The sequence below is a fragment of the Dermochelys coriacea genome, chromosome 9 (genome assembly GCF_009764565.3).
Source record: "Dermochelys coriacea isolate rDerCor1 chromosome 9, rDerCor1.pri.v4, whole genome shotgun sequence".
In the NCBI taxonomy this organism is placed as follows: Eukaryota; Metazoa; Chordata; order Testudines; family Dermochelyidae; genus Dermochelys; species Dermochelys coriacea.
Window position 1 is genome coordinate 81,770,276 of NC_050076.1, and position 121,896 is coordinate 81,892,171.

General features: G+C 43.1%; 1 long non-coding RNA gene across 1 annotated transcript; it reads right to left on the reverse strand.

The window, feature by feature from the left end:
• Positions 1-56,732: 56,732 nt before the first annotated feature.
• Positions 56,733-121,581, reverse strand: LOC119861752. The gene is made up of 4 exons (XR_005295019.2): positions 121,499-121,581; positions 80,305-80,378; positions 66,973-67,042; positions 56,733-57,204 (listed from the first exon to the last, which is right to left on the reverse strand). It is a non-coding gene; the product is annotated as an uncharacterized LOC119861752 (long non-coding RNA).
• Positions 121,582-121,896: the final 315 nt, after the last annotated feature.

Sequence of the window (121,896 nt, forward strand, 5' to 3'; positions counted from 1 at the left end):
AGAGGGAAATATGCTTAATTGAGAATAAAGGGAAATACTATGAGAGACAAAGATGTTCAAAACAGTGAAGTATGGTTTAGGTTAGTGCTCTCCTCTCTATTTACAAACACAGGTACAAAGTGCTGTGGCTACCACTAACATTCTCAATGTTGTGACAGGGTCAGGCAAGATGGCTATAGGAGAGTGATAGAAGGCAGATATATTAGCCCCAGGTTAAGTAGTTCCCTTTTCCCTGGGTAAGGTAACAGGGAAGGTTCCAGAACAATCAGGAACCCTCTGGAGACAATTAAGACAGACAGGCGGATTAGAACACCTGCAGCCAATCAAGAAGCTACTAGAATCAATTAAGGCAGGCTAATAAGGGTACCTGGGTTTAAAAAGGAGCTCACTTCAGTTTGTGGTGCACGTGTGAGGAGCTGGGAGCAAGAGGCACTAGGAGCTGAGAGTGAGAACGTGGACTGTTGGAAGACTGAGGAGTACAAGCATTATCAGACACCAGGAAGAAGGTCCTATAGTGAGGATAAAGAAGGTGTTGGGAGGAGGCCACGGGGAAGTAGCCCAGGGAGTTGTAGCTGTCACACAGCTGTTCCAGGAGGCACTCTAGACAGCTGCATTCCACAGGGCCCTGGGCTAGAACCCGGAGTAGAGGACGGGCCCGGGTTCTCCCCAAAACTCCAAACTCCTGGTCAGACACAGGAGGAGTTGACCTGGACTGTGGGTTCACAAAAACGGTCAAACTGAAGGCTGCCATGAAGCTCCAAGGCAAGTAAATCTGCCAATAAGTGCAAGACCCACCAAGATAGAGGAGGAACTTTGTCACAGTGCATACACAAGTGATATCATTCACCTTCCAGATTAGTCAGAGAATCTCTCTGTTTTTTCTAGTTAAAGAAAGGCTAGCTAGCTATCAGAGAGTTCTCTGTGATTAGGTACAGCCTAATGCTGGATTATTTCATCTTTTTGAAAGGGATAATTAGGAACTGGTTAGGCTCTGTCTGTCTTGAATATGACAGAAATTCATTTGAGTAAAATCTCTACCACTGTGAGTAACTATTGTCTGTAGTTAGTTCCATGCATAAAAATAACATTTACAGCTATCTATCAGCAGGTGTGTAAGCACCTTCCCCAAATGGGATAACTGTGAGAACTTTTATAAAGGCTGGTGCTGGCTATTGTTGGAGACAAGATACTGGACTGGGTGAGCACTGGGTCCGATCCTGTATGGCAATTTCTATGGTTCCTACTTTTATTTTGGCTAGGCGAAGGCAGCATAAATTATTCCCTGATTACATATTCAAACTCATTCATGCTATATGTACCAATTACATTGTTCCATCTCCAGACTCATTATCTTGTAGTTCTGCCAATTCACACAACCATTTAGGTGCTGAATGTTCCACTTCCAGCAGCTTTAAAATAGTGCCACCATCATTGGTAGTTGTCACAGCCTCTTAAAAAAAAAAAGAACAATAAGGAAATTAAGTTACAATGTTTAGTTTTAATAGTCAAATTTTTCTGCTATTTCTGTCAGATAATCCCATGTAGCATCTAGAATTTAGCATCTAGATAGTTAGTAATAAATTTCACTGACTGTGACTAAACCTGTGCAAATAACATCAAGTCAAACTCTTTTTTTGCCCCAGAAAGATGGAGCTTTTGCTAAAAAAAAAAAAAAATCAGCAAGTCATCCTGTCAACACAGTCAGACCTCTGCAAGAAGACAAGGTTTTGAAAACCTTTTACCCTTTTCTTATCCCTAATTAGCTTAACCCATGTGGTTTAAGGTACTCACTCTTATATCTGACTAAGTGTCTCCATATATGGAGTTAATCAGGAAGAGTTAATCAATAATAACTCCATGAACAGACAAGACTTACAGCTGTAATTCCTTCAGTGTTGATCATATTAATATAACTAGAAGGACACTGATGAAAATGCTCACACTTCAATAAGGTTTTGCTTTATACAAATAATTAATGGAAAACAAATGTTATTTTGAAACAAACAATTTTAAAATCACTCTCACTATACTTAAATAGACATATTATATCTATGTATTATATATAATGCATACATTATCATTGCTAATGACAAGAGATTGGGCTACAACAGTGTGATGCAATATTCGTTATTTACCACAAAGAGGCAATTTTCACAAATATAGCTGAGATCTCCTATTTGTGATCATCACTAATTATTAATTTTAATAATTAGTTAAGTACTAATGAGATGCTCTGGCATAAAACACCAATGAGATGCTTTGGCAAAAAAAACACCTCGGTCTCTGCCCTGAGGAATTAATTATCTAAAAGCAGTTTACTTAAATAAATATTTTATGAGCACAAACTTCAGAGATTAGCATCCACAGGCAGACAAATTTACACAAAAATAAAAACTCCTTCTTTGGCATCCCAAGCTTTTAAAAAAATATTTCCACAAATCACAAACGGATATTTTATGTTCACTTGGCAAGCATTTCATACAGAAAGTGCATCTACGCAAAGCAAACCCAGCCGTGTAATTTGTTTCACCTGAACAGCATCATTTCACCATTTTAGCATGTAGTTTTATGAGCAAATAAGATTAATATAATCAAGGCAACAAAGCAATAAAACAATTAGAAACCAAATAACCTAGTCGATTATAAATCTAAAAATTGAACTCTGTCACTGAAGATTAGATTAAAAGGTCACAATGGTATAAGCTAAGGGACAGATCCTTGAACACTTAACCATATAATTAACTTTACTCACACTATTTGTCTCTTTATGAGAACATAAGAATGGAGCAGACCTATGGTCCATCTAGCCCAGTATCCTGTCTTCCAACAGTGGCTTGTGCCAGATGCTTCAGAGGGAATGAGCAGAACAAGGCAATTTATTCAGTAATCCATCCCCTGTTGTCTAGTCCCAGCTCCTGGCAGTCAGAGGTTTAGAGACACCCAGACCATTGGGTTGCATCCCTGACCATGTTGGCTAATAGCCACTGATGGACATATCCTCCATTAATTTATCTAATTCTTTTTTGAACCCAGTTATACTTTTGGCCTTCACAACATCCCCTGACAATGAGTTCCACAAGTCTGTATCCACAAAAACAACAAGGAGTCTGGTGGCACCTTAAAGACTAATAGATTTATGTGGGCATAAGCTTTCCTGGGCAAAAAACCCACTTCTTCAGATGCATATTGGTTTCCTCCCTTCCATGGTTCCCTCCCTCCTATCCAACATGTTTTTGTGCACAGCATCTGAAGAAGTGGGTTTAAAAAAATAATTTTGCTGTTAGTTTGTGTCTTTAGCTAGTTGCTCTTCAAATTCTTTTTTGGCCTGCCTAATTATACTTTTACACTTGACTTCCCAGAGTCTATATATATATTCCTTTCTATTTTCCTGAGTAGGATTTGATTTCCACTTTTTAAAGGATGCCTTTTTGTCTCTAACTGCCTCTTTTACTCTGTTGTTTAGCCATGGTAGCATTTTTTGACCTCTTGCTTTTTTAAAATTATTATTATTATTATTATTTGGGGTATACATATAGTTTTTCAACCTCTATTATTGTGTTTTAAAAAGTTTCCATGAAGCCTGCAGGCATTTCACACTTGTAATTGTTCCTTTTAATTTCCATTGAATTAGCCTCCTCCTTTCTGTATAGTTCTTTTTGAAGTTAAATGCTACTGTGGTGGCTTTCTTTGGTATTCTTCCCCCCCCCCGTTAAATTTAATTACATTGTAGTCACTATTACTGAGCAGCTCAGTTATATTAACCTCTTGGACCAGATCCTGTGCGCCACTTAGGACTAAATCAAGAATTGCCTCTTCTCTTGTGGGTTCCAGCACTAGCTGCTCCAAGACGCAATCATGAATGGTGTCTAGAAATTTTTTCTCTGCATCCCATCCTGAGGTTATATGTTCCCAGTCAACATAGGGATAGTTGAAATCCCCCATTATTATTGAGTTTTCTGTTTTTGTAGCTTCACTAATCTCCCCGAGCATTTCACACTCACTGTCACCAACCTGGTCAGGTGATCAGACATATATTCCTACCGCTATACACAATTTGTGGTACAGTTTGATTTATGATTTTTACTGTACTTGACTCTATGCTTTCTTTCACAGACTGTGCCACTCCCCCATCAGTGCAAACAATCTCCTTGAATTAAGCAGGACTACTCACATGACAAGTTATACACATGCTTAAGTGTTTGCGGGATTAGGCCCTAGCTCCATGTAAACAGAATTTAGCCAGGCCTGTACCAATTGCAGTATTATAGCCAGTTATTTTATAGTGAGAGAGCAAAAGAATTTTAAACCAGCAAAATTTCATATGTAATCTTTAGCGCCTCCATAATAAAGTGAAGCTATTCTCATGTGTTTCTTGGTTCCCTCCCTCCTATCCAACAAGATTTTTTGTGCACAGCTCATCGTCAGACCTCTTTCTGCCCTTCTGATTCAGTTCCAGTTCTTCCTATTTGGAGTTTCCCATTTAGCCCCTGTGTTCACTTCTCTTTCCACCACCTGCAAAAGGCCCCACTGTGTAATGGTACCTTGGCTTCAGGACTAAGGAAAGGGCCGTCCTTAGCCATAGGCAGAATAGGCAGCCGTGTAGGGCACCACACTGCCTAGGGCACTACTCTGCCGGGATTCCAGACAGACAGGAAGCAGATGGAGCATGTAAGAGCAGGGCTGCTGGGTCGTAGAGAGAGCCAAATGCAGCACAGTCTGAGGGAGGGGATTGGCTTCTGGGGTCTCTGGGAAGGGGAGGGGGTAGGGTGGAGGAAGGAACTCACCTGTGAGTGTGACTCTCTCCCCCGGCGTGAGGTGAGGCAGGCTGAGCGGCTCTGGCAGTATCCTTTGTTGCCTCCCCATAACGTCCATTCTTCTCCCCACCCCACAGAGCACCCTCCTTCCCCCTCCACCCCCCCCACAGAGCACCCCTCTCTCGCCCCTTCCCACCAGCAGGGCTGGGTTGGGTGAGGTGCTAGGGGAAGGTGTGTGTGTGTGTGGGGGGGGTGACTGGCTGTGTGCTGAGGAGTGAAAGTAACTCACTTCCTCGGCAGCCAGCCAGGATTGGAATTATCACACACAGCTGGCTGGGCTGGGGAGAGGGTGACCAGATAGCATCTATGAAAAATCAGGACAGGGGGGTTGGGGTAGGGTGTCCAGATCTCCTACTGTTATAGGGACAGTCCCAATTTTTGGGTCTTTTTCTTATATAGGCTCCTATTACCCTCCACCCCCGTCCTGATTTTTCACACTTGCTGTCTGGTCACCCTAGGTGGTGGTAATTGGTGCCTATATAAGACAAAACCCATAGCTGAGTGGCTTGAGCATTGGCCTGCTAAACACAGGGTTGTGAGTTCAATCCTTGAGGGTGCCATTTAGGGATCCAGGACAAAAATTGGGGATTGGTCCTGCTTTGAGCAGGGGGTTGGACTAGATGACCTCCTGAGGTCCCTTCCAACCCTGATATTCTATTCTATGAAAAATCAGGACATCTGGTCACCCTAGCTGGGGAGCGTGTCTCTCCCCTGGGCTGACAGCGATCCATCTCATCCGTGGAGGGAGCTGCGCAGGGCAGGATGAGCTGCTGTGGCTCCCTGTGTGCCCCGTTCCTGAGATCAGATGCTGTGCTAACTTCACCATGGTCCGTTGGGCTGGCGGTGGTGCCCATTGGCATGTGATCGGACCTGAGGGTTTGCTGTTGCCACTCTGCACCCCAAGAGGTGGATTTTGGGGTCCTGCAGTTTTCCACCTATCTCCTCCTCTACTGCAGCTGTTGAACCAGCAGGCTGGAGGGTGAGCCAAGCATGAAAGCAGTACTGTGTTGCCATTTAGATTGTCATTTAACAACTTTGTTTGCCAAAAATGCTTGTAACAATCCTGAATCCAATTTCAATATATTTTTTTTTAAAAATCAATATCTTAGCCAAAAACAAAAAACTACATTGTTGACAATTATTTGTGACAAGTTTGGTTTGGGGCAGGGAGTGGGCCGGTTTTCATCAGAGAAACAAAAAATGTTGACTGGCTTTCCTATAGCCCTGTTACTGCTAAATAGAGCCCTCCAACAACTGTCATATGCTCATCCCCTTACTAGTGTATAGAGTGACCATATGTTGTACTCAGGGCAGGTTTGTATAATTTTTGGTGGTGCCCAGAACCTGCCCCTGCCCAAACTCCGCCCCTCCCCCCACCTGCCCAAGGCTCTGGGAGGGAGTTTGGGTGGGGGAGAAGGTCTGGGGTGCAGGCCCTAGGCTGGGGCAGAGGGTAGGAGTGCAGGGGGATGAGGGCTCTGGCTGGGACTGGGGATAAGGTGTTTGGGGTGTTGGAGGGGCTCAGGGCTAGGGTAGAGGGTTGAGGGTGCGGGGAGGGTGAAAGCTGTGACTAGGGCTGTGGGCTCTGGGGTGGGACAGGGCTAGGGATAAGTTTGGGGTGCAGGCAGGCTGCTCTGGGACAGGGGTCAGAAAGGAGGACTCTCCCCTGCCCTTTCCCTGCCAGCAGCAGTGAGCTCTGGGGGAAGAAGCCCCCCTTTCTCGTCCCCCCCAGCAGCACACTCACCCCCACCACTGTCACTGCACGTGCTCCTAGGCCCCCTCTCAGGTCCAGGAATCTCCCTCGCCTTCCCCGTGATGGGTGCCGGGGGGTGCTGCGTGCGCCTCCTCCCCTCCTGCTGCCCCTGACTGTAGCCTCACTGTGGGTGAGGGATGGGGCTGCCTCCTTGCCCAGTATGGGGCAGGAGCGGTGACTGCGGGTGGGAGGGGGAGAGGGGGCCCTGTGCAGGTGGAGGGTCCCGCAGGAAAAGGGAAGGGTCTGAGGTGGAAGGGCAGGCTCTGAGTCAGTCTGGTAGTCAATATGGGAGGCACTAGGACCCTGTGGCAGCAGTTGCTGCAGGGAGGCAGCAAGGAGCTGCTCAGAACAGGCAGCCAGGGATGCTCTGCTCCGGGGCCTGGGGAGGTGTTTGGGGGCAGCAAGAGGGCTGGGGGAGGTGCAGGGGGGGCGGCAGGTGGGCCGGGGGAGACACCCAGCCCCAAATAGTGGTGGAGCTGGGCCCCTGGGCTCTGAATATTGCTGGTGCCAAGGCACCACGTGGAGATATAACTTGCCACCCCCGGTTGTACTAAGATTCTCTTGCTTTTTTTTCCAGTGAGTCAGTATAGCTTTTGCCAGCCCAGAGTTTGGGCAGCCAATGTCTTACGTTTTCACAATGTTTTGTCCAACTTTCATAAAGTAAATACACGGTTAATATGAGTTAAAGGCCAGGGACATGTCCTTGTGAAGAATCTGTGCAGCGGATTATGCTAAAGCTGTGAAAATGTCAGTTTTTGATGGAACTTTAGAGGCAGTGATTTATCATGTACTTCTGGCAGTGCCCAAAATGTGCTGCTATTGCTAATATCTTTCCAAACAAAAATAAGGCACAATAGGACTTCTGTAACATTTCTTGCTACCTTAATCTAGATGAGATGATTCTGTGCTGATTTCATTTTGGTCACTTCGCTTTACCTAGGAGTAAAACTAGGATTATATTTTCCCACTGCTTGGAAACCCAGTTTATTACACTAGATAATGCCATTGATCTGTTTACAGTATAAGGTTGATATAGAGTAGTAACTAACATTAAGACTGATGTCCACTATACATTTAAAACTAAAAAGTGACTCTGTAAAAATGATATGGGTTTCCAACTCTGTGTCTCAGTCAGGGCGGAGCGCCTTGTGAGATGTCTTCACACTAGCTCAAGGTCACAGACTCACGGGTATCCTATATTGGTTATTTTAAATAATATTTCTGATAATCTGACAATAATTTAAACAGTTATTTCTTTAAAAAACACCCTTATAAGTTATGTTGTATTGAAAACAACTTTCTGGGTCACAAAAAAGAAAACGGAAAGATGAAATAGGATTAGCTGTACAAGCACAGAAGGGTTCTATATTTAAGTTTGTACTTCATGAAAACAACGAAGTTGATCAAGATCATCAAGTAACTGCCGAAGAAAATTTTTATGCAGACGAAGCTCAAGAAACGCAACAACACACAGAACAATCATTTGAAACAGATGCAGACACAAAACAAGAAATTACAACAGTTGAAACTGTACTAGCATGGGATATAGATGACATTGACGCATGGCCGCAATCTTTAAACAATGAATTCTGTGCCATTATACTTGAGAAAGGCCCTGGGAGAATAAAAGGTCTTGAATAGCGTAAAGACATCAGAGGTAGGAAATTCATAGAAAACAATTACTAAAAAAGACTTTCTAATGGTGAAATTGTCAATAGACGGTGGCTTGTGTACTCTAAATGCAAAGATGCTGTATTTTGTTTCCCATGCAAGCTTTTCAATAGTTGCAATTTTAGGATAGCCACCATGGTATTAATGACTGGAAAAATCTTAGTCACATATTACTGCAACATGAAAAGGCACAACACCACATTGAAAGTATGCACAAATGGTGTGAGCTGAGTGTAAGGTTAAAAAAATCAGACAACTCTTGATGCCCAAAATCAAAGATTGCTGGAATCAGAGAAGCAGCATTGGTGTCATGTTTTTGAACGTCTATTATCTATTGTTGAATATCTATCAACAAACAATCTTGGTTTTAGAGGAAGCGTTGAGAAATTATTCCAGCCCCAAAATGGCAATTTTTTGGGTCTTGTACAACTGCTGGGAAAATTTGACACAGTGATGAGTGAACATCTCTGAAGAATAACTGAAAATGAAATACATGACCACTATTTGGGACCAAGAATTCAAAATGAACTGATCATGCTAATGAATGAGAAAGTGAGAGACAAAATTGTTTCACTGGTTACTTTGGCAAAATATTTTGCCATAATTCTAGATTGCACTCCGGACATAAGTCATCAAGAACAGATGTCGTTAGTAGTGAGATTTGTCGACATTAGTGATTCAGCACAGATTACAGTTAAGGAATCATTTATCACATTTTTAGAAGTAGAGGATACTACAGGTTTTGGACTTTTTCAAGCTCTCCTTGATGAACTAAAACGAATGGGATTGTCTGTAATGAACATTAGAGGACAAGGCTATGATAATGGTGCCAATATGAGAGGATGCATTTCTGGCGTGCAAGCTAGATTACTGGCAGAAAATTCACGAGCCTTTTTTGTTACGTGTGCATGCCACAGCCTTAATTTGATTTTGTATGATATGGCCAAGTCTTCTGTAGAAGCTATTTCTTTTTTTGGTTTGCTGCAATGCATTTACATGCTCTTTTCAGCTTTCACTCAACGATGGCAAATATTCAAAGCACATGTCAATGGTATTACCGTTAAGCCTCTATCTGAGACACTCTGGGAAAGCAGAGTGGAAAGTGTAAAAACGCTGAGAGATCAATCTGAGGAAGTTTACGAAGCACTGGTTGCTATTTTGGAAGAAGCCAGAGATCCAAAAGCTAAAAGTGAAGCAGTCATTGGCCTCTGAAATATCCAGCTTCAAGTTTCTAACATCTGTCATAATCTGGTATGGCATTCTTGTTAAAATCTCAAGTGTAAGCAAAATAATGCAGAGTCCAGTGATGCAGCTTGATTCCACACTTACCTTACTAAACAACACAGGAGACTTTTTAGTGAAATACAGAGAAAATGGATTGAAAGAAGCACAGGTTACAGCAAGGGAACTTGCCCAGGCACTTGCTGTAGAACCAAAATTTCCATGTCCGAACATGACACGAATTTCAAGGAAAAAACGGCAAGCGGAATATGAAGGCGCAGTTGAGCCCATGGAAGATCCAGAAAAGAAATTTGAGGTTGAATTTTTTTTAATGTTGTGATGGATAAGACAATATCTGCTGTTTGATGAAAGGTTTAATACCTTATGAGCACACCATGAACAGTTTGGATTTTTGTCTGACATAACTAAATTTGATGAAATAGGAAAACGAGCAGCAAATGACAAAGTGCAAGAACCTAGAGAGCTTCCTGAAGCATGGTGATACTTTTGATTTAAATGGACTTGAACTGTACAAAGAATTGAGTACATTGTCATCAATGTTGCCACATGCAAAATCCGTGATGGACATTGTACAGTTTATTCATACCAGCAAACTTGTTGACATATATTCTAATGTATACATTGCCATTCATATTCTACTGACAATTCCTGTAACAATAGCATCAGGAGAATGGAGTTTCTCAAAACTAAAGCTCATTAAAAACTATCTCTGTTCTACAACGAGTCAGGAACGATTGACTGGTCTTGCTAGTCTTGCAATCAAACAAGACATCACTTTGTCTTTGTCATTGTCATTAGATGACATTATTACTGATTTTGCAGCCAAAAAAGCCAGAAAGATTGCTTTTAATTAAAAACAAATCCTTGTTTCAAATCCTTGTTTTAAAAACAAATCCTCTTCATAGAAATTTCCAATAAAAATGTTGACAAATTAAAAAAATTATATTATTTGCATCATTCTGTCAATAAATCAGAATTTTTTCTTTAGTGCTACTTCTTTAGTGCTAGTCTATCAGCATATTAGTAAAACTCCTATAAATATTGAAGATTCACAAGTTAAACACTTTGGTATTCAATCTCGGGCTTCTGTTCACAGGAGGCCAGGTGCCACAGTATTGTTCTGACTTTGAGAGCAGTCAGATGTGTACGCGCGTGCAGACACACACACACGGTGGCTTGTGTACTCTAAATGCAAAGATGCTGTATTTTGTTTCCCATGCAAGCTTTTCAATAGTTGCAATTTTAAGATAGCCACCATGGTATTAATGATTGGAAAAATCTTAGTCACATATTACCGCAACATGAAAAGGCACAACACCACAAGTAAAACAAAGTACACCGTTCTTCAAATGCATGAATGTATTTCCATTATTGGCATGAGTAGTCCCACTGATTTCAAAGCAGAGAGACCAGCTGTATTTCCAGGATTGGGCCTTCAACTCCTTACCTTTACATATTTCTCAGATAGGCATAGGAGACTATCTTTCTTTGCAAAAAGAAAAGGAGTACTTGTGGCACCTTAGCGACTAACAAATTTATTTGAGCATAAGCTTTCGTGAGCTACAGCTCACTTGGATGAAGTGAGCTGTAGCTCACGAAAGTTTATGCTCAAATAAATTTGTTAGTCGCTAAGGTGCCACAAGTACTCCTTTTCTTTTTGCGAATACAGACTAACACGGCTGCTACTCTGAAACCTATCTTTCTTTGGAGAGCTTTGAGGGAACTATTACACATAAGATTTTCATGGGGTTTGCTAATACTCTTAGCTTTGAACAGAATACATACAATGGTCAATTCCCAGTATATGATCCTGTGACAAACTGGGACTTCTATTTAAATCATATTTTTACAGAGTATGAAAAATAGCAGCTGTGTTTACACAGTAGCTTCTTGCCCTGTGTAAGTAGTCAGAAGACACTACATCTTTCTACCCCAATTCTCCAATTAAGAAAGGGGCCCAATTGACAGTCCTACAGATTCAGGTCCTCAATTAGGGAAGGACAGAAAAGCGACCTTGTGGGGAGGGGCGTGATCTGTTCCACATAGGGGCCAAATCGCCTCTCCACCAGTTATTCCTGTGCAGCTGGCTGGGGTCTGTGAGTGCCCCATTACAGGAGCTGCCAATGGAGCACTGTATCCCCTCAGGGGTGGTCCAGAACAGCAGGGATCTCAGGAGGCTGCGTGGCCAGACCAGGGCAATCCAGGAGGGGCCTGCACCTGCTATGACAAACAGGAGGATCTGTGTTGCCTATGGATGGGGGTATCACTGAGCCGGGAGCAAACCAACACGGACAGCCCTGCTACCACTCGCAGCAACCTGAAAAGCGAGGGGGCGAACATCTAGTTAGCACCTTCTTCACACACTGGGGGAAGGTTCAGCAACCAGGGCCCCCAGCTTTCAGGGCACAGTCACCATCCTGGATCCAGACCAGGACCCCTGGGGCCCGTTGTACCCACAAGGCCAGTGGACCCTCCACGACCAAGGCCATCATCTCTGCCACCCAGGAACCGAACTCACTGTGTAGTGGAGAGAGGAACAGCTGGGGTAGGGCACTGTAACAATCCACAACTGTGGCTGAGTGGGAACCACTGCCGTTCAATCACACTCAGTCCATGCGGGGCCACACCCACTCACTGGTCCCATGCTCTCTTCTGGCCCAGAGCAGGATGCAGGAAAGGCAGGCATAAGGGCAGAGTGACAACCCTCTCCGCTAGTGAGAGGACAAGAGAGAGGCTTCCAAAGTGGACATTGTTAATGCAGAGCAAAGGGAATATGCAGAATAGCTGTTCTCAAACTTTTGTACTGGTGACCCCTTTCACACAGAAAGCCTCTGAGTGTGACCCCCCCTTATAAATTAAAAACACTTTTTTATATTTAACACTATTATAAATCCTGGAGGCAAAGCGTGGTTTGGGGTGAAGGCTGACAGCTCACGACCCCCCCCATGTAATAGCCTCACGACTCCTTGAGGGGTCCTGACCCCCAGTTTGAGAACCCCTGATACAGAGGGACATCAGTAGCAGAGTGTCCCCTGTCCTCAGTCACCCCAAGAGCTACGCCAGACCGGTCTTCTATTTCCATCAATATTCCTCATCCTTTACTGTCAAGAAACCAGATAGTTGCTGCATCTTCCCCTGTGCTCCCCATGCCAGCGCAACCCTGTGCTGCACTCGCCTCTCCTCTATGGACATACAACAAACCCAGCCTCTCCCACCCCGCCCTCGCCAACCCTTCCCCACTCTGTAATCCACACCAGCTCACCCCCACACATGACCACACAAGCCTAACATTGTGTACACAGCACACAACCTTTTCTCTCCACCGCCTGCTCGCATATGCCTGTTCATCTGCTTCCCACACCAACATATATCTGCAGCACACAGCCACCTCCTGCATAACCCCATGACAGCCTCCAACATCCCCACACCAGGCTTCTCCTAACACAAATCTCCCTCCAGCCTTCCATCTCCCATACACATGATCCCACTCTAGCTGCCTCCCCCCCGACTCCATTCCAGACCACTATTCACCACAATACTTCCTCCAAGACAACCTTTCCTTATCCAACACAAAACCCCTACTTCAGCCTTCCTCTTCCCCATACAACTCTGCCAAGCCAGCGTCCCTCTGTCCAAGAAAACCCTATGCCTGCACACATAATGTTGGCCTCCAACACACCTTCCACCTTTTTCCTGCCATGCTGGCTTCCCCACCCCTAACTCACAACCCCACTCTGGCTTCTACCTGCCCACCACATATTGACTAAGAAGCGCATTCCCCACCTTGACCAGACTCTTTATTTCTCCCCACCCCAATGATGGCTTCTTCCCTCCCCTCCCTTTTCCAGTTCTATTTCCTTTCCCCTACATCTCCAGAAGATTCCAGCAAGAAAAAGTGAGCAGTTAGGTTTAGCAACTGAAGGGACATTTTGGGTTGGGAAGTGAGCTATGAAGCTGATTAAAGGAAGTATTTGAATTAAAACACATATTATACAACATACTTCGATCATTGGATTGACTTTAAAATGTGTCTCTCTTTACCTTTGTTCTCTTATGGTACCTAATTCTGACAAAATGGCACCGAGTGGGAAACTGAGGATAAGAATAAAGAAAACCTTAAAAGAATGAGTTAGAGCTATCCCTGGCCAGGAACACCTAAAGGGAACATAAAGAGGAGGGACTGATTCCTTTTAAAGTGCTGCATGCATTCCTTTCAATTAAAGATCCTGGCTAGTGGGAGATCAGATTAGAAGTTTCACTGTAGCAAATGAGTTGTTTGCATTGTACCATTGCTCAATTGTACCCTCTCTGAACTTTACATTTGAAGATAAAACATCTGTAGAGCTTCTACTTCTTTGTGCTCCTCCCCCCCCCAATTTTAATGTTATTTTAACTTATTGATGGTACTTCTGCCAATCTACATTCACCTGAGGAATCGCAGGCTTAGAGGAGAGTTCATTTCAGCTGGCTGGGACCTGCATATGTAATTTTAAAAGGGACACTGAGAAGTGAAAATCTGCCCTCATTTCAAATGCTAATTTTAAAAATTAATAATATTTTTTATTTTGATATAAGCAAATGTTAGTGCAAATTTTAGAGGGCAAATTTAAAGCTGGTGGGTACTGTTTGTTCTTTTGGGTTTATGTGAGGTGTTCTAATTTATGATTATGCAAAAACATCCTAACAACACATACAGCTCTTTGAGCTGGTAATTTGATGGAATCCCTAATGGCATAAGGTAACATGTGCCAGAGGCACATATAACAATACATAGAATCAAACCAGACAAAGGGTTTTCTTTGGAAATAAGGAGGCAAAATGCTTTGCTCATGAAATGACCATTCATTATTTAGGTTTGGAGTTCAGAATAGGTTGATCTCAGTCACATCGCTGCCAGAAAGAACTTCTGATACACCATATTTGTCAAAATCATATCAGAAAAAGCTCCTGCATCAGCCATTCACATAAGAAGGTAAATAATCCTGAAAGCATTTTCACAATGGGCCAAAGATTTTACCTGTCTGAAACTAAGAGCACAGCTACACTACAGAAGCGACGCTGCACCGATATTTTGTCTCTCCCTTGTTTATGAATAAACCAGCTTGTTTTACTGTATTTGTCAAAAGCTGGGTCTTTTCTTTCATTAAGGGATGTGTTGAACTAAGCAGGACAATGTCATCAGCAAAAATGAGGTAATCAAATTGCACTTTCTCATTTGTCCATAAAATTCCTTGGTTGCTCTGGTTACTTTTCTCATGACATAGACAATGATCAGTGAAAACAATAGTGGGGACATAATACACCCTTGCCTTACTCTAGTTGTTACTGCGAACCATTGCCTAATGGTGTCACCATTTCTGACTACATATTCAGCATTATCATACAGATCCTTGATGATTCTAATGATTTTTGCTGGTATTCTGTAGCATGCCATAATTTTCCAAAGACTGTCTCCATGTACACTTTCAAAAACCTTCTGGGAATCTACATAACTTATCACAAGAATCATAGAATATCAGGGTTGGAAGGAACCTCAGGAGGTCATCTAGTTTAACGCCCTGCTCAAAGCAGGACCAATCCCCAATTTTTGGCCCACATCCCTAAATGGCCCCCTCAAGGATTGAGCTCATAACCCTGGATTTAGCAGGCCAATGCTCAAACCACTGAGCTATCCCTCACCCCCAAGAGGTGCTTGCCACTCCACACTTTGTTCTATAATACATTTGAGACCAACGGGCAGGAGTCTTGATTCTCAGGCTCTTGATTTAATCACTAGAGCAGGAAAAAGATCAGAAGAAGGGGAGATGTGAAAAGAGAAGGGTGGGGAATATTGTGAGGTTCAGAGGGAGAGTCCATGAGGATAGAAATGATGACAGGAAAGGGAGTAGGTTTGGGGATAAGGATGAAGGGAGAGCCAGTGTCAGAGTTGCAGCAGATTCTGGGGCAGTGTTTATTATGGCAACGTGTACAGAGAAGTTCAACAACTGTCAAAATGTGGCGCTGTCACCAGAGAAAGTGGGGCCTGAAGCTCTGAAGGCAATAGGGATTTCAAGTGGAGAGGCAGGTGTGCTGGTTGCCTCTAAGAAGTAACATTGCCCTCATTTTACAGATGTGGAAACTGAGACTAAGAGTAGTTATTTGCGCAAGATTGCACAGTGAGGCAGTGTCAGAATCAGGATTGATGCCCAGGTCTCTTGACTCCACTAGACCACGGTGCTTGCTTGAATTAATAGTATTACTTTGCGGGGAAAATATAAGAACAGATGAGAAATTTCAGACCGAAAAGAAAGCTAAAATACTTGGCAACATTTAGTAGTGTACAAACAATAATGAAATGCAGTGAGCTGTAATTCACACTCTTAAACACAAGGTGGTAATCAAACACTATTTTGAAGAAATAATCCCACAACAGCAGTGGCTTTCTTCAAGAAAACACCCTGCTTTAATTTCTTTGTCTTGCTCCAAATTCAGTTCACTTGTGATAATTCTTTAACATGAATCCTGAACCTTTTTCTCTGGGGAGTAAAGCAACTACCTGCCCTGCACTAAAATTTGCTAATGAAAAATAATGCACAAATCTGGCAGTTCATTTTGCATCTGGCACATCTGTAAATTACTTGGGTATGATATTGTGCTGCATCCTCTCTTCTAAACAAACTCTCCCCAGTGGATAATAGCTTCAGTCTTTCTTGCTCAAATACAATCTAGCAACTTTTTATTACTAAAACATTTTTACTAAATGGAGAACACAAAGCAAGGACTAAAATCTAGGTGCTAAATCATTTATAATAAAATGATTCTTTATATGGAATGTATCCTAAAATAGCCTTGATGCTTTACAATAAAACAAAGCCAGATTTTGGGGTAGTTCTCCTGCATACACAGTCCTTCCTGCACATGTAAGGATTACAGGATAAGGCACTAAGGGCCTGATCTTGTTCTCACTGATGTTATTAGGAGTTTTGCTATTGAAGATTAGATTAGGTCCTAAAAACTAAAAGATTCGAAGTTGCCATAACAGTTGAAAAGTGGATAAAGTCATAAAATATTATTAGCAGTTTTTATCATAGAAACACTGCAAATATTAAGTAAGTCTCACATCTTCCCATTGTTATTATTTTTACAGTGCCCAAGGGTGTGCTCGGTGCTTTACAAGACAAATAGAAAGATATGGTCTCTGTCTCAAAATGCTTACTATCTATTTTGACATGATAGGAAGAATGAGAGTAATAATAGCAAGGATGGGTGTAAGGAGAGTGAAGGCAATCAGACCACACAGTTACCCAGTTTGTGGTAGATCTTGGTGGTTCAGTTAAGTAAACAGGCAAATATGTAACCGTTGCTACAGTGGGGGAAACTGAAGAAGAGATGTTGAGTTGCCCAGTGGCAAACAGTGTCAAAAGCATCAAAGCTAAGAAGTTCCAGGCTCCCTGTTCTTTGATCTGAACATTAGACCATGTTATTCTCTCTGAAAAATAAACCCAAAGCCATGAGAAACAAAAAAGCTTTAAAATCTGCTACATCTGAAGCTGGGCATTCTACAATCAGGGTTGTGCTAGAACAAAAGCAGATGCAATAAATCAATGAAGGAAATTTCTAACAACGTAAATTCAGGGGAGAAAAAACAAACCAAACAAAACCCCTGCTTACACAACAGGTCCCCAACTTCATGCATTTTTTATGTTGGAGATGGATGGCCTATATGTGTTACTAGTGACAGGAATTATAGCATGCAGTTTAGCTGTGTGCTGTGATTCAGGCACATAATAGCCAATAAATAAGGAAAATCTACAGTCAGGTTTGCACTCATTTGTAATGATCCTCATTCCCCTGCAAGCTTGGCTCTAAATAACTCTGCTTTGTATATGGGAGGCTCTCCAGGACTTATTTACTATCCCTTGCTTAACCTATGCATGTTTAGGGCCTGAGTCAGTGTCCACTGATATAAATGGGTATATTCCTGTTTACTCAAATGGGAGATGAAATTCAGACCCTTAATTAGTAAATTGCCTCTCTCACCCTGTGATGCAGTGTCGCTGCCACCACCAGAGGCACTCATGCTACAAGTCTCCTAGTTCTAATTTAAAAGCCAGTGGAACATTCTGACGGCGTGGTCCTTGAGTCTGGAACGCACTCACTCCCCTCCTTGGTCTGGCAGAGCTTGGATCCACTTTCTGACCATCAGTCAGAGCCAGCCTGCCACTGAGCTCAGCTCCATGTGACAGGGTGTAACAGTGCTCCCACCATGTAAAGAGGTACTGGGCTCCTGCCTATCACATGGCTGATCTGGGTGGGGTCTTCTTCGGCTATCCCTCGATGTAAGGATGGTGAGTTTTTAGGTGGCTGAGGAGCCCAATTTTGTGACCTGAAGATTTTCCCACAGAATTGATAGGTGTGATCTTTGAGGAGACATAGTTGTTGGCTGGAGTGTTGTGCCTCTTCTTTCCTCCTTTGTCGCTTCTCTGTCTCATGAGCATGTCTGTTCTCCTCAAAGTGAGCAGTGGCTTGGTGTATGGTGTGGCGTTACTGTGTTCTGTTCAGCACTGTGTTCTGTTCCTCCCAGTTTGTTGGGTTGATGCCTCCCTTTTTAAGATGTACTTTCAGTATGTCTCTGAAGCGCTTCCGTTGCCCTCGGAAAGTCCTTCTTCCCTGACTTAACTGGGAAGAAGAGTATTTGCTTTAGGAGGTGAGTGTTAGGCATATGTACACAGGGGCCAGCTCAGCAGAGTTGATGTTTCATGACCTGCGCTTCTATCTTGCTGATGTTGGCTGAAGAGAGAACACTGATGTTAATGCATCAGTCTTCCCAGCTGATCCTAATAATCCTCCCGAGGCTGCACTGCTGGAATTACTCCAGCCATTTGAGATGTCGTTTGTAGGTTGCCCAGGTCTTACATCCATAGAGAAGCATGGGGATGATAACTTCCTTGTAAACCAACATCTTGCTGCCTGTTTGCAGATCCCTATCATTGAAAACTCATATGAATAGTCTTCCAGAGGATGGGCTGGTACAGCAGATCCTGTATTAGATTTCTGTGTCAATGCTGGCTGTTTGGGAGAGGTGGCTGCCAGGGTATGGAAAATGATCCACATTTTCCAGGGGTTCTCCTCAGATGGTCATTTGTGGAGTACGAAGAGTAGTTTGTGCAGGTGAGGGCTCGTAGAGTACCTTAGTTTTCCCAATGTTAAGAGAGGGACCCAGGGTGTGATAGGCATCTGCAAAAAGATTTAAAAACAGATTGACAGAGCCAGAAGGGTACCCAGAAGTCACCTACTACAGGACAGGCCCAACAAAGAACGTAACAGAACGCCACTAGCCATCACCTACAGCCCCCAACTAAAACCTCTCCAGCGCATCATCAAGGATCTACAACCTAGCCTGAAGGACGATCCCTCACTCTCACAGACCTTGGGAGACAGACCAGTCCTCGCTTACAGACAGCCCCCCAACCTGAAGGAAATACTCACCAACACAACAAAAACACTAACCCAGGAACCAAACCCTGCAAGAAACCCCACTGCCAACTCTGTCCGCATATCTGTTCAAGAGACAACATCATAGCACCTAACCACATCAGCCACACCATCAGGGGCTTGTTCAGTGGCACATCTACCAATGTGATATATGCCATCATGTGCCGGCAATGCCCCTCTGCCATATACATTGGCCAAACCAGACAGTCTCTATGCAAAAGAATAAATGGACAAAAATCTGACATCAGGAATTATAACATTCAAAAACCAGTAGGAAAACACTTCAGTCTCCCTGGACACTCAATAACAGACTTAAAAGTGGTGATTCTTCAACAAAAAATTTTCAAAAACAGACTCCAACAAGGAACTGCAGAACTGGAATTAATTTGCAAACTGGACACCATCGAATTAATGGGAGTGGATGAGTCACTACAAAAACTAATTTCCCCCTGCTGATACTCACACCTTCTTGTCAACTGTTTGAAATGGGCCACCTTTTTTACATTGGCCTCATTAGCACTACAAAAGTGATTTCCGCTCCTTCTTGCCAACTGTTGAGAATAGCCCACTTCCACCTTAATTGAATTGGCTCATTAACACTGACCCCCTGCTTGGTAAGGCAACTCCCATCTTTTCATATGCTGTATATTTATACCTCCCTACTGTATATTCCACTCCATGCATCTGATGAAGTGAGTTTTAGCCCATGAAAGCTTATGCCCAAATAAATTTGTTAGTCTCTAAGGTGCCACAAGGACTCGTTGTTTTTGCTGATACAGACTAACATGGCTACCACTCTGAAACATGGCTAATTCATAAAATTGATCCCTTTTCATGATTATGGTTGTCCCCTAACCTGATTCTACTGTTAAAAATCTTATTACAGATGGGACCTAACTGTGTCCGTATAAAAAGGTTAAACCTTGGGCAGTCCAAGGCTATAGCTTAGTTATAGGGACAGTCAGATTCTATCTATATAGGCAGTACCAAATCATTTTATAACAGGATTGCCTTGGTAGACTGGCCTTAAAGCCACAGTGCAGAAAGCTGTCAGATATGTAAGAACAACTCCCAACTGAGCCCATTTTGGCTTTTGGACTCACTCAACAGAGCTGCTGTCCATAGATCAAGAACGTCCCTGATTTGAGTTTGGAACTACAGTAATATGCAGGACACACACGTATAAAGAGTCTGTCTGCCAGATGGGACATCCTCCGCTAATCACACAAGTCTGTCCCTGAGTCTGGCCACCATTCAGCAGACACAGCAGCAGTGAGTGATGAAGACAAGCTAGAGAAATCACTTTTTCCCAGAGAACACAGTAGACTAAAAATCTATTTGTAACGCTTTGTTGGTGTTTTGTATCTGTTTCTCGATACAGATGGAGCTAAGAGTGAGAAAGATATAGTGACATAAAATCCAACACACACCCACACACCAAAAAATATCAGATTAAAAAAAGAAAGCATCACTGATTTGATTCTGTCTCTTGCAGCAGGCAGATCTATAGAGTTTTTTCAAGCCTTCTGTCTTCTGATGCCAGGCCATGCCATGCATCACCTTTAGGAATTGAAGGGCGAGGTGCATGACTATAAACAAGTGACTATCAAATGGGTGATTGCCATAGGAGAGGTAATGGAAGGAAAGGCCATCATCACTTCATCTCAATCCAATGCTCCCATTGTTTGCATTTGATTTTACAGTTGTTCAGAATAGGGGAGACACAGGATTGCCAAGTACTAAAGTCATCTTGTCTTTGCTCTCTGGTGTAGTTCTCGTCAACAAACTGAGATGTGAAAGGTTCATATGTAATAATACTTCTGTATTATATTTGCTAACATTATTGCTGAAGCTGTCATGAGATTTCTTCATCATAAACCCAAGTGAGCCTTTTCCAGAGCAACCCATTTTTACGGTGTAACACCGCAGTAATGCAGGCACTTACATACCACAGTGATAGGTATTGTATAAATCCCAGGCAAAAACTACATTAAAACGGAATTAAGCTTGAGAGTATATCTCAGTAATTTAGGGTAATAAACTATAGCTTCCCTGAAACGTAATCCCAGAGCCAAGCATTACAAACCCAGGAAAGTCAGAGTTCAGGTTACACATTGAAAACAAAACAAACAAACAAATAAATTAAGGTAAGGAAATGCATAGTTTGGGCACCCAAAAACTTATCTCTGCCCTGTAGTGACACCGTACAATAACCATACGATTAAGGCATTTTAGCGTTTGTAGTATCAGATTAAATTAGACTAATTTTCAAAACACAGAATTTTTCTTCTCCCTGGTATGGAAGCACAATATTATTTTTCCTCTCCAAATATTTTTGTACAATGCCAAGTACATAATCAGCACACAAACTAAAACTAACTAACTAAGGGTATGTCTACATTACGAAATTAGGTCGAATTTATAGACATCGGTTTTGTAGAAAGTGTTTTTATACAGTCAAGTGTGTGTCCCCCCACACAAATGCTCTAAGTGCATGTAGTCGGTGGACTGTGTCCACAGTACTGAGGCAACAGTCGACTTCCGGAGCTTTGCACTGTGGGTAGCTATCCCACAGTTCCCGCAGTCTCCACCACCCATTTGAATTCTGGGTAGAAATCCCAGTGCCTGATGGGGCTAAAACATTGTCGCGGGTGGTTCTGGGTACATATCATCAGGCCCCCGTTCCCTCCCTCCCTCCGTAAAAGCAAGGGCAGACAATCATTTTGCACCTTTTTTCTTGAGTTACCTGTGCAGATGCCATACCACGGCAAGCATGGAGCCCGCTCAGCTAACCATCACTGTATGTTGCCTGGGTGCTGGTGGACATGGTACTGCATTGCTACACAGCAGCAGTTTATTGCCTTTTGGCAGCAGACAGTGCAGTATGCTGGTAGCCATCGTCGACGTAGTCCTGGATGCTCTTTTAACCGAGCACCTGGGCAAACATGGGAGTGACTCAGCCAGGTCATTTCCCTTGTTTTGTCTCATGGCGATTGAGTCCTATCGGCAGTGCACTGTCTTTTAATTTGCAGCCAGCAGAAGACGATGGCCAGTAGTCATACTGCACCGTCTTCTGCCGAGCACCCAGGAGGTGATGATGGCTAGCGGTCAAATTGCACAGTCTGCTGCCTGCATGATGTATAAAGATAGATGAAGTGGCTCAAAACAAGAAATAGACCAGATTTGTTTTCATTTTCTCCTCCCTCCCTCTGTGAAATCGATGGCCTGCTAAACCCAGTTTTGAGTTCTATCCTTGAGGAGGCCATTCAGTTTCTTGCAAAGCCACCCCCTTTGTTGATTTTAATTCCCTGTAAGCCAACCCTGTAAGCCATGTCGTTAGTCACCCCTCCCTCCGTCAGGGCAACAGCAGACAATCGTTCCACGCCTTTTTTCTGTGCAGACACCATACCACGGCAAGCATGGAGCCTGCTCAGATCACTTTGGCAATTAGGAGCACATTAAACACCACACACATTATCCAGCAGTATATGCATCAACAGAATATAGCAAAGTGAAATCGGGCGAGTAGGCGACATCAGCGCGGTGACGAGAGTGATGAGTACATGGACACAGACTTCTCTCAAAGCATGGACCCTGCCAATGTGGGCATCATGGTGCTAATGGGGTTCGTGCGGTGGAACGCCGATTCTGGGCTCGGGAAACAAGCACAGACTGGTGGGACTGCATAGTGTTGCAGGTCTGGGACGATTCCTAGTGGCTGCGAAACTTTCGCATGCATAAGGGCACTTTCATGGAACTTTGTGACTTGCTTTCCCCTGCCCTGAGGTGCAAGAATACCAAGATGAGAGCAGCCCTCACAGTTGAGAAGCGAGTGGCAATAGCCCTGTGGAAGCTTGCAACGCCAGACAGCTACCTGTCAATCCGGAATCAATTTGGAGTGGGCAAATCTTCTGTGGGGGCTGCTGTGATGCAAGTAGCCAACGCAATCAAAGATCAAGGGTAGTGACCCTGGGAAATGTGCAGGTCATAGTGGATGGCTTTGCTGCAATGGGATTCCCTAACTGTGGTGGGGCCATAGACGGAACCCATATCCCTATCTTGGCACCGGAGCACCAAGCCAGCGAGTACATAAACCGCAAGAGGTACTTTTCAATAGTGCTGCAAGCACTGGTGGATCACAAGGGATGTTTAACCACCATCAACGTGGGATGGCCAGGAAAGGTACATGACACTCACATCTTCAGGAACTCTGGTCTGTTTCAAAAGCTGCAGGAAGGGACTTTCTTCCCAGACCAGAAAATAACCATTGGGGATGTTGAAATGCCTATAGTTATCCTTGGGGACCCAGCCTACCCCTTAATGCCATGGCTCATGAAGCCATACATAGGCAGCCTGGAGAGTAGTCAGGAGCTGTTCAACTATAGGCTGAGCAAGTGCAAAATGGTGGTAGAATGTGCATTTGGATGTTTAAAAGCGCGCTGGTGCAGTTTACTGACTCTGTTAGACCTCAGCGAAACTAATATTCCCACTGTTATTACTGCTTGCTGTGCGCTCCACAATATCTGTGAGAGTAAGGGGGAGACATTTATGGCAGGGTGGGAGGTTGAGGCAAATTGCCTGGCTGCTGGTTACGCACAGCCAGACACCAGGGCGGTTAGAAGAGCACAGGAGGGTGCGGTGTGCATCAGAGAAGCTTGAAAACCAGTTTCATGACTGGCAAGGCTACGGTGTGAAAGTTCTGTTTGTTTCTCCTTGTTGAAATGGGCCCCTTGGTTCACTCTACTTCCCTGTAAGCTAACCACCCTCCACACCTCCCTTCGATCACCACTTGCAGAGGCAATAAAGTCATTGTTGCTTCACATTCATGCATTCTTTATTAATTCATCACACAAATAGGGGGATAATTACCAAGGTAGCCCAGGAGGGGTGGTGGAGGAGGGAAGGACAAGGTCACACAGCACTTTAAAAGTTTAAAACTTGTTGAATGCCAGCCTTCTGTTACTTGGCAATCCTCTGGGGTGGAGTGGCTGGGTGGCCGGAGGCCCCCCCGCCGCGTTCTTGGGCGTCTGGGTGAGGAGGCTATGGAACTTGGGGAGGAGGGCGGTTGGTTACACAGGGGCTATAGCGGCAGTCTGTGCTCCTGCTGCCTTTCCTGCAGCTCAACCATACGTTGGAGCATAGTAGTTTGATCCTCCAGCAGCCTCAGCATTGCATCCTTCCTCATCTCATCACGCTGCTGCCACCTTTCCGCTTCAGCCCTCTCTTCAGCCCGCCACTTACTCTCTTCAGCCCACCACCTCTCCTCCCGGTCATTTTCTGCTTTCCTGCACTCTGATATTGTCTGCCTCCATGCATTCGTCTGTGCTCTGTCAGTGTGGGAGGACAGCATGAGCTCAGAGAACATTTCATCATGAGTGCATTTTTTTCGCCTTCTAATCTTCGCTAGCCTCTGGGAAGGAGAAGATCCTGTGATCCTTGAAACACATGCAGCTGGTGGAGAAAAAAAAAGGGACAGTGGTATTTGAAAAGACACATTTTATAGAACAATGGGTACACTCTTTCACGGTAAACCTTGCTGTTAACATTACATACATAGCACATGTGCTTTCGTTACAAGGTCGCATTTTGCCTCCCCCCCCCCGTGTGGCTAACAGCGGGGAACATTTCTGTTCAGCCATAGGCAAACAGCCCAGCAGGAACGGGCACCTCTGAATGTCCCCTTAAGAAAAGCACCCTATTTCAACCAGGTGACCATGAATGATATCACTCTCCTGAGGATAACACAGAGAGATAAAGAACAGATGTTGTTTGAATGCCAGCAAACATACACTGCAATGCTTTGTTCTACAATGATTCCCGAGTACGTGCTACTGGCCTAGAGTGGTAAAGCATCCTACCATGGTGGACGGAATAAGGCTGCCCTCCCCAGAAACCTTTTGCAAAGGCTTTGGGAATATATCCAGGAGAGCCACGAATGCCAGGGCAAATTAATCATTAAACATGCTGGCTTTTAAACCTTGTATAGTATTTTAAAAGGTACACTCACCAGAGGTCCCTTCTCTGCCTGGTGGGTCCGAGAGGCAGCCTTGGGTGGGCTCGGGGGGTACTGGCTCCAGGTCCAGGGTGAGAAACAGTTCCTGGCTGTCGGGAAAACCGGTTTCTCCGCTTGCTTGCTGTGAGCTATCCACAGCCTCCTTATCATCGTCTTCCTCATCCCCAAAACCTGTTTCCATGTTGCCTCCATCTCCATTGAAGGAGTCAAACAACACGGCTGGGGTAATGGTGGCTGAACCCCCTAAAATGGCATGCAGCTCATCATAGAAGCGGTATGTTTGGGGCTCTGATCCGGAGCGGCCGTTCACCTCTCTGGTTTTCTGGTAGGCTTGCCTCAGCTCCTTAAGTTTCACGCAGCACTGCTTTGGGTCCCTGTTATGTCCTGTGTCCTTCATGCCCTGGGAGATTTTCACAAATGTTTTGGCATTTTGAAAACTGGAACGGAGTTCTGATAGCACGGATTCCTCTCCCCATACAGCGATCGGATCCCATACCTCCCGTTAGGTCCATGCTGGAGCTCTTTTGCGATTCTGGGACTCCATCATGGTCACCTCTGCTGATGAGCTCTGCATGGTCCCCTGCAGCTTGCCACACTGGCCAAACAAGGAAATTGAAATTCAAAAGTTTGCAGGCCTTTTCCTGTCTACCTGGTCAGTGCATCTGAGTTGAGAGTGCTGTCCAGAGCGGTCACAATGGAGCATTCTGGGATAGCTCCCAGAGGCCAATATCATCTAATTGCATCCACAGTACCACAAATTCGACCCAGCAAAACCGATTTCAGCGCTAATCCCCTTGTCGGGGGTGGAGTAAGGAAATCGATTTTAAGAGCCTTTAAGTAAAAAAAAAGGGCTTTGTCATGTGGACTGGTGCAGGGTTACATCGATTTAACGCTGCTAAATTTGACCTCAATGCTTAGTGTAGACCAGGGCTAACTAACTAAGCAACACAGGGAAGTGCTTTCTTTTTTTTTATTGTCTAATGAGATGGTAGTGTAACTGACATATTCAACCACTGGCCCCTCCTATAGTTCTTTGTAACAATCTGTAATTTTAGTGTGTTCATAAAAAAAACATTTGATCATCCACAAAAAGAGTAGACCACTTTACTCCCCCACGTAGCAGTTTATGAGAGGCTGATATAAACACAGCTCATAATAAAATAGACAGATTAATGATGACATACGGATAACATGGACAAGAATTGTCATATGCGGTTAATATGACAAGATCAGAAACTGAGTGGAAGAGTTTTCACATAATGCTAAGTACAGGCCTAAACTTGATGAACTGCAATAATACAAGACTTGTCCTGACTTTGAATCTGAGCTGTGCTGTATGCATTGCCATATGTAGCAGTATCCCTGTTTTGTGGAGGGCTTCAGTTGCTAGAGCTGTCAGTCCAGAACTCATATGCGGTTAATATGACAAGATCAGAAACTGAGTGGAAGAGTTTTCACATAATGCTAAGTACAGGCCTAAACTTGATGAACTGCAATAATACAAGACTTGTCCTGACTTTGAATCTGAGCTGTGCTGTATGCATTGCCACATGTAGCAGTATCCCTGTTTTGTGGAGGGCTTCAGTTGCTAGAGCTATCAGTCCAGAACTCAATTTGCTAGACTTCTGCCTAACGTTTCTGGTGTACCAGGGGACTGTGACAGGTTGCTGTTAGCAGCTATACATTAAGAACTTTGGACGCTAGCATCCTGGTCACAAGGATAATACTGCACTACACTGCAATAAAAGATTTGTGGCACAGGCACAGCCATAGCTCACCTGGGTTTGTTAACTGGGGCTCGGGCTGAAGGTCTAGAAATTGCTATGTAGATGTTCAGGATCATGCTGGACCCTGGTCACTGGGCCCCTACCCCCGTGCAGGGCCCCAGAGCTCGGGCTCCAGCCTGAGACTGAATATCTACCTACCAGTTTTTAGCCCCGCAGCCCAAGCCCCAAGAGCCCGGGCCAGCCGTGTGTGTTTAATTGCTGTGTACCCTTAGAATACCCAGGGCATACTCCTGGGTGTAGCTAAAGCAGAAGGGACTTAGGTAGTTTGGGTTTCAAAGGGTAGGAGGGATTACTTGCACTAATGAGGTAATCAGCTCACCAGATGGATAGCTCTGAGAAGGAAGCAAACAGTATAAAAGGCTGAGCCAGAGAGCAGGAAGGGAGCTCCACATAACTGCTGCTATGTTGTGAGCACAAACAATAGTAAAGACACTTGGTAGAGGTACCCTGGTGGACTGTGTGTGATGCTTAATTAACAAAGAATGCTTACCACTCAGAGTTTCCAGAAGCTGAATGCAGAACCTGTCACTTACTGCTTATGAATGATCCAAGGTATTGGGCATCCCTTTGAGATGGAACACAGGGAAGGCAGCAGCTAAAAGGTTAAAAATCCCACTAGTAAAAATGAGTGTATCCCTCCAGCCATGTACTTGGCAGGCACATTGACAAGGGAGACTGGAAAATCTCTGGTGGTATATTGCTGCTGTTATGGTGTATTGGGATTAATAACCTATAAACAACTAAAACAGATTTACACAAGAGACTGTAGCATGCCATCCACATGATTTTGCAGACTGCTCCTGCCTGCCCATCAAAGTGCATGTTTATCCCAGACACTATAATGTCTCTGCTCTGATCAATCACACACATACCAGAATAAAGAAAAGGAGTACTTGTGGCACCTTAGAGACGATGAAGTGAGCTGTAGCTCATGAAAGCTTATGCTCAAATAAATTTGTTAGTCTCTAAGGTGCCACAAGTACTCCTTTTCTTTTTGCGGATACAGACTAACACAGCTGCTACTCTGAAACCTGACATACCAGAATATGTGTTTTACAGGAAAACAAGAGGGTTGTCTACATTTTCTCATTAAAAAACAAAACAGACTCCTGAAATTATGCAATTAGGGTTTGAAGTTCCTCAGTGCACGGGCACAAAGGAGCAAATGCACACACAATTCTCCTATTGGATGACTTCTGTGTGGTTCAGTGATTCATCTGGTCAGTGGTCTGAAAGCCCAGGTGTGATGCAAATATAGCTTTCAATGTTTTTTTAAAACAAAATCTTCCTTGTCTGGGTATTTTTCAGTCTCTTCATGTACAATCACAGGTGACATGTTGGATTCTAATTTTCCCCCTTGGAGTCCACTCAAAATTATTTTGTTGGTTAGGATCTCCAAGGGCAGTTTTAGGTCCTCTAGCCTTGTACAATTACTTAAATGCCTTGCAAAGTATTTTCAGACTGGCAAAATCTTATTCCAAAATGTTGTTATGCTGTTGCGCAAAAACATCATATTGTGCTGTGGTGAGAGAGTGACTTGACTTGATGATGCAGCATCACAAGATTGCGACACGAGGAGTTTGTCTTAGGATGAGTTTGTTGCCCAAAAATGACAACTGTAAATGGAGGCTGTAAAGTTTCCCCAAGCATCATCTTTCCATCTCTACTCTGCACTAGGTAAGCAAAAATTAAAAAATTGTACAAAAAGCTTGGCTCTTCCATGTGATAGATACAGAACTAGGCACCAGTTCTCAGCTTGGTTGAATCTGTCACTGACCTCTAGATGCTCCATTTTCTCATGAAGCAGTTCTGTGTTTGTCCTGAAGATCTAGTAAAATCTTGTTAATGGGTAAATTGTTGCTGCTCACTGCCAAAGGAGAATTCTCCTGGGATATTTGAGATACACAATGAAATGGTTTCTTATGCCTGATTATTTCAGTTTCAAAAACTACAGCTTAAAACTGAAAATGATAGGAAATGTATCTGTTATTTGTGTCAGAAATAGAAGTGCAGGGCATTTATAAAACAAAACAAAACAGGATTTGGGGTAGTTTGTGCTGTCAATGGATTAATTTACAGCAGTGGAAAAATGTCAGAAGTTCTAGTAGGAGGGAGCCAGAACTCTTAGGGTGCGGAGAAGGAAGGTATAATCTACCCAAAAATATGTGCAAATCACACACAGAAGAGAGCTTTGCTTTGCTTTCTGAACTGGATTCTGAAATTAAATATAAACATTTAGGAAGACCCTACCTGATTTTCACAGTAATCCTCAACAAGGAAGCATCTCCCAAACTTGGTATGAAAATGACTATCATGTCTATTGAACAAGTCCATAACCATGCAGTCATCTACCCAGTACTAAACTCCCAAACTCCTGTTGGGATGAATCTGGGGTAAATCTTGTTTGGATTCTTCAAGTCCAATCTCTTCTTTGATTGTTTGAATCCTCGATCACATAGCTGGAGAGGATTTTTCATGGCATTGCACATGGATTTAGAAATATTCCTCCACCATGAATGCTCACAGGTGTTCCCCTAACCCACAACCTAGTAAGAACAATTTTAAAGCTTCAGGGGGCGGGTATGCTTTGCCATCATTCTCAGATGATCAATGGTAGAATAAGGGGACTTCAGCTTCAAAGGGATGCTCTGCACACAGTAGTTCCATCATGCCATGTTGCAAAGGTTACAGTGTCAATCAAGGTCTCCTTACTGGGCTAATAAGTCCTTGGCTGTTATTTTGAGAACTGGCCTCCACCCATCAGCCAAACTGTATTGTTCACTGTGGATGTGTCGCAGCTCGGTCATATTAGATGGGTGGGATCTGAGTTACCCAGGAAAGAATTTTCTGTAGTATCTGGCTGGTGAATCTTGCCCATATGCTCAGGGTTTAGCTGATCGCCATACTTGGGGTCGGGAAGGAATTTTCCTCCAGGGCAGATTGGAAGAGGCCCTGGAGATTTTTTGCCTTCCCTGTAGCATGGGGCACGGGTCACTTGATCGAGGATTCTCTGCTCCTTGAAGTCTTTAAACCACGATTTGAGGACTTCAATAGCTCAGACATAGGTGAGGTTTTTCGCAGGAGTGGGTGGGTGAGATTCTGTGTCCTGCATTGTGCAGGAGGTCAGACTAGATGATCATAATGATCCCTTCTGACCTTAGTATCTATGAATTTATGAATCTATAAACTGAGTACGGAGCTAGTTTAAAGATAGCAGGGTTCCCTGAAATTTGGAGGCAGAATGGGTGTGTATTTATGGTGCAGCAGGTAAGCAAGGGAGCACATCATCAAGAACTTCTCACTTATAGGGAGGAACAGAGTTCACATTTTCCTACTTCAGAAGCACAGCCCTCTTCAACTTCAGCAACATTACAGCTTATGGACACAGCCTCCTTATGGACGCGCACTTGAGCAGGTCTATCATTCTGTCCAGCAGAGGGCAGTTGTGACATAGGCACATTACACAGTCAGACATTTTACAGCCAAAAGGTAGAAAATGCATGTTTCAAAGTTCAGAGCAGGCCTGGCTCTAGGCACCAGCAAAGCAAGCACGTGCTTGGGGCGGCACATTTCCAGGGGTGGCATTCTGGCCATCCTTTTTTTTTGGGGCAGTTGCACTCTCGGAGCTGCACCACTTAGACAGGGTGAGGGCACTGCGCCCCCCGGCTGCAGCAGGAAGGGGAAGCCCAAACCCCGGGATGCTGAGCTGCCAGGGCCCAGCCACTAACTGGGGAGGAGAGGGCGAATCCTGCCGGGGAGCTGGGCTGCGCCATCTCATCTGCTGACTGGCTGCTGCGCTGCCTTGTGCCACCCCTTATATCGGGGCTTCTTTGCGCGGCTGGGCAGGGGAGTGGGGAAAGCCCCTGCAGGCGCTGGGAGAAGGTGACATCTCTCCCTCTGCTTTCCACGCCGCCTGTGAGCCCCAGCCCCACCTGAGCTTGGGGCGGCAAATTTTTTGCTTGGGGCGGCAAAAAACCTAGAGCTGGCCCTGGTCCAGAGAGCGGGTTTGTTAAACACATACAGGCAAAACATTACAGTTCAGCAAGAAAACAGAGAAGATGATTCACTGACAAATAACCCTTCTTTTTTTAGAATAAATGTTATTACAGTTTTATTTAAATTGGCCTAAATGGGAATAAAAAGTGTTTTGGGACTTGAAATACTGTGGATCTGCTGTGATGCAACTGAACATCACTACACATGGATAGGAGTTGAGAAACTTGATTGTGATGCTACTTAGATGCAAAACAAATAATAAAATAAAAATAAATATAAAGGCACCCCAATGAATTAGACTGGAGCTAAATCAGAATCATAGAATTATCTTTAAAGTGGGGACAGCATCACAGGGCAGTTGTTAGGCTAGTTATCTAATGTCCACAGTGCTTTGAACTTGCAATGTGTGGAGTTCTACGTTAGTGAGCTGAAGCTACACTCTCAGGTAACATCAGGCTTTGCCTTTCCAGGGCTGGCTTAAGTTTCCAGAAAGAAGCTTCAATACTTCTCAGTTTGTGCCCCTGATTGCTCTTTTCCTCTCCTTTCCTTTCCCCTGCCACACCACACACTGCTTTCCCAGTCATGATGCACATCTTCATCTGAACCAGTTCCTATGGCATGATTTAAGATATTAACTGAAAGCCTGACTGATTGTAGAAAATGAACTCTGTAAGTAAGTTTTCTGTCCTTTACATTCTCCTGTATTTAGATGATTCAGCACCTTGCCATGCTTCTTTGGTTTGCTGCATAATCAAGATGCATATATGACAACTCAGTTACTAAGGTCTGATGAAAAAGAGGGTGCTTGGGGGACAACATCAGAGTGAATAGTTTCATGGAAAAGAGTTGAAAGGAAAATACATTCCTAGCCGGTTTTAGACGATGTCATACTAGGTACACCACAGAACATCAAAAGCTGGGGCTAGACATCTCAGATAGCATGAGGGAAACATCTTTGCAAAACAAAGAGGCTTGAACACAGCTGCTTGTCTCTCTCTCTTTGGGGTTTCCAATACATTACTTTTGTGGAGTGAATGAAAACTGATCACTATGGACTGAAAACAAAGAGGAAATGCTGGTATGTCTCTAGATCAATAATTTTGTCTGTCTTTGTTTACTTTTCCATTCTACTGCACTTTAGGCAGGGAGCTTGTCAAATCTCATGAGCTAAGTAGTAGCAGCTGTGATCAGTACCTACTACTGTAAGAAGTGATATAGGTGATTCACTACATGGAGGAACCCTCCCCTATTTGTCACTACAAAAAAAAAAAAGCGCTCCAGCATGGTGTCAGGGGCTGATACTTGGGTCTTCTTTTGGATGAAATGTAAAGGCCAGAACCTGATTTATTTATTTATTTTTGCAAGAGTAAGGTATCCTGGAGAAATTCCAGTTAGGATCATTACATCCCAAATTACTATCTGTGGGTCCAATGGAGAAGCTCTTTACTTCTCCTCCTAGAGAAAGGGGTGTAGCCAACACAGAATTATTACAGCATTTCTTGCCCCCAAGAAGTGGCTGCATTTTAAAGTGGGAGGTAACTGATCCCTATACCTACAGTTTATAATTCCGTTTGGAATTTTTCAGCTTGAAAGGCACTCTATAAATGGTTTCAGAGTGGTAGCCGTGTTAGTCTGTATCAGCAAAAAGAATGAGGAGTACTTGTGGCACCTTAGATACCAACAAATTTATTTGACCATAAGCTTTCGTGGGCTAAAACCCACTTCATCGGATGCATGCAGTGGAAAATACAGAAGGAATATATACACAGAGAAGATGAAAAAATGGGTGTTGCCATATACACTATAATGAGAGTGATCATTAAGGTGAGCTATTATCAGCAGGAGAAAAAAAACCTTTTGTAGTGATGGGCCATCCCCTGCTGATAATAGCTCACCTTAATTGATCACTCTCGTTATAGTGTGTATGGCAACACTAATTTTTTCATGTTCTCTGTGTATATATATATTTTCCTACTGTATTTTCCATTGCATGCATCCGATGAAGTGGTTTTTAGCCCACAAAAGCTTATGCTCAAATAAATTTGTTAGTCTCTAAGGTGCCACAAGTACTCCTTGTTCTTTTTACTCTATAAATGCTAGGTGTTGTCCCAGAGCAGATAGGGCTTCTGAGGTGTCATTCAAAATTACCCCGAACCTACCTGAGAGATGAATGGAATTTAGTAACCCCCTTGTGTGCAATTCTTTCTTAACACAGAGCTAGCTCTTGCCAGCATGCTCTACAGCCCTGCTTACACAACCAACAGGCAGCTCTTTTCCTGCATTGGGCAGCTAGAAAGTAGCTACAGCTCCCTTCCTCTGCCACTTGGCATAGCTGCTGCCTCTGCCACCCATTGCTCAGGTTCTCTGCCCACTGCTCCAGTGCCTCCCCTCCCCTTCCATTACTCACTTGACCCACTCAGACCCCAGTTAAGAAAGCAATCTTATTCAGGAAGGCTCTAAGCATGTGCTTATCTTTCAATCAATGGGATTTAAGCACATGCTTAAAGTTAACCATATGTATAAGTGCTGTTCTAAATAGAGATGGACATATGCACATGTTTAAGTGCTTCCCTGAACCATCCAAGCTGCCACTAAATTCTGCCCCTTGCAAATCTTTACTTGAAAACTCAAATAAGAAATTCAGGAGTGAAATGGTTAATCTTGGCAGGATGTAATAAATAATAATTCTTAACTGGTATATAGATGAAAAGCACCACAGATTGTATGCAAGGTACAGAGCCAAGTCATTCTAGCCTGAAGTCTGCATCCTTGCAGGGAGTTAGATGTTTCTAAAAAGAAAAGGAGTACTTGTGGCACCCTAGAGACTAACAAATTTATTTGAGCATAAGCACTGCATCTGATGAAGTGAGCTGTAGCTCACGAAAGTCTCCAAAGTGCCACAAGTACTCCTTTTTGTGAATACAGTCAAACACGGCTGCTACTCTGAAAGATGTTTCTAACTAGATGTTATACCTATAATCAAATCTCTCTATGGATACTGTGCTGCCACTTACGGCTCCCTCCAAGGAATCTCTTACAAATGAGCTTAATGACCCATTAGGTGAAGATCCAGGTGAAATAAAGGAAATTGGATGGAAAGGTGCATCAAGCTGGGACACAGCCTTCTCAGTGCAATAAACATGGTCTGTTGCCATGGGAATGTGTTGCACCTAACTAAGAGGAAGGACAGAAGGAATCATAAATAGTTCCATTGCACATCTGTATGCTACCTGCCTATGGGGAACAAATGCAATGCTACTTCCTCATCAACAAAGACCCACAAGATACTTGGCAACCAGATGGGCTCTGGTCAATCTCCTCCTTAAGTGCTGATGATAATGAACCCTCTCCCAAATAACCCACCCCAGCTGCATCCCCCACCTTTAGACTGTTTTAAGTTTTAGTGCAGAAAGGTCATTTCCCAAATAATCTAGCAGCAAACTAGTAGCTCCCAGGAGCTAAGAGTGGGAAAAAAACAGGTTTATAGCATGTTGAGTACAGTCTTTCCCTGCTCTTAGCCCTGATGCTGACTCTTTCTGACCTCCACCACAGCAGATTCTGTATAGAACACTCAATAACAATCAGTAATCAGATATGGACCACAGGAAGATCTTGTGCTGTATGACTGCCACGTGTAATCAGCTGATGGAGATGGGGAAATTCAAACACAAATTAAGAGGGAGGATTTTGTTTCTATTACTTATTGTCAGAATTCTATTTTTATTCTTTTATAATTGACAGATATAATACAGTTTATTTTTAAGCATTTTTTAATTTTTATCTATGAGTTTTCATAATTGCTCAAAATTATGGGTTTGAACATTTTTTATTTTGATTTATTTAAATTTTCACAATTGCAAGAAATTACGGGGGGTGAGACAGTAATTATTTAATAACAGTAGACACTGAGATTCAAAAAGTTAAAGCCTTATAACCATTAAAACACAAACTGACAACATCACATCATCAAAATATACGAAGTAAATATCCTTAAATCAGTGGTGGGCAACCTGCAGCCCACGGGCCGCATGCGGCCCATCAGAGTAATCTGATTGCAGGCCGCGAGACATGTTGCTGATGTTGACAGTCCGCAGGCACGGGTCCCCGCAGCTCCCAGTAGCCATGGTTCACTATTCCTGGCCAATGAGAGCTATGAGAAATGAGAAACATATACTTCTATGTTTGTACAGTGTCCAACTGGCCCCTAGCTAGTACTGTCATAAAAATAATCAATACGAATATTCTTCTGAGGAAAAAGGTAATATCACTGAAATTGGGACTGCAGTGAATCCTACCAAAAAGTATTTGCAAAAACATTTGTTCAAACAGAAACTGCAGATGCACCCCGCTTCTGTTAGCTTTCACAATCATTCATGTAAGTGAAATTATGTTCCCAAGAATGTTCACATAATGGGACAGTATTACAAGTAGTTGCGCCAATATTGATTTGCATGTGTGCATGCATACAAATGTATTTGCGTGAGTTTTCATGGCCATCATGAAATCTCTTCAAGCTCCTGGAGGCCCCAGCCCCATTGTACCAGGCACTGTACAAATATATTACCAAAAACGATGGTTCCTACCCCAAAGAATATACAATCTAAGTAGTGGAATAAATCCATGAATAATGGATGATGAACAGCAAATATTCAAAACAGTTTGAGAGGAACCCCGAGGCTAGAATGTGTTGGCATAAACAATAGAATGAATAACTCTGAATAAGGGAAAAGTTCAAGTCCTGACTTAGTTTATCAGAAGTCATTACTGCTGCCAGCCTTGCTGGGTGTCAATCTTCCACTCATCAGGCCCTCAGCTCTTTGAATCAGGATCCCTCAGATATCAAAGCAACAGCTCTGCCATGAGCTTTAATTAGTCCTAGTAACAACAGTGTCTTCATTTCAGGCCTCTAGCACTGCTATTTATCTAATATACCTACTGTGTTTTCTATGATGCTTTTCACCAGCTTTGAGCATTAACGTATTCAGCCTCCCCCACTATTCTCCTTATGAAGTGTGTAAATATTATTATAGATAAGGAAGCTGAGACACAGAGAGAAGTGACTTGCCCACAATGAGCCAAGAAAATAATCCAGATCTCCAGACTTCCAGGCCAGCACTTCAAACACTAGACCAATGGCTCTCAACCTTTCCAAACTACTGTGCTCCTTTCATGAGTCCAATTTGTCTTGCATGCCCCCAAGTTACACCTCACTTAAAAACTACTTGCTTACAAAATCAGACATAAAAATACAAGTGCCACAGCACACTGTTACTGAAAAATTACTCACTTTCTTATTTTAACATATAATTATAAAATAAATCAATTTGAATATAAATATTGCACTTACATTTCAGTGTATAGTATATAGAGCAATAAAAACAAGTCATGGTCTGTATGAAATTTTAGTTTGCACTAACTTTGCTAGTGCTTTTTATGTAGGCTGTTGTAAAACTAGGCAAATATCTAAATGAGTTGATGTACCCCCTGGAAGACCTCTGCGTATCCTGAGAACCACTGCACTAGACCATCCTTCCCTTCAAGGGGGGAAGAGGGTGACCTTGAAATCATCATGAAGTGTGATGTGAAACCCTGGAAGGGGTTGGAGATGTTCCTATGATAAGAGGTAGAATGAGAGACAGGGAGAGGAATCTGCAGTCATGGGCATTAGAGTGAGGGGACAGAAAGATTGTTTATCTTTATCTTAAAGAAGGAAGGATTGTTACCTTTATCTTAAATGAACTGATTTCTTAACTGGGTATTAGGATGGGAAGTTTTCAGTCCTCAGTGCATAAAGAAGTTGGTGAAGCGTAGGTTGGTTTATCCTGATGCTACTCAAAAGCCTCTTTGGTTAATCTTTGAGGTGCTGAAAAGGTCACTTGAGATGAAATAGATGCTCTAATAGACTGCCGTTTGCTGTTCTTTAACACCCCTTCCCATCTCCTCAGTCATCTCACGGGGGCATCATGCACTGCAGCATCCAAACGGGCAGAGGTGTGCCTTGCAGCAAGCACATGTAACTGTAATTAGGCTGTTGCTGGGGTTTATGAGCTTGGAGAGCTGTTTATTGTTATTATTATTTTGCAAAAAGAGCACTTGTTCACCAGGAGGTGGTCTTTCCAACCCCTCCTAAAGCTCTAAATATTATGGAGTTCTTCTCCAGGGAAGAGAACACAGCAAACTAGCCCATATGATGAAGCTGCTGCTTAACCAGACACTATTACTGGCATCAGTTAAAAGCTTACATTTTCTGGCAACGAACCTTCCCCCCACAGCCCCAAATAAATTAATTTGATCACGTCATAATGAGCAAAAAGTGTCTTTTTTTCTTTAAAATGTTCAGAGTGGATTTAAGGCTAATAAAAGAGAGATTGATCACACAAGCTGGAGAATGAGAAGGCAAGGACTTCTCCCAATGCTGCTCTGCCATAACTCCTCAATCACAACGTGCAGAAACGTTGTCCGCTTTATTTCTGGGCTTCTCTCAAGTAGACAGTAGGAGTGCATCTGAATAAATGGCTGGCAATATCTAGATGCAAACAAAACAGGATTTGAGCCTTTTAGTCTCCATAAATGGAAAGCTAGCAAGTGAGGCCACTGTATCACTGAGCATGGGCACTGACCCACAATAGATGAAAGTCAACCTTCTGGTTTGGCTGTGTGGGACTCAGCAAGGATTCCCCTCCAAGTGGTGAGCTTCCCCTCTTGTTGAGTGGAAGGAACTGGCATGCTCCGAGCTAAAGGCAGCACCACAACAGATCTTGAATGGACAAGAGTGAATTGAGGGTATATAAGGTATGGACTGGATCTACCAGAATGGCATATGCTTGTAAAACAACTTCAGATAGATTCTTCATCCCAGCCTCCAGCTGGTGCCTTGTCTGCCTCCCATCACTCCTGAGGGCTGTGCTTCCTCCCCGATAAGGGAAGCCAGCTGGCTGCCCTTAGCTGTGAGCTGTGCTTCTACCTCCTGTTCCCCTAGACTCACTGTTTGATCCAATCCATGCCCATAGATGAAGGCAGGGCCCACAGCCACCACAGCTGATGACTAAAGGCAGGTATTACCCGGTCTCAACGGAATCCCATACAGTCCTCTTTGACCAGAATAGTACCTTTAATCACCTTGAGGTAAAGTGTGAAAAACTGATGATAGTGGATGAATCCTTCAGGCTGTCTGAGGAATTTGAGAGACATGCACGGGGGAAGAGAATGGATTTTGTTGGCAGAACAACAGCTGTTAGCTTTAGACAATCCATTCCTCCAATTTCTTAACTTTATTTTTAATTCCAGAAGTTGGCTAGCAAATGTATTAAAGTTAAAAGACTCTCAGGCTTCCTGCTGCTAACAAAGATTTTGCTTTTAAAGTGGGTTTTATTTGCTTCATTTTAGCAAAAGATCAAATCGATTATTGAACCATCAATGTGAAGCTCTTGCTTTACAAAAGCAAATAAGTAACTCATTAGATTGACATTACTGTGTAGGTAAAGTTATGCCAACCACACAGGACCCCATTATTTGGGTAATGCACAACCACTCATGGAAGTTACTGCAATTTTCACTGTAATGTCAATGACAGTAAATTTCACCTTGTAAATGAACAATAAGATCTGTTTTATTGTTTATTAAGGTCCTGGTGGTGTTTTGAAAAAAGTCTCAAACGGTTTTCCTTGACACCCTTTCTATGAATGAATGAATGAATGAATGAAAGATATCAATGCTTGTGCAATGAGGATAGCCAGAATTTCCCTTCTGTTACAAAGAGCTCTTCTGATTCCTCTTCTTTCCTGTCCTCCACCAGCAGCGCTTAATTTGTGCCATGGCATGCCAAGGCGGAGTCACAGCACCTCTCGGCGTGGCAGTTCATAGCCCTGGCACCTCTGGACTTGCTGGCTAAGTTTTGAAAGTAAGGGCAAAAAATAGCTTGAGTCCCGGAATGTCTTTCATTACAAATGAAGCACTGTCCACCAGACTTCTGAAATGTTTTTTTTTCCAGCTTCCCTGCTCCAATGACATATATGGTACAGTCCACTGAACTGTCCCTTCAGAATATTACATAAAGACATGAAAGAATGTCATTGCTTTTCTTCTTCTCTCATTTTGGTCACCATATTTCAATCCATTGGGCCTGCTATCTGACCCCATGCATTATTCCCAGCTAGGATAGCATACAGGGCTGGCCTTTGGGGCATGCCACCATCTTTGCTGTGACTGAGAAAAGACAACAGCAAGGAGATCAAACCATCAAAATCATTGCTTTATTAAGAGCTGCTGGGATTAGCTGCTTTCCTACCTGTATAGGCACATTGCCCACTCCTACATTTTCTGTACTGAGGGGTTGTTGTGATGTTTCACTCCATATTCTTTATGAAAATATGCTTATGATATGAATAGGACATTACCGAGATGTACTTTATGCAAGATGAGTCTTGTAAGATATCATTGGAAAGGTTATAATTTACTGAATGTGATTATCCAGTTTGTATGCCTGTATCATTTCTGTATCTGAAGTTAGGAATATTGACTATGTATCCGTATTTCAACTATGCTACTCTGCGTGAAGCCCACTGCTAACACTTCAGGTAAAACAACAGAGAAGCCAGACAGGGTTGATGGCCCATCAGAGAGGACAATGGACTGTGAAAAGGCTTGGCCTTCCTGCAGATGCTTCATGCTGCCACTGACTCATGGACACTGTGACACTATAGAGTCAGGTGGTCTTGTCATCTGATACTAAACATTACCTGGGACTTCTTTTAACTTTCCACTGGCTGAGAAGGGGGCGGGGGTGTCAAGTTTGAGAAAGAAAGGATTCCCGCCTTATGTAAATCCTATTTAAGGGTGGGGAGGAAGGCAAATGGGATTCCTCCTCTTCATGGCCTGTCAGCCCAAGAAGAAAGATTTCTAAAGCTATCTGAAAGGAAGGCGGGACGAGGGGGGAGACCAGACTGAGACAGGAGTCCAGTCTGAAAAGAAGTATAACTGGAATTCCGAACCACAAACTTTGCAACCTACCTCAAATAACATTTAGGGTAAGAAATTACATTTTGTAACCTGTTTCTTAAGAATATTGAGCTTAGCTTGTGTACTTTGGTTTATTTGTTCAGTAGTCTGCTTTGTTCTGTCTGTTATCTCTTATATTCACTTAAAATTCACCTTTTGTAGTTAATAAACTTATTTCTTGTATATAACATAACCCTGTGCATACAATTCATAATTGAAGGGGGGTGGGAGAGGCTGTGCATACCTTCCTTCACATTGAAGAAGGGGGTGGATTTCATAATATATCTTTGGGTCTGCACTCCAAGGGAGGTGGACATCTGAGTGCTGGGGCAAGTCCCAAAGCTGATCCTTCCCAGAACTGATCTCAGTGTCTGTTTCATTCTGCAGTTTGGTGTGGCCCTGCCTGTGTGTGTGCTGGAGGAAGCTTAATAGCTTGGCTCAGCAAGACAGGTAAAAAGGGTGCCCAGGTTGGCATAACAGGCAGGTTTAGTGGTATCTCTGTACATCAGGTGGTATCCTAAGCGGGACAACCTGTCACAGTTGTAATCCAAACTTCGGAATGGATTTTTAGCTCACGGGACTGGAGTTGTAGTGCTACGTAAAGAAATGGCTGTGGGAGGTATGAAGATGGAAAGGACATTCACAACCACACACTATCTCATATCTGAATCCTCATAGGATAGTGATGTTAGTTACCATGGTGGTTAGCTAGATGGACCAAGTACCACAAGTGTCTAAGACCAACCTTCATACCATCATAAACTCTTGGTGTAAAGCACACACTATGGCAGTGATGTGAGAGTTGGGTGCCACATGAGCAATATAGGCTCTAATCTAATGAACCAATAGCATCTTTTCTGCAGGAAGTGTATGCTGTTCTGTATAGCACCTCCACAGCTGGAGAAAAATAAACTGAGGTATGGATTGTCAATGAGCAGGAAACACAAGCAGAGCAGGAACGCTGGAAAAACCTAGGAGAAACAGGCAGCAGGAAAACCAGCTATGAGCTTGCAGTGCAACACAACCCACAGCAAAAACACACCAAAAAGCCTTGTGTGATTCTGGACTGCCTAAACAAAGGCATCATCATGGAGCAGGGAGGCGACAATTCATCTCCCTGTGGCCTAGGGGATCCAAACCAGCTGTAGTACACTCACTTCTCACTATCTCAGTACCAGCAAGATGTTAGTATAGTGGAAAGAATTCAGAGAAGAGAACTCATATGATTAATTCCTGATTTATGAGGAAATACTAAACAATACTTAAAAAGTGGAAATTATAACCTTATCCAAGAACATGAGAGGCCAAGGAATGACAAGACTTAGTTAGGACGCTCCAGGGGCATATCAATAGGAGTAAAAGAATGAATACAAGCAAAGGAAAACTCAGGTTTAATATTAGGATATATTTCTTAACTGTAAGATCTGTTGGACTGTAGCACAGTCTCTTAAGGAGGCTGGTCATTGAAAAATGAAGAGGACAAAGCACGCAGAATAAGAGAACAATTATGCATTAACTGGAGCATGTGAGAGGAAATGGGCTAGATGACTCAAAGGGTATTTGCCTTCTCTACCTTCTTCAATTTCCCATCACAAACCAGCTAGCTAGGATGCCCACCATCTTGGAATTTGGATGCTGAGTCGCTGACTAACAACAAAAGAGAAGGTTAACAATGAGTTCGCCTATGGAAAGACTGAACACACGGTCTCTGAGAGAAAACAGAGCAGAACAAGACAGGCTTGTCATCTGGAAATGATCAAGAGCAAATGGAAATCAGAAAGGACATTTTCTTGAGATGAAAGAAAAGGAAAGAAATTAAGACTGGGAGCTCAGGACTCCTGACAAAAAGAGGCCACTTTATGTTTTTTTCCCCTGCTGAGGCTGTGCTTATTGTTTCCCATCTTAGCTGTGTAATAATGTAAATGTGTCATTTCTTAAATTAGGGTCATGGTGAGTCTCATTACATGTTTCACTAAAGTTCATTCCAACTGGGCTTAATGTTTCACCAGCTGAAATTCCTCAAGCTAGAAACTACAGCTCTGCACAGTAATAATAGCAACAAGATGATGAATAACAATTCTGGAGAATGGCAAAGTCCTTCTGAAAAAGATTCAATTTCAGAGTGCTTTAGTAGAAGATACCTTGTTAAAAATTTCTAAGGGCAGAAGCGGGGAAATAAGTCACATGCCCTGGAAAGGTGCCTTTAAAATATGGATTGAGGAAAAAGTATGTATTTACAGAGAAAGGTAATATAGAAAGCCCTGGGCTGTGACCTGAGCACAGGACTGGGAGCTACGAATGCCTGAGTTCTAAGATTGCCTCTACTAGTCTTTCCCATACCCAACACCATGGTATCTGAGGGCCTGCCAACAGTGGCCTAAGCAATGTGATTAGCATATAGGCTTCCTATGTACCACTGGGAAAGTAATTTAACCTTATTGCCTATGTTTTCCCATCTGTAAAATGGGAATAATATCTCACAGCAATGTTGCAAAGGTTAGTTAGTTAAAGCTTACCACAGGTGTAGTTTGTCTTCTATATTTAGGGAGGCAACTCTAATCCAGCCTAGGCCAATGGGGCCGTGTGTTGGGGGGAGAGGGAATTCCATGCCTGCCTGAGGCTAGCAGTTTGAGGGGCACATATAGCTTTGCGAACTCTAAACCCCCTGGGTGATGGATGGGAAGGCTTTGACATATTTGGTAATTGCAGTCTTTCATTTGTATTGTACTTTAGTCTTGAAGGACCTCAGAATACTTTTGCAGATGGTATATACAGGGATTACTTCACCCACCAATGCAATGCCGCCACCATGCAGAAGCCATCCTACCCAGCAATTTAAGACAGGATTTTTCCTGGATGAAGAATAGCTTCTCCTGCTGAAACTACAGGGCATTTGGGTCAGCAGAAGGTATAGGATGGTTGTAAGGATATATTTTTAGAAAAGGCTAATTCTCTGCCTTATCCCCAAAGATGAAAAACAGAGGTAGTGTCATGGTACAGTGGAGTGAGCACAGGACTGGATGATAGGAACATCCATGCTGTTTGTATGACTGTGTGGCTATGGAGAAGTCACTTAATCTCTCTGTGGCACAAGCCAGTCCTAATGCTGCATCCATGAAGCCCAGGCCAGAATTTGTCCATGTCTCAGTTTCCCACAATAAGTTTGAGTTTCTTTCATCCAACAGGAACAGAAACAATTCCATGTGACCTACTGCACAAAGCAAGTCAGAGCAGTCTGAATTTTGAATACTCTAGTGAACTGATCACAAACTAGGTACAGATCCAAGAATAATTCATATTATTTGTAGAATAATTATAAATTCAAGAAAACCAGTCTGCTCACAGACTAACTTGTAACCTGAAAAGGAGATGTCATTCATCAAATAAGTTATTCATTACTAATTATTCACCCAGCACTAACTTCTCTGCAATGACTTTGAAAATGCAAAGTGCTGTGCGAGTACTAACAATAGTTTTTTTTAGATCTCTAAAGCTATTATAAGACTCTGTTAGACAGTTGGTGCTGCCTAACTAGTCCTCACATAGACATCAAAATCACAAGTTAGAAATGAAAGAGGCCATTAGATAAGCCAGCTCATTTCTCTACTAGTGCAAGATTGTTCCCTATGGTACATTTGCTAGTGCTTTGTTCAGTCTACTTTGAAACGTCCCGAGTGAAGGGATATCACTGCCCTTACAAGACTATCACAGCCTAATCTCCCTGCCAAGAGGTTTTTCCTGATAGCTGCCTAAATTAGGCACTCAGATATGACAGTGATGGTACGATATAAATACTAATGGCCAGATTCCCGGTAAGGCTCTGGACACTATGTACCACTTCAATGATGCAAAGCAGCCATAAACTTGATATAACTGGTCTATTAAGTCAGGTTTATGGCTTCTTTGTGTTGCTGGAGCAGCACAAAGAGCCAGAGCATACTAGTGAATCCACCCCTAGATAGATGGGATAGATATTTCCCTTTCTTAATATCAGATCAAGTCAAGGACAAAGAAGCAGCAAAACAAGGACAACATTTCTGCTTATATGTGCGTGAATTGAGTGTTTGGGAAAGAAGCCAGATTGACAGCCCGAGGGATCTAAGATCTCTGTTTATCCACAGAACAGATACAACATGGATAACTGCCAGGGAAGCTTCCTCATTCTGCTCTGCCAAGAGGCCTCAACTCTAACCTGGCAGAAATCGTTCTTGGGCTGGAAAGTGAATTCAGTCTCCATGGCCCATTTAGTTCATGACCTCTCTATTAGAACATGCCAATTGTGAGGGTGAATTTTGTACTGTCAATACTTATCTACTAAGAAGTGGACTGAGACTAACAGATGTTCCACCTAAACGATTCTTATATCTGTAGCATTTTTATATTTATTGGATTCATTTGCAAACCATTTGTACTGTATCAGCAAAATCACCAGTGAGCTATAGTGGGTACATTCATTTTAAAGGAGAATTTATGTTACATTAAGAATGGCATCTTTTTAAATAGGAAAATACATCTGAAATCCCAGGAGACATCCAAAGAAGGAAGCCTGTGTTTTAGAGAACTTCAGTTTATTTTTTGGTCGCAGCCAAGATGTGCTGTAGCTTTTGCACTGCCTGTCACCCACCAAGAACTGTATCTGGGTCAGCAAGAAACATGAGCAGTAATTAAAGTGCAGTGCTGCATGAGCACCACAGCCTCAGCTCACTTGATAATTCAGGCAAGGAGCAAATGGAACAGCTCAATACAGATGAGCTAATGTGTTTATACAAGTTTGTAGAGAGCACGGTTCTCAAAGGGAAGAGAAGAATCAAAGAAAAGCTAATTCTATGTAGCAACCTTTGTCTTGCCCAGGGAGGGCTTATACTGAGGTAAAACCAACAATCATTGAACTATGTAGTCATGAACCTATTGACAAGACAAACCAATAGCAAAAAAGATCTGGGACATTCATGCATTTAGTAAACACCAAAAGGAAATGCTGTCTTTAAATATATAATTTCAAACTAAATTCACATAACAATAATAAATATTTATATAGCATCTTTTATCCTGAAGTCTACTAAAGCAGTTCATAAATGCCATAGACAGAAATCACTACCCAACCCAAAATGCAGCCACCACTGAGGTTTATAGTTGTGCTCTATCATAGAGAGGTCATAACACTACACTACAATTTAAGGCAAGAAGTGAAAGAGAATGTCCTATCTCAGCTGTTCTGAAACTGTGGGTTGGGACCCCATTTTAATGGGGTCACCAAGGCTGGCTTAGATTTGCTGCGGCCTGGGGCTGAAACCAAAGCCTGAGCCCCACCACTTGGGGCTGAAGCCAAAGCCCTATCCCCACTGCCTGGGGCCAAAGCTGAAGGCCAAGGGCTTCAGCCCTGGGTGGTGGGGCTCAGATTACAAGCCTCCTGCCTGGAGCTGAAGACTTTGGGCTTCAGCTTTTGCCCCCAGCCCCAGGATGGGTTTTGGCTTCCCGGGACAGCGGGGCTCAGGTGGACTCAGGCTTAGGTCCCCACCCCCTGCAGGGTCGCGTAGTAATTTTTTTGTCAGAAGAGGGTCATGATGCAATGAAGTTTGAGAACCCCTGTATCTAATTGAAACTGCAGGATGAATAAAAGGAGGGCAAATTATTCAAGCTAGAATTTGGCCAAGGAACCCTGGCTAATAACCTAACTCATGTTGAAAGTTGAAGGGGATCTTTAACGATCACAGGTTATTATGACTTTTAATTTTATGCGTCATCTGAAAGACAGCAACTCCAGCTGATAGTAATACATTTTTAACTAAAATACTATGAATAAGGCTGCTTGAAAACATGAGTATTATTTTAATATATTTAAAAATAAAAACAGTTTAAAACACTAAAATATTATTTTAAAATGGTTTTAGGGACCAATCCTGTAAGCTTTACTCAGGTAACCAATTCTTAACTCATGCAAGTAATCTTATTTCAGTGAAAGGAAGTTGAAAGTTCTCAGGTCCTCCCAGCAGGTACTCAGCACCTTACACTATCAGACCTTATATTTGGAGGAATTTCAACAAGCCAATAGATCTACAGAAACTCCACAGTAGTTTGTATTGTGTGTATGTTTTGCTTTTTTGGAAGGGAAGGTATTGGATTTCATTTGAGTCACATTTGGGACACCTGGATGTCTGAACAGTGCTATTCAAATACAGTGGAATTAACAAGAGGTGCAACGTCAAGACTGTCTCTGCTGAGAGTTTTCTTGTTTTTTTCCCTAAGTTTCTAAGAATCTATTTTCAGCAGAAATGTATGTGCCAAAGAAGAGCACAGAACATTCTGACGCCTTAAATTAGCTCCTGGTTTGTGTTACAGTTTAAATAAAAATCACACAATGATCTAGGGAAATAGGCTCTGGAGTCTGGTGGATTTTTTTTCCAAACCAAATGCTCTGATGAATTTCATAGCTATGCTATTCCGACAGGTCCCCATGTGTGCATAATACTTGGATCATTACAGAAAAGAGGCAGAAGAAAAAAAAAACTTTCTTATCTTCATTTGCTTGGCCCCTTGCTGTCTCACAGAAAATGTAAATGGGAAGGTACCTCAATTGATATTTATTCTGTTCTCCAAAGCTGATTGTCAAAACTGACTTGCGTTCAATCAGGAAAATGCTTGACATTTGACAGGCTGTCATCAGAGAGACAAATGTGTCCAATCAGAGCCGGCTGAGCAGAGATGACCTTTACTACTATTTCTTGGTGTGCTGAAAACTAATAAATTAAGTGAGAGAGATTAGAGATATAGGCAGATGGGAGGCAGTTATTTGGACAATCTGAATACATTTCAACAGTGGGGGAAGAGTTATGTTGTCTCTTGATACGGCGTTGGCAAATTCAGCATTTCTCAGGCTACTTCTCCTGCTTGCTTTATTTCAGAACTTCTGGGCATAAGAGAATAGCAGTTTCTGTTACAGGAAAGATTTCAGGGTAGCAACCGTGTTAGTCTGTATTCGCAAAAAGAAAAGGAGTACTTGTGGCACCTTAGAGACTAACAAATTTATTTGAGCATAAGCTGTAGCTCACGAAAGCTTATGCTCAAATAAATTTGTTAGTCTCTAAGGTGCCACAAGTACTCCTTTTCTTGTTACAGGAAAAGTACTGTGTAACAGAGCAGTCAAATGCGCAAGGCATATTGGAATCCATTATTGCTATGCACAGATAATGTAAATACTGAACTGTCACAAGCCATTGCTACAACCACATAAAGGGAAAAGCAGGAATAGGACCTATCACATTCAGCTCCACCCACTCTGGCTCTCTCCAGCGAGCAGCTTGATTAGTTTAAGCCAGAAGAGGCAACTTGGTTAAGCTTTTGAGTAGGTTTGATGTATACATGTTGTCCAGCAGAGGGCAATAGAGCCAGTTCATTGCAATTGTTTTAGTTTTTTAAAAGGCCTGGCATCCCACATCACCAAGTGATGTAGCGGTGGATCAGAACCAGACACCTTTCCCTAGATTTCTTCATATTCCACAATGGTCTGTGGACTGCAGGGTGAAAACCTGCCTCTCAAACTATGTGAGATATAACAGGACTAATCTTGCCAGGCGGGCGAGAAGTAGGACCTGTGACAAGGAACTGACGTTAACAGGACTCCACTGTCACGTGCTGGCGTGGCAACCTCAACCACAGTGGGTGTCGTGATGAAAGACATGTAGCTGGTGGGCTAAGAAGGTCACTGAATATGGGCAAGCTTGGGTTGTCATGTACCTTCCCAAGCAGCTTGCCACCTGCAATTTCCCTCCTGATGGAAGGGGGAGCAATGTGGCTCAGAACTGGAAGCCAGGAAAATGAGTTGGTCAGAGAGTTCTTGTGATGATATGCATTGTTGAGTTGAGCTGCACCTTAACAAGTCTGGTGTGTGCCGACCGACTCAATACTGGTGCATAGTACTCTAGTATTGAGTACAAGATGGCAAGGGCTGAGATCCTTAGGGTTGGAGCATCTACTCCCCATGAAGAACCTGCCAGTTTGTTGAGAAGGTTGTTGCATATCTTGATCTTCACTGCTATTTTGCTCATGTGGCTTTTATATGTCCGTGTTCGGTCAAGGGTCATGCCTAAGTAAACTGGGTAAGCTTCATACTTCAGCGTCTGCACATTCATTATGATGTTTAGTTACCTCTTAGCATTAGCATGGTGGAGGTGGAATGTGCTAGAGACTGTCTTGCTGGTGCTGCGCTGAAGGCGACATGTCTTGCAGTAGTTGGCAAGCTTTGCAGCGTTGTCACTCAGGATCTTCTCCAACTCAGAGAAAGTCAGAATCTGTAGCCCGCAGCAGATGTCATCTGCATAGATGAACTTCCATGACTGGGTTGGTGGCAGGTCACTGATGTATAGATTGAACAAGGTTGGGGCTAGAACAGACTCCTGGGGTAACCTGTTCATCTCTTTTAGCTTTTAGTAAAAGAGGGAGAGAGCTGGACTCTCTCCAGCTCCCCTTTAAGCTCGGGGGAGGAGGAAGCTTTCCATGCTGCTTGAGAATGTGGCTCAAAGAAAGCTTAATAACAGTTGCACTGTGTGACACGGCCATGGATGTCCAGCAACAGCAGGAAGAATTGATCTATAGTGCTACATTAGATTCTTTCCTGAGTTTCGAGAAGGTGCAGGCACTAACAGACAGGAAAACCCTGGGAGAGTTCCAAGTCCATAAGTGAAGGTCATGATCACCTTGGATATAATTTGGGGTATTAAAATACTGAGCAGTGTCAAGTTTTGACTCATTCAAGAGTTGCGCCAAAAGAAGAGAAATTCAGCCCAGCACAAGAGCCTCCATGAAGTGCCATGCACTGCTTCAGACCCTGCCCTGGTTTCCATGGCTTTGGAGGATCATTGGGCAGACGCTCCTGTGTGGTTCTGCTACATGAAGAGTGGAGGATTTGGTCGCAGCCATGAAGTGGTAAACTTTCTCAAGGGGTTTCCCGAGCAGCAGTGTACAAGTGGGGATGGCTGGAGCTGGCTGTGGGAGGAGCCAACAGCTCTTCTCCTGCAACCATTTTCCAGTCCTTCATACTGGGAGTGCATAAGGAAAGCGGATGGCTGCTTAAGCCATTGGTCTGTAAGCATGCTTCATGGAGTGTCTCTGCAATTGGATTTCTCCCTCCTGTTCATCTGCCCAGCCCACCAACTTTGCTTAGGAACGGCAGTGAAGATTTGGCCATTAACTCTGAGTTTAAATAGGGCATAAGCCACGTATTGGCCCTCTGCTCTGAGATACAAATGGATCTTGGCCCATTAGACTGAGATGAAAGGTCCTATATAAATGTAATCTGTTACTATTTATGTGGTTAGATAGAATGAACTGAAAGTGGTTTTGGTCAGTAACAAGAATAGCAGCAGCTGCTGTCAGGCTATAAATCAAATGGTGCCTGTGCAATGTTCAACATTGGAAACTCATTAGGTTAAGACTCTTAATGCTGATGTTTAGGCATGTCATACTGGAAATCTTTTCTAGTCTCTTTCCTCTTCTCCTGACACATCTTGCTCTAAACCATGCCGTTCTTTGTCAAATTCCTCTAATTTCCACATTGAGTAAGAAGATTAGGAGATTGCATGTTGATTTTCAGGATGAATTTGGTCCATGGTTGGATTTTCTCTGAATATAAAGTATCTCTTATGTAATGTGTGAATGATCTCATCAGATACCTTCTGTTGCAGTAAGGGTACATCTGAGGATATCTGCTAGGTCTCTTTTTGTTCAAGCTCAGTGGGTATTTGTTAGGCTGGGTGGGTGGAAAGCAGACACAGGTTCAAGCATTTAAGAGCCCACACACTGAGGAGACTGTAATAAAGCAAGTTTGAGTGCAAAAATCAAAGCAATGACTCTGAGGTACAGAGAACATGTTACAGAGAAAGTGGGAACTTTTGCTTCAGTTCTCTCCCTTTGCATTTCAGAGGAACATCCTGTGGCTGGAAAGATTTGGTTCAAAGCATGCAGGAAGGACCTGACCAAAGCTAAATGAAATCAATGGGAGCTTTCCACTGACTTCTGTGAGCATCAGATCAGACCCAGAAAGAATTCAGTTCAACCAAAACTCCCTCTATGTTTGTTCTTAGAGCTCAGTTACCAGGCCTGCCATGAAGGAGCTGATTTAAAAAGGTATTCTGGGTAGAGCTGGCCAGAAACATTTCAGCAGAACCATATTCCATTGGATTTTGCAGTTCCGTTGAAAATCGAAAGTGCTAAATTTCACAGGAATTGTGTTTTGAAAGAAAACTGGGGGAAAAAAATTCCAGCAATGTGGAAACATCCTATTTTCTCTTTTTCATAATGAAATGTTTCATTATTTTATTTTGAAATGGATGTTTTTAAATTTTATATCAATATAATACTAAATAAAAAACAAAGCTGAATCGAAAAGAAATGCTTTGATTGTCAAAACTAAATCTTTTGATTGAACTAAAATGATTCCCCCCCCCCAGATTTTCCTTTAGAGAATTTTGAAATTTTTTGTTTTCATTCTGATTTGGAAAGAAGAAAAATTTTGAAATCTCAAACTCCTTTGCAAAACAGAACTTCCATCCTCTGCACATCTCTAATGCTGGGTAAGGATGATGGACATATCAACACAGAATTCTGCTTTGCTTCAGAACTGGGGTTTAGATATTAAGAAACTAGGTGCATTAGATAGTCTACATCTAGCACTGCTTGGGATATTTGAAACAGAATAGCATTTACCTAGATGAAATAGACACCCATTACTAATGCTGCATATGTGTCACTGTTATGACAAAACCAAGAACCTTTAAAATAAATAAATATATTTGAAAAACCCCAAACAAAAATTCCTGCTGTTTGTCACCCAGCCTGACCTTTACAGAGTAAGACTCCATGAGTTTTTACATATTTGGCTTTAGACATGCCCAATATAGTGGACTATGGGAGAGTTCCTTCAGTTTCTAAATGGTTTTAAACTATACTTAGAAATGTGAAACACACTTTGTCAAAACAAGACATATTAGGAAGTGTTTGATAACATTTATATATGTTATACAGATTTTGATGTTTGCTGTCTTTATATGCTTTTAACCTACCTGTAACATCTCTTTATATCACATTTTAATGAAAAAGAAACAATATCAAAATAACGTGCCAACACTTCATTCTTATAAAACTATTACTTTTGCATATGTTGCTATGTCAAAGAAGTAGCCTTAATCACTGTACGCATGCCCTGCTCCATGACGGTTCAACAGCCTTGGATAACAACCTGCAATACTAAAAGCTGATGAAGACCTAGACCTTCCTGAGACAGATTTCCTGCTTCTTACTTTACCAAACAGCATTTCAACAAGTGTCTGATCAAATGAATTAGCCAGGTAAAAGTAGATGACCATGGTATAACTCTAATGCTTCTTTGTTACGGCACATACAGGTAGAGTTTTCTGCAGTTCACTAAGATTTCACTGACAACACACAGCCATGTGCCACCTAGTGTATTTCCCAAGGACTTAACAGCATATCATTTAAGTGAAAGCCTATATAAGATACAAGTAAACGGTGATGAATGAAATTCCCTCAGGGTTATTTCCCAGATGGACTGCAATGAATGAAATTTTCTTTTGATGAATAAGGAACATAATTGCAAGCAGATCCCTAAAAAGTTACAGATGGGCCTGAGCAACTAGTTTTGTTTCTGTATCCAGATTTCAACCACCAACAAACTTGGGGAGTTTGCTTTGGCCCATTTTATAGATAGGCATCCACTGTGAATATCAGATCAAGCTGCTGGCATAAAGAGTTTTATTGCAGGCTATCTGTAACTGGAGTTCAGATTTCCTGCAGAAAATCACAAAGGCCTCCATCCAAAGATTTCAGCATAGTCTGCAATACTGCACTTATGGGCCCAACCCGGTTCCCAGTGAAGCTTGATAATTTTGCTGCTTATTTCAGTGGGAGCTAGATAGCATGACTGGATGGGGAAATAAACGGAAACAGAAATTGACTTGTTTTGCATACAGATTGGCTCTCAAGGATGCACTTTCTCTCCAAGACACAGAAAAGATGACTTTTTTTAAAAAAGTCTTTCAAAAGGGATTGGTCTGTTTAAAAAAAAAATGCACTGAGGTTTTGCATATAATGGATTTCTATTTTAATATAGGTCAGAGGGAGTTTTTGACAAGACCTACTATGGTTATGATTGATTAGTTTGCAGAGCTCAAGCTGGGGATGAACTATAAATCTCTGGATCAGCAGCACATTAGGAAGCAAAATAAAGTTATTAGATTCACATTTTAGTAGCAGGCCTTTCCCTGAATCTCTGCATGGATTTCTTTTGTTGCAAGCTATGTTTTTACTGTCATGTCTGAAGGTGAATTACCTCTCAAGATTAAAACAGTAATTATGGGTCCACTGATTAAAGTTCAGTTCTATATCACTGAAAAATCACTTTGCTACTGGAAGTTATAAGTCCTCACTTAGCTAAAATATGCTGTACAAGCTCTTTTAGGATCTCTGTGGAACTGATGACCAAAGCCCATCATGCTCTCCAGACAGACAATAGCGTTTCAGTGGAAAAAGTCAGATCAGTCTGTAGACATTGGGCCAGATCCTCAGTTGGAGTAAATCAGCATAGTTCCACAGAAATCCATACAGCTACATCAATTTACATGAACTGCAGATCTGATCTACACCTTGAGGTAGCACAACAGAAGGGGGCTGAACGAAAGCAGGAATTTCAGCCAAATGCTGGAAGCACCCAAGCCACAAGCTGCCTTTACTAAGCCAGAATAATTCAAAGATTCTGGAATGTTCCACACCAGGCACCTGCCACCATCTCCTGACTCTGCTGCTAAACACCTTTAACTTCTTGTCATTATCACAGACATATGGAATTGAATCAGAAACATAGTCTATGGCCTAATCAAAGGCACCGCCCATCGCCAGCAGCAAGCAGCCTTAACAACTAGACTAGATCACCTTAACCTGTGGAAAAAGGCAGCATGCCATGGCTCATGTACTACAAAACCATCCTTAACTCTGCCAAATCTAAGCCAGAGCCTGTGCCACTCTAAATCCATCGCCAGCAAAAAGTAACACCAACATGCTCAAGGCCCAGTGGGGCCCAAGCCACCTTCAACCTTTTTAACCAAGCTAGACCTGACAGAAATCACCTTTAACTCACTAAAACCAAAAAGAAAAGGAGTACTTGTGGCACCTTAGAGACTAACAAATTTATTTGAGCATAAGCTTTCGTGAGCTACAGCTCACTTCATCGGATGCATCCGATGAAGTGAGCTGTAGCTCACGAAAGCTTATGCTCAAATAAATTTGTTAGTCTCTAAGGTGCCACAAGTACTCCTTTTCTTTTCGCGAAGACAGACTAACGCGGCTGCTACTCTGAAACCTGCCACTAAAACCAAGTAACACCGAACTAAAAACATCCAAAAGTCACCAAGGATTTAAGATGAGGTACTGGGGATTAATTTTTTTGGTGCACACAGAATTATTTGACTGGTTTCATCATCTATTCTGTGATACTGAACTTTAAAAACAGATGGATGGATTCTCTCACTTGCTTCATAGCACACACCTCTGCACCAGGCTAGAGTGAGAACAACTTCTCATTAAAAGTTCTGAAGTTCCCATGACATTAGTTTGCAAACAAAAAGCTATTCATAACTAGACAGAACTATCTCAACCTACTGGAATTACCTTCAACTACTAGTGAAAGGTTAGGGTGATAGAACTGTGTCCACCCCCACTCCTTTTCTTTTTATTAGCTTTTAGACAGTCCACTGGAGTCCAGAACTCCACTGACTAGGCTGTGTGCTAGAATTAAAACAATTCAGTGCAAGTGCTGCTAAAGACCATGGGCCTTATTCACCATTGCATTACTTCAGTTTTATGCTGGGTAAATTAATGAAGTTTATAGAGTTACACTGCTGTACAGTTACTGTTTCATCTACCTCCTTGAAGGCACACAATAGCAGAATCCAAAATCTCAATGTAACCTGCATTGTGTCAGATTTTAAAAAGCAGAAACCCCATTGCTGGAAAGCATTGCTTTTGTTTTTGCGACACAGTAGAGAAGTCTGTAAATAGCAGGTGCAGAATATCACCTTTTTGAGACACCAAAGCATGTACACAGCCAAAGCACTGGGCCAAATTCTGAGCTGGTGACATCAGTGTAAAACCAGACTCAGTGTATTTAAGGACTGGAGTTACTCCTCATTTATAGCTGTGAAAATGAAAGCAGAATCTGGCCCACTGCAAATTGCTGTAATTTCTCCCAAAATCAGCAAATCCCATGTGATACAGAGAGGTTATTTTTAACAGAGTCTATAGTACAGGTTAGCCACACAATAAGCTTGTTTTCTAATAACATTCCCATCACGCTGCATAATGAACAATCTTTGTTGAATTCTCAGAAGCTTTTGAAATGATACATCAGTGCAAACAAAGTAACACATTGCTTGGACCACACAAACACAGGAGCAGACACACTGACTTCATCCTATTTGTTTATAGAGCTACGATAGCAGCCTCCCACCCCAAATGAAATATATTTATTCAATAAATCACTCTTGCACTGTCTCCATAGGCTGTGTTTCAGTTTGCCAAGTAATCTGGTTTCTGAGATTCATTTTACTAAGACTAGAGCAGTGGTGAGCAACCTGTGGTCCACGGGCTGCACACAGCCTGTCAGGGTAATCGGCTGGCAGGTCGCCAGACAGTTTGTTTACATTTGCATTGCTGCTCACAGATCCAAGTGGCTGCGGTTCTCCGTACTGGGCCAAAGGAAGCTGCAGGAAGTGGCGGCCAGCACGTCCCTGCGGCCTGCACTGCTTCCTGCAGCTTCCATTGGCCAGGAATGGTGAACTGCAGCCACTGGGAGCTGCGGGCGGCCGTGAAAATGTAAACAAATTGTCTGGCGGCCTGCCAGTGGATTATCCTGACGTGCCGCATGCGGTCCGCAGGTTGCCCACTACTGGACTAGAGCATACAGTTTTGCCTAGATGAAATCTCAGACTTTAAACAGCAGCTCTGAGAGTCCCTGGTGGGAATTCATCTCTTTAATTCTATTATCAGTCTTAGACAAAGGCAACAGAAACCCCTTCTTGAGCCTGATTTAATAGAAGATGAATTATGCATTTAGAACTCAGATTCTGCATAGATTATTTTAATATGCAACATTCAGCCTATATTTTCTCAGCTGCATGCACAAGCTAAGAAAAATTTCCCTAGTGTAAAAAAAAAATAAAAATGCAACTTAAAATGTGTAACACTCCTTGCTTTTTCTTTTCACCTCCTGTCCTTTCCACACCCCAAAGGACTGCATTAATTATTGTTATTATAAAACATTTATATAGCATCTTTCATTTATATAGCAATTTACAAGACCCACTCCCTGCCTATACATACAGTCTAAATAACTCAATATTAGTGTGACTATCACTCTCCTTTGGTTTACCATTTTCCTGCCCAAACCCACCCACATCCACTGTCAATCACTTAGAAGGCTTAGATAGGTTTCAGAGTAGCAGCAGTGTTAGTCTGTATTCGCAAAAAGAAAAGGAGTACTTGTGGCACCTCAGAGACTAACAAATTTATTAGAGCATAAGCTTTCGTGAGCTACAGCTCACTTCATCGGATGCATTTGGTGGAAAAAACAGAGGAGAGATTTATATACGCACACAGAGAACATGAAACAATGGGTTTATCATACACACTGTAAAGAGAGTGATCACTTAAGATAAGCCATCACCAGCAGCAGGGGGGGGAAGGAGGAAAACCTTAACCACACACCACACAACAGAACCACTAACCCAGGAACCTATCCTTGCAACAAAGCCTGTTGCCAACTCTGTCCACATATCTATTCAGGGGATACCATCATAGGGCCTAATCACATCAGCCACACTATCAGAGGCTCGTTCACCTGCGCATCTACCAATGTGATATGTGCCAGCAATGCCCCTCTGCCATGTACATTGGCCAAACTGGACAGTCTCTACGTAAAAGAATGAATGGACACAAATCAGACGTCAAGAAGTATAACATTCAAAAACCAGTTGGAGAACACTTCAATCTCTCTGGTCACTCGATTACAGACTTGAGAGTGGCTATCCTTCAACAAAAAAGCTTCAAAAACAGACTCCAACGAGAGACTGCTGAATTGGAATTAATTTGCAAACTGGATACAATTAACTTAGGCTTGAATAGAGACTGGGAATGGATGAGTCATTACACAAAGTAAAACTATTTCCCCATGGTATTTCTCCCCCCCACCCCACCCCCCACTGTTCCTCAGATATTCTTGTTAACTGCTGGAATTAGCCTACCTTGCTTGTCACCATGAAAGGTTTTCCTCCTTTCCTCCCCCTGCTGCTGGTGATGGCTTATCTTAAGTGATCACTCTCCTTACAGTGTGTATGATAAACCCATTGTTTCATGTTCTCTGTGTGTGTATATAAATCTCTCCTCTGTTTTTTCCACCAAATGCATCCGATGAAGTGAGCTGTAGTTCACGAAAGCTTATGCTCTAATAAATTTGTTAGTCTCTAAGGTGCCACAAATACTCCTTTTCTTTTTGCGAAGGCTTAGATAGTAAGTGCCTCACGGCAGGGACCCTGTGTTTTATTTTTGCCTGTAATGCACCAGAGCCAGCTATAGTGCAGTATAAGTAATGACAGCAGGTAGCCTATCCCACCTGGGCAGGGTTGCAAGACTCCAAAATCCTGCCTCCTAAGTCAACTTGAGCTATAGATGTTGCATTATTGCCATCAATGGATGACACTTGTTCTAGCTCAGCTGCACAAAGTGTCTTCATTTGTAATTTCTTCTTAGTAATATTTAGACAAAGATGCTCCAAGATCAGTAGTTGTACACCAGTGATGCTCACTAGGCTGAAACAGCAACTTGGTTATTAACATCTGTTCTACTGCTGATGACTTCACAAGAGGACTAAGTAAGACCTGTTGTTAGTACTTTATTCCTGTATAAATCAATGTTCTGTAGGACAAGTCAGACATAAATGCAGAGAAATACAATGTGTGGGGGTCTCTATAAAAAAGGAATCATTTTTTTCCACCTTTTTTTTTCTTGGATGGAAAAACAATGTAAAATAATAGGACTACAAAAATATTTTTATTAATAGCTAGTAACATGAACATGAATGATTCCTCCAATGAAAGGTATGTGAGGGATCAAGCCTGCAGAAGGATCTAGGGAATTTAGGAGCTGCTTTTAGAAGGCAAAATGCCCATTTTTACCAGGGTTTATCAGGAATGTACTCTGACTAACTGTGTTGAGCAGAAGGAGCACTTTACATGGCCTGCAGTTTGACCATGGGACAAATTTGCTATCATTTCAATTTTATAACATGAGGGATGAATTTCATCCCATGCTCTAGTCCTCTGCATGACTTGTTGAAGTGTATGGAAGTCCAGTTGAAGCACAGCATATCAGGAAATAGGCGATAACCAATAGAGCTGGCTGGAAAAAAAAAAAGGAAATTTTTAGAAAAAAATCAGTTTGATTTTGTCAATTTCCATAAAAAGTTTCATCAACATCTTACAAACAGTTCTAGTACGCTTATCACTGGAGGTGCATTTCATTAGACATACTCCACCCTGGGCCATGCCAGAGGATATAGCTTGGGTACCTAGTAGCACTGGAGAGTCACTCTCTCGCAGTAAGGATACTCATGTTTTCTTCCTGGCTCTGTCATAGATGCAGCTTTGATTTCCTCATTTGTAAAAGGAGGATAATAAACACACACACTGTGTGGGAGACTAGAAGTGACAATTAGTTAATGTTTGTACTGTGCTTTAAGAATCACAGTTTAAAGGTACTATATGCTTATTCATAGCACATACTTACCTAGTCTGGTTTTTATTCACTACCTACCACCATAATACCTGTATATGTTGATGTAAACATTTAGTGTGTCTAATATTAAACTACTTGGGTGACAGGTTCTTATTATATTCCAGAACTATGAAATTAAAAGAAAAGCTGCAGTAGATGCAGGTGGATGCAGGAGAGCTCATGATTCTTAGCAGCCAATAATTCCAGCAACCTGAGTTGCTAGATATTATTTACAGGTAAACTCACTGGGCCCAATTCGCTGCTACCCTGCAGCTCTTGTAAAATCAGGATTGGTACTGTTTTCACTGGCGTAAATGACTACACAAAGTGCAGGGTGATGAAAAGTTAGGCCCATCATCTGAATGTCTGAGGGAAGATCAAAAATGTTTGGACAACTGGAGTTTCAGATAAAATAAATTCAGTGTCTACCGAGTTTGGGATTTAGGGAAAATGAATGAATGTGGGATTACCACAGTGTTTTTGCTAATCTTTGACTTTGTTTTTGGAAGCACATTTAAATGCTGGTGAAAGGTGTCTGCCAGACATTGTTGGGGTCTAAGGTCTTTGACGTTGTCATAGAACATCGTTAGCATGGACAGCAACAGTGTAAACCCTCCCACACTGCCCTCTCTAACTGTTAGGGATGAGAGAGGAGTTCAGTCCACATCACGCTCAGTCATTGGCCTCTTTGCTAAGGTTGCCAGTTTTGGTAGTGGATTTTCTTATGTAGTTCTGTCACTAGTGACAGGATACCCAAACTCAGTTCACACTGGACAAACTGCCAGGAGATGGTAATGGCTTTCACTCAATAGTCATGGACAGGACTTGACCTAAAGTAAAAAAATCTGTTTCTCTTTCCTTGTCCCTGGAGTCATTTGGTATTTGTAGTTTTTATTTATTTATTTTAATCACATCCTGAATTTTAGGTCACATTGGTGTAAGAAAGCTGAATTTGGTCTCATGATTAAAACCAAGTCAGGCTGTCATGCGACATCATACGGGATTCCAGCCTCATGTCACTTCTAAACAGTTTAAGGACCAAAATGCAGATCTTCACTGGCTTGTTTTACGCTTCCATAGAAGTTCCTCTAGAACCACGTATTTTGGGATTTTCATTTCATTTTGCTTATTTATTGAGTCCAACATAATCTCTCATTTTACACAAAGGTTAGTTGGCAATTTGTTTTAGAGTCATACTTGGAAGCAGCTAATGGGATCCAGAAAGCTTTAAACTGCAACTGAGGTTGGCTATGCCAAAACTCCAAGGAGCCTTTGGTGTTATGCTGCCTACGGTAGTTCTCCAATGGGAGGAAAAGGTTAAAGAAATCTGTGTGTGTGATTCACTCCGCTGCATTATCCGATGAAGTGAGCTGTAGCTCACGAAAGCTTATGCTCTAATAAATTTGTTAGTCTCTAAGGTGCCACAAGTACTCCTTTTCTTTTTGCGAATACAGACTAACACGGCTGCTACTCTGAAACCTGTCATTATCCATATGGTATGTTTTGGTAAACATCCAGCACATCCAGTTCTTTCCCAGCTCCTCAAGAACACTGGCCATCTGATTTTGCAAATCAACATTTCTGGGATGATATTTCATTCATTCATCCAGCCACCCATCCTCATTCTTCAAAACACGCCACATGCAAAGCAGAGCACCTTGAGAGCCAGAGTTTCAGACCCTGCTCAGCTGTTGGGTGTGTTCCTTTGGAAACAATTAGTATAAACCATTCTACATGGATGAGCAGAGCTGTGTTAAAAACACACCTATTGCCATGGGTTGTACACATTCCAACTAATACTATAATGACATTGTCCTTGCCCATTAAAACTGCAATCTAAGAAACCCCCACACAAAGAAAACGAGAATGGATCTAATGCATGAGTAAATGCTTTCGGGAGTTGGCTTTAAGGCATCTGGAGTGAAATTTAGGCCCCACTGAATTCAATAGTAGTTTTGCCACTGACTTCTATTTCACTCCTAGTATCATGAAGAAGGGAAACTACTACATTGAAGGAGCGACTGTGTATGAACGGGTTATTATGGAGGCATACATTGCTGTAATCTAGCCCTATTATCCAGCAGCTGTAAATCTTTCCTTTATTTATCCTGTTGGCTGCCAGCACAGGAGCATATTCTAACTTGCTATGAAGAGCAAGCTGGCCTGGAATATTTTTTTTCTCCTATTGACACACATGCCAATGGACTCTGCTGAACAACTCTCATTACTTCTGGACTCTGACTCCTTACAGCAAATATATATTTAAAAAAATTCAGCCTGTCAGAGACAAGAAATATTTGACTCTGCCCAGTATCAGCTTCCTGGCAGGAATGTGCTGGATTAATGGCTGCTGGCGAGCTGTGAGGCTTAGTGGAGGCAAGTACTTCAGGAAGATGGAGAATTCCAGCAGGCTCAGAGACATAACTCACACTAGATGCCTTTACTTTGGCTTTTTTCTTTCTTCTCCAGAGTGATAATGATCCTGATCTATTAGTGAAGATGCACCATACACCAGCATCCTCCCCCAAACAGCACACCGACCTCACAAACTGCATTCCTATTAATACCTTTTATCCCTCATTCTCTGCTGTGCAGCAGTGTGAGGTACAAAGGAAGCTGCTGCGAAGAGATCAGACAATAAGGCTGTTACTTAGGTCATACTTCTTGCTTTGCATTATTAAGCTAAGTCCATATAATTCCTCTATAGGTTTTGTTTGGCTGTAAACAAGTTTCTAGTGTCACACGGCTGAAAGAGACAGGAAAGATACAGAGCTAGGATTTCTCCCCCTACAGAGGTGTCACACAAGATAAGTTCAGTTCTTCATTCTGAATGCGTGGGTTTTCAGATCCCAGGCTTGCTATAAAGGCAGGAATCATTTGCAAAATTCAGATCTGGGTTTTGAACATTGTTGTTAGAAAACCTAGGCATTCTCTTTCCTCTCCCTCATCCAGCAGAAATCTGCACAGTCAGGCCTGATGTTTGAAAATCAGGAGTGGGTCATTATGAGAACACAAGCTGAAGCTGGTTTCTCATCCACGGTGTGTTTGTGCAACACCTAGAACATCTGGGGCACTACTGCAATATGAACAACTGGACCTTTTGTCCTGTCTCCTATTCCAGCCCTGGGCCTCCCCGCTCAGCACTGCTGACACACCTCACCCCGGGACCCACAGCTCTGCCTGTTATTCCAGCCCTGGGCCCTCCCACTCAGCGCTGCCAACACACCTCACCCTAGGAACCGCAGCCCTGCCTGCTATTCCAGCCCTGGGCCCTCCCACTCAGCACTGCCAACACACCTCACCCTGGGACCCGCAGCTCTGCCTGCTATTCCAGCCCTGGTCCTCCCCACTCAGCATTGTTGACACATTTCACCCCAGACCCTCAGCCCTTCCTGCTGTTTCAATCCTGGGACTCAACAGCAAGTTGTTGAAAAGGGCCAGATTCTGCAGGGTTTTGCCAAGCTTCCACTAGGGAGAGACCAAATAGACTAATTTACTTCTTAGTGTGACCTCACACTACACAATCATCAGGGGCTTCTCCTTAAACGCTAAAGGCCCACCTTAGTCTGATTCCACCGCCCGTACCATTTTGGCAGCAGTTGGCTTACTAAGTGTAGACTCTGTGTGGGTGTATTTCTAAACAGGTCCTGGGGAACATAATAAATAATAACAATGCCTATTTTTATACAGTGCTTTGCATCAGTAGATCTCAAAGCACTTCACCATCTTTTTAATATATGTTTATCCCCACAACACCCAGGGACCATCCTTCTTCCCAACATCTACAGTTCTTCATTCACAAAATTGTTTCTTCTTTTGATAATAGTCAAAAGATTTGCGGCCCTCCATTTAAAGAATAAAAAGCTAATAAATTGTCTAGTTAAGACAAATTACCTGGATCTCCTCTCCAGAGCTGGCAGCCCGGCAGTGTTAAATCTTCTATCTGCCCATGCTTGGCTTGTTATTTAATTAAGACTGAGATAGGGATGACAATCTAATTACTTTGAAATGTGAATCCAGGCTAAGAGCAAAGAGCCCTGTGGTTGGCCACAAAGTGTTCATTGAAAGAAGGGTGGTGGAATTGGGGCAGGAAGAGACAGCTACTTTCATTTATTACTGTTTTTAAAGAAGAACCCTGTAAAAATCAGTTTGATAAAGGCCCTGACACAAGGATTTATTACCAGCCACTAACATCAGTTGTGGTCTCAGGCAGTTTAGCAACGTCATATGCCTGCTGCCTTGACTATCCATGAGCTGAAGAGAGAATTAAGAATTGAAGCTAACAGTCTCAGGTCTGGCCAACCATCTGTGCATGATCCCCTTTCTAGTACATGAGTGAAGGGAAACTTGTGAATGAAGAGAGATGCAACTCCCATTCCACCACCACCCAACCTCTCAGAAGCAAAGGACTCATGAAAGTCTGCAGGTGGCTCTCAGCAAAATGTGAATTAAAGACAAGTGCTCTGAAACACTGGCCTATCCTATTGCCAGAAATACTGCTGTGTCAGCATCTTGGGGGTGGGGGGCGCAGTATTTTACAATCAACTGTGAGGGTGTTGGGTTTTTTAAAAGCACCAACACCTAAAAAGAAAGACTTCCTCAATATCCGATGAAGTGAGCTGTAGCTCACGAAAGCTTATGCTCAAATAAATTTGTTAGTCTCTAAGGTGCCACAAGTACTCCTTTTCTTTTTTTCAATATACAACATTACAGGCCTGATACTGAAATCATACTTCAGGCCAGGAGAGCTTACCTGCTGTTGCTGTTAGGAGACAGAGAGAAGGGGTGCTGGAGCAAGGATCAGGGTGAGATGCAGCAGCCTAGCAATCTTTGCTTAACTTTGGGAGGATCATCCCTTTTTTGAGGTAGAAAATATGCAAGGGTGCTCAGTGCATACTGCCCACTGTCCAGTTTTATGAGCGCAAGGATGTCCCATTTTTTTCATTCCAATCCTCAGAGCTGACAACCTTAAATCTGAGCTGCCACTCAAAAATTCAAACTCAAATCTGCATTAAAGAGTGGAGGAGTTTGGATTGCTTGGGTTTCCCAATGGTTACTTAAGAGGCTCCCCGTGTGCCATTACATCAGAGTTTGCAACGGTCCCTGCAGCCCTTTGCTCACAGAAAAACAACAGAGAAGCAAATCCTCTTTCCTAACATTCCCCTTGGCAGCCCTCCCTCTTTCTGCTAATTGGCTAGAACTCAGACTGCCCAAGCTCATCCTCACCACTGCCAGCCAGTGTTTACATCTTCAACATGTTGTTTTCTTGGGTGACTCCCCAAGACAGATTTGCATCAAGGCTAGCCAGCCTGCTTGATGGCCCATTAAGGACAATCAGCTTGCCCAGTGAGTCCCTCCTGGAGCCATTTCAAAGAGCACTGAGGCAAGGGCGGCCACATGATTCATCAAGGCATGTTAAGAACATGTGATCTAAGACTCCATCTTTTGCCAGTAACTTTCCATGCACTTGGGCTGAAAGTATAAAAGGAGACTGTGATATCATTTCTCCTCAATCCTGCTCCTCATCTCAGGTCTCTGATTTTCTAACAAAAGGTAGATTTGGATAAAGGACTGATGTCTCCCAATCTATTTGAATGATCCAGAGAGACTTTTTGCAAGCTAGCAGACTTACCATTACTACTATCAGAAGGTTTGATAGCTTCTGATCATCTTTGTAGTCACAATTGGCTAAATATTTGTTTATTCCCACCGCCTTAGTAGAGGAGAGAGATACTGGGGCCTGTGAGGAAGGAATTTCCCCCCCTTCTCCCATAGGTTCAACCATGGGCAGGGGAAGAAATGGAGCATTTCCCCCATCTTTTAAGAGTCCTATTTACACCCCTTCAATGGGGCTGTAGGACTAAAGCATTCTCAGGCCTGTGCCTCCTCTTCCCACAACTGTTACCTGGGTGTACCACCTTCTCCTTTAACGGACTGTGTGCAGTGACTCTGAAGTGACCCCAGTAATGTTTGAGCCCTGCCCCCTAGACTGTGTAGTCATGGATCTGCCAGTCTTCCCCCCACTCCTAAAGCTCCTTTATGAACTGGGGTGAAGGAATCCCTTCTGAGGGAGTGGTGAGTTCACACTTACTGCAAGGACTCCTTGAATCCCGACTTTTGGAGCAATGTAACTACTTTGGCTCTGCTGCATCGTCCTCATCTACAAAGAGGTCACAGAGTTAAAATTTGACCCAATGAGAACTGAATTCTTGGATCCCTGTTTCAAATCGATAGGATTTATCAGCACTTTCATTCATGTCAGTGATTGTGCCATAACTCACTCCCTTCTAATTGCTACCTAATGGTTGGATTTCTAATATAGCAATTTTCAAACAGTCTTAAGATGGAAATTAACCTGCTTAAGATATGCAAAATGTAATAATTGATATAATCCGTGAATTTTGTTTCCTAGGAAAGAAAACTTCAAATTGGATCATAAGGAAAAGAAAATCACTACTGAATGAGACACAAATGACAATTCTGAAAGTTTTCAGAGTAGCAGCCATGTTAGTCTGTATTCGCAAAAAGAAAAGGAGTACTTGTGGCACCTTAGAGACTAATAAATTTATTTGAGCATAAGCTTTCGTGAGCTACAGCTCACTTCATCGGATGCATCCACCCAATGAAGTGAGATGTAGCTCACGAAAGCGTATGCTGAAATAAATTTGTTAGTCTCTAAGGTGCCACAAGTACTCCTTTTCTTTTTGCGAATTCTGAAAGTGTAATGGAGTTTTAAATTAAATTGTCCAGACAACTGTTTGAAATTTAAAGGCAAACAAATTCCCAGGTAAGCCTGCTGGGGAGGATGCTCTTCTGAAGCCAACACTTCTCCCCTAATTTTTCTTGTTGTTTAGTGTCCTGTAGCTTATGTCTATGGCTCAGATAGGCCTCCTGGAAGGCTATTTAAAGCCATCTTGTTAGAAGCAAGCATGGTTTTGCAGTACATGCTCCTTTTATTTCCCTTCTTTCTTATTTGCATTAAAAACAGGATCTTTGTCCACAATCGCCACATAAAACTTCATTATGTGTCTATGTGAGAGGCAAACTGTTTTATCTCCCTTTGAAAAATATAAAAGGTCTCAGTGCCTTTAACTCTAGTAAGTAACCCTACACTAACAAACCATCATCTGCCCACAAGCAACCAAGGGGAAAGTTGTAAACAATTTTCATTTCAAACTTATGAAATGCTTTTTTTGCCTCTGTCTTCACAAACAAGGTCAGCTCCCAGACTGCTGCACTGGGCAGCACAGCATGGGGAGGAGGTGACCAGCCCTCTGTGGAGAAAGAAGTGGTTCAGGACTATTTAGAAAAGCTGGATGAGCACAAGTCCATGGGGGCCGGATGTGCTGCATCTGAGGGTGCTAAAGGAGTTGGAGGATGGGATTGCAGAGCCATTATATTTGAAAACTCATGGCAATCGGGGGAGGTTCCGGATGACTGGAAAAAGGCTAATGTAGTGCCCATCTTTAAAAAAGGGAAGGGGGAGGATCCAGGGAACTACAGGTCAGTCAGCCTCACCTCAGTTCCTGGAAAAATCATGGAGCAGGTCTTCCAGGAATCAATTCTGAAGCACTTAGAGGAGAGGAAAGTGGTCAGGAACAGTCAGCATGGATTCACCAAGGGCAAGTCATGCCTGGCTAACCTAGTTGCCTTCTATGATGAGATAATTGGCTCTGTGGATGAGGGAAAAGCAGTGGACGTGTTATTCCTGGACTTTAGCAAAGCTTTTGATACGGTCTCCAGTAAGCAGTATTCTTGCCAGCAAGTTAAAGTAGTATGGGCTGGATGAATTGACTATAAGGTGGATAGAAAGCTGGTTAGATCATCAGGCTCAACGGGTAGTGATCAATGGCTCTATGTCTAGTTGGCAGCCAGTATCAAGCGGAGTGTCCCAAGGATTGGTCCTGGTGCCGGTTTTGCTCAATATCTTCATTAATGATCTGAAGGATGGCGTGGATTGTACCCTCAGCAAGTTTGCAGATGACACTAAACTGGGAGGAGTGGTAGATATGCTGGAAGGTAGGGATAGAATACAGAGCGACCTAGACAAATTAGAGGATTGGGCCAAAAGAAATCTGATGAGGTTCAACAAGGACAAGTTCAGAGTCCTGCCCTTAGGATGGAAGAATCCCAGGCACTACTAAAGAATAGGGACCGAGCGGCTAGGCAGCAGTTCTGCAGAAAAGGATATTGCGGTTATAGTGGACAAGAAGCTGGATATGAGTCAATAGTGTACCCTTGTTGCCAAGAAGGCTAATGGCATTTTGGGCTGTATAAGTAGGAGCATTGCCAGCAGATTGAGCGATGTGATCATTCCCCTCTATTCGGCATTGGTGAGGCCTCATCTGGAGTACTGTGTCCAGCTTTGGGCCCCACACTACAAGGATGTGGAAAAATTGGAAAGAGTCCAGAGGAGGGCAACAAAAATGATTAGGGGGTTGGAGCACATGAGGCGAGGCTAAGGGAACTGGGATTATTTAGTCTGCAGAAGAGAAGAATGAGGGGGGATTTGATAGCTGCTTTCAACTACCTAAAGGGGGTTCCAAAGAGGATGGATCTAGACTGTTCTCACTGGTACCAGTTGACAGAACAAGAAGTAATGGTCTCAAGTTGCAGGGGAGGAGGTTTAGGTTGGATATTAGGAAAAACTTTTTCACTAGGAGGGTGGTGAAGCACTGGAATGGGTTACCTAGGGTGGTGGTGGAATCTCCTTCCTTAGAGGTTTTTAAGGGCAGGCTTGACAAAGCCCTGGCTGGGATGATTTAGCTGGGGATTGGTCCTGCTTTGAGCAGGGGGTTGGACTAGATGACCGCCTGAGGTCCCTTCCAACCCTGATATTCTATGATTCTATGAAATTATAAACAAGAGGAAAAATATTAATTATCCTTTGACAAATCAGAGATCTTTGCAGGACAGAAGAGAACAGTAGGATATTATAAAATATTGTGCAAGGCTATAGTGCAGTGTTCTTTCCCTTCATTCCTTGTATGGGCACAAAGACTCCTTGAAAGAAATCATCACTGTATTCAGAACGGCTGCAACCCTGTGCAAATGTATCCTTTAAATTAATAACTATGCAGGGGTGGGGAAGGAAAAAAATCTAAGCTCATACTAGGACCCGACTACCTACTAGCAGTGTTCCAGAGGAAGAGTGCAAGGCTGAGTCAGATGTTAAACGGAATTGCACTATCAACAAAGAGGACAAATAAAGAGTAGGAAAATGACAAAAACACACACTGTTCCTTGCTGCTTATTCTGCTTGGCACACAATGCCTAGTCAAGGTCTCCAGGAGCAATAGCTAGTCTTCTGGGATCTTTGAAAAGGAAAGGTCGCTATGTATCCTTGATAGCTTTAATAAAGGGATGGGCCTGGACTATGCTGAGATATATTACCTGCTTCTTCTGTGCCTTTGTTCTTGTAAAGTAAAACAAATCTGGAATTACCCAACTAGTCACATAAAACCTGAAAGGGAAACAGACAGACATATTTAATAACTCCTTATTTCTTGTACCAGCAAAACCTTTGATTGAGGTGGAAAATGTGATAATTTGATTTTCCCCCCATCACTGATATTAATTCACATTTTTACATGGCACTCAGTTCAGAGCAGGATGGATAAAAATCTATAGTAAAAAAAAATCTGATTTTTAAATTTAAATCAGATTTTATTTAAATGGGTTTATTTTTAAAAAATTGGCCTATTTAAAATTAAATTTGAAATTGATAACCTATGTTAAGGCCCAAAATTATAATATGTTAAAATCATTGAAACTAAATTTAAAAAATCATATTAAGCAGTATATTTTTTTCTGCCAATTTTTAAAGAAAGTCAAACCACTGAACTAATTGAAGTTAATGGCTAAGCATCTGGAACCAGAATTTGTTGAAATGCTAAACCAGCTTTGAGAGCAGTCACCTCTTCTGAAGGGGCAATATATATATTTTCTTCAATTCAGTTTAGTCAACCAGTTCAGTTCAGTGACTAGTTCATTTAAAGTTAAGAAACTAACTGGAAACAGAAAAAGCAGGAAAGCTTGTTGTCTTCCAATCTGTGAATAAAAACTAGGTGAGAGGGTGAGAGCTACTAATTTTAAATCCTGAAGCACATGGTGACCAGAAACATCACTTCAATTCACTAACTACAAATATTTCCTTTGCTTATTAAACCGGTTTTAAATGCAAAATGTGTTTTGATAAGTTTATGTATCAGCACTTTTAAGGTAGTTTTATTTAATAAAAAATTAATTGCTGTTTTGTGCATTTTAATTGACTTTTAGTTTCCATCCAAATAGAACTTGACACATCACAAGTAAAAAATTAATAAATTGAGTAAATAAGAAACGCATCACTTACCATTTTCTAACACAATAAAGAATGTAAAAATTAAGATTCTGAATAAATGTAAGTTAAGCTATAAAATTGCTTAAGTAAATATGTATAGCCATTGTGTATCCTTCTGGCTGGCAGAAAGCAGCACCAAATTTAGTGTAAAGGCTATATTTAGTTGCAAATAACATGCTTAAATGGTGATTAACTAATGAGACTCAACCTTTCTTTAAGAAAATAACTGAAGTACAAATGCAAAACATGATTAAAGTTTATGATTTACACCAAGGTTTCCTGCTTGCTTAATTAAATCACAATTAAAATATTTAATTCAAATAGCTTTGGTTTAAATACATCCACCCTGGTTTAGCGAACAAAACTAGCATTGTCAGTTTTACTTCCTGTTTATAGTCAATTTCACTTCCTTTTTTGTGCATAAGCTCAAAACTGTTGCTTTGGGATTTTAAACATTTCAGGGGAATACTTATCTCTTCCCCTCCTTCTGTCCCCACAAATGCTGCTTTTACTGAAACAGGATTTAGGCTTGCTCCACTTTCAAAAAGGTTTTGTAACAGTGATTGTGATGTACATTGAAGAAAAGGCTTGTATATATTAGGTGCATTAAGCATTACCATCAGGACAACACCTAAATGCTGAGTGTGTCCTGATGCATCAGCTGCACCTTCATGCTTCCAACTTCAGGACTGCAGAGCTGGATTTACTCCAAAAAATATTTACCTCAAATTTAAGTGAAAAAACAGAAGGGGCTATTTCATTGTTTTGATTTACTGGGTCCTTTTTACTCTAGTATATTATAAGATATAGGATTTCCTCAGTGCAAAGCAGCTTTAGAAAATAGCAATAGGAAATCATGATAGACTGAGTCCCTTCCTAGCTATATACCTTGACAATGGCAGAATTATAGTGACGAATAGGCCCATTAAAGAACAATTCATTTTTAGTTCTGCTGAGCAACTGCACCAAGTGAGTTGTAGATACTTTAAACTCCCAGAAGATTTTACATCCCTTGAACAAATCTTTTTATCTCCATCAGTATCCCATATTCTTCCACTATGAAGACAAAGCCCTGAGCTCTTCTGGCGTACTTTGCTCTTATAGTAATATTGTTTTAGCCAAGAACAGTTAAAAGGGATGCTCTCAAAAAATTAGTTTTAGTATACACATGCAAATGGCTGAATCTGGTATGGATGGAAATGTTTGTCTTTTTTTTTTTAAGTGTAAACATTCTCCTGCAGAGTTCTAGAACTAAGGCTTTGTCTATACTACCTTGTGTCGCCACAGCTATGCCGCTAAAAGCTGCGCAGTGTAGCTGCTATATGTCAGGCAGGAGAAAGCTCTCCTGCCGACAAAAAACTTCCACCCCGCATGAGACCAGACCACTCCAGCCAACAAAGCGCTGTTCATACCAGAGCTTTTCGTCAGTAAAACTTTTGTTGTTCAGGGGGGTGTTTTTTTTTAACAATCCTGAACGACAAAAGCTTTGCTAATGAAGTGCCAGTGTAGACAAAGCCTAAAGGTTGTATTAGTGCAAGAAACCCAAAGTGCAAAACTGACTAAAAATATGAAGTATAAAAGCAATCTACTTTCACATTCAGTCTGACAGATTCACAAAACAAATAAAACAAAACAGGTCAAAACCCCCACCAACAGACCAAAACAAAACACACCAGTTGTTTTTGTTGTTGTTGGTTTTTTTTTTTGTCGGAACTTCAAAAATGTTTCAATTCCAGTAAAGTTTTCTTTTATGCTAATTCTTGTTTTAGCCATAACAGTTTCTTCTGACCCTAATTAAGACCAATCATGGGTGAAAGAGGCTCTTCTGTTGGTTTGAACTGATAGACCTGTGTTCTATTGTGCATATGCACAATAGGGCTGAATTAAAGTTTCATGGGAATGTTAATTCTGGTATTTCCTAACTTGTGAGTTCTTGACTTTGCAACCTTAACACTTTAAATACAGGGCTTTTTGGTAGGGAAGATACCCTACTATGCCATACTATAGCATTAATCAGCACTAAGATGAACTGCTATTTTCTTGTGTGACCTTAGAGACTAACAGATTTATTTGAGCATAAGCTTTCATGAGCTACGAAATAAATTTGTTAGTCTAAGGTGCCACAAGTACTCCTTTTCTCTTTTGCGAATACAGACTAACACAGCTGCTACTCTGAAACCTGCTATTTTCTTGCATATCATAGAATCATAGAATATCAGGGTTGGAAGGGACCTCAGGAGGTCATCTAGTCCAACCCCCTGCTCAAAGCAGGACCAATCCCCAATTTTTGCCCCGATCCCTAAATGGCCCCCTCAAGGATTGAACTCACAACCCTGGGTTTAGCAGGCCAATGCTCAAACCACTGAGCTATACCTTCCTCCCTCAAGGCATGGTAATATCTAAAATCATTCTGTGAGTTATTTACAGAAGTAAATAAAACCTGGTCTCTACCTGACTTTGCTTGTTTCCAGGAATACAACCAATCAAGGGCTTCTCTGTTTATGCTTTTAGTAGTTTGGCTATGATCCAGAGTGTTTCCTGGCCATATAATGGCAATCAAAATAATGCTAATGCTGGCAACACTTACTGGAATGATAAACATAGTATTTAAACAGATCCAAGCCTTTTGTTCTCCAACTCAATATAACCTTTACCCATGCTATTAATGTTGGTAATATTTTTTTCTTACCACCAACTATGGACTCACTAAACTACAGCTGGTCTTGGACCCCTATAAGTCAATCTAATTAAAACTAAGGAGTTAGCTTTTCTTCTTTAAAAAGGAGTACTTGTGGCACCTTAGAGACTAACACATTTATTTGAGCATTTATTTGAAGTGAGCTGTAGCTCACGAAAGCTTATGCTTAAATAAATTTGTTAGTCTCTAAGGTGCCACAAGTACTGCTTTTCTTTTTGCGGATACAGACTAACACGGATGCTATTCTGAAACCTTTTCTTCTTTATTAACCATTAGCTGTAATTTGCATAAGATGATACCTGACTATCATGTTCCCCCCGGCACCACCAGGATTCAGTTGCTTTTCGAGTTAAAATGAATATTTTCCGAATGTTTAGCTTAAACTTTTCCATCCTTAGCTTCAAGTCACTGAATGAAGTGAACTGTAACTCACGAAAGCTTATGCTCAAATAAATTTGTGAGTCTCTAAGGTGCCACAAGTACTCCTTTTCTTTTTGCGAATATAGACTAACACAGCTGCTACTCTGAAACATGTTGATAAATTGGAAAGGGTTCAAAGAAGAGCCATGAGGATGATTAAAGGATTAGAAAACACACCTTACAGTAATAGACTCAAAGACTTTAATCTATTTAGCTTAAAAAAGAGAAGCTTAAAGTGTGACTCGGTTACAGTCTATAAGTATCTACCTGGGGAACAACTATTTAATAATGGGCTCTTCAGTCTAACAGGGAATGGCATAACATGATCCAATGGCTGGAAGTTGAAGCTAGACAAAATCTGACTGGAAATAAAGTGTAAAATATTGACAGTGAGGTAATTAACCATTGGAACAATTTGCACGGGTTGTGGTGGTTTCTACATCACTGACAATTTTTAAATCCAACCTTGGATGTTTTTCTAAAAGATCTGCTCTAGGAATTATTTTGCGTAAGTTCTATGGCCTGTTATTATACAGGAGGTCAGACTAGAGGATCACAATGGTTCCTTCTGGCCTTGGGATCTATGAATCTTTAAGGACAGAATATTTTCCTTACTTTGTTCATATTGTTATCTTGAAGACATTTAGAGTCTCTGCTTATGTCCCCTTGGAGCAGTCTTTTTTTCTAAATTATATACATTTAGCTGCTTCAGTCCCTCCAATGCCAAAATCTTTATGCTCGTGCCCTGCAAGGCAGAATGCATCCAACAAATCATTGATTTGCTGATCAGTAGTAAACTACTGTAAGTCACCTTTAACAGTACAATACAGTCTTAAAGTTTCCTTCCGAGAGTTCTCTCTCTTCCAAAAGGAGTTGTCAGGTCCTTGGGCTTCATAGCAAATTTTCCTGATGAAGAGCAAATTCTCCTAAGGGTTGAAGTTAGGGCTGTTACTACATCTGGTCAAGACCTATCCGGAGCATGCTTAGAGCAAAGAATGAACGGATATGTTATTCTGCAAGTCAACAATTATTGACTAGGGCATCTGTCTTATTTGGGCATAGGTGTCAGCTTCCTCCAGGCCTGGGGTGTGCGCAACGTCCCTCTCTGCCCCAAGCCCAGCCCCCAACAACGTTCCCTCTAATTTTTTATATCCATGTGCAGAATGCATTTTATTATGTGCACCAATATGGAGGTGATGTGTGGTGGGGGTGGGGCCGAGGGTTTCAGAGTATGGGAAGGGGCTCACGGCTGGGTCAGAAGGTTGGGATGCGGCAGGATGAGGGCTCTGGCTGGGGGTGCGGGCTCTGGGGTGGTCCAGGATGAGGGGTTTGGGGTGTGGGAGGGGGCTCAGGGCTGGGGCAGAGCACTGGGGTATGCGGGGGGGGGGGGTGAGGGCTCCAGCTGAGGATAGAATCTCTGGGGTGGGGCAGGGATGAGGAGTTTGGGGTGCAGGCAGCCCTGGGGCAAGGGCCAGAGGACTCTCCTGAGCCCTCTCTCTGATGGCAGCATGGAGCTCTGGGGCTGGGGGAGAGGCCTGTGGCAGCCCTGCATACCACAACTTGCTCCCCTCTCCAGCCCCACCCACCCTCTACCTCTCTCCTCTCCAAGCTGCTGTGGCTGCATGACCCTTTATAATCTGCTGCACGGTCACACAGCTTAGAGGGAACTTAGGCCCCCACCTGACACCTTTTCCCAAACCCCCATTCGCGTCCCGCCTCTTCCCGCCCCCGCTCCACCCCAAGCCCTGCCCCCACCCATCCCTTCTCCTAGGTGCCTGTCCTGACCTGCCTCTTTCCACCCCATTGCCCAAGTGTACCCCATCCCCGCTCCTCTCTTCTTCCTCCCAGAGCCTCCTGCCTGCCCAAAACAGCTGATTGAGGCAGGCGGAAGGCCCTGGGAGGGAGGGGGAGGCTTTGATAAGCAGAGCTGCCAGCTGATGGGAGACGCTGTGAGGGAGAGGGGACCTGGCTGCGGGTGGGTGCTAAGCACCTGCTAATTTTTTTCTGTGGGTGCTCCATCCCCAGGATGTCCAAAAATTCAAGGGGATTTCCAAATGAAGCCACTGAGCTGCTAACAAATACATGCTGACTTTCCATTAAAATCAGCTGCTGATATTGGAGAATAGCAAGTGTTGCAACAATCATTAAAAAAGGCACAAAAGGGTGATCCTGAGAATTACAGCTCACTGAACCTCATTTAAGTACCAGATAAACTGGCTGAAACAATGATTAATAATGATTAGTTTTTTTCCACCAAATGCATCCGATGAAGTGAGCTGTAGCTCACGAAAGCTTATGCTCTAATAAATTTGTTAGTCTCTAAGGTGCCACAAGTACTCCTTTTCTTTTTGCAAATACAGACTAACACGGCTGCTACTCTGAAACCAATGATTAAAGAGAACATTATAGAACACCTAGTTGAACAGGGTGAGAGGGACCAACCAGCATGACTTCTGTAAAGAAAAGTCAGACCTATCTAATTTACTTGAATTCATTTGAACATGTAAACTAAACATTGTCTACAGAAGAACTGATTGATATAATTTATCTGGACTTTCAAAAAGTCTGATATAAGTTTCGCCTTTAAGAAGTTAAGGGGACTAAGTATTGGGAGATAAGAGCCTTGTACTGTCAGGGATTGGAAACTGGGTAAGAGTCAGAAAACAAAGTAAGATTCAAAATGGATTAGATATTTATACAGCCAATGGGGCATATCCTCAGCTGGTGTAAGCTGTCATAGCTCTATTGACTGCAATGGAGCTATGACAATTTACACTAGCTGAGAAGCTGCTCCAGTGCTAACATCTATAGTTACATTGGAGAGGGAAAAAAACGGTTTAAACTCCCTTGCTTCAGGACATAAGCCAACCATCTTTGCAATGCCAGCAACTAAGCATTCCCTTTGGGCAGGTTATTTTATAATTGTTTATTACATGGATCCTTACATCTTCCTGAGAAGCGGCTCATACTGTATACTGCTGAAGATGGGATACTGGATGAGGTGATTTTACTGGCCCAATTTAATATAGCATTTCCTGGAGAAAGTAGAATCCAGGTAGTCAGCTGTCTCTACATTCAGCTAGCAGGTCTGAGCATATACAAATGTTCATCACTGGAAGTGTAGCCCTTTTACTAGCAAGTAAATGGGTCAAATGACCAATTCCATCCCACTTTTAAGTCTGCTGAATTTAGCACAAAATTTATTATAAATTTGATTTTAAATTGTTTGAGTATACAGGCAACAGGAAAATATCAGGAAAATAACAAGGCAAGTTACCCTTTGATATCAATTGCAAATTCTGCTGCAGAAATATTGAATTTATGGCACAGTACCACCAATTTGTTGTTCATATGTAGATATTATTTAAAATGCTGATTATTACAGCTTAAAAGACAAAACAATTTGCAGAAAGTAAGACATCAAAAAACCCAAAGAATGCAAGTCTTCTATATAAACAAGCCCAGTACATGGAGCTGTTGCTTCAATTTATACCCCTCCTCCCCCATGAATCCATGACTTCAAAGGCATCGTTCATATTCTTCATATTTGTTCTGTGTGTTCAAAAAGTGACTATGTTGTTGTTCACAAATGAGAGACATTTAACATGTCCCTCATTTCCTATATTGGATTTGAGTGTAACACACAAAAAAGAAGAGAGAGACAGATAAATGTGTCCTACTTATAGTGAAAGATAACTATTTTATGTTCTTTGACACAGTGCCCAAAATCTGACAACCAGGAAGAGATGCTTTTCTTCTCAAAACAAAAAACAATACTCAGAATAATAAGAAACAAGCATGTGAGGTTGCTGCATTTTGTCATAAAGGCTGAAAAGCTATTGATTTTCTGGACTGTATCTCAGTTGATCCAAAAGGCCATATCTCAGCAGAGCAAGAAGACTGAAATTCCAAAGAGAGAAATTGGATTTCACAAAGGACAGCTGCCAACTTCCTCCCCTTTCAAATACCTAACCTCTCAGATGTATCTTGGCAGGCAAAGCAAGAAGAACTTTGAGGCATCTTAAGGATAGTATTGTCACATTCCAGGGTGCAATCCAGACCAGTGAGGGGTTGTGTCACCAGCTGCACCACAACCTTGGGTGTCTTACAATGCTTTGCTGTTGTAACTCTTAACCAGAGCCACTCACAAACAGCTTACCTGCATACAGGTCACACCCTGAGTGTCTGTGTATAGCTGCAGCCTTGATCCAGCAACTCTGACCTCAGCAACCTGTCAGCAACACACCAATCACATTCTAGCTTTCACCAGCCTGGGTTATTACTTGTAGGGTGACCCCAACACACTCCCAGTCCCAAATTTTCCCTAAGATTTGTGTTCTGCACTGTCCAGCCTTCGCCTGGACAATTCAGAGATTAAAGGTCCATTGCCCCTGTAAAGGATCAATATGCCACAATTTGCTTACCAAACAGTTCAGTTTAAACACAGCACTGGATGGGTTCAGATTAAAAATAAAACAAGTTTATTTAACTACAGAGAGATTGATTTTAAGTGAGTATAAGTATAAGTCAGAAATAGTTACAAGACAAATAAAGATAAGACACTTTCTAGTAGCTAAAACTTAACAAGCTAGACTTAATCCAAGGTAAAATCCTTACAACAGGTTACCAGCAACATGGCTGACCAAATTCTCAGGTCAGTATCAAACCCCAAAGTGAAAGGTCTGGTTCCTTGGTTTCTTAGGTGTAAGACTATATATATATATATATATATAAATAGAGAGAGAGAGAGAGAGAGAGAGAGAGAGAGTTATATAGTGGTATTTTTGCCCTTCACTTGTATAGTTCAGTCACCGTCTGAAATGCATTTTCTCCGAAGTTTACCCCTAGATAAAGTTCATTCCAGCTGTGAGAAAGGAGACATGGAGTCTAGGGTGAAAGAGGTTCCATGTGGTTGTTTGCTAAAATACAAATTGATCTGTTCCTGCCCCTCTTCATTGCCACTTTACAGGTGATTATCAATCAACTTTGATGATACCTGGCTAAGGTGTCAGTTTGTCCTTTGTCTTTGAGAAACTGGTTTACCCCTCCCCAGACTTGTCTGATAAGCACATCATAGTGATAATGTCAGCGTATGTTCATAACTCTCAATATGCATTTTGTACATACATTACTCAAGAATATTGATGATCAGTGTATTAGTTTTTAAATGATACTTCACAAGGCATATTTTACACAAAGATTATTACAATAATATCCAGTGTGTGAATACAGGGTTTTTTTTGATCACCAGTATCTCCTCCTGTAAAACAATACTGACATTCAAGAGCTGTGGACTCTGCTAACATTTGGGATTCTGATACATAGGAAGGCTTTATGCTTTGGGGGGAAGCCACTTTGAGTCAGAATTTCTTTGATAAGTAGGCTATATATAAAACCCATTTATAAAAAACTCTTCATTACTGACAGAGAAATAAGAAGTCTTTGTTGACCTCCAAGTGCCCACAATCTGACCTTAGGGCCATTTGTGGCAAGTTCAGTGGTCTCATGCCAATCCTTTACCTTCTAAAATGCATGTAGGCTCTATCCAAATATTTTATATACTCCCCATATCTATCAGAGAAGATGAGAAAAAAGAGTAGTCTACAGACAAGTCTGGATGCCAGGACCTTCCAAGTTCTAATTCTGTCTCAGACACTGAATCCCACTGTGTTGTTGGAGAAAACAGCCCATAAGACAATGTCCTGAGGAGTTTCACACCTTCAAAATTGGCCAGTTTCCAGGGGTTTATTGCTGCCTACAGGGTCTGCAGAGTCTCCCCTTTCAGAACACACACAGCTCCAGTTCACATCAGTGTTTGGCAAGCGTGTCCCAACCCCTGTTGAAGTCACTGATATTTTTCTCCCTGTCCTGATCCTGTATCAGACAAGGAATTCCACAAAAATCTCTTGGGACTCCCATCCTCTGCGCCTTAATCCTTAATGCTTTAATGTGCCTTGTCTAAAAACGTGCTCTAAAAAACACCACCTCCATGAGGGGCATAGTTCTTAGCACTGGGAGTGCGGCTCCCAGCGCTGGTGCACTGTCTACAGTGTTGCTTTACAGTGCTGAAACTTGCTGCACTCGGGGAGTGTTTTTTCACACCCCTGAGCCAGAAAGTTGCTGCACTGTAAATTGCCAGTGTAGACAAGCCCTGACAGCTCAGAGATAGAAACAAATCACGCTCACTATTTCTCACCTCCTAAAGAAAGCCCCTGCAACCGCCCTCTGCGTCACAGCCTTTGAACTGAGGGAATTATCAAAGTTTGCACTATGGACATCATGTGCCTCAGTATATGAAAGAGCATATTCATCTGCCAAGAGTGGACTGAAGATACACACACTAGAACAAACACAGATGAGACAAAATGAGGAGTAAGATAGCTGCCAGGACCTGGTTCTCTCACCCCATACCAGAATATAGCAGAATGTGAAGGGAACAAAGTAATGGTCCATTTAAAAAAAAGTTAATTGTCTCTGTTTTATTTTGTTTTTGCCTATGATGGGGTGGGGAGTTAATATATATCCATATGAAAATAAAACCTCTCTCTCAAGAATCTTATCCTGCCACCATTGCAGCCAGTAGTAAAATCAACATTAACAACTGCAGGAGCAGGGTTGGACTGCTTGTGAACATTTTACTATTGCACTAAATTAAAATAAGAAAAACTGTCTTTTTGTATTGTAGAAAAACTTTAAAAAAATACAGGATTTAACATTTTGGCATTATAGTGAGAACTAGAGGTTTATAAGCAAGACTATTCTTTGCCTAACTGTCTAACTAGCTCCTCCTGTGTCTTTTGCCCTAATGGGCCTGTGGATTAAATGCAAAGTTTTTTCTATTAAATGAGCCTTCAAACTAACCCTGGAAGAGACCAAGTATTTTAATTTTTTTAAACTATGTAAATCCTTTGTTTCCTGCTCCCTCCCTTGAGATTGAGGCAAAAGAAAAGATACAGAGCAACAAACTAAGTCACAGGAGGCTAGATTTGAATTCTCCCTTTTTGTTTGGGAAACTTTGAAATAGGCAAAGCCACAGTTGGTATTATTGGTGCATGAGAGACCACCCGCAGTTAAAGTTGCATCTCCCTCTCTGCTCTCCCTTACCTTTACTCAGCTCTTATCTCCTTCCTTCCCTTTTCACCTTCCTGCCTTACCATATTTAATCCTCCACTTTACTCCCACTCTCCTTTGCCTCCATCTGTCCCATTTTTTCCTTCTACTCCCACACCCTTCTCTCCCTTCCTTTATAACTCTACTTCTTTCTCATACTCCATCTGCCCCAATGCTCTGCCCCTTTGCATTTCTCTTTCCTTTTTAACACCGTCTGCTCCCTCCTACTCTCCCGTCACAAAATGCCATGTTTAGCTCAAACATGTTAAGCTATTTCTTTGCATAGGATAGCTGCTTGTGGGTTGCTCTCTAATCTCTCAGGACCTGGTGTATTTTCATACATCGGTCATGTGCTGTGTCTTCCTAGGCAATCCTGAAAAAACAATTCTGGTTCTATTTGAAGTCACTGGGAGCTTTGCCATGGACTTCAGTGGTCCAAGGTATAGCTCTGTGAGAGCTGACCTATAGCCATGGTAGTATATTGATAGGAGTGAGTGCAGATATTACAGCTTTTAGTCCCAACTCTGGCATAGGTCTTCCTGGGTGCCTGCAGTAAGTCACTTCTCTCAGTGTACCACCTACTCTTGCCCCTGTCTCCAAATCTGTAAAATGGGGATCAGTTCTCCCTCAGAGACCTTAATTTGTTAATGTTTATAAAGGACTGTGAGATCTTCTAATGGAAGGTACTATGGATATATTCAATTATCTCTTTGAGAAGACAATAGTTCCTCTGTTTTTTTTAAGTCTCTCTTTATGCCTTTAACTCATATAAAGTTTCTCTTATTCACAGTCCCTGCAAAACTTAACTAAACTTCATAATCAATAGGATGCAATTTGTGCTTAGCTCTGCAAAGATTGTACTGGACAGAAGCCAGTTTCAAATCCTAGTAATCATTTTCTACGGTTCTGCTTTTGGAAAGAGAGTCCATATTAAATGTTGTATTGCTGCTGTTATCTGGTCTTGGAAGATAGCTGATACTTCAGAATCATTGTTGGCTAGCAGCACTTATTACAGAAGTGAACATGCCTTTGCTTTACACAGACTGTGAATAAATATCCACACGGTGTATGACTGCAAATGTCACCTCAAGATACCTGCAGTTTTTTTTAAAGAGTTATTCAGAATTTATAAAGGAAAAATAATTCAGATCATTTATTTTCCACTAAGTGGTTTGAATCTGCCAGCAGGGAAATAAGAAATAAGGGCTACCAAGAACTTGCTATTATTAGTGGGCTAGGAAGACATATTTTTCACAGTTCTTGGAACAGGGTGGGATTGAACATTACTTTTCTGAGCTAAGAGTTTTGATGTACTGGGAATAAGTACTCGTTTTCATGCAAATATTTTACCTGGTCTCAGTTTTGTTATTAATAAACTTAGAAAGATAGTTGGGGAAAGAAGGGGAACAGGAATTTGGAAACTATTTTGATACCTGAAGGTTGTGTGACAAGTCAGCAACCCCATGTGTACAGTATTATAAAAATGAGAGAGAGACAGGGCTACCTATAGGCAGAGTTGTCAAACCCACAGGGCATGTGGCAGTCTCAATTTCTCAGTGGGAAGTGGGAGGGTCAGGGGGAATCACACCGCCTTCTTGCAGCTCAGTTCAAGCCAAGGCAGTCCGAAAGATCTTCTCACACAAAAACCTAACCGGTTCTCTCATCAGGAAAGAGTGCTGGCTTCTAGCAGAGGGAAGGTTTTGCTATCCAGATATATATTATTTTCAACCCCAGTTATAATTCACAATCTCTAGGATGTAACACCCAGGAAATGGACTCTGAGATAACTGTAGTAGTAGAGATATTCTCCAAAAAATCCCTCCCCATTTTCAAATAAGACCCAATAAGCACTATTTCAGGACACTACTGAAGAGTTTTTGTGACTATTTCACAAGGCTGGAGTAAACTTACCAGCCTGGACACAATCTCCTCACCCTCCCCTTACAATGATGAAAAAGGAAAAACATTTTAAAGTGATATTTTACTTGGCCTTAAAAAAAGAGGAAACTCATCCCAAGGTAATAGGTAAGTTAGGACTTTCAGAAGGCTTGGTTAGTGTACACTCCTGTTGTGCTGTATGGGTTCAATAAAGTAGCCAATTCTTCACTTAATACCAAATGTTAGTATTTGTTGAGGTAGTGTAACAGTTGCTTACCTTTCTGCCATCAGGTACAGTCCCTTCCTGAGTTTTCCTTGCTCTTGGGAGTTCATTTAGGTCTCTAGCCAAACCTAATAATAATAATAATAACTATAGTCATCCATTCCTTCCTAGGTCCAATGCAAAAAGATGTCCACATGAAACAAATTCTCCAGCTATGCTCTCCTTTCCAAGTTATAATAATGACACCACCAGCTGCTCCTTAATTCCCCTCTCAGGGCTAAGCTCTCTCAGGCTTTTTAGCCAAAAACCCCCCAACTCTTCCTCAAGAAACTTTATCCAGTCCTTTTGTTCTCACTTTAGCCCTGATCCAAGTCTCTTCCAAAGCCCTTTGACAGAAAAGACCCAACAGCAAAACCCATCAGGTGTCTTTCCACATGGAGCAAAGTGCATTTCTGACACAGCTTCCTTCCCAACATTTGTTGCTGCTAGGCCTACATCTCCAATCATCCTGGGAACTGTAAGTCCCAGAATGCTTTGGTTCTGAGATGAACCCACTGGGAATAGAGTCATGCTACACCTTGAGCTTCAACTGAAAGACACTACCAATTCTGTTACAATCAGAATGCCTGTGTGTTTTGGAGAGTGCCAAGCACACCTGTGCTGCTAGGTAACCTCAATGAACCTTTGCCTAGGAATAAAGCCATATTCCAGCCATAGCTCAACTCTTGTTTTTGGAAGTATGCAAAAATTTGGTTCCTTTCTTCTCCCTTATTATTTGTTGTACTGCTGGATAGGAAAGAAAACAGTGGACAGAGTACCCAGAAGGAAGATTTAGTCAGGCAGTTGTGACTTGGTTTTCCATTGGAAAACTCTGTTCTTATATATTTACTAACACACATTACTTTTTTTTTTCCCAAGTGAACAAATGTAGTGTTTGTGAAAGAGCACGCAGGTGTTATGCGAACTTCCCTTCCACAGCTCTCCCTGTGGAACTCAGGTGAACTTGCAACACCCCTGATGTAGTAATATGGACACCCTTTCTCAAAACACAGCTCTACCAATGCATCTTAGTCCAGATTTGCAACACATCCTACCACAAATCCTGCTTCCATCCCCAATTCTATCAATGCACCTCAATCAGGAGTTTTTACAGCCTCTGCTCACTCTACTTCTGGGCCCTCCCACAGCTCTGCTGATGCATCTCAGCCCTGACATGAACTATCTACTGCCTATTCTACTCTGTAGCCCCTTGACTGGAGAATTCCAGTTGTGTCAATTTTTCATTATTTGGGGGTTTATACAAACAAAACTAGAATGGGACCTTCCAGACAAGCCTAAATTTGAACTTGGGTCTCCAGCACAGAAAGGCTAGAGCCCTAATACATTGCATCATCACATCGTTGATGAATCTGATACCTTGGTTCATGTTCCCAAACTCAGCAGTGGCACTGGGATTTTCTGAAGAACCCTGGTTTCATATTGGTGCATGCTGAACTCTTGACTCTTTGTTGACTCAGCTTGTAAAGAAGCCCCAGTATAAAGTGAGGCCTCTTCTTCCCACCTAAAATCAAATGAATATTTGTCCCTGCATAGGCTATTGCACCTGAAGTCTCTCTGAATGTTGATATGGAAATTGTTCCCCTGCCCAGTAAGCCCTGCAGTATCATGTCCAATGTGTCAGAGCTCATTTTCAGGACCATTATTCTGGAGTGTGGAAAACCCTGCCATCCCATCTCCAATGTTTCAGAGGCATGAGCTCCCCTGGGGTACAATCTACTTTTAAATCTGTCTTCAATCTTGCCTTACAAAGCTCTGCCAAAGTGGAAGAACATTTCTATATATACAAGACACAAATGAGTGACATGTGCGTCTGGGTCTGAATGTCCATTTCTATCTGCCCACGTCAGCATCTTTGCCTGATTTCGTGTGTGTGTGTGTGTTTTATCTGTGTATGCACAACAGATGTGAACTACACTTGAGAGGAAACAAGAAAACACCTCAACTGTAGTAAGAAACCCCTTGGGTAAATACAGTATAAAATCAGAGTGATTTCCCTCACTCTGTGTTGGGCACGGGTAAATGCTGCTTTCATTATTTTAAGTTGGATGATTCTTTCTGAAAACCTTGATATCCCTACCAACAGCATCTTCTCTTGTGCCCTACCCAGACAATGGCAAAAGCTGTAGGAAATTTTTCAGTTCAGTTTTGTTCTTAGCTTACTACCTGCTCCCTCTGTCCTACTCTCCACTAATGCTCACCTACTATACATACAGAAACAGATATGTCCACGGTCATACTGTAATGTTTCAATATAGAAAGAGCAAAAGAATTTTCAGCCACATGTACCTTTTTATAAAAAGTTTAGGAAAACAAGAAAGAACAAAAGTCAAGTCTGAGAACAGATTGTATCCTGTTCTGCAACAGGCTGCAGCAGCTCTCAGAACACAATAGCTCCTAAAGGATGTACCAGGGAGAGTTTGTAGAAGTTGAAGGGTGGAGTACACAGGAAATAAAAGACATGAGACAGTTTCAAATCTGCATATACTGAACATATGATGACATACAGGTAAACAGAGATGCAGGTACACGCAATATTTTTTTGCATTACTAAAGGCTTAGGGAAGTTTTCTGTGAATGGAAGAGCAGAGACGCGTGCTATCCACACAAATAGATCTCCTTTTTTCTTGAAGTGCATTAGAAAGGCCTAGCTTCAATAAATATCTAACATGAGAAGAGCCAGAGAATGTTAAACAGAAAGAGCAATGACATATTCCACCAGCTGAACATGCTTGGGACTAGGGCTTCATCACGTATTGGGCCAGGACTCCTGGATTCCATTTACAGCTCTGTCACCAATTCCTTCTGTAGCACTGGGCAAGTTACTTAATCCCTCCACCAAGATTGTCATGAAGGAGGGAGCAATGTGTGGCATCAGGGATAGTGGGGTTTTCTGTATATTAGGAAATAGATTGAGACGCGGCATTTCACCTGGGCCAAACAGCCATCAGAGGGTGATAACTTTTCGTCACTAATATACTAGCTTTGGTTGGATTCAAAGCACCATAATAAAAGCTTGACATCTATTTCAAATCCTTTAAGCCATCCTACCTCCTTGATCCATGTATTTATGCAGAATGCCTGAGAATGAAAATTTTAATTAACTATTTCTAGCCCTCTTTTAAGATAATTACCTTCATCATCATCAACAAGACAGCATTCCCAAGTGTAGCCAGAAAGATACTATATTTCGAGCTAATACAGAATAGGATGGCTTTAAAAACTATTAGCTTCCCCCTTAGGAAGAACTAGCTTTGCACTAGTCTCTTTCCTCACTTCCCTCCCTGACCCTGATCCCTCCTTTTTCCTTCTTTGAGTGGGCATCTTCCTACATTCTTAGCCCAAGCTGAAGTGCTGATCAGTCAAAGAAGGAACCCCACTCTGTGCACGGAATCTCACTCTCCCTTTAGTGGACAGGACGTTAGATTAATTTGACCAATGTTTTGTGCCTGTCTCATAGTTCTTATGCATGGTCATTCCTAAGACAGGCAACTTATGATGGAGATTTCTGACATCAATTTGCTCTGTGCTGACCACACTATTTGCATCAATTCTTGGTGGTACAATGGTTCAAGAAGGGCAGAAATACTGTTTCCAAAATATTTTTAATCAACTCTGGAGATTAATATACCATACTAGTCCATGGGACAATACCCATAGCAACCTAGCCACATTATTTTTCCTTGTTGGGATTCCTCAGACAGGGGACATATGCAACAAACAAGCAAAGTGTGTCCTGCATCCCCCCGGAGCCCACTGAAGGATAACATCCTATTACTGCTATTAGACAATGAAGTTACATCATTAGCTCAAAGAGTAGAGCTCTTTGCTGCAGTGTTGAAAGCTCCATGGTCACACCATGCTGATAGCCAAGCAGGGATCAAAACACGGACTTTCAAATAAGTGAAGAACCCCACAATACCAGAATATATCTTACAAGGCACTGTAGTAATCAGTGTGCACTCAGGAAAGTCCCTGAGATCTGCTAAGGTTAATTGGCTATTTAAAGCTGTCACCATGAAGTCTCCCGACAAACATGATTTTACTGACTGAAGTTGATGGTTGTTTGTCACCTGCCTATGGGACTCGCAAATGAGTTGCTGTTCTCACTTGAAGTTGAAACTTCTAAGGTGACTGACTATGAAGTGACTAGTCTGTTTGTAAAAAGAAAAGGAGTACTTGTGGCACCTTAGAGACTAACAAATTTATTAGAGCATAAGCTTTCGTGAGCTACAGCTCATGCTCTAATAAATTTGTTAGTCTCTAAGGTGCCACAAGTACTGCTTTTCTTTTTGCGAATACAGACTAACACGGCTGCTACTCTGTAGTCTGTTTGTGTGGCTCTGCCCTCTACTGGGTAGAACTGTAGCCAACTGTGTCATAGAACTTATACAGCGAGAAGCTTAGACAGAGTCTCCTCCACTAGGCCAAGCAGTAGGGTCCTGTGCTTTTGGAATAGGAGGGTTCAAGTTCTGTCCATGTAGGCAGAATAGTGACTGCCCTGAAATCCTATGTGGCCATGGGCGTGTTAAAATATGAAGTCTTATGTATTTGATACCAGAAATAATTCAAAAATATTACTTAGGTTTTTTTTCTCAATTGTATCAGCTAGCAGATTAAATGCCAGCCCCTGCATAGCCAGCTGATCTCTGTTATGTGCGAACACCCAGTAGGTTTTCCATGGCTCCATCACATAGCAGGAGTTCTGTGACACTTGTTTGCAACATCACAGTACAGTGAGTGAAGCCTCATGACAGGAAGCTCAGATACTGCACTTAGGTACAGCCAGATGAACTTAAGGTGGCTAAAATTATTCTGAAAATGCCAGTGTGGGTATTCACAAAGATTCTGTGGTTCTGTGATTCCGATACACCATACAGGGGATGGTCTCTGACAGACACTCCCAATAAAGCCCCGATTTCAAAGGCAAGATCTTTATGGCCAAGGTTCCTCATGAACAATTAAACATGTCTCAGTAGGATGTTTCTAGATTTAAGGGATGCATCAAAGAACTAACACCTCACCAGGTCAAGAAGTTAAATAGTCTCCAAAACACTAATGGGCACATCAAAAATGTGTGTGTATAGATTTAAAAAAAAAAAACCTCTCTAGTTTAGGCTGCATAGCAATTTCCATTCAAAGGCCTCTCTCAAACTCTTGCTCTTTTGGCAGAAGTCTTCCATGCTTAGGGGGTCCAATCCTGCAAATAGCCATGTGAGTAATGTTAGTCATGTGTAAATGTTGGCAGCATAAGGGTCTTGGACCCTGATCCACAAAGGCATTTAAGCACCTAACTCCCATTGGTTTCAGTTGAAACCAATGCCAATGGAAGTTGGATGTCAATAGATTCTAAAATACTTTTTGAGAATCTGGGCCTCAATCTATTCAAAAGGTACTTTTATTTATTTATTTAGCCAAAATTTTAGCCATGTCAGCACAAGAGAGTGCAGAAATATTATTTCCCATTATTTAAAAATATATATGTGACTTAAACGCTTAACCATGCACCCTTAATACTTTCAGTGTAGCTTGTCTGTGTATATTTCATACAAATGTAAAGCTGTCTGCTGCACATGCTTCTAGTCTAGCATGATGAACAATGGGTTCAGTACACAGGCACTATGAAGGAATTTGTATTCTTCCTCTTGCTTTTAAATGCTTGGTTATGCAAAAGTGTGTGGCTGCCTACTAGCAAGAACTCAGGTGCTGTGGATTCATGAGCACCACAAACCTGTTGGAGCAGAACAATGAGGTTCCACATTTGCCATTCCTTCTCCACCCCCTAGCAAGAGGCTTAAAAATTAGACATGGAAAGGCCTTTTTCACATAGTCCTGCCAAAGGGCAGGGAGGTTACAAGACTATTCCCTACAGTATATTCTCAAGTGCACTGACCAGTCCTGTTCTAAGTATGCTCAAGTGCTGAAACTATTCCAGTTTCATTTGGGAGACTATCGCTATGTCAACTGCATCTCACCAGTCAGAATTTTCTTGTGGCAAGCCTACAATATTTCATTGCTCAATTACTCCCACCTATAACAATTTGGATGAGGTACTATATAGAGCACTATATAGTACTCTATGTTAGACACACAAGCTATTGCAGTACTGCTTTTGTATTACTTTTAACAGTCAATCTTTTAAATATAATGTTAGGGCTTTTTAATCCATAGATCTCAACACAGCTCACAAAAATTCATTATCTCAGTTATTCAGGGATGAAGAGAAAGGTACTTATTTTCTGTGCACAGAGAAAACAGTAATTTTCTTAAATTAAGAAATGATAAGAAAGAACAAAATTAAAGTCTCCCTGGGAAAGCTTACACGGTGTCCTTTCCAACGGCCTGCACTGATCTCTGGGAACAAAATGGCTTCTGCACACAGGTTGTTAGAAACAGAAAGTTGCAATACATAAAAAGCAAAAGGTAGTGCACAGGAGAAAACTGAGACACAAAGAAATGAAGCAATTTGTGCAAGATCATTCAACAAGTCAGTTGCAGAGCTGGGAAGAGAACCCACTTCTGGTCCTGTGATCCTTGCCCTGTTCACTAGAAAATGCTGCTTTAGGGAGGCAGCATTGCTTGCTGGATAGAATACTAGACTGGGACTCTTGAGATCTGGATGCTATTCCTGGGTCTGCCACTGGCCTGCTTGGTGACCTTGGGCAAATCAAGTCCCCATTCTGTGCCTCATTTTCCCTATTTGTAAGTGAGGATGATGATACTGACCTCCATTGTGAAGCACTTTGAGATCTGATGAAAAGTGCTATACAAGAGCTAGGCCATACTGCTCCCGGATCACCTAAACAATTCCTTCCCCCTCCCGCCCCCTCCACCCCACCCTTAGTAATGAGATCCTCCAGACCATTATCATAGGCTCCTGAGTTGCCCTTAAGGCAAGTGATACATGTTTGGTTATTTTGGTCTTTTCTCCAAGTCAGTCTCTCCAGCCCCTTAATTATTTTTATTATCTCTCTGCCTTTCCTCCAATTTGTATACATCTTTCTGGTATTAACGTGCCAGGAACTGAATGCAAAGGCTCTGGCTTCAGCTCCAAGCTCAGTGCAACTCATAGGCTGAGGGAGTCAAGGGACTTTATGTCACTGTTCCAGTCTCCAGATTAAGGGTTAGAGCAGCTTTAAGGGTTAGAGCAGCCTGCAATGGCCAGAATGATTAGAGTTGACTGCTGTAGCAATACTTCCTCTTCTGCATGATGATAAGGGGCAGGGGGCAGCATAAAGATATTCCACTCTCTCTATGCTGTCTGGGGTAGCTCCTTACATTAGTGGTATTCCCAAATGGTAGACTCTGTACTGGAGTCATATGTAACCCACAATCAGGGCTCAAGTCTTACCATATGCGGTACAAGGAAGAGACACTGGCCCAGCATGATCTCTAGTGTAACTCCATTGATGACACCAGAGTTGAATTTGTCCCAATGTGTCTGCAAACCCTGCCAAGGAAACTGGGGTTGTGGGGTCCCATTCTGTTCTCCGTTACACCAGAGTTACTCCAAAATTTGCACGAGTGTAAAAGAACAGAACCGACCCCCAGTCAGCATCCAGCACACACTTCTTCCCTATGTGGCCAGACTTTCCTTTGCTGCCATGGGCTAATCAGCTTGACTAGGACACATATGAGGAAGCTAGCAAGAGGTTTGCAAAACCTGTCTCAGCTAGAAGCTGCTCTTGCATGTCAGCCTCAGGATGAAAAGACCAAGAAAGTTCAAATGCAAAACAACTGGCTTCAGAGACTCAGCAGCCTGTGCTGTTGTATATCCAAAGCTAACAAACCATGTCAAACACACAGGGACCAGTTCAAAGTGTCTGAGAGCTCAAATGGTCTGGAGAGGAAAATCAATGCAGGCAAACTTGTCTTATGAGAGACTAGTGATAAATAAATTTAATAAAGTGTAAGATGATGGTATTCAGTGTGCTTCACATTGTCTTTCAGTGCAAGAAATTGCCTAAAAAGGGATCTATCTTTGTATTGTCCAAGGTCTGTGAAGCACTAACTGGGTACATAGATTAGTTCTTTCACAGAGCTAGAAATGGAGAGTCAGCCTTACAAAACTAAGTGTATGCCAGTCATGTATAAAGCAGAGACCAGTGTAGTTCATGGTAGGATGGGGAAAATAGCTCAGAGGGTGATGCTAAACTCACAAGAGCTGGCTATGTTCTAAACAACCAAATAAAACCGGCTTGTCATTGTGACATTGACTCTGAAGTGTCCTCCTCTTCTATGGTGAATAGACATCCTGATATTATTGGGACCATCCCAATATTAGAGGCTTTGTCTTATATATGCAACTATATCCCCTCTCCTGAAAAAAAAGTGTCCCAATTTTGCACACTTGCTATCTGGCCATCCTAGCCTCTTCTACGTAGTCATACAATTTCGTGTGTGTGCACGTGAACAATGGAGTGCGGAAAAGAGATAACAGAGAAACAGATTTCAGGTTCAAGCTTCAGAGGGCTTAATAGGTACAGAAAAAAAGTAAACTACATCATAAGTGTGCTCCTTTAATAAAAAAATCTCTTCTCACTATCTGAAACCCAGCCTTAAATTCTGAGTCAAATTCTGCTTTCATTTACACAGATGCAATCCCATTGCATGTCCTTAACGCCCTATAAGATGCAGCCACCTCTCGGGAAGAACATGACAACTATTTAACAGCTGCACAATAACAGTTGACAATGATCAGATTACATCAGCATAACTGAGAACAGAGTTTAGCCCATTGCCTCCAAATAGCCTCTCCTTTGGGAGCGTACATCTGGCTCACAGATGCAAACCAAAATTATATTGGACTCAAGGGTCTCTCTGTGATTTCAATCACTGCAATGGTGGCAAACAACATTTCAAAATTTTCCAACTGGCACTTTTTAGTGTAGTTTCACTCAAAACATTTCTGTCAAAAAAACACCTGAAGGCTACTTACCTGTAAAAATAGCCAATGAAATAATTAGTGCAGCCTTGTCAAGATCCACATACAGGCCTTCCTCTCCTCTTGCCTCCAGTACAGAAACTCCCTTCTCAAGGACCTTCTTGTTTTGCAGCTCTCCAGCATGTGGATGATTCATATGGGGTGGAACAGCCAGTTCAAAAAACCCACCCCACCCCAATAGTCTTTCACTCAGGCCAGGTCTCCGCTAGGAAATTGGATCAGTATAACTATGTAGCTCAGGTGTGAAAAAGCCACATCCCTGAGTGACACAGTTAAACCGACCTAACCCTGGTGTAGACAGTGCTATGTCAATGGAAGGGCTTCTTCTGTTAACATAGCTACTGTCTCTCAGGGAGGTGGAATACCTACGCCAATGGGAGAAGCCCTCCTGTCAGGGTAGGTAGCATCTTCACTGAAGCGCTACAGCGGCTGCTCTGCTGCAGTGTAGACCTGCCCTTAGAGTTTTCTTCCTCAGGGTTTCATTCCTGAGGTGCTTAGAACACACTGGTTACAAGAGATCCCTTTAGAAACCCATTCTGGCTTGAGTGACCCCCTCATCTCCTAACAATCAGCCACCTTTCCCTCCCCTGATTAGCTCACTATATAGAATCATAGGACTGGAAGGGACCTCAAGAGGTCATCTAGTCCAGTCCCCTGCACTCATGGCACCTGTGGGTGAGACCTAAGCAAGGCATTAGTTGTTAGCACTAGGCAAGGCCTTTAGACCCTGTCACAGTGTCTTCCATTATAGCAGGGCTGGTAGCAACCTCTATAGGTAGGTTACCCAACAGTTTCCTTTATAAAGGATTCTTGCGACCTGGATTTTTCGTAGCAGGTCTTTGATTTTCAGCAAGGAGAATCCTCTCAGGCTACTAATTTATCCCATTCCAATCTGGCTGAGACAGAAAGTGTTGAAAACTCCTGTCATAAATATAAAGGGAAGGGTAAACACCTTTAAAATCCTTCCTGGCCAGAGGAAAAACCCTTTCACCTGTAAAGGGTTAAGAAGCTAGGATAACCTCGCTGGCACCTGATCAAAATCTCCAATAAGGAGACAAGATACTTTCAAAGCTGCGGGGAGGAAAACAAAGGCTCTCTGTCTGTCTGGGTGATGCTTTTGTCGGGGACAGAACAGGAATGGAGTCTTAGAACTTAGTAAGTAATCTAGCTAGAGATGCATTAGATTATGATTTCTTTAAATGGCTGAGAAAATAAGCTGTGCTGAATGGAATGGATATTCCTGTTTTTGTGTCTTTTTGTAATTTAAGGTTTTGCCTAGAGGGATTCTCTATGTTTTCAATCTAATTACCCTGTAAGGTATTTACCATCCTGATTTTACAGAGGTGATTATTTTTACTTTTTCTTCTATTAAGAGTCTTCTTTTAAGAAACTGAATGCTTTTTCATTGTTCTTAAAATCCAAGAGTTTGGGTCTGTGGTCACCTATGCAAATTGGTGAGGATTTTTACCAAAACTTCCCCAGGAAGGCGGGGGGGTCAAGGTTTTGGTGAGGATTCTGGGGGGAAAGACGTTTCCAAACGGCTCTTTCCTAATAAAAAACCCGGTTAGACATTTGGTGGTGGCAGCGAAAGTCCAAGGGCAAAAGGTGAAATAGTTTTTTTCCTTGGGGAAGTTTTAACCTAAGCTGGTAAAAGTAAGCTTAGGAGGTTTTCATGCAGGTCCCCACATCTGTACCCTAGCGTTCAAAGTGGGGAAGGAACCTTGACAACTCCCATGCCTCTTGCCCCACTTTTGTACCTCTGGGACATTTTGGCAGCCTGCCAAAAATCCCTGAACATTCCAAGACTGGCCTGGAGTCATGGTGCGCTGCTGCTAAGTCAACAGTACTGCACTGGGGACACTAGGGAGCTGCTGAAGAAGACAGCTGGGCCAGGCTCCGCACACACATGGCCCATTTATCCTGTCACTGTGCCAGCTCCCCCAACTCTAAGGGAGTGGAAGAAAGAGCCAGCCAGGCTGACCTTCCCTCTGACCACTCCCTGGATTCAGTACCTGCATCTAGCAACCCAAACCCCAGGTTTGGGATAACAGCCTTATCCTCATCTCCTTCTACATAGCCTGTCCTGTAGCTGAATTGGTAGCAGTCTATGCTACCATGCTGAAAAAATTATTTGGGCATAAGCTTTCATGGGTTAGAACCCACTTCATCAGATGCATGGAGTGAAAATACAGGAGCAGATATAAATACATGAAAAGATGGGGGTTGCTTTACCAAGTGTGAGGTCAATAGATAAATAGACCTGAGATAAATCAATAGACTGACCTCACACTTGGTAAAGCAACCCCCATCCTTTCACGTATTTATACCTGCTCCTGTATTTTCACTCCATGCATTTGATGAAGTGGGTTCTAACTCACAAAAGCTTATACCCAAATAAATTTGTAAGTCTCTAAGGTGCCACAAGGACTCCTTGTTATTTTTGCGGATACAGACTAACACGGCTGCTACACTGAAACCTGTCACCATGCTGAAAGTTCAGCATTCAAACCCTGCTGAGGATGTGGGTTTGCTACAGTTCCACTTAATAAAATTTGTTTTTACCGAGGAAATTACACACAAGTAAAACTAAATTGAAAGAACATCATTAATGTTGCAGAGTCAAGCAGTCAAAAGTTAGGAAATGCCAAATTTACAGTTGCCCATGTTACCTTAATTCTGCCCCCTTGTGCATCAGCATTATCATACAGTTTTTAATTACGTGATTATGTTCTATTTTTTACATAGGACTCCTGCCTCATTCAGTGCACAGGATGGACACACAAGGCAGCCAAATTAAGGCTGAACAAGCAACTGGAAATCTGGCCTTTCCTAGCTTCAAGTGTTTGACTTTGCAACCTTAATAATAATCTTTAACACAATTTTTGATGTATATATTTGTATGCACAAACATACACAAAGACATGTGATGAGTCACATCATCCATTTTATTACCATTTATACCAGCACAGGGTGTGGGAGGTAAATCAGAGCCACCCAAAGCCCTCCCCGCCACAGGTCAACACGGGTTTATCAGGGCACCAGACCTAGCAGCTCTATACGGAGAATAGCAGCAGCCAGAAAGAGCTTATAAGGTGAAAAAAGTCACAGAGCCTAGGGCACCTTTCTTAAAGCAGCCAGCCCTAGGTACAACCAATGATATAGTGGGTAGAGTCAGGAACTTGCATTTCCTCCCAATCTCCACACTGGACTTAGAACACTGGGCCCAGCAGTGTTCCTGCCACCTGAAGAGAAGTAGAAGCCAAGAGGAGTCTTCGCAGCATGGTTGACTTACTTCTGACTCTGGATTGTTCTGATTTGATGCATTTCCGCTGGTTGTTGGTCCCCTTCATCCTTCCCCTCCCATTCCACTACAGCCCCTAAACTGCCTAATTTCTTGTCCCCACTCTGCTCGTGTTTCCCACTCTTCATCTTTCCTGTTTCCCAGTTTCTACCTCTCTCCCCTTCAGTTTCCCTCCCCTCTCTTACTCTAACAGTCCTTTCCTCTTCCCCCTTCAGCCTCAGAGACAGTAAGCTCTTAGGGAGACAATGTCTAAGCCCCAATGTGTTGATATAGCCCCCAGTACACTTTGGGAGCAACTGCAACATGAATAATTCATAAAGATAATCCCTTCGGGACCCAGTTCAAAACTGCCCTCCTCATTTTAAACCGCACTATACTTTCATCATTCTCTTTCCCTCTGTGTGACTCTGCAAGCAAGCTATTTAGTTCTGTTAAATATCTTGGGATAAGGTTACAAAATAAAGTTGTATTTTACATATGTTGCTATTGCAATTTTTGTTCTGTTTTCTAGAAGGAATGTTCCAGTCCAGGGTTATTTTAGTCTTTCCAGTAAATATTCTTTGTTGAGGTTTGCTGAGAACCATAGGGAATAATAAGAGTATTCAGACACAGCCCTTATTAAGAATTGTTCTAAGGCTCTGAAGGATATTTTTCAATTCTCAACTAATTTAAAAAAAAACTGCTAAAATGGCCAATTTTTGTGGCTGGTAAGGTGTGGTTTGTGAAGCATTTTTGGGATTCATGATGAAAGGCACTATAGAGATAGGTTTCAGAGTAGCAGCCGTGTTAGTCTGTATTCGCAAAAAGAAAAGGAGTACTTGTGGCACCTTAGAGACTAACAAATGTATTTGAGCATAAGCTTTCGTGAGCTACAGCTCACTTCAAATAAATGCTCAAATAAATTTGTTAGTCTCTAAGGTGCCACAAGTACTATAGAGATAAGAATACTATTATTCTGCTATATAAAAATGGGGTTATACTGGAAATCAGTTTGAAAACTTAATTAGTTTGTTGCTGCAATAATAATATTGGATTTGTTTACTAGAATATGAAACGCTGCACTGTCTTGTTCTGAAACTGATAGAGGGGTTGTTAATGTGAGGTACCCTTCTGTAATCACACCTTCAGATGAGTATTTGTTACTTTCCTCAGTCCTCCTACTTTCCTGTGCAATGGGTCTCATTCCTTCAGTATTTCAGCCCAGGGCTTTGGAATGATAGAAATAGATCCAAAGCATTTTAGGTGGATACAGGTCATGCCAAATGTGTCCAGTAAAACCTGCTGGCTATTCTCTTAGGGCCTCAAGCTACTCCTACTGAAGTCAGTAGGAGATTTGCATTGGAAACAGAATTAGACTCTAAGGCAGGGGTGGGCGAACTATGGCCTGTGGGCCGGATCCGGCCTGTGAGTCATTTTAAACCGACCCATGAGCTCCTGCTGGGGAGCGAGGTCTGGGGCTTGCCCCACTCCAGTGCTCCAGCTGGGACGCAAGGGCTCCTGGAAACTGCGGCATGGCCCTGCTCCAGCACTCCAGTTGGGGAGCAGGGTTGAGGGCTGCACCATGAGGCTCCCAGAAACCACGGCATGGCCCCATTCTAGCTCCTGCGCGCACCAATGACCCCCTCTGGCACCCCAGTGGGAGCTACAGGGGCAGTGCCTGCAGACGGGGCAGCATGCAAAGCCTCCTGGCTGCACCTCCACGTAGGAGCCAGAGAAGGGACATGTCGCTGCTTCCAGGAGCCATTTGAGGTAAGTGCCACTCAGAACCTGTACCCCTAAGCCTCTCCCCATGCCCCAACCCCCTGCCCCAGCCCTGATCCCCCTCCTGCCCTCCAAACCCCTCAATCCCAGCCAGAAGCACCCTCCTGCACCCTAAACCTCTCATCTCCAGCCCCACCCCAGAGCCTGCACTCCCAACCGGAACCTACACCCCTTCCCACACCCTAACCCCCTGCCCCAGCCCTGATCTCCCTCCTGCCCTCTGAACCCCTCTTTTCCAGCCCAAAGCACCCTCCTACACCCCAAACTGGCTCATCCCCAGCTGAACCCCAGAGCCCACCCCCCCCCAGCTGGAGCCCTCCCTGCCTCCCCTGCACCCCACTCCCCCACACCCCCACCCCAACCTGGAGCCCCCTCCCGCACCCTGAACTCATTTCCGGCCCCACCACCCCAACCAGAGGCCTCACCCCCTCCTGCATCCCAACCCCAATTTTGTGAGCATTCATGGCCTGCCATACAATTTCTATTCCCAGATGTGGCACTCAGGCCAAAAAGTTTGCCCAACCCTGCTCTAAGTGTAAGTCTACACTGCAGCTGGGAAGTGTGATTCCCAGCACAAGTAGATAGACTCAGGCTGATGCACTAAAAATAGAAGTGTGGATGTTGCCAGACAGGTGGAGGCTCGAGCTAGCTGGCAGCATCCAAGCCTGCTCGATCCCTGGCTTTAAACTCAGGTGGCTAGTCTGAGCTCCTGATTATGCTACAAAGTCCATATGACAGGTTTCAGAGTAGCAGCCGTGTTAGTCTGTGTTCACAAAAAGAAAAGGAGTACTTGTGGCACCTTAGAGACTAACGAATTTATTTGAGCATAAGCTTTCGTGAGCTACAGCTCACTTCAGCATGGTAGTTCCAGCAGAGCTAGTGTGAGTTTGTCTGTCCATGCTACAAATTACATCTCCCACCTGGAATGCAGACATACCCTTATTGGGTTAATTACAGGCTTGCAATAACAGAAACCGAACCAGGCACCTAAGTTATAATGGGACAGTTAAGACTGAAGGGCTGAAACATGCAGCCACTGCCCCAGATCTCTTTTTCTCCTCGTTATAGATTTGACCAATGTTCTTTGCCCTACAAATGTTGTCTAAAAGTTAGAGCAATGGGCTTGTAGCCAGGAGTCCTCTATTCTCAGCACTGTTACTGACTCATATGAGCCTTTGCAGGTTACTTATACCTCTCTGTTCCTCAGTTCCCTGATTTGTAACATGGAGATATGATACTTACCTGCCTTGCAGGGGCATTGTAACATTTCTTTAATTTTTGAAAAATGACTCTAAGATCCTTAGATGAAAGATAACATAGAAGGCCAAAATATTATTAATGCTGCATTTGTCCCTTCTACTTACCCTTTACCCGGCAATGAATTTTTGTCTCTATTAGCCTGACTCTACCTGCACTCTTGTTCAGCATTCTCCAAGACCTGTCACTTCCACTCATTAAGCTGAAATACTGCTCCCAGTTTTGAGAACTCTGTGCACATGAATAACTGATGAGCCACATATGTATCCGCAACCTCTACTGAAGTCAACAGGATTGCACAGGTGAAACTGAGAACAGAATTTGGTCCACTATCTATAAACATTTGTTACTATCCCATCAGGAGTTACTTGAGGTATCCATTTCTCCTAAGTAGAAAAACCTGTTGCCTCTGCAGCATCAAGGCAGTCTATGGGCAAAGAGAATTGTGAACAAGCTCCCTCTCTGGGGCTCAGGGCTTCCTTGGCTCTGTTTGTATGCTTTTGTCAGCTGAAAAGAAAACACACAAAAGAGCAGAAGCTACTGTATATATTACTGCTAATGTAATGTCTTAGGATCATCTACATTCAGGAGTCCAGTCTGGGAGCAAGTCGGAGTCAGCATGCACAGCTCATGTATGTGTGTTTCAGGGGGAGGAGGGTAAGGATAAAAGATTTTTTTGCACTACTCTTCAGTGACCCCCACTGGCTAACCTGAGGAAAAACATCATGATTGGTCACAAGTCCCTAGAGCAGTGGTTCTCAACCTTTTTTTCATTTGCAGACTCTCCAAAAATTAAGTTGCAGATCCCTTTGGAACTCTATTGTCTGTATATATAGTTTGAATTCTGTCCGGTCAGTTTTCAGTCTAAGCCTTTCATGGACCACTGGTTAAGAACCACTATCCTAGATAATCTAACTGCCATGGAAGTGATTATTACAGCTCACCGTTTGAGAATGAAGAGTAAAAATGGGTCAAACACTCTGGGTATCCATGGAGGAAACCCATACTTATTGGAAGGTGACAATGAGATGCATATAACCGTGGAACACCAACTTTTGTAAAGGGACACTTAACTGTCACACTGATTAGCATAGTATTAGTGTTCAGATGGCAGGTACTATGATGATGGGTGTTACTGAAAACCTACACAGAGAAATACTTGAGGCCCAAACTTTTGGCTTAACAAAACAAAACCAAAAACATTGAGGAGGCAGGGAGGATTTACAAAATCTATCACATAAGCTCGTGGAAATAGATCTTCCTAAGTTGGTACTAGTAGTAGATCCTTTATCACCTCTGTGGTACAACCTTTAGAGGTCAATACCACACACACACACACACACCCAGCATGTTACATCAGTACTGTAGCAGAAATGGTGCCAACGGGTGCATGGCCAAACTGTGCCACTTCAGAGACAGAAACACCTTAAAGCTGGAAAGGAGATGCTTTGACATTCCAGAGGTTCCTGGAGCTATTATACTTGTTTGAGGCACATCTCCAGAAGTACTGGGTTTCAGAGTAGAAGCTGTGTTAGTCTGTATCTGCAAAAAAACCAGGAGTACTTGTGGCACTTTAGAGACTAACAAATTTATTAGAGCATAAGCTTTTGTGGACTACAGCCCACTTCATCGGATGCATAGAATGGAACTGGGGACACCATGAGGACAGACTGCTCACCCTGGACTCCTCCCTCCCCTCCCATCCAACATTGCCAGTGCCACAGCCCTAACCAGACTGCTCCCTTTGGCAACGCTAGCATCTCTCTCCCCCACTTGTACTCTCAAGGGCAGCCAAAAAAATTACCATTACCCCTGCCACGCATAGGCTAGGCGAGAGAAGTTACTCTTGGCCCCTCTGTCTCCTTTCCAAGACACCTGCCCTGGTTTGGCTGTGATTTAACTTCATGGGGAACTGAGGGTGCTCAGCACCTTGTAGGATCAGACCCTAGGCTGGTTTCAGAGTGGTAGCCATGTTAGTCTGTGTTAGCAAAACCAACAAGGAGTACTTGTGGCACCTTAGAGACTAACAAATAGTCTTTAAGGTGCCACAGGTACTCCTCGTTGTTTTAGTCTGTAACTGTGACTAGCCCCAAAGTCATAGGTAAAGCCATTAGCCTCAGCCACTGCTGTCAGCAGCATGAACATCTCAGCTTATGTCTCTCACCAGAAAGCAGTAACTGACCAGAAAGATAAACAAATCTCTCTTTATTGGTGTCTTCTGTCACCTTGATGTGTATTCGTAGAGGAGAGTCACCCTGTGCACATAGCAGGGAGAAGGGGAGAAGGGAGGGTTTATTAGTGACTGTAGCCTCCTGGGCTGTAGCTCACACTCACTGATGGAATGAGCCATTACTTTCGCAGGCCTCTCATCCATTTCATTTCCAGACAGCATTCAAATCACTGGATTGGCATTTTCCATACGACTCTGCCAAGATGAACCTGAACTGCACATGCATCTTTCTTCTTCACATCAGCATGAATCTTTTTTCATTACTTCCAGGGTTGTTAAACCTTATGCTTCCAGGGACTGCACCATGATGATCCCTTCTTCCTTAGGCTAATGGGACTAACTATGAAACAAGAGTCTAGAAAGGTCATGAAGGTCCCTGATGTACTTTAATTTTCTGTATCCTTTTAAAATTGGGGGCCCAAAGAGTGCTTGGTCCTAAGCAGAGGAGGAGGCTATGGGGAACAGAAGAGGGTTCAAAGAGGCTTTTCTTCCTTTCACTTACACTATAGGCACCAGGCATGATTCTGGTCCTTTGTCCTCAGATCAGATAGGCCTGTGGTCTCTAGTCCCTCCATCAGCATTAGAAAACCCACAGGGACTGCTTGCAATGTGTAAAGCTATACACCAGCATAAGTTTCTGTAGGAGATGAGCCTATATCACACAATTATTTTAATACATGCATGGGACCACAGCGGCAAGTGTTGTAAGAGGTGTACATGTGACACAATCCATTAATCTTGGGAACAATTAGTGAAGCAACAGTTTGTTATGTCCCATCCTAGTATGCCTTTAATCCCAATATAAATTATGTACATGAATCTCTTCCACCACCTATATGAAATGCTGCCACTTCTGGGGTGCTTCACGGGGCAGAGGAACACTACACATCAGTCTGTGACTTAACCAGGGGGAAAAACTAGATGGGAATTTTAGGATGATAGAATGAAAATACCCAAACTGAAATCTGGCAAACCACCCCCAAGCTCACCAGAAGTGCCATGGGAAAATAAAATACCTTGGTTTGAAATCTCATGTTAAAGATGGAACTTTCAGTAGCACACTGTACCTAGCATCATGCCGCAGTCGTAGTTCAGTACTAGCTCACAGAAAAGTAAGTCTCTTACTGAAGCATTAATTTCTTGCGGTGACCATCATCCAGTGCTCACTACTTTGAAAAATTAATGAGATGACAAACAAATTAGCACTGTGACTTCACAACAGAATCAAATAAGAAGGGCCAGAGGGGTCATACAAATAATGAATACTAACAATATTAATAAGGGAATGATGTGAAAGAGCAGACTCTTGTTTATGGACAAATACAGTATCTTCAATAATTAACAAATGTGGCAAGAGTAAGAGGCTGTGATGAAAAAGTGAAAGGTAAACAGGTTTACGTTTCACTCCTGACACAAGGGAAATTTTTCCCCAATCTGGTAGTTCTACTTTCAACCAGATTTCTTTGAATTAGAGATGGGCCAGCCACAAAACTTAAATCTGGGTTCAAATTTTAACTTCCCAATATATAAGGTATGTTCGGGCCTGGATTTTGTATGGAGACCATCTGAAGTTTAAAGAACAATATTTGAAAGTGTGAAAAATTTCGACAGCTCTACACTGAGAACAAATGTTTACAGACGTGTCATAAATGAAGTGGAAACCTCCAAAAGCCAAGGCCATTCTTATCTTGAGAACAATTTCCTTCTAAGTAGGGATTGATAAGAAGGGTAATTCTAATCCACACAAGGCTCAGTATTTGGGGGCTGTGTTTCTACTTTCATTACGAAGACAGAAAGAAAAGGAGTACTTGTGGCACCTTAGAGACTAACAAATTTATTAGAGCATAAGCTTTCGTGAGCTACAGCTCACTTCATCTGTAGCTCACGAAAGCTTATGCTCTAATAAATTTGTTAGTCTCTAAGGTGCCACAAGTACTCCTTTTCTTTTTGCGAATACAGACTAACACGGCTGCTACTCTGAAACCTGTCATTATGAAGACAGTTTCACTAGATTAAATTTTACTGCTGCACTTGGAAATCGGAGCTTTAATGGGCAGAATCTGTAACAGCAATATTTGGGTGTGTGCCGATGAAACAAAAAGATTATTCTCCCCAAAGGAGGATTCCTGAATTTAACTTTCATTATTATTATTATTACTAGTAGCTGAAAGCCCAGCTGCCGCACGGGTGTAATTCATAAAGTCTCATGTAAAAAAGCCAGAAATGGGCTCTTGTTTCCAGGCACTGGGTTGTGGTGAGCAATGTTGCTGTTTGCACATGTTCCCCTAAGTCTGTGCACAGCTCTGCCCCCTGGCTGGAGGTACAGCCACCTCGTTAGTGTCCCATCGAGCTGTTACTCCCACCGTCTTTGATCAACCATCACCTTCCAACTGCCACAGAACCTTTGGGCTCCAACATTCCATCTGGTTCTCACAAGGCCCAGTGATGACTGACCCCGGTGCTATTCTAAACAAAAAGTGCTCTCCACCATGCTCATCGCTGTTTCCGTTGCATCACACTGACTCAGACATTCTAGGCTTCACACAGTGACATGCAGACAGAGTGACAGTCCGAGGAGACTTGTGTCAAAGTGTGTGGGTGGCAAATGAGAGGTGTGGGCTGCAGTGAAGGGCTGTATATGTTTGGGGTTATTGTGTGTGCTGGGCGTTTTGTTGTATGGGTGATTTACAAACGATGTGGCAGTTGGGCCAAGTAATCCATCTGTGCAGTCTTCCTCATCTAGCCAAAGAAATTGTTGCATGCAAATTAGCTGTCACGTAAGGATGGTCCATTGAGTGACTCTGATATCACAAAAAGAAAAGGAGTACTTGTGGCACCTTAGAGACTAACAAATTTATTAGAGCATAAGCTTTCGTGAGCTACAGCTCACTTCATCGGATGCATTTCGATGAAGTGAGCTGTAGCTCACGAAAGCTTATGCTCTAATAAATTTGTTAGTCTCTAAGGTGCCACAAGTACTCCTTTTCTTTTTGCGAATACAGACTAACATGGCTGCTACTCTGAAATCTGATATCACAATGGTCTAGGATCTTGGCATGATGACATAGATACATGCCTTGCTCACAAACAGGTGTAATTTATAAAATAAAAATGACTGAGAACTTAAGAACTGGATGGTAATAAATCATGAATCCCAGTGATGATTGAACCTAGTGATATTCTGAACAAAAAGAGTACTCAGCCATGCTTGCAGCTGTTTCCGTCACATCACACTAATTTAACAGCAATTCTAGGCTTCAAAGTGTCACACAGTGATAATCCTGGAATTTTATATAAATTTGTATTCGAGTAGTAACCGGGACCCCCAACTCACAGTGAAAGTGTGCCCCAAAGGTCTTATAATCTAAATTGATTAAAGGTGGAAAGGTCGGAAGCACAGAGAAGTGAAGCAATTTGCCCAAGATCACACAGCTAGTCAGTGACACAGCTGAGACTTGAACCCTAGGTTTCCTGACTCCCAGGCTCTGCTCCATCCATGGAGCACACCAAGTCCTATATCATCATAAATATATTCTATACTGTACACCCTGTGTGCACACTGAGATAAAACATGACTTTTCAGGCATTGCACATTGGCACTGTGGAGGTACACAGCACAGTGGAAGTCACCCATGCTACATCGGTGGACAGAGAACAACAGCATGAACATGCACTCAGTGCACCAGCTTGACTCTATTGGCTAGTGCAGAGGGAAGTATGGTTACAGGCGGTCCCCAGTATACATCGCCCCGTTATCTGTTGCTCATCAATAAGGGAACATGTTCCGATTCATGTCAGTCCAATCTGTACATATCCATCATTTGCAGTACTGTACTGTAAGTTGCAAACGACGAATATGCGGACAGGACCGAAGTGAATTGGAACATGTTCCCTTACTGACGAGTGAGGGATATGTGACAGATATGTGTAGCCACAGGTGGGCTGTGGCCCACCGACTTAACATCCAGTCCCACCCCCCAGTCCCGGCTCTGCTCCTGCCCCAACGCTTGCCCCACACCACCCACTCGGTTCTCCAGCTGCAGAGCGGGATTGGGGGCTTGCCCCACTCCAGTCACCCAGCCCTCCTGCTGGGGAGTGGGGTCGGAAAACAGGGGCTTCCAAGCCACCAATCCCCACTCCTTGGCTGGAGTCGGGCAAGCCCCCAAGCCCCAACCCCACTCCCAGGCTGGAGTGCTGAGCAGGCTGGAGCGATGGGCAGAGCGGGGCAAGCCCCTGCTCCCCAATCCCACTCCCCGGCAGGCGGGCAGAGCAGGTGCTGGGGTGCACACTTTTACAGGGCCCCCCATTTTTCTTGGAGCCTTTGGCCAGAGCATCTATTGTCCCCTCCCCCCTGCAAAGCTGACTGGTGTTGGGGAGAGGCTGCCAGATCACTCCTACCCTTCCGCCCCACCCCGCATCATTGCCCACCCTCCCAGAGCCCACCCAAGTGTTCCCTCCTGTCTATGCCACTGCTGTACCAGTGAGTCCCCAGTATCTGTTGTTTTGGTATCCGTCGCCCTTTTCAAGAACACAACCCCGATGTATACCGGGGTCCCACTGCACAGGCATGCCTTGTCTTTGTTCTGTACTACTGAGGGATGCTAATACCTTACAGAGTCCTTCTTGCATTCTGGGAGTGCAAGGACTGTGATCCTGACTAGCCCCTGCTCAGGGTGAAATGGAGGGGTGCAGACATAGGTGCCAACTCCCTCTGTTCCCAAGGGGTGCTTGACCCCCACTCTGCCCCCAAGCCCCCACCTCTGCCCTGCCTCTTCCTGCCTCTGCCCCATCCCCACTCCACCCTTCCCCTCAAACCCTTTCTTCCTGCCCCCACTTCTCCCTCTTCCCTCCCAGCGCCTCCTGCATGCCGCTGAACAGCTGAGGGCAGGAGGTATTGGGAGGGAGTGGGAGGCACTGACCGGCAGGGCGCCTCAGAGGGTGGGAGGGAGAGGCGCTGATCCGTGCAGCTGTGCACCCACTATTTTTTTTCTGTAGGTGCTCCAGCCTCGGTGCACCCACGAAGTCAGCACCTATGGGTGCAGATGAAGGCTCTTCATGGTCCCCCACCCCATACCCAAAGTTAGTCCTAATCTAGCCTATGATGTGCTGGTGAGCTCCTCACTGTTTCTGTCCCAACTACACAAAGTGAAAGGGTGCTCTTCCCAACCACATTTATTTATCACTTTACTCCAGTCTCTATGGAAACATGTTGTGCTATTACTGGCTGAAATAGGGAGGTCTGCTGGGAGCCAGTGGTATGGATGAGAACAAGTGTTGAAACTTGGAAAAATAATTTCTCTGTGAAGGGCAATGAAATAAATGGCAGGAAAGCTGAATAGCATTAAATGTGAAAGACCGGAACTTAATGCCACTTCTATTTTTTAATGACATTGTCTTTTTACATGGAGGAGTGTGGTCAAATCACAGGCCTGTTGGGGTCAACTCGTCAATGGTTACAAATGGCACATGAATAGTGCAGTGCTCTGTCCACTGGACAGTTATTTCCTTCATCAGGTGCTTTTTAGTAGACTTTTTGAATGAAATGAACAACAAAAAAATAACCAGATATGATTCCATTGAAACCAATCGTCTCAATGGGATCAGGATGGGGCTTAAAAGAACAAACATAGACGCCAATAACAGTGCAGCGACATACAAGTTAAACATGGGTCAAGTAGGCTGTGTTCAGATCGGGGTCGGGTTTTGGCCGTGGACTGAGCTGGTGTCTGAATCAGGAACAGACTTTGGGATCAGATTCAATATCATCAGTGTACTGTTCTTGCGAGATCTGGGGTGATTTAAATGCCAACGTGGTGAAGAACAGGACGTTTCCTGCCCCTCTGTCTCCCCCCCCCTTTTTTTAAGAGGGCAAATTAAATTCAAAGAGATCTGGGCATTTCATGAACTATGAGACTGTAGTAGGGGTTAAGGTCAAAGAACCAAGCCTTTTTTCTAACCATCTAAATTTAGCTTCCAGGGCCTCTCTCCTACACTTCCTTATGTCACTGGTACAAATATGTACCATAATCACAGCCTCCTTCCCAGCACTTGCTAGAAATCTGCCTAGCTGTCTTGGGAGAACTGTTGCCTTCACATCCAGCAGGCAAGACCTTGATTGGTTCTCATAGCAACCCACACCCATCTACTGATAATTCTAATGACTGAATCCCTTCTCACCACAGCCCATCTACAACTCACTACTGTCCCATGAACTGCTTGGTGCAAGAGGAATGGCCAGTCGCCTCCAACACTACTGGAAATGCAAACCCACTAAGGCTCTCTCACCAGAGCAGTGTGTGTGGGGCACAGAATATATTGGATGGCCTGTTAACATTAAATGGAAAACCAATATCCAATCAGTAAACTGTTGGCTGCATTTCAGAGACTGAATATATGATATTTCAGTGGTATGCACATTATAAATGTAATAGATAAATTTACCTACGAAAAATCCTGTTTTGTACAGCCTATCCCACTGCACTGACCTCCACAGTAGCTTCTTTCACACTTACATACAGTCTAATCCTGTGAAGTACGGAGCATCTTCAACGCCTACTGACCTCAAAGGGTATGTCTATATTGCAATAAAACACACATGCTAGCCCATGTCACCTGACTCAGGTTGGGGCTGTGGGGCTATAAAATTGCAGAGTAGATATCCAAGCTTGGGCTGGACCCTGTGAGGGAAGAGGGTCCTAGAGTCCAGGTTCCAGACCAAGCCCAGAGATCTACATTGCAATTTTATAGACTTGCAGTCCAAGCCCAGTGAACCCAAGTCAGCTGACATTGTCCAGCCATAGGTATTTTATTGCAGTGTTGATATACCCAAAGGGAGTTGAGGGAGCCTAGCACCTTGTAGGATCAGGTCTTTCTTAAAAAAAAAAAAGGACACAATCAATTTTCTAGTATGTATTCTAAATCACCTGCTAGTGTATGATACTTAAAGGGCAGCTTCCAGCTGAGAGGAACTCAGCATGGTCCCTATTGTTTGAAGAAGATGCCCCTTAGTTCTGCCTATGGACCACAAGGCTCCTGCTTTGAATCTCATCAGCAATAACATGTAGGATGAATGTGCAGCATCCATTGCTGTACGGCTTGTTTGCTTCATGTCTGGCCAGCAGATACTACAGCTGAGTATGCTCTTAACACAAACAACTGCAAATGTATATTAACACAGGGAACATGCTGTGGCAGATTTTCAAAGATACACCTTCCTTGCATTTGTAAACTGCACATGAGGTGCACCCAGGGGCAGCTCTACCAATTTTGCCACCCCAAGCAGTCGCCGCCGAATTGCCGCCACCACAACAGCAGCAGAGCTGCTGCCGAATTGCCGCCACGGGACATGGACTGCCACCCCATTCTGAATGCCGCCCCAAGCACCTGCTTGGAAAGCTGGTGCTTGGAGCCGGCCCTGGGTGCACCCATAAGTTCACCTTTTACACAAGCAAATGAGCATGATTCTGGGTAAAATGGTTAACTGCACATTGCATTGTCAGCGTTACATGGGTGCAGCAGATGTGCATGCAGATTTGTGTAGACACAGCTCAGATACCTGCACTTGAAATTTTGTCTCAAAATTCAAGTGACAGTTCCTATTTTTAAAAATCCTATATTCATCTACCATTGTTTAAGGGCCTAATATCGAGCAGGCTATAACACCTTTAAAAGTTATAAATGAAAACGTTATACAAAGTGGTTATCAGCTAAAGTAGATTACACTACACAGATGTGGTCAAATGTGCATTTTTAAAGGACACTGCCCTTATGGAAAAGTCCTATGCAATTTAGTAGTGAATATGAAACTTTCTATAGACTTTATAAACTAGCCTACAGACTCCTGTACCAGGTGAACTTTATGTCCCCTTTCCACCCTCCATGCCAAACTACACAATCTGCTCTTAGGCTAAAAGAAAAGGAGTACTTGTGGCACCTTAGAGACTAACAAATTTATTAGAGCATAAGCTTTCGTGAGCTACAGCTCACATCCGATGAAGTGAGCTGTAGCTCACGAAAGCTTATGCTCTAATAAATTTGTTAGTCTCTAAGGTGCCACAAGTACTCCTTTTCTTTTTGCGAATACAGACTAACACGGCTGCTACTCTGAAACCTGCTCTTAGGCTATATCTGAGGATCTAAGACTATGACGCTGTAATACAAACTCAGTCCCATCTGTATTGTTCAACTGAAAAAAAAATCAACCAAAGAAAGAAATTGGAACTAGTTAGTATTGTAACGTGTCAGATGTTAGATTTAGTGTCATTCAAAGACCACAGGCAACAGAAGAATGAAGAAAAATGAAGCAAATTTGTGGCTTAGTATTTATTAGCATTTAGATAATGTGCCCCTCCATCATACACATGGCATGTTTCAAAAGTACCAGTGCCCCTGTGTTCTGAGTACTGGGAACCCTTGCAAATTAACTTGCTCTGCTCGTGAATAAAAACACATTCATCTGGATGCGATCTCTGCAGGGGACAGGACATCTTTTTCTTTGTAATGGATATAAAGATAGATCATACCAAGGAGTCTTGAGAGCAAGAGGCTGCAGATTAAGACAAAGGAATTCACTCCTTCCCACTAACATAGAAACCAACAAGAACAGCCATAGGACAGTGGGAATAAAACCACTGGCTGACATTGACAGAGTCTATTTCAAAGCACCTAAAAACCATATGGATCACTCTATTAGCTATGTTATTTTGCAGGGGTGGAGAAAGCCATCTGGAGCTATGCAAAGGTGCTTCTATAAGGGTCCCAGAACATTCTTTCAGGAGTTTGATTCCTGAAACACCTATATTCTGGTGTCTGTGGTATTGAGGACTGAGACTTTAAGGACTGAGCTTCACAGAGAGTTTGTGTGGAACACTGTGAAGATCGTGTTATGTATAGCCAGCTGGAATCGGACACAGAATGAAGCAGCTCTCTTGCAAGCACCATAATCACTGAACACCACAGTGCCTATCAGTTTAGCTAGGGATCAGCGGCTGTGTGTTGTGGAGTGGAATTCAGAGGACATTCTAACTGGTCTAGCAGCAAAGTTTGGGGCTTCCAGATTTGCTCCCAGATGATACAGCCAGCCATTATGCCTACACTTCAAAAAGGTCCGAGGCCATGTCTGTACTTCAAACTTTGGTGAACAAATTATTTTGAGGTAAATCTGCCACAGTTAATATGTTGCTCTTGTGCATGCATACTTGGCTGCTTGTACTGGCACTTCACATACTCACCAGGACTGCTAGTGTCGATGCAGTGCACTAGGGGTAGGTATTGAATCACAATGCCTTTGGGGGAATTTTAAAGCAATGCATTGTGGGGCACACAGAAGTTGTGCAAGGGGTCAAGTTCCCATCATACAACTTTCTCTATTCCTTAATGCTATTCCTATTGCATAATTCTCATCTTTTTTTAAAATCCTACAAATGCACACAGTCCTTGTTGCTTTCTGAAGCATGGAGCCTGTACAACTCTGCACAATTATCATGAATATTGCAAACACAGGACGAATGATCTGGTATTTGCAGAGCTGCAGAATGTATCACAGTAATGGGGGACATGACAACTTATTTGAGGACAGGTTGTTCAGGGACAGAGGAAAAACCAATTCAAACTTGTTGGTGACATTCATGGTCAGCAGCTGCAGGTGGTGGAGCACCGCTTTTGGCCCAAGAAATGAGCACTGACTGGGACTGGGAGCACTGACTGGTGGGATTGCATAGTAATGCTGAGCAGTGGCTGTAGAACATGGGTGTAGACACAGCCATGGTGAATATGGCCCACCGAGGGGGTGGGGGGAATGAAGAGGGAATTGTTCAGTTGCATACATCAAAAAGATTTCAGCTCCTATTTCCATGGGTATGAGTACAGGTCAAAGGCACGTACTACTGGAACTATTTTCCACAGGTAGAGGCGACTGTAGCTGATCTCACTCCTGAGGGTCACAAAGGTACATAGCTGCTGCTGGCTCCCAAAGCCATCTTTAGCTATATGCCTCTGGCTGTGCACTGCAACAGTCCCTGATGAAGTGATTGCAGAGTGGCATGGGAAAGTGTCCTACCACAAAGAAATAAGGCAGCCATCACCAGAAGCCTTCAGGAGAGGATTGCAGAGTACTTCCATGAAAGTTTCATCAAGATCTCTAAGGAGGATTCAAGGGACATCACTATGTACATAAATTGCTTCGCATGCCTCCCTGCCTCCCCCGCCTAACCCTAGAGGGGAATGAAAACCAGGTAACTCTCCCTCTGTTGTATCTCTACATCTTCTTGCACAAGACAGACAATGAAAAGTAGATATCTGTGTCCTGCTAACTTGGGGTTGGGCTGGGCAATTATCTACATTTAAACATTCAAAGGGAGAGTACATACACATTTCCCTGACTTTCCTTGCCCTGCATCAGGCTTGTCTGTGCTCAGCTGTCAGTACTCACTAGACCAGGGGTGGGCAAACTTTTTGGCCCAAGGGCCACATCAGGATGTGAAACTCTATGGAGGGCCGGGTAGGGAAGGCTGTGCCCCATAAACAGCCTGGCCCCTGCCCCCTATTCACCCTTCCCACTTCCTGCACCGAGTGTCCCCCTCAGAACCCCTGACCCATCCAACCCCCTTGCTCCTTGTCCCCTGACTGCCCTCTCTTGGGAACCCCCTGCCCCAAACCGCCCCCCCCGGGATCCCACCCCCTATCCAACCCCCCCTGCTCCCTGTCCCCTGACTGCCATGACCTATCCACACCCCCATCCCCTGACAGGCCCCCCAGAACTCCCACACCCTATCCAACCCACCCTGTTCTCCGATCCCTGACTGCCCCAGAAACTCCATCCCATCCAACCACTCCCTGCTCCCTGTACCCTGACTGCCCCCAGGGACCCCTTACCCAACCTTGCCACCACCGGGCACGTGTGTGTGCCGCCGCCCCCTTACAATGTTGTTTGGAGCAGCAGGAGCTCGCTGCCTGCACGGTGGCGTTGCTGCGGGGAAGGAAGAACAGCGGGGGAGGGGCCGGGGGCAAGCCTCCTGGGCCAGGAGCTCAGGGGCCGGGCAGGATGGTCCCCCGGGCCGGATGTGGCCTGTGGGCCATAATTTGCCCTCCTCTGCACTAGACTATGGTGGAGTCTTGAAAAGATCCTGGCTCACTACATAGCTGGACCCCCCTTTTGTCCCCCGCTGAATGTCCCTTCTCCTCCTTGATGTTCATGGCAGGGGTCTTTGTCAAGGGCTCCACTGAGGTATCCATGGTTGTCTGCGGGGTGCTGGGGGGATCTCTGCAAATATGATGTACAACTCACTGTAAAAGTGGCAGGCCTGTGGTTTGACATCAGATTGACTGTTGGCCTCCCTGGCCTTGGGGTATGTCTGCTGCTGTTCCTTTGTTTTCACATGCCACTGTTGCTGATCCCTGTCATACCCTTTTTCCTGCATCCTGTGTGAAATCTTTTCAGACATGTCCACATTTTTATGACTGGTCCGTAGCTGTGCCTGCACAGCCTCTTTTCCGCATAGGCCCAGAAGATCCAATAACTCCTTTCTATTCCGGGCAGGTGCACCTCTTGAGAGTGTAGCTGGCGTGGTCGGTTGGGCAGTTTCAGGCAACAAGGGAGTGATGTCAGGTGTGCTCACCAAGCTAAGCAACCAGGAAAAGGCATTTCAAAAACATTTGGTGGTTTTAAAGAGGGAAGGGGTTTCTCAATTGGTCAAAAACAATTTTTTTGTGGAAAAGGGTCACTTTCAAATTTCCTGTCTTGAAAAAAAAAATGAAAAAAACTTTCAAAGCTATTGAAACATACCATTTTGATGCTTTCTAAAACAATTTTTCCATTTTTGGTGTTCAAAATGGCTTTTTGTTTTGAAAGTTAGCTTATAGTAACATTAAAAAAAGAGAAAGGTCAAATTTGAAAAGAAACATTTTGAAATCATGAAAACAAAACATTGATTGACCTGAACTGAAGGTTTTCTGGATTTTTAGTTCACAAAAATCATTGAATTTTGAATTTTTGTCCCAATTCAGAATGAGAGAATTTCTCAAAATCCCAATTTTTTCCACAAGACAGGGAAGTCATTTCCTGACCAGTTCTAATTAAAATATTTCAGCTGTGGCTCCAGACTATCTCTCAACAAGAGGGAAGTTGGTCTACAGATTGGTCTAGCAGACATTAGCTTTAAACAAAACAACAAACCACAACCCACTCTCTATTCATAATCAGCATTTATCTATAGTGGTTATGTTTTTAATTTATTAACAAACACCTGAGTTAATATTTCCAATACAGGCACATAATGGCTTAAACTATTTATTTATTTCATAGAATCATAGAATATCAGGGTTGGAAGGGACCTCAGGAGGTCATCTAGTCCAACCCTCTGCTCAAAGCAGGACCAATTGTCAGCTAAATCATCCCAGTCAGAGCTTTGTCAAGCCTGACTTAAAAACCTCTAAGGAAAGAGATTCCACCACCTCCCTAGTTAATGCATTCCAGTGCTTCACCATCCTCCTAGTGAAAAAGTTTTTCCTAATATCCAACCTAAACCTCCCCCACTGCAACTTGAGGCCATTACTCCTTGTTCTGTCATCTGCTACCACTGAGAATAGTCTAGATCTATCCTCTTTGGAACCCCCTTTCAGGTAGTTGAAAGCAGCTATCAAATCTCCCCTCATTCTTCTCTTCTGCAGGCTAAACAATTCCAGTTCCCTCAGTCTCTCCTCATAAGTCATGTGTTCTAGTCCCCTAATCATTTTTGTTGCCCTCCGCTGGACGCTTTCCAATTTTTCCACATCCTTCTTGTAGTGTAGGGCCCAAAACTGAACACAGTACTCCAGATGAGGCCTCACCAATGTCGAATAGAGGGGAATGATCACGTCCCTCTATCTGCTGGCAATGCCCCTACTTATACAGCCCAAAATGCCATTAGCCTTCTTGGCAACAAGGGCACACTGTTGACTCATATCCAGCTTCTTGTCCACTATAACCCCAACATCCTTTTCTGCAGAACTGCTGCCGAGCCATTCGGTCCCTAGTCTGTAGCAGTGCATGGGATTCTTCCTCCCTTATGTGCAGGACTTTGCACTTGTCCTTGTTGAACCTCATCAGATTTCTTTTGGCCCAATCCTCTAATTTGTCTAGGTCCCTCTGTATCCTAGCCCTACCCTCCAGTGTATCTACCACTCCTCCCAGTTTAGTGTCATCTGCAGATTTGCTGAGGGTGCAGTCCACGCCATCCTCCAGATCATTAATGAAGATATTGAACAAATCCGGTCCCAGGACCGACCCTTGGGGTACTCCGCTTGATACCGGCTGCCAACTAGACATGGAGCCATACTTAACCTTTGATGGTAGAGTCAGTTCAGATTATCTGTTTCTGAACAAAACAGCAATTCTGATGCTAACAGCAGATACAAATATTCAAATAAACACTCTGACAGAAGAATTAACTCATATTTGACAAACAGAGGATCCTCAAACCCTCCTGTGGCCTCAGAGGATATGTCTATGCTGCAATTAGACACCTGGAGCAGGCCTGTGCCAGCTGACTTGGGCTGATGGGACTCAGGCTAAGTGGCTGTTTAATTGCAGTGTAGATGTTTGGGTTCTGTCAGATGTTTGGGAGTGACAAAATTGCACTTGCAAAAACTATCATGAGATCTTCAATTAGTGCAAGTGGTTAGGACTTTGATTTTATGCCACATTTGAAGGACAGGACCTCTGTCTAACCAGTACCTCTTACTGGCATGAGCTATGAGAATAAAAAAAGATTGCTGCCAAATGAATCGTCGGTACCAGTTCCTGAAGTCCCTACATTTTTCTTGGCAGTCTGCCACTAAGAACTGACTGGGTCCATACCTTCTGAGCTATTATTATTAGTGTTATTAAGAGGTGATGTGGCTCCCACCTCTGAGGGTATGGATATAGGACACGACAGTGTTTTATCATCTCCTAGGACACCTCCATCTAGGGCTTATAACCTAGAGGACCGAACTTTATTCTACCCAGTTCTTTGCCTCCACCAAACATGACTGAACCTTTGGATCCATTTTAAGCATTGGCTTATCCCTGTAACATCAACTGACTCCTGACAATATTGGTTCATGTAACTTTTTAAAATAACTAAGTGACTGTAAGGCCCCTAGTCTGGGACCAAAACAGAGCCTAAATACTGACAGTGAAACAGGGCTTTTTGTCAGGGGATAACCGGCCCTTGCCCTCCTTTGAGCGGGGCACAGGCTCAGCTACTACTCCTGAGATCAACAGACTCTGAAACAAAACCAAAGAAAGATGTAACTGGGAGCAAAAAACTGTTTCCATGTGCCTAGCACACAAGCAGCTATAGATACAGTCACACAGAGGTACATACATACACAGTCCATGCAACCCCCCCCACCCCCAGATCCGTATGTTGGTGTAAATGAAATGATTAAAAACAAGTTGGCAGATGACACTTCAGGTGTTGTGCAGAGATGGCAACTCAGAGACCATACCAAACCAATAGTTTTATATTTCTTACACATCACGAATTAGCAATTCAAACCAAAGCAGTGGATTAAATAACTGAACGAAACAAATGACAATTTGTAATAGGCTTGAAACTAACAGCAGGCCCATTGCCAAGGGCAGCGTATATCAGAGGGGGAATGTGAACATATCAGATGAATGCTCTCCCATTCCAAATACTCCTGCCTGCTAAATAAATTAGTAATGTCATCAATAACAGCTGAAACAGCAGCAGGGCCTCATGTATTCAATGTAGGGGCTGGCTTAGGGAGGTAAGAGTGCCTGTAGTAGCTGGTTTGAGAGCAGACTGGGAGGAGAAACCATTGCTGCCGACAGTTGTTTCATCCACTGTTCCTGCTCCTATTCCTACCCTTGCCCATGCTGTTGCTCTTTCTGAATATATTTCTGCATTGCTGCCACTCATGGATCTGCTCCTGGCTTCTGCTAACATTTCTGCCCCTCCAGCTGCACAACCCCTCCATCTGCCCCTGCTGCTTCACAAGCAGCTACACACACAGGTCAGTGATATATTGTTGGCATGACAAGCTACGCAAGTATGGCAACATTCAAGAGAGAAGCAGAACCTTCAGGAATATTTCAGTTGCAGGTTCAGTACACTCAGGATAGGACTACATACACCTGTAAAGGAGTCTGGTGCATATTACTGTAACATCATGTGAATGTTATATGTAATGACACTAAGCAACAGAAAATTCCATTTTCCTGGATTCTCAATTTCCTTTATAGACAAATCTGAAATGGAACTTGAAGATCTTTTTAAAAATTACTTTTTGTTTCATGCCTTCCCTTACTCTGAATTCATTGTGTAACTATTTGTTATATGCCCATCTGCAGACATGTCAGCCTTTCTATCTCAAGTTTTGGAACCTAAATTTAACTAAGCCTCATCTTTTCCCTCCATGAATGAGCGTGGCTTTGTGTTACTCCTTTGAAAAAAGAAAGGTGATGCAATGCATAAAAGGTATTATATTAGCTTGAGTTATATTATACTGTATCAATTCAGGAATCTCATCTAATAATCATAGTTTTTAAGATGCACCTAGGAGATACTTAAAGAAACCCATACAGGCATTCCAGACAGTGTAACTGCCTGGAACAATTCTATATACCTGCTGCATTGATAACCAAATATCAAATTTAGGGTATATAGACATCCTATTTCCACTCAACTGTATCTGCAAGTTATTATTTCAGAAAGAGCTTTATGGTTCTTCCTGAATTACTATATTTTTATTTATACACAAGAGTGAGGCTGTGAGGAGAACAGAGTGTGAAGGGGTCCCTTAGGGAATGCAGGAGATGATCAAGATCTTTTTTAATGCTCCACCCACCCACTGATGGTTTGGGGGTGGCAGGAGGCTGCAGTAACATGTCTTTACAATAAGGGAATACTGTAGCGATTTTGTCTATGTTACTGACGGCTCTTTCAATGGAATTAGCATTTAACAGACTTGATGAGTTTACCGTCCCTCCCACATCTTTCTCTTCCCTTCTCGTTTTTCCTCCCTATTTCTCTCTCACTCCCTCTTTCTATGGGTGAACAAAGACCTCACACAGAGAATTCCACGTCTCCTGAATCACTGGCCCCAGGGAAGGGTCCAGCAGTAATGGTACAGTCCTCCCAAAGGGGAACTGCTCTCACAGCCCCTCCATCAAATTAGCAGAGCAATTAAGCAAATGCTTGACTTTAAATCCATTTAAAATTAATGGGACTATTCCTGTACTTAAAAAGTTAAGTAGTTGCTTTAAATGCTTTCCTAGATCATCAGGTCCTTACTGAATTTTGGGAATGTGCTTTCGTGTTCACTGACATGAATTCGCCATACAGATCTTTATTTAAAATATAAGTATCACAATTAAAGCCATTCTGAAAAGTGTGGGACCAGTACTACAGCGCTCACTCCCATGGGAGTGGCCTTGTGTCTTATATGGAAGTGGGACGCCCTTTAGAGGAAAGGAAATGTTTTATTAAAATTAGCCTGCATAGTGAGTTTCCGCTCTGAATCATTTGTCTTTGGAAGGTAAGGGGGATGCCCTCCGCAAAACCTTCATTTCCTCCCACTTTAAAAAGTCCCTTTCAAAGGCTTTTCGTGCTGACCTTCTGTCCTTCCTATTTGTCAATAGAGTTCTTCATCAGAACTGGCTCCCCCTCATGGAGGACTCCAGGGATTGAGGCCTAACGGTACAGGAGATCAGGACCCAAGCTCAAATCCCTGCATGAGGGCCTGGTAAATCTTTTTCAGAGCCTTTCATCATGATGAAATTTGTTTGGTAATAACACACAAGCCCAAGGAAAGGATGATTAACACCCTCAAGAGGATGAAAAGGACTTCAGAAATCCCTTAGTTTTGAATAATGGGTCTTTTGAATATGAACCAAAGTGCACTTTGTGACAGACATGGCAATTTCCTGCATATTCTTAGGACCTTATTGAATCAAGTTTCAGTATCTCTAGGGTCTATTCTATTAAATGCAAAGTTTATGTATTATTGTGGGAGGGGATTGCATGTATCCTGTCTAAGGGGAAGATGTGATGTGAGGTCTGGGAGTTCAAAGGACTATACTGAAAGTAGGCTAGATAAGAATAGACTTTTGGGACAATAAGTATGAAGTGGCTTCCGGACAAATACCTAGGGAGAGATTAATGCAAATGCCATACTTCTGGTTATGCAAAAATCCAGCCTTTTGAAGCTATGCCCTGAGAAGTGGATCACTGTCTGCTAATTAACTGTTCTCGTAGACCAGAAATCAAAGGCCCGAGCAGTATAAAGAAGTGGCTGAACTGCCCAGCTTGTGTTCTGGTTCTGAATCTGAGATAATTATGAACTTGTAACCATGGAGAAAACTCAGTTGTGGGTTTTGAAGGACTGACATCTACCAGAACCCAAGGTTGGAGCTGGGGTGACCTCTGCTAAGTTTAGTAGGATGTGTGACGGTTTTATTATTTTTAATACATTTTCTCTGTAATGCTTTCATTTTAAGAATAAATGAGCTTACTTAGAAAGAGCTGTGTGGTAACTTGTAACTGCTGGCACTTACACAGTTCATACCCTTCAGAGAGAAAGCAAAATATAGATGCTGGCTTCTTTAGGCAGTCGGACTTGCTGGGGAATATCTGTGTCAACAGGAAACTGTGCAGCCTTAAAGATTCCCTGGTCAGTAGGGAGAAAGATGTGGGGTTTTCTCCCATGACAAGTGATGTCTTGAAGTCAGAAGTCTAAAAGTGGATGCCCTGGGTGGACTACTGTGGGGGGATAAAAGTGCAGTTGCCCTGAATTGTGACACTTGCACCTACTAGTGAACACAAGGACAATTAGACAGGTCCAATAAGTCTTGTGGTCCATTTCTGCTCCTAGCAGTTGTCTAATAATTGAAGGTGACAACCTGGTTTTGGTCCTTTCCTAAGCACCATGAGCAGAAAATGTCAGCCAAGATCAGACTCTCCTCCATGAATGAGGGGAGAAGACAATAGGGCAGGGAGAAGGCAGACACTGAGGAGCAGGTGGAGGTGGCCAGATCCCACAAAGTCAGGAAAGAGATGGGGTGCTTGGCTTTGCTTAAAGGGGAACTACATACACCCCAGACTAAGGAGGGGAGCATAACCCACAAATCTGGCTAAGAGGGAGAACATTCTGGCCCCTCCCCTCAAACACACACACGGCTAAGAAAGGTCATTCAGCACATAAAAAAAAACCCAAAAAACCCCTGAGCACTACAATACTTACAATTGTTTTCCATTCCCATAAAGTCCCTCTGTCCTGCTCAACAAATCCTAAATCCCTACACCAGTGGCTCTCAACCTTTCCAGACTACTGTACTGCTTTCAGGAGTCTGATTTGTCTTGTGTACTGCCAAGTTTCACCTCACTTAAAAACTACTTGCTTACAAAATCAGATAGAAAAATACGAAAGTGTCACAGCGCACTGTTACTGAAAAATTGCTAACTTTTTAATTTTTACCATATAGTTATAAAATAAATCAACTGGAACATAAATATTGTACTTACATTTCAGTGTTTAGTATAGAGAGCAGGATAAATAAGACATTGTCTGTTTGAAATGTTAGTTTCAAACTGACTTCACTAGTGCTTTTTATGTAGGCTGTTGTAAAACTAGGCAAATATCTAGATGAGCTGATGTACCCGCTGGCATAGGCGGCGCGTTATATGGGCTCGTGGAGCCCTGGCACCAGGAATATTCAGAGCCGGGCGCCCTACTCCACCAATATTTGGAGCTGGGTCTCTCCCGCGGGCCCTGGCCCCCACCTGCCGCCCGTGGCCCCGGAGCGCCTCCCGAAGCATCCCTGCCACCGGAAGGAAAGCTTGCCTGCCTGCGCATGCAGCTGCCAGCGGCTATTGCCCCTGGTAACAAGAGACGCTGGCCGCAATTTGAAGCAGGCAGCTGACTGCTGCACCAGGGGAGGGCTGCCAACCACCATGTGCTTGGCAGCCCTCTTCCCCCCCCCCCGGCTCTCTCGCAGCCACCACTCCTGCCCCACACTGGGCAAGGGGCAGCCCTATCCCCCATCCCCAGTGAGGCTACGGTGAAGGGCAGCAGGCTGCAGCAGGGGAGGAAGGAAGCCACATGTGATGGCAGTCCCCTCCCCCCTCCAGCACTCACCCAGCTACCCACCCACCACAGGGGAGACGGGGTGGGGGGGATTCCTGAACCTGAGCAGCTCGGGCTTGGGTGAATTTTGTGACACCCTGCTCTCCCCCCGCCCCGCAGCCACCACTCCTGCCCCACATTGGGCAAGGGGCAGCCCCATCCCCCACCCCCAGTGAGGCTATGGTCAGGGGCAGCAGCATAGGAGGCCACACATGATGGCAGCCCCCCACCCCCCCCCCAGTACCCACCATAGGGGAGGCGAGGGGGCTTCCTGGACCTGAGTCGGGCCCTAGGAGCATGTGCAGAGTGAGTGTGCTGCGGGGTGGGGGAAGAGGAGGGGTCCCTGACCCAGAGCTCGCTGCTGCCAGTGGGGGGTGGGGGGGGGGGGAAGAGTCCTCTCTGACCCTAGCCCTGGGGCAGCCTGTCTGCATCCCAAGCTCCTCGTCCCTGGCCCTGCCCCACCTCAGAGCCTGCACCCCCAGCACCCCAACCCTGAGTCCCAGCCTTGAGCCCCTTCCTCAGTGTGAACCCCTCATCCCCAGCCCCACCCCAGAGTCCTCACCTGAGGGGAAAAACATGCAACTTAAATTTGGCAATCAGTTTGGGGTATGATCGTGTTTAGCACAATACCCTTGATTATTTTACACCCTTTAAAGTATATAATTGGTTGTATACAGGTGTTATAAAGTGGGAATGTTCTTTATGTTTTCTCTGAATACTGTGTGGGTGCCTCAGTTTCCTCTATGCACTTCTGAAGGATGTAGGTGGTGGGATAAGGGTGTGTGATTGTTGTAGAGCCCTAGAGGGCAAGTGTGATGCTATCTACAGAGAGAATGGCCGACACTCTGTCTCCTGGCAACTGATGGCCTGCGCCCCTCCCCTGCAAGGTGCCAACTCATAGATACTAAGGTCAGAAGGGACCATTCTGATCATCTAGTCCGACCTCCTGCACAGCGCAGGCCACAGAATGTCACCCACCCACTCCTATGAAAAACCTCACCCATGTCTGAGCTATTGAAGTCCTTAGATCATGGTTCAAAACTTCAAGGAGCAGAGAAGCCTCCCTCCAGTCAACCATGCCACATGCTACAGAGGAAGGCAAAAAAACCTCCAGGGCCTCTCCAATCTGCCCTGGAGGAAAATTCCTTCCCGACCCCAAATATGGCAATCAGCTAAACCCTGAGCACATGGGCAAGATTCACCAGCCAGATACCCAGGAAAGAATTTTCTATAGTAAATCAGATCCCATCCATCTAATATCCCATCTCAGGGGATTTGGCCTATTTACCCTGAATATTTAAAGATCAATTACTTACCAAAATCCCATTATCCCATCATACCATCTCCTCCATAAACTTATCGAGTAGAATCTTAAAACCAGATAGATCTTTTGCCCCCACTGCTTCCCTTGGAAGGTTATTCCAAAACTTCACTCCTCTGATGGTTAAAAACCTTCGTCTGATTTCAAGTCTAAACTTCCTGGTGGCCAGTTTATACCCATTTGTTCTTGTGTCCACATTGGTGCTGAGCTTAAATAATTCCTCTCCCTCTCCTATATTTATCCCTCTGATATATTTATAGAGAGCAATCATATCTCCCCTCAACCTTCTTTTAGTTAGGCTAAACAAGCCCAGCTCCTTAAGTCTCCTTTCATAAGACAAGTTTTCCATTCCTCGGATCATCCTAGTAGCCCTTCTCTGTACCTGCTCCAGTTTAAATTCATCCTTTTTAAACATGGGAGACCAGAACTGCACACAGTATTCTAGGTGAGGTCTCACCAGTGCCTTGTATAACGGTACTAAAACCTCCTTATCCCTACTGGAAATGCCTCTCCTGATGCATCCCAAAACCGCATTAGCTTTTTTCACAGCTATATCACATTGGCAGCTCATAGTCATCCTATGATCAACCAATACTCCAAGGTCCTTCTCCTCTTCCGTTACTTCTAATTGATGCATCCCCAACTTATAACTAAAATTCTTGTTATTAATCCCTAAATGCATAACCTTACACTTCTCACTATTAAATTTCATCCTATTACTATTACTCCAGTTTACAAGGTCATCCAGATCCTCCTGTATAATATCCCGATCCTTCTCCGAATTGGCAATACCTCCCAGCTTTGTATCATCTGCAAACTTTATTAGCACACTCCCACTTTTTGTGCCAAGGTCAGTAACAAAAAGATTAAATAAGATTGGTCCCAAAACCGATCCCTGAGGAACTCCACTGGTAACCTCCCTCCAACCTGACAGTTCGCCTTTCAGTAGGACCCGTTGCAGTCTTCCCTTTAACCAATTCCTTATCCACCTTTTGATGTTCATATTGATCCCCATCTTCTCCAATTTAACTAATAATTCGAGAAAGTATTCAACTGAAAGTATTGGAGAACAAAGAGATCAGGTGGCCTCCTTGTCCAGAAAAGACACAAAGATCAGAGGAGGGGCCAGAGGCAGTGTCAGTTTGGAGCTGGCTGGGGAAACGGGGAGAGGCCCAGAACTTGGGTCTGGGCTCCCCACCCCCCAAAGCTGGAACTGACTGAGGGGTCCTGGTTTCTGTACCTACAACAAGCTCTGTTTTGTACTGTGTAGCTTCTGTTTTACCGGCTGGCTGAGAGTCACGTCTGACAGTGGAGTTGGGGTGCAGGACCCTCTGGCTTCCCCAGGAGCCCCGCCCAGGCAGACTCGCTGCAGGGGGTACACGGTGTGGCAGACAGCATCACATTAGCTCTCTAGGGCCACAGCATCACACGCCCTTATCCTACCACCTAGATCCTTAAGAAATGCACAGGGAAAACTGAGGCACCCACACATTATTCAGAGAAAACATTAAGAACATTCCCACTTCGTCACAACAGGTACAACCAAATATAATATATTGAAGCAGGCGAGTGCTGCTTCTGACTTTCCACGTTTAATTGACCCTTGAAATCTTGTGGCGCTGGCATGTTGTAGCTTCATTTTATCCCAGCAACAAATTCTTGATTTGTAGGACCACTAACAATCAACAACCCTAACCTTAACCCTATATTTATTTTAATTTTAGAAAGTATTTGCTTTTGAGAGTTGATCAGAGTGCTTGGTTGTTTCTGTATTCAAAAGAGTATTAATAACTTTGATATTATTAGTTAAATATTTTTTTCTTATAATGGTGATATTATGCAATAAAGGGAAACTGTTAAATGCTTATGGTTTCCAGTCCATTTTTACATTATTTAATAAAATACATATCGGCTTACAGGGCGGGTGGGGCAAGGGGGGGGACTAGACCCTTTCTGGGCACCACCAAAAATTATACAAACCTGATGCCCCTGCCCGTTGGAAGACCTCAGCGTACCTCGAGGAGTACGTGTACCCCTGGTTGAGAACCACTACCATAGACTGTATCATTCTGTGAAACAGTGTTACCACGGAGCCAATGCTGGTGCACAGAACTGGCCCCAGAGGGGTGGGGGGAAATCAGGGAAATGAAATTTTGCAGAATGTGTGATTTTAAAGTTTCTATTGAAGTATGGAGGCACAATAATTGAGAGAGAGATCCTGAAAGGGACGTTTTACAGTGGAAATCCTAGCACAATCTCAGCTAGAACGATACTGATTAGTAAATTGTGTTTTAAACCAGCATTTACCAATTTGTATTCTGTTATCATGCTTGTTATCAAAATGTTTGGACCCTGGTACATCTGGCATCTGACTCTCCTTGCTGGGCAGGTGAGTGAACTTTAGCCTCTGTTACTTTCTGAGGATGAAGCAATTCATTCTAGAGTTCTATCCTAATGCTTTGTAAAGGTTCATTGGCTGCTGACAGGTTTCAGAGTGGCAGCCGTTTAAGTCTGTATCAGCAAAAACAATGAGGAGTCCTTGTGGCACCTTAGAGACAAACAAATTTATTTGGGCATAAACTTTTGTGGGTGGGTTCTAGCCCACGAAAGCTTATGCCCAAATAAATTTGTTAGTCTCTAAGGTGCCACAAGGACTCCTCATTGTATTGGCTGCTGAAAAATCACTATCTCAGGGGCCTGCAAAGGGGGATGCTCACTCACAGCACCACCTACTTGTTAGATGGGTGTGTGGCAAGTTATCTTCTTCCCAGGCAACCCCCTTTCTCACTGCTACTCCACTCTGCTGTAGTCTGTCCTTCCAGTGACTTTGCCCTCCAGCCAGGTCACATATTCAAGCCTGCCCCTTTCAGGGTATGCATAGAGAATCCAACAATGTGGGAGCTTTCAGGATTAAGCAGGAGGACACAGGACTCCTCCTCTTTAGTTAAGATCTCACAGCCCAGACCCTTTTTGCTTCAGGAGTTTCTTCCCTCATCAGAGAACAGGCCTCTGTAGTTGTCCCTCTTGAGCGGTTGGTAGGGGAGCCCAGAACCACCCTCTCCACCATGCTCCAATCAAGGACCCAGTGGTAAGCAGTTAAGTCCTGCACCCATGGATGCTGTGCAGCTGTCCTCCTGGATCACTTCATACCAGTCCCCTCTCTTCCCACAGAGTAAAGTAAGGAACAAAAACACAGGTCACTATAGCCAGGCAACAAGCAGGTCTCCCGTGTTCCTTCTCAGGAGCTCAGAGTGTCAGGCCACTTACCTCCACCATCTGCCTGCTGCTGAGCTACTCTGCTCCTCCTCTGGCCTGTACAGACTTTGCAGGTGGGGTGGGGCCGCTTGGGCTCAAGAGCAGCTCTTTAACCCCTTCCGTTCCAGTGTGAAATTTGTACACTTCCCTCCCCACCCCCCAAGGCCTGAGAGGATACTGAATGAAGAATAGGAAACAAACATGAAAGTTGTTTTGATCTTAAATTCTCTCTTGGAGTCTCAGCTGCACCCTGGCAGGATAACAGCAAAAAGAGACTCTTGAAGTGCATGCAAACATTTAAAAAGCTGCATATGCTGCCTCACACCCAGACTGAAGGTCCCAGATAAGACTCTATCCTCAAAGATAGGAAGAGAGACAAAAATGAAAAAGTATGCAGCACCAGGAGAATC